At 55.1% G+C, this 138,916-nt stretch overlaps 4 protein-coding genes and 2 long non-coding RNA genes across 14 annotated transcripts; 2 read left to right on the forward strand and 4 right to left on the reverse strand.

Annotated features, from left to right (window-relative positions):
* Window positions 1–972: 972 nt before the first annotated feature.
* LOC144281916 (uncharacterized) lies at window positions 973–50,414 on the forward strand. The gene is made up of 2 exons (XR_013350297.1): window positions 973–1,254; window positions 50,184–50,414. It is a non-coding gene; the product is annotated as an uncharacterized LOC144281916 (long non-coding RNA).
* GJA4 (gap junction protein alpha 4) lies at window positions 26,354–29,054 on the reverse strand. 2 transcript variants are annotated; one of them, XM_077844840.1, is made up of 2 exons: window positions 29,005–29,054; window positions 26,354–27,900 (listed from the first exon to the last, which is right to left on the reverse strand). In XM_077844840.1, the coding sequence occupies exon 2, from the start codon at window positions 27,881–27,883 to the stop codon at window positions 26,882–26,884; it is 1,002 nt and encodes a 333-aa protein (XP_077700966.1). In that variant the 5' UTR covers window positions 27,884–27,900; window positions 29,005–29,054; the 3' UTR covers window positions 26,354–26,881. The 2 variants fall into 2 exon arrangements, with proteins under 2 accessions (XP_077700966.1, XP_077700965.1); XM_077844839.1 differs by having other exon boundaries at window positions 28,819–29,042.
* GJB3 (gap junction protein beta 3) lies at window positions 33,693–39,114 on the reverse strand. 4 transcript variants are annotated; one of them, XM_077844835.1, is made up of 2 exons: window positions 38,891–39,114; window positions 33,693–35,253 (listed from the first exon to the last, which is right to left on the reverse strand). In XM_077844835.1, exon 2 carries the CDS (start codon window positions 35,217–35,219, stop codon window positions 34,407–34,409), a length of 813 nt encoding a protein of 270 aa, XP_077700961.1. In that variant the 5' UTR covers window positions 35,220–35,253; window positions 38,891–39,114; the 3' UTR covers window positions 33,693–34,406. The 4 variants fall into 4 exon arrangements, with proteins under 4 accessions (XP_077700961.1, XP_077700963.1, XP_077700962.1 ...); XM_077844837.1 differs by lacking the exon at window positions 38,891–39,114 and adding an exon at window positions 38,502–38,619; XM_077844836.1 differs by lacking the exon at window positions 38,891–39,114 and adding an exon at window positions 38,336–38,489.
* A 2,184-nt stretch (window positions 50,415–52,598) lies between the features above and the next one.
* Window positions 52,599–55,160, reverse strand: GJB4 (gap junction protein beta 4). Of its 2 annotated transcripts, XM_077844842.1 has the most exons (3): window positions 54,794–55,160; window positions 54,330–54,532; window positions 52,599–53,697 (listed from the first exon to the last, which is right to left on the reverse strand). In XM_077844842.1, exon 3 carries the CDS (start codon window positions 53,627–53,629, stop codon window positions 52,829–52,831), a length of 801 nt encoding a protein of 266 aa, XP_077700968.1. In that variant the 5' UTR covers window positions 53,630–53,697; window positions 54,330–54,532; window positions 54,794–55,160; the 3' UTR covers window positions 52,599–52,828. The 2 variants fall into 2 exon arrangements, with proteins under 2 accessions (XP_077700968.1, XP_077700967.1); XM_077844841.1 differs by lacking the exon at window positions 54,330–54,532 and having other exon boundaries at window positions 54,794–55,159.
* A 969-nt stretch (window positions 55,161–56,129) lies between these two features.
* Window positions 56,130–59,070, reverse strand: GJB5 (gap junction protein beta 5). Of its 4 annotated transcripts, none has more exons than XM_077844843.1 (2): window positions 58,966–59,070; window positions 56,130–57,218 (listed from the first exon to the last, which is right to left on the reverse strand). In XM_077844843.1, the coding sequence occupies exon 2, from the start codon at window positions 57,192–57,194 to the stop codon at window positions 56,373–56,375; it is 822 nt and encodes a 273-aa protein (XP_077700969.1). In that variant the 5' UTR covers window positions 57,195–57,218; window positions 58,966–59,070; the 3' UTR covers window positions 56,130–56,372. The 4 variants fall into 4 exon arrangements, with proteins under 4 accessions (XP_077700969.1, XP_077700970.1, XP_077700971.1 ...); XM_077844844.1 differs by having other exon boundaries at window positions 56,130–57,221; window positions 58,966–59,064; XM_077844845.1 differs by lacking the exon at window positions 58,966–59,070 and adding an exon at window positions 58,399–58,787 and having other exon boundaries at window positions 56,130–57,221.
* Window positions 59,071–99,030: 39,960 nt separating this feature from the next.
* Window positions 99,031–100,524, forward strand: LOC144281543 (uncharacterized). Its single transcript, XR_013350014.1, has 2 exons — window positions 99,031–99,079; window positions 100,321–100,524. It is a non-coding gene; the product is annotated as an uncharacterized LOC144281543 (long non-coding RNA).
* Window positions 100,525–138,916: the final 38,392 nt, after the last annotated feature.

A 138,916-nucleotide genomic window follows, 5' to 3' on the forward strand; every position in this document is an offset into this window, starting at 1 on the left:
CCTGGAGAGTGAGCTCATGTCAGCAGACAGCAGGGAAGGCACTGCGGGCGGGGACAGGGGGGACGGGACGGGGGACGGGACGGGAGGCCTGAGCAGCCTGGGGCCTGGCCCTGCCTCCACCTCTGTCTCCTCTTCCCGGGAGCAGGTCCTTTCCCCGAGTCCTGGGCTGACCATCAGGACACCAGGGGACCTGGTGATGCCAGGAAAGTCCCTCCGTTTCCCTGTCTAAAAATGAGGGTTGAGTTAGATCGGGGTTTCCCTGTCTGCTGAAAACCAGTCCTACGGAATATTCTCCAAGAAAAGGGTTGCACAGTCAAACGAGGGAAAAGCCGGAGAGCCCTTCTGCTCCGGGACCTTCACAGTGCACATGACGTATTAAAGGCTCTGAGAAGTCCTGAAACGAGGAAACCCACGTTGGCGAGGGTCTGTCCTCCCCGCCTTTCTGGCAGCTTGGGTGGGGACACGTGATGTAGGCTCAGGACTGGGTCCCCGAACGTGAGGGACGGCAGTGGCTCCGCCGAGAGAGGCTGGGCCTGCAGGCAGGAGGCATGGGCGCCTGGAGCAGGACCCCGTGTGGGTCACTGCAGCTGGAGCGCCCGCCGTTGAGCTTGCCTGGGTTCACGGTGTTCTCTGAGCCGCGTGGGTTCACGGTGTTCTCTGAGCCGCGTTTTTCAGTCTTCCTGTTACTACCGCGTCTTCCTCCAAGAACATTTCCCACCCATGTGAGCCCACATGGTTACTATCGTGGACGCACCCGGCATCTTGACTGGGCACATGGCAGGTGCTCAATAAATGTTGGCCGAATGAACCTGTATAACCGTTTCCTTTTAGTTTTCTCTTTTTTAAAAAAGATTTTTGTTTTTATTTATTCATGAGAGACACACAGAGAGAGAGAGGCAGAGACACAGGCAGAGGGAGAAGCAGGCCCCATGCAGGGAGCCCGACGTGGGACTCGATCCCAGGACCCCAGGTCACGCCCTGGGCTGAAGGCAGCACTAAACCGCTGAGCCATCCAGGGATCCCTACAACCTGTTTCTGACCCCTGATTGAGCCCACTTTCCTATTTTCAGCAATCCAATCCGACTTGATCCAGCTGCACGGCTCCTGAGGACGGACCTTCTGTGGGATGATGCCGCGGAGGGTCCTGTCCCCTGGGACCCCCAAGTCCGCTGCGGGAGATGGACCTGTGCCAGCGCAGAGGACCCGACAGTGTCTTCAGGGACACGGAGCGTCTTGCTAGCTGAGACCTTCCAGGTTGGTGCTCCCGACCCGGGTCTTGAGGAACGGAGAGGTCTGGTCGCACAGGAGAACATTCCAGGCTGAGGAAACAGCACAAGCCTGGGGCGGCAGCCTGGGACAGGCAGGCCTGGTCTGAGCACAGTGACAGGCAAGGCCCAGGGTGCAGGCCACAGAGACCGGCTTTCACTGAGGGTGAGAGTCGCAGAAGGGTGGAGCGGGGCGGGCCGTGGGGTCGGCCTCAAGGGCAGTGTGGTGCCCCCAGGAAGAGTGTGGGTTCTGGGGACCCACAGCCAGGTGTTGACGCTTAGGAGCTATGGCTTGGGCAGGTCGCTTGGACTTCCTGAGCCTCCGTTTCCTCCTCTGTAGGAAGGGACGTGATGACACTTGGTAGCATCACTGCAAAGGTTTGAGACATTTGAGGTTCACGGTACTTAGTGTATCACAGGCGCCCACCAGGAGATCACGGGCCATCATCAGACCCCCGTGCGAGGAACGTGAGCTCCTTCACTACATGGGCTCCTGGATGGTAGGGCTCGGGCCTCCTATCCTGTCATCCTTCGCACGGCATCTGGCACAGGACAGGTGCGAGGCGACGTTGTTGGATGAGGATAGATGGGCGGAGAGTGGCACTGGCGTGGAGTAGGGGTGGGGGCGGCCTCTCGGTCCCCCCACGGGGGACAGACGTGTGCCGTGTGACCCTGCCACTTTCACTGCAGGGGCTGGGGAAGAGCAAGGCTTCAGAGACCCGAGAGGGTCTTGCCCCGTGCAACACAGAGAAATGAGAAGCTTTGGGTTTGGAACGTGCTGACTTGGGAGCGCCCGATGGGTCCAGGAGAGAGAGAGAGAGAGACCAGGCTGCTCTTGGGTGCTTCTAGATATTTGGCAGGGGAGGAGATGCAGGGGAGCAGGTGCAAACACGCAGGGGGGAGCAGATGCAAACACTCCAGGCTGGTACCTGGGCCGTCCTGTGGCATTTTGTTGGTCATAGCAGGCCAGGAGGCTGGCCCAGGGTCAAGGGGAAGGGAAGCAGCCTGCATCTCTTTAGTAAGAAAAGCTACAAAGGCACAGACAAAGGCAGTGTAGCCAGGGAGGGGTGAAGCTGTAGAGTCCCAGTGCGATGCAAAATGGGTGGGAATTAGCCCATTGTTTTAAAATCCGAATTCCCTGTCAACTAAAGGTTTTGAACGTTTTCCCCAGGGATCCTTGTAAGGCTTAGGGGAGGGTGACAGGGTGGAGGTTTTCTCTGGGCTGCTGTAAAAGGCCTCTTACCCTCGTATTAACGGTGTATTAGTCACTTGGCGATAAACACCGGTGAGGACTCTGCACATCTGGTGTGCGTTGGCTCCCGAGTGAATTCCCGTGAGAACCCTGGAGACGGGCATTCTCACTTTCCCCGCCTGGTTGGGGGAAAAGACAGCGGACCTTACAGAGCGTGAACTCATCCTGTCCGATTTCAGGGGGAGAGCCCAGCAGGGCCGGTGCGGAGAGGATGGGGTAGCGGGAGAGCGTGAGGGTCACTGCGGGTGAAGGAGGCTCAGAGGGTGACATCCAGCAGGCAGAGCCGTGCTGAGGCTGCCCTGGGTGCGTCTGGGCCTCAGGGGCCCGGGTGGGGGCCAAGGAGAGCATCTACTCCCTCCCCCTGCTAGAGGCTGGGTGCCTCTCCTATTCCAGGCCCTGCCCTGCGTGCTGGGCACACAGAAGGGAAGAGGGTGGACCAGGCTGCTGCCTTTTGGGAATTGATTCCCAAGGGGAGGGAGACACCAAAGCTGTAAGCAAACCCATCACGGAACTCCAGGTTGTGGGGAGTGCTGGGGCCAGGTCTCCGTGAGGGGCCTTCCCCCCCACCCCCGAGGGCTCACGACCATGCACAGGTGAGAAGTCACCATCCAGAGTCCCCTCTGGGCCTGTGCCATGTGACTCTTGGGGGAGATCACGGCCCAGAGGTAGACAGGCTGGAGGCCAAGCGTTTGTGGATCCAATTCTAAGGCCAGGGCCCTAGGTGTCCTGGGGTCAGGAAGCAGGTGTGGAGCTGGACAGGAGCAGAGCAAAAATAGAGCCCCGAGGACAGTCAGGGAAGCTCCCTGAGGATTGTGACATCAGAGGGGTAGGCATGGGGTGATGCAGGCCAGGCCCCACCCTCACTTCTTGACCAGGGCTGGGTTGGTTGCTTAGAGCCATGGGTAGAGGATGGGGTTGGAGGCAGCACCCCTTCAGTGGAAAAGAGCCCTGATTGAGTCAACGTGCTTGATGTGGATACAGGGGTGGGGGTGGGGTGGGGGGAGGAGTAGCAGAGCACAGTGGGGTGGGGGGTGGGAGCCTCTACCTGGGCGGGGGGGGGGGGTGCTATTTTGTTACTAATATTCTTGAGAGTTACCAGTGCTTGGTGATAATGGAAAGCACTCCGAGTTCTAGTCAGTTTTATAATTATTCCCTTTAATTTAGTACAGACGATGCACCCCTTTAGTACCCACATCTGGGGCGGACCATTCCCCCCACACACAACCCCTGGCCCCCCGGAATCCCTCTGCTCACATGCAAATGGTAGGACGAAAGGAGGAGGCCGCCCCTTTCTAGCATCTGTTACAAGGTCTCCAGCGACTGGATGCACATGCCCCCTTTCCCTGAGATAAGGAATCGGAAGGTAACCTGCTAGAGGGGGCACCTGGTGCCTCAGTTGGTTAAGTGTCCAGCTCCTAGTCCCGCCCCAGGGCTCGATCTAAGGGTCATGGGTTCAGTCCCTGCATTAAGGTCCATACTGGGTATGAGCCTAGGAAGGAGAAGGAGAAAAAGAGGGGGAGTGGGAGGAGGAGGGGGGGAGGAGGAGAAGGAGGAGGAGGAGGAGGAGGATGATGATGAGGAGGAGGAGGAGGAGGAGGAGAAAAGGAAGGGGAGGGGAGAAGGTGGCTTGCTGTGTTGAAGTTGGACAGATCACTTGAATTTCGAGCTTTTCCTCATCTGTGCGGGGAAGCGCCTGGTGCGGTGTCATTTGTACACCTGCTGCCCTGGGTGCTTGTCACCAAGTGACTAGGCCTCCTGGGGTAGTTTGCACAGAGCTGTGGGCGTAGTGAGGGGGATGGTGAAGGGTATTTTGGGGACTGATTGCTCCTGGACCTTCTCCCCAGGGGCACCTGAGTGGCTCAGACAGTTAAGTGTCTGACTCTTGATCTTTTTTTTTTTTTTTAAAGATTGTATTTATTTATTCATGAGAGACACACAGAGAGAGGCAGAGACACAGGCAGAGGGAGAAGCAGGCTCCCTGCAGGGAGCCCGATGGGGAACTCGATCCCGGGACCCCAGGGTCACGCCCTTGGCTGAAGGTGGACACTCAACCACTGAGCCACCAGGTGCCCTCAGCTCAGGCCGTGATCTCAGGGTTGTGGGTTCAAGCCCCACATCGGGCTCCACACTGGGGATGGAGCCTACTTAAAAAAAAACAAAAACCAAGGGCACCTTCTCCCCCAATAGGAGGCAGTAAATCCTGCCTCTGCCTTTTGGAGGGGGAGGTCGTGCATGGGGTTAGAAGACAGAGGTGGAAGGGAGAGGAATCCAGGGACGGGGTCAGAACGGGTGCGGATGGGGAGGCTCGCGGTGTCTGGGTGGGGTCCCCCGTGGGCCGTGCTGAGAGGTCGGGCGCTGACTTGGGGCTGAGGATGGGCCCAGGGCATCTGAGTCCCCGTGGGCAGGGCGTGTGGGGTGGTGTCCTGTGCATCTCCTCTTCCACCTGGGGACGTCCTCGGGTTATGGGGACACGCCCAGCCCCCCACGGCACCGTCTCGGGGGCTCCAGGACTAGGCCTCAAGCTTGCCTGCCCGTCTGGGCGACAGTCCTGCTGTGTGCTGTGCCCCAGGGTCCCCGGTGTGACCGAGTGCTGTCTGTCCACGAGAGGTTCCTGGGGCTCACCGGCGATACAGTGCCTTGCACCATGGCCCACGGATGCGCGTGGGGCTGAGGCGGGAAGCCAGCAGGTGTGCCCGGAGCCTCCAGGTCGGGAACCGGGGGCCTTGGGAGGCGCTCGAGGCCTGCGGGAAGGGAAGGGCCGCAGGCTCCCGGGCGGCCTCGGCCGGGTCCCCGCGCGTCTCCAGCCCGTCGCCTCGGTCCCTCTGCAGCGTGGCTGGCAGTGATGCAGGGACAGGGGAGCGTCTGGACACGGGCCGAGAAGCAGGAGCCCCGCGGCTGTGGTGTTTGTGCTCTCCCTGCCAGTGTCCCCCCCCCAGCGCCTCCCACGGCCCGAACTCCCTGTCCCCGCCCCCCCATGACCGCGCCTGGGGCCTGGGGCCGCCCGTGGCCGCTTATCAGCGCCCGTGTTTGCTCAGGAGGGCACCGGCCGCCTCCTCCCGCCCCGAAAACAAGCAAACATGTTTTGCCCCGGCGTCGGCGGAGCGCTGCCCCCTGGCTCCAGGCCCGGGGCCGCGGCGGGCGGCAGCTGCTGGTGGTGGCCGCGGCCTGCTTCCTCCAGCTGTCCAAGCACGGCCGCCCCGCCGGAGGAAGCCCGCTCGGCCCCGGCCTCTGTCACAACAAGGGACAATGGCCCGGGCGGGCGGCCGCGGGCCTGCTCCCGGGCGAGGGGCGCGGGTGTGGGGACGCGGGCTCCGGCTCCGGCTCCTGCCCGGCCCACCTTGTTTTCCAGCTTGCGGCCGGCGTGTCCCATCCCGGGGCCAAGGCAAACAGCGGTGGCAGGAAGCGGCCCTGGCCTGGTGCTGGGGCTGTGTGGCCCGGGAGGCCGCGGGGGCGGGGGGGGGCTCGCCCAGCCTCTGTCCTGCCCAGTCTGTGTCCCCCAAGCGCCCCGAGCACCGTGTCCCCGCGTCTCCTGTCCAGTGCTCGGCCTGGCGCGGGGCGGAAACGGTTTCCTGCCTGAATCCCTCAAAGACTGAACGTGTGAATAGGTTCGGTTTGTAGCTCTGCTCCGCGGCTGTGGGGCTTCCAGCAGGTCGCTCAGTGCCTCTGAACCCTGCTGACCTTGCCTGCAGAATAAGTACTTCACAGAATTGTTGTAAACATGAAATAGGCTTCTGGATTTTTTTATTATTATTATTATTTATTAGAGGGGGAGAGAGAGAGAGAGAGAGCATGAGTGCAGGGGGAGCGGAGGGACAGCAACAAGCCGACTCCACGCCAAGCAGAGTCCAGCATGGGGCCCGATCCCACGGCCCTGAGGTCACACCCTGAGCCCAAGCCGAGAGGCAGAAGCTCAATGGACTGAACCCCCCCCCCCCCCCCGGGCAACCCCAGTGCTGAGCTTCGGCAGGTGCAGGCAAGGCAGTCAGCTCGGGCGGCCGCCCACAGCACTGACGCCTGCCTCGTCGGAGTCATTGGATCTGAACTTGTACAGCAGCGTGTGCGTCAGGGGGCTCGGGCGGTCTGCGAGCTTCCTGAAACGGCCCGAGCGGAGAAACCCGGCCCCATCCTCTTTGACGAGATTGATGCCACTGGAGGGGCTTGATCCGAGGATGGAGCTGGAGGGGCCATCAGTGCGCAGACTGATGTCGTCGCCGATCAATCAGGGGGACAGCTTTGATCCTCGAGGTGACAGTCAAGAGCTGATGGCCCCTCACGGATCGGACACTTGGGCTCCAGCCCCGGGAGGCCGGGGAGATAGGATGGGAAGCTTGGATTTCGCTCACCTGAGCCACAGAGGGCTGGACTCGCCTTTTTAAGAGTCACACTGGTTCGATGAGCGTTGAAGGAGGCATCAGATTTGAACTGTTAGTGTGACTGTGTCTAAACAGTCTGCCCTCAGAGCCGGGTAAAAAACTGCTACTGAGAAGGATTTCTTGGAGGCTGTAAATAAGGTCATTAAGTCTTTTTTTTTTTTTTAAGATTTATTTATTTATTTATTTATTTATTTATTTATTTATTTATGATAGACACAGAGAGAGAGGCAGAGACACAGGCAGAGGGAGGAGCAGGGACTCGATCCCAGGACCCCAGGGTCACAACCTGGGCCGAAGGTAGACGCTTACCTGCTGAGCCCCCCGGGCAGGGGTTGGGGGCCCCAGGTCACTAAGTCTTATACCAGATCCAGTACTACCCACCCCCCCTTGCTCTATGACTTACAGCTGAGCCCTGAAGACTTCCACGAAAACACTTCTTTCAATGGGGACCTAACCTTATTACAGATGCGGGAATAACCATTGCATAGAGAGAAATCAAAGAATCGCGAAATTGAGTGCTTTCAGATGTCTTTTTCTCGGTAGTGCAATAAGAGAGATATCTAATGTCTCATATCTCGGGGCAGAAAAGCCGATTACAGTGCACACTGGCTGTTTTTCGATCCGCCGTCGTTTACGAGTCCCGTGTCCTAACGTGCTGGCTTCGAACACGCGTGTTCTAGGCACATGCTGGCTGCGGCCTGGTCGTATCCCTGCCGCCTGCCCAGTGAGACGGACCCAACGCACATGCACAATCTCTCCCACCCAATTCACTCGCAGCAGAGCCGGGATTCAAGTCCGAGTGTGTCCGCTCTGTCGCCTGCGCCCCTCACCCTCCTACTCTCTGGCCTCCCGTCAAAAGATCCCATCTGGGCACAGGGCCACCTGCGTTTCAACGTTTCGTTTTATTTTGCGTTCCTTCCACATCAAGTACGAAAGCCTCGGTGACTTGTTTTGTTTTGTTTTTTAAAGTGGAAGAAGCATCTGGTCACATTAAGTTTCGCTTTGGTGTTTGAGTTCAAGTTATCAAGAAGAACTAGCGATTGTCACGATGAGCGATGTAGTGAAGCAGACAGAAAACTGTACACGCATAATAATCTAATTTGGGAAATGCAGAGTTAGTTTCATACAGAGGAGTAGTTACTTTCGTCTTATAAGTTAATGGTTTACAATTTGGTGAGGGTCCTACTTCTGGCCCACAGTGAGGCATTTCTAAAAATAAGGTTGTCTTAAGATCCTAAAAAAAGAAAAAAAAAGATACTGTGCTAAGGTCTCTATAGAGGTCGTCTCCTCGATCCTTGCAACAACTCTGGTTGGTTGGTGCGGAAGGAGCTGGCTTTGCCCTTCACAGTTGAGGAAACCAGCAACCGTTGATCTGCTTTCTCTCACTGAAGTTTTATCTTTTCCAGAATTTCAGAGAAATGGAATCATATAGTCTATCATCTTTTGTGTCTGTTTTTTTTTTTCCAGTTAGCGTGTTTCTGAGATTCATCATGTGGTTGGTATGATCAGTTTTTTGGTTGTTGTTTTAGCCATCCTGGTGGGTTTCGTAGGGGCATTTCATTATGGTTTCCATTCATATTTCCTTAATTTCCAAAATGTCATTGAATACCTTTGCACGTACTTCAGTTATTGCTTCTGCTCAAGTCCCGTTTATCACTTTTTTCTTCTGTGATTTGTGCTTTTTACATTCTAGGAAATGTTTACTTAATCCACGAATTTCTCTTCTTCTTACTTGTAGAATTTTTATAATACGAGTGCTCATGGTTAGGCTTTATGACATACTTGCAGTTAATTTTGGTGTATGGTGTGAGCTAAGGGCTCGTGTTCCTTTTTCCCTCTCCCTAGCCAGTTGTCCCAGCATGGGTCGATGAGAAAACTATCCTTTACCCACTTACTTACCTTGGCATCTTTGCAAAAACTCAATGGACCACGTAGGTATGGATCTATTTCTGGACTTTCTGTTCTACTTATTATCTGTATGTCTATCTTTATACCAATACCACACGGGTTGATTATCATACTTTCATAGTAAGGCTTGAAAACAGGTGGTGTATGTATGTCTTCCAACCTACTTCTTTTTCTAGGTATATTGCGTTTTTGTATACGTTTCGCATGAGCTTGTCAGTTTCTATCCAAAAAGCCGGCTGCAATTTTGATTGAGATTGTATTTAATCTATATTATATTTAACTTATGTTGTATTTAATTTAGAAACCAGTTTTTCAGGAGAATTGCCATCTTAAAAGCAACGAGTCTTGTTATTTGTGAACATGGTACATCTCTCACTTATTGAGACCTTCTTTAACTTCTCTCCACAGTGGGTGGTAGTTTTCAGTTCTTGTACATTTTGTTAAATTAACCCCTAGGTTTCCATATTTTTGATGCTGTTGCTAATAGCACTTTAAAAATCCCAGTTCCAGGATCCCTGGGTGGCACAGCGGTTTGGCGCCTGCCTTTGGCCCATGGCGCGATCCTGGAGACCCTGGATCGAATCCCACATCGGGCTCCCCACATCGGGCTCCCGGTGCATGGAGCCTGCTTCTCCCTCTGCCTGTGTCTCTGCCTCTCTCTCTGTCTCTCTGTGTGACTATCATAAATAAATAAAAATTAAAAAAAATCCCAGTTCCAGTTATTTTTTGAGTATATAAAAATGAGGTTGAGTTTTTCATGTTGACCTTATAAGTTGGGATCTTACTAAACTAGGTCTAGTATCTCTTCTTTTATAGATTCCTCAGGATTTTCTAAATAATCATGGCTCCAGAGAATAAAGACAATTTGACTTTTTTCTTTACAAAGCCGCATGCCTTTTATTAATATTTTTTCTTGTCATTGCTTTGATCAGTATAACATTGACTAAAAGTGGCAAAATCAGACATTTTTGCCTGGTTCACCATTAAGTATGATGTCAACTGTAGGTTTTTTGTAGACACTCTATCAGATTGAGGAAATTCTCTTTTATTCCTAGATAATTGAAAGTTTTAAATCACAAATACATGCTTGATTTTATTAAATGTTTTCCCCCACCCTCATCTATTGAAATGATCATGTGGTTTTGATTTTCTAATATTATATCCAACTTGCATTTCTGGAATAAAGCTCACCTGTAAAGTGACTTCTCTCTTTTCTATATATCCCTAAACTTTTGTTAAGGGCTTGTGTTGTCTATGTTCATGAGGGATATTGGTCCTTCCTTCCTTCCTTTTCCTTCCTTCCTTCCTTCCTTCCTTCCTTCCTTCCTTCCTTCCTTCCTTCTTTCCTTCCTCCTTCCTTTTTTTTTTTCTTGGAATGTCTTTATCTGTTGCTTTTATTAGAGTAATGCTTGCTTCATAAACTGAGCTGGGATATATTCCTTCCTTTTCTATTTTCTGAAAAAGTTTGTGTGAATTGTTAATATTTTTTCCTTATACATGTTTGGTAGAATTTGCCAATGATGTCATCTAGGTCTGGAGGTTTTTTTTGTTTGTTTGTTTGTTTTGTTTGTTTTTGTTTTGTTTTGTTTTGTTTTTGGCAGGAAGGTTTTAAACTACAAATTCTATTTCTTTAGTAGGTATAGGGTTGTTCCTATTATTTGTTTCTTCTCCTCCTCCTCCTTTTCCTTCTTCTTCTATTTTACTTAGTAAATAATTTCTTATTTAAATGAAAAAAAATTAAAGACCCAACAAAACAGCTAAATGATAAGTTCAAGTTATGTTATTTAGTGAATTGAGGGCCTGTCCAAAAAGATTTTCTGGGAAGAACAAGTAATTAATACAAATGTGAGTGCAAATTTGCTTCTTTTTTGAACTTCACAGCATATTGTTCAGAGTCTTAGCTTGTGTGCATGATATAAATTCTACACATTGTTTTCTCAATGACAATAAAAAGCACGGCTTATAAAAAACTCAAGTCAAAATCAAAATAACTCTTTAAAACCTCAATCATGGTTGTGTCATTGGTATAGGGAGGTGGTTCCAGGGGCCCATCCAAAGCTGCTCATCCTCTGAGTGCGTGTGGTCACTTTGGAATTCCAAAGTCTCCTTGATGTTCTTACTGTCAACCACAGACTCCTGTTCACCTGGGCTTGTCCGCCTGTGCCTCAGTGGCTTCCCTGCTGTACCGTCAGTCCCCGCAGGGCAAGGGGCAAGTGTAACCAAAGTTGGTCTCATGTTCATCTTCTCAGTAGAAAATGGGCCCTTCGATTATGTGTTCATGTGTCACTGTCAACTTGTTGAGTTGCTCAAAGTGTCTCCCCAGTCAGACGGAGGAAGTAGCTTTCAAGGTATCCCTGAGGCAGGCGCAGTGGGTTCTCACTACGGGAACATTCTGTGCAGTGTATACATTGCCGTTGATGTTACTTGTGTGTTTGGGTGGTAAAGACAGCTTCTCTGACATTCCAGAGCACCGTGTTCTCCAGGGAAACTAGTTTCATGCTCATGACCGACATCACCTCGACCACTCTATCTCGCCTGCTGCCGAAATAAAGAATGATGAGTCACTGCTAAAGGAATTACGGGGGCAAAGATGACAGTGAAATTCAAGACCTTGGATAAAAAGCTATCAAAGGTGAGGAATTCAAAAGACCTAGAGAGAAGCAACTCTTCACTAACATCACATTTTTCCTGCCAACTGTCCACTGGTTTTAGTGCTTAACTTCTCAACAAAGTATTGCTCAGTTAAGGAGCAGACATTTCAGGAAACACTTGTATATTTGTTTCTTCTTGAGTGTTCTTTGGCTGTTTGTTTCTTTCCGGGAACTTACCCATTTTATCTAAATTGTTGAATTTGTTGGCACGAAGTTGTTCATAATATTTCCTTATGCTTTTAATGTCTGTAGGATCTAGAGTAGTGGCCACTCTTTCATATTTGATATTTGTGATTTCTGTCTCTCTTTGTTCAATCTGGCTCATGATTTATCAATTGTATATTTTTAAAGAACAGCTTGGTTTCATTGACTTTCTCCATTATTCACCTTTTTTTCTTTTCTACTTCATGGACATCTGATCTTATCTTTGTTATTATTATCATTATTTTTTAAAAATTTAGATTCACTTTGATCTTCTTTCTAGCTTCCTAAAGCTTATTGTTTTTAGAACTTTTTCTTTTCTAATAGAAACATTTACATCTAACCATTTCCATGTAAGCACCGTTGAGCTGCATCACAAAATTTTATGTTGTGTTTTCATTTTCATTCAGTCTAACATGTTTTCTAATTTTCCTTGTGACTTCTTTTATTCCTGGCTTATTTATAAGTGTGTTATTTTCCAAATGTTTTTTTCCTCCATCTTTCTATTGTTCATTTCAACTTTAATTCCATTGTGGTCAAAGAACATATTTTGAATGATTTCAATTCTTTAAAATTAATTCAGACCAGTGTTATAGCCCCAAATGTGATCTATCTTAGTGATGTTTCATGTGAACTCAAAAAAGTGTGTATTCTATTCTTGTTAGGCGGAGAGTTGTATAAATGTCAATTGGGTCAAACTGGTAAATAGTATTCTTTAAAAAGAATTTATTTGTTTATTTGAGGGGGGGAGCACATGAGTGGGAAGAGGGGCAGAGGGAGAGGGAGAAGCAGATTCCCTGCTGAGCAGGGAGCCCAATGTGGAGCTTGACCCCAGGACCCTGAGATCATGACCTGAGCTGAAGTCAGATGCTTAACTGACTGAGTCACGCAGGCGCCCCAGTTGATAGGATTGTTAAAGGCTTTTATATACTTATAAGATTTTTGGTCTATTTTTCTATCAGATTTACTGAAAGAAGGGAATTGAAACCTTTAGCTATAATTACAGATATATCTGTTTCTCCCTTCAGTTGTATCAGTTTTGCTTCATGTATTTGAGACTATTACTAGGTGCATGCATACCCCTTTAAGATTGGTACATTTTTTTTTTTTTTGTAAAGATTTTATTCACTTACTCATGAGAGACACACAGAGGCAGAAACAGGCAGAGGGAGAAGCAGGCCCCCTGGATCTGGGAACCCTGGGATCATGTCCTGAGCTGAAGGCAGATGCTCAACCACTGAGCCACCCAGGCATCCCTAATTGGTACATCTTCTTGAATTGGTGCCTCTACATGATAAGATGCCCTCTTATCCCTGGTTATATTCCTTGTTCCAAAGTCTATTGTGTCTGACATTAGTATAGCTACTTAACTATCGGTTAGTATTTGCATGGTATATTTTTTCCATCCTTTTTAACTTACAAAAAAATATTTTTTTAATTATTCATCTTTGTTATTCAGGACTATTCATCCCCTCCTCCTCCCTAATTCCTGGAAACCACTGTTGTTTTTACTATCTTCATAGTTTTACCTTTTCCGGAGTGTCACACAGTTGAAATCATATAGTATGTAGTCTTGTCAGATTGGCTTATTTTACTAAATAGTATGCATTTAAGGTTCCTTCATCTCTTTCCGTGGCTTAAAACTTGTTTCTTTTTAGTGGTGAATGATATATTCTATAATCTGCATGTACCTCAGTTTATTTATTTACCTACTGAAGGACCTCTTAGTTGTCTCCAAGTTTTGGCAATTATAAATAAAGCTATAACCACCTATGTAGAGGTTTTTGTGTAGACATGAAATTTCAAAATGGGTAGATACCAAGGAGCACAATTTCAGGATCATATGGTAAGAGTATATTTAGTTTTATAAGAGACCACCAAAGTGTCTTCCAGAGTGGCTGTACTAGTTTGCATTTCCACTAGCGATGAATGGGAGTCCTTGTTGCTCCATATTCTTATTAATAATTGGTGTTCTGGACTTTGGGGGATTCTAATAGGTGTGTAGTGGTATCTTGTTTTAATTTCCCTCAGATAGCTGATGTATATCTTGTCATATGCTTATTTGCCATCTGTATATCTTCTTTGGTGAGATGTCTGGTAAGGTCTTTGGCCAATTTTTTAATTGGGCTGTTGATTTCTTATTGAGTTTTAAGAGTTCTTTGTATATTTTGGATTGACAGTTCTTTATCAGATGTCTTTGCAAATAATTTCTCTCAGTCTGGGGCTCGTCTTTTCATTTTCTTCACAGAGGAGAAATTTTAATAATTAAAAATTTTTAATTTTAATAAAGCGTAGCTTTTCAATTACGTCTTTTATGGATTGTGCCCTTGATGTTTATTTAAAAACTCATTGCCAAACCCAATGGCATTTAGAATTTCTCCTATGTTATCTTCTAGGAGTTTAATAGTTTTGCATCTTATGTTTAGGTCTATGATCCATTTTGAGCTAAATTTTTTTTAAAGATTTTATTTTTATTTATTTATTTATTTATTTATTTATTTATTTATTTATTTATTTATTTATAGAATGTGAGCACAAGCAGGGGAAGTGGTAGAGGGAGAGGCAGAGGGGGAAAGAAAGGGAGAAGCAGACTCTCCACTGAGCAGGGATCCCAATGTGGAGCTCAATCTCAGGCCTCTGGGATCATGACCCAAGCCAAAGGCAGAGGCTTAACTGACTGAACCACCTAGGCTCTCCTTTTTTGAGCTAATTCTTATGGAAAGTTTAATATCTGTGTCTAGATTCTTTTTTTTTTTGCATGTGGATGTCCAGTTGTTTCATCATCATTTGTTGAAAAGACTACGCTTTATCCACTGTATTGCCTCTGTTCCCTTTTCAAAGATTGACCATATTTATATGGGTCTATTTCTGGGATCCCCATTCTGTTTCCCTGTCTATGTTTCTATTCTTTCATCAATACTGCATTGTCTTGATTCCTACAGCTTTATAGTAAAGAAGTTGGGTAGTGTCAATCTTCCAACTTTGTTCTTCTCTTTCAATGTCATGTTGACTATTATGGGTATTTTGCCTCTACCTATAAACTTTATGGCTGGCGTGTTGATATCCACAAAATAACTTGTTAGTTATTCCTTGTTAGGAATTTGATTTGGATTGCCTTTAATCTATAATCTATAGACGGAGTCTTCCAATCCATGAAACATGGAATATCTCTCCATTTATTGAATTCTTTGATTTCTTTCACCAGAGTTTTGTAGTTTTCCTTACATAGATCTTATACATATTTGTTAGATTTATACCTAAATATATAATTTGAGTGAGTGTTAATGTAAATGGTATTATGTTAATTTCAAATTCCAGTTGTTCATTGCTGGTATATACTAAAGTGATTGATTTTTGTGTATTAAACTTGCATTTTGGCAACCTTGCTACATTGCTTGTTAGGTCTGGGAGTTTCTTTGGTTGATTATTTTGGATTTTCTTTTTTTTTTTTTTTTTAAAGATTATTTTTTATTTGTAAGAGACACAGAGAGAGAGAGAGAGAGAGAAGCAGAGACACAGGCAGAGGGAGAAGCAGGCTCCATGCAGGGAGCCCAATGTGGGACTCGATCCCAGGACCCTGGGATCACACCTTGAGCTGAAGGCAGATGCTCAACCATTGCACCATGCAGGTGCCCCTAAATTTCAATAACTTCTAAAAATTGCTCTATAAGTTTGATTTAGTTCTCTAAAATGCATGGTCCTTAATTTCTTAACAATATCTTTTTTGCTCACTTTTAAATTTCTTTTTCTTGATCATTTTAAACATACTTATTTGTATAATTTACCTAGTTACATAATAATATTGTGTAAGTTACCACCCCAAAACTTAGTGGCCTAAAACAAAAGTCACTTATTCTTATGCATCTCTTGATTGGCTGGAGCAACTCTGCAGAGCGAGACTAGGCTTAACTGGGAGCCTCTGCTTAACACAGCAGCTGGCATGGCTCCACTTTTCACTACAGATCTGTGGTCAGCTGGGGCAGCTCTGCTTCTAGAGTGTTTATTCAGGGCCCTGGCTGAAAGGGCAATAGACACCGAGGGAAGGATCTTCTCATGATGATTGAAGAGGCACAAAAGAACAAACAGAATAAGTGAGGCTTCTGAAGACTTATTCTGGGAACTGATCCATGGTTACTTCCTCCACATGCCACTGGTCAAAAGGAAGGCATCTACTTAAGCTCTAAGTTAAGGGGTCTAAAGGGTGTAAGTTAAGAGTGTAAAAGTACACTCTGCCTTTGATGAGGCCATTTGCCAGGGTGTAGACGCAAGGAGGGACAAAGTATTAGGGCCAGTAACTCAGTCTGTCACAATTCAATCTACTGAACCTATCCAGTGTTTCAGTGATTTGAAGCTTTGGGGGGGATCAAATTCTTTATGTTGTTTTGCTTGAATTCATAGCACATTATTTTCTTGTGTGTTTTGTAATTTCGGATTGTGTTATCATATATGGTTGGACTTTTTCTATGGGATTTCCATGTGACTTTGCTTGAGGAAACAACCCTCAAGAGTGACTTTCTTTCAGTTTCTTCCAGGGGCCCTAAGGCTCATATTAGCCAAAGACTACTTATTATGTTAATTTCTGAGATTGGGCTATCTGGCTGTTACAAAGAGCAGAAATTGAACTCTATACTTGTGTGAGAATAGGTTTGTGGTTACTAAATCTCAAGGGAGGCACTTTCCCTCCTACTAGCACCAGGGCTGAGAGAGAAAGACACACACACACACTATTGGTTTTATCAGGAGTCTCAGTTCCAACTCTGCCATAAGTGGGCCCAAAGTCTTGTTTCCTGTTCCCATATCATTATTAAAGTGTAGACTGGCACTCTGACCTCTGTCTTCCTGGCCTCCAGAACTGTGAGAAATAAACTGTTCTTGTTTAAGCCACCTAGTTTATGGTATTTTTGTTATAGCAGCCCAAACTGACTAAGACTATCATACCACTGGGCTCATCTCAACCCGTCTTGTGTCTAGGCAGCACTTCCAGGAGGGTCCTAGGCAGAAACGTCTGAGTGCCTGAACTTAAATCATGGTCCCTGGTAGCTGTGTTCCAGGGGAAAGATGTTTTCACTTCAGTTTCCATGCTGAGAGGTAGACCCATTTTGTTCTAGAACTCCCTCCCCACTGGGAAGGGTTTGGATACCTGTTCAGAGGCAGCTGAACTTCTCTTACGTGCCTGGGTCTCCGTTTGCCCCATTTCCCCCTACCTTTGCCACATGCTTCAGGGATGTAGCTTTCTTTCCTTTCCTTTTGTGACACTTACCTGCCTTCATGCAATCTCTTGGATTTCTCTCCTAAATTGGTTGCAAATCTCTTGCTTTCCACTTCTTCATATTGTGCAGATAAACTCATAGGCTTTACTCTTTTGAAAATGTTCCTGCTGTGCCCTGTTGGAATCTCTGAGTTCAGTTCAATTAAATTCTATAAACCTTAATGAATCCATTTTTTCTGGTTTAGAAAATGGTTATTTTTTTGTGGGAGTTTCCTGATTGTGGGTTTTGTGGATGCATATTCCAGGCCCTGGGGGATTTCCTGGTCCTGTGGAGGAGACCTAGAAACTCAGATTATTAAAATCGTTAGTCCAGCGGCACCTAGGTGGCTCAGTGGTTGAGTGTCTTGCCTTTGGCTCTGGTCCTGGGATCAGATCCTGCATCAGACTCCCCACAGGGAGCCTGCTTCTCCCTCTGCCTGTGTCTCTGCCTCTCTCTCTCTCTCATGCATAAATAGGTAAAATTTAAAAAAAAAAAATCCTGAGTCCAGGTTTCTCTTTTCAAAGCCTGTCAGGTATTGAAAAGCCTGGACTAATTTTACTTCTTAAGGCTCTTGCTATATTAGATAGTAAATAATTGTGTATTAAAATTGTGGTATGTTTTAAAGATATAAATTTTGAATGCTTTTGACAGACTTGCTAAAGCACAATTGTATGTATAACCTCACTTGGAAATAGTGTCAAAACTTCCACTGATGTTACTGCTGGGTTGGTGTTCTCAGTCTTGGCTTGTCCCCTCATTGTCTCTACTCTGGTACGTCTGGCTCAGATACACCCTGCTGTTATCGCTCAGTTCCTAGGGAGGCCTCTCTCAAGCCAAACTCAGGAAGCTAACTGGGATCCCTGCCATACTGTGTTCTGTTCTCCGTAGGGACTGACTACTCTAAGGCTGAGAATGTTTCTTCCTATGGCTAAAGCTTGGCTTGGGCACCTGTAGTCCTAACCTAAGGCCTGGGCATCTGATCTTGAGAAGCTTTATGGGACCTGTGCTGAACTTGACTTTCCAAGTCTGTCTCTCATTCCCCTTGTAAGAATCGATCATCCCCCTACCCTTGAGTTTCGGTTTTTGCTTTCAGATATCCTTTGGGTCACAGCCAACCTGGGCTGATTGAGATTCTCCAAGTGCAGGGCATGGCCTAGGTAATCAGGTCCCCCACGCCCTCAGGTTCTCTGTGATACATGCTGCCTCCCCTCCTGTGGAGTGGGCTGGAGCAAGGGGTATATAGGCTTTTAGGAATAGTATTTGTACTTGATAAACATACAGACCCAGGAATAAATGTAGACTCCATCAGGGAAAGCCCCTTAATTGTATTAAAGTCTCTGACTTACCAGATGAAGGATAAATCCGATTTATCAAAGCTAAGAGTGGCTAATACTCTGGATGAGAGTCCAGATTTAAGAGGATAGTTCTTGTCAGTTGGCATAATGGGCTGAAGTGGCCATGATGGCATTTTGCTGTTGGAAATGTCAGATGTGTAACTTTTATTGTCTAAATTCCCAATTACATAAGCTCATGCTTAGTAATAGCTTAGTGGCAGCCTACCAAACTAGTATAACTCTGACACAAAATGTCTCCACAGGGCACACAATGAAGCCAAGGAGCAATTTTATTTAGGGTGCCTAGATGAAGTGTAAGCAAAGCGAGAATAGGTGGTGTGATTACCTAAGGCTGCCCAAGTGCTGAATTTAAAATAGTATTTTGTCTATTAATTGTGGGAAAATATAAAGTTCTAAGATCCATGAAGAAGGAAATCTGAATAGGCAAATAGTTGCTGGAGACAGTAAAAAAAAAACTTTAAAGAACGACATAAAAAAAGACATTGAGAGAAGAGTTACCTATTCTTCTCAAACTATTCCAAAAAATAGAAGAGGAAGGAAAACTTCCAAGTTCCTTTTATGAGGCCACTATCACCATGATACCAAAATGAAATAAAGACATCACACACACACAAAATAACTACAGGCCAATATCTCTGATGAACATAGATCCAAAAATCCTCAACAAAATATTAGCAAACTGAATCCCATAATACATTGTTCTTTTTTTTTTTTTTATGATAGTCATATAGAGGAGAGAGAGAGAGAGAGAGAGGCAAAGACATAGGCAGAGGGAGAAGCAGGCTCCATGCACCGGGAGCCTGACGTGGGATTCGATCCCGGGTCTCCAGGATCGCGCCCTGGGCCAAAGGCAGGCGCCAAACCGCTGCGCCACCCAGGGATCCCAATCCCATAATACATTGAAAAAAAATCATTCACCATGACCAAGTGGGATTTATTCCTGGGTCTCAAGGGTGGGTCAATATTTGCAAATCAATCAATGTGATATATCACATCCATAGGAGAAAGGATAAAAATCATATGGTCATTTCAATAGATGCAAAAAAAGCATTTGACAATGTCTAACATCTGTTCATGATAAAATTCCCCAACAAAGTAAGTTTAGAGTAAGTTTATGTTGCCTCAACATAATAAAGGCCATATGTGAAAAACCCACAGCGAGCTTCATACTCACTGGGGGAAAATTGAGAGCTTTTCCTCTAAGGACAGGAACAAGACATGGATATCCACCCTCACCACTTTTATTCAGCATAGTACTGGAAGTCCTAGACACAGCAATCAGACAAAAAAAAAAAAAAAAGGCATCCAAACTGATAAGAAGTAAAACTTTCACTATTTGCGGATGACATGACTATAAATAGAAAACCTGAAAGACCACCAGAAATCTCTTAGAACTGATAAATGAATTCAGTAAAGTCACAGATACAAAACCAATGTTTAGAAGTGTATTGCATTTCTATACATTAATAATGAAGCAGCAGGAAATTAAAACACTCCCATTTACAATTGCACCAAAAATAAGATACCTAGGAATAAAGCTAACCAAAGAAATGAAAGACCTGTACTCTGAAAACTATAAAGCAATGATAAGAGAAATTGAAGATGACACAAAGAAATGGAAAGAAATTCCATGCTCATGGATTGGAAGAGCAAATATTGTTAAAGTGTTTATACTACCTGAAGCAATCTACAGATTTAATGCAATCTCTATCAAAATACCAACAGTATTTTCACAGACCTTGAACAATCAAAATTTGTATGGAAAAAAAAAAGACCCCAAATAAGCTGAAGTTATCTTGAAAAAAAAAAAAAAAAAGCAAAGCTGGAGATATCACAATTCCAGACTTCAAGTAATATAATCAAAACAGTTTTGTACTGGCACAAAAATAGACACATAAATCAAGGGAACAGAATAGAAAACCCAGAAATAAACCCACAATTATATATCAATTAATCTTTGACAAAGAAGGGAAGGATATCCAATGGGAAAAAGACATTCTCTTCAACAAATGGTGCTGGGAAAACTGGACAGCTACATGCAAACGAATGAAACCGGACCACTTTTTTATACCAGATGCAAAAATAAATGCAAAATCAGTTAAAGACCTAGATGTGAGATCTGAGACCATAAAAATCCTAGAAGAGAGCACAAGCAGTAATTTCTTTGACATTGGCTCTAGTAGCATTTTTCTGGATTTGTCTTCTGAGGCAAGGGAAATGAAAACAAAAATTGTTGGGACTACATCAAAATGAAAAGCTTCTGCGTAGTGAAAGAAACAGTCAACGATACTAAAAGGCAACCTACTGAATAGGAGAAGCTATTTGCAAATAACATATCTGATAAAGGGTTAGTATCCAAAATACATAAAGAACTTCTACAACTAAGCACCAAAAAAACAAATAATCCAATTAAAAAGTGAGCAGAAGATATGAATGGATGAGTGACAACATCCAGATGGCCAACAGGCACATGAAAAGATGCTCAGCATCACTCAGCATCAGGGACATGCAAATAAGAACTATGAGATACCACCTCACATCTGTCAGAATGAAATTTTGCCATTTGCAATGACATAGATGGATTTAGAAAGCATAATGCTAAGCGAAATATGTCAGTCAGAGAAAGAAAAATACCATATGATCTCACTGATATGTGGAATTTTAGAAAACAGATGAGAGAAAGTGAAAAACAAAAGGAAAGAGAAAAGAGGAGGAGAAACAAATCAAGAAACAAGACTCAACTATCACCAGAGGGGAGGCGGTTTGAGGGGATGAGGATGAAGGAGGAGGAGGGCACTTGTGATGAACACCAGGTGACCAGAGAAGTGTCGAGTCACTATAGTGTGCACCTGTATGTTAACTGTACTGGAACTAAAATTTAAAAAATATGGGGGTCCCTGGGTGGTTCAGCGGTTAAGCACCTCCCTTCGGCTCAGGGCGTGATCCTGGAGACCCGGGATCGAGTCCCACGTTGGGGGGTCCCTTCATGGAGCGTGCTTCTCCCTCTGCCTGTGCCTCTGCCTCTCTCTCTCTCTCTGAGTCTCTCATGAATAAATAACAAAATAAAATAAAATATTTTAAAAAACGTAAGTGAAGGCAAAAAAAAAAAGACATCATGTCCAACTGGCTTTTTTTTTTTTTTTAATTTATGATAGTCATACAGAGAGAGAGAGGGAGAGGCAGAGACACAGGCAGAGGGAGAAGCAGGCTCCATGCACCGGGAGCCCAACGTTGGATTCGATCCCGGGTCTCCAGGATCGCGCCCTGGGCCAAAGGCAGGCGCCAAACCGCTGCGCCACCCAGGGATCCCCCAACTGGCTTTAAAGGCACATTTGTTCAAACCTTAGAGGAGTCATGCTATTGAAACCATTGCAGAGCGTATAGCCTACCTGCACCCGCCATTGGCCTGGATATAGAATTCCAGGTTGAAAGTCGTTTTCCTCAGAATTTGGAAGGCATTGATCCATTGTCCGGTAGCTTCCAGTATTGTTCCAAAGCGTGCTGGTGTTCTGATTCTTGAGACCGCGTGCGGAACTCTGTTATCTCTCTGCACACTTGTAGGGTCATCACTTGGTCTCCTGCATCCTGAAAATTTTCAGCAGTGTGGACCTATAATGTCCACTGGGCTGGGCACTCCGTGGCTTGTTTCAGACCCTTTCGTATGAGATGCTTTCCTCAAATGTCTGGCGTTCTGGGTTGGGTGCTCATATTAAGGAAGGGTCACCAAAAAAAAAAAAAAAAAGGCTGGGAAGCTCAGAGTGAATGGGTGGGGTCTCATGACTGGTCATCACTGCATGGCCACCAAGTGGTCTGTGACCTCCAGTGACCCTTAAGGCCCACATCTTCAGGGCTTTCCTGATGGACCCATCAGATTCCACTGAGAAGGTCTTCCAGACACCTGCCTAGGGACTATATACACGGCTTTCAGGATTCTGAAAAGAAGTAAAAAAATAAGGGGAGAATATACCCTGCCAGATTTTAGAGTGTGTTCCCAAGCTACACTGGTGCAAGGGGCATTAGTACCATATGCATTAATAAATCAATGGAATGGCATTTTAGCTAGTCCAGAAATGGATTGTTTATTTTTTTTAAATTTTTATTTATTTATGATAGTCACACACAGAGGGAGATTGAGGCAGAGACATAGGCAGAGGGAGAAGCAGGCTCCATGCACTGGGAGCCCGACGTGGGATTCGATCCTGGGTCTCCAGGATCGTGCCCTGGGCTGGATTGTTTAATGTATAAAAATGTAGTGTGTGGTCAAGCCCATATCACAAATTAGTGTAGGAAGGCTCATGCAGTAAGCGCAGCTGGAATCGTTAGTCGGGGGCGGAGGGGGTGGGAAACGTCAGTATCTCACCTTATATGCTAAACTCAATGTATTTGTTCATTATTTTATTCAACAATTATTTATTTGTCTCCTATTATGTCCTAGACGAGTCAAACATTAGAAGCTGAAAAATAATTCTAGAGAGGGAGAAACGATCTGAACATGAGATTATTGTACAGAAAGGAATCCATAAACTTGACCACATGGCGGTGAGGAAGGACAAAATAACACACTAAGGAAATTTTTTATTTTATTTATTTATTTTTTTAAAGATTTATTTATTTATTCAGAGAGAGAGAAAGGAGGCAGAGACACAGGCAGAGGGAGAAGCAGGCTCCATGCAGGGAGCCCGATCGATGTGGGACTCGATCCCAGGCCTCCAGGATCACACCCCGGGCTGCAGGCAGCGTTAAACCGCTGTGCCACCGGAGCTGCCCAGGAAATTTTTTAATAACACGTATGCCCGATAAAGAGTTTTATCTTTAAAACTCAGGGCTGCTGAGAGACAGATACCCTCTGTCTATAAAGAGCTTAAGCAAATTGATCGGAAAACACCAAAACCCGAGAGAAGAATGGGCAAGGAAAATCCACAGAAGAAACATGAAGTGCCGAAGAAGTAGTTTTAAAATGTCCAGCCCCGGCAGTAATCAGGGCATATGTGTTAGAGGGTGATATCATATATATATATTTTTTCCTGACCAGTAATTAACAGAGGAATTGAAAAAAAATTTAATAATGTCACTGTGGGTGCCTTGAAACAGGCAATTTCATACAATGCTATTGAACGCATGAATAATTTTTTTTTTAGTCTCGGCTCCGTCCTCTCGTGAGCACAAGCTTGTGTCCCTGTAAGGGGGCGGGAGGAGGGATCCTTCCTGCCTCGTGCCTTAGGGCCCCTCTCCCCTCTTCCGCTGCACCTCGTCCCCCATGCGCAGAGGTGTCTGGTGCCTTCCCTTCTTAGAATTTGCTGGTGCGTGTCTGCATCTCTGAATCATCCACAGCGAATTACTTCCATAATCGGAAAAAAAAAGCCCCTAACTTTTTAGAATGAAAAATGCCCTACTTTTGACCCAGTAATTTCGCTTCTTGGAATGGCTGTCTTTTAAGGAAATAGGCAGTTTGGAAAACATTCGTGCACAGGCGCCTGCATCACAGCACAATTTATAAGAGAGGATAATTAATTGCAAACAACCTAAAAATCCAGTATCAGGGTCATGGTTAAGGAGATAACGATAAGGCCGTTAAGTCGCGTTTCCCTCTTGATGACGTGGGGAGAAGGCTTATGACTTATGTAAAGTGAAAAAAGAACACAAAACTGTAGGTACACCTTCATACCTTCATTCAGATTTTATTTAAAAATATGCATGGAGGAGCCTGAAAGCAATTATTTCTGAATATTCACAGTGATTATGGCTGGATGTTGGGATCTCATTGTCTACGATGATCTGAGCCTGACCTTTATAGTCTGAAAAAAAAAAATGTCTATATATGGAGAAGAGAATAGAAAAGTTCATCTAATCCCACGTCGCACATAGAGGTGGACGTTTTGAGTCCATAGAGGTGATAACCTGGATCCTGGCCACCTCGACTATCATGCCCAGTGCCCAGCGGAGTGAGGCTCGTGTTGAGCGGAAAGTAGACAAACATGCCGACTGGCCAGAGACTTCTGGAAATCCGAGGCGGCCGGAAGAATAGGAGAAGGGCAGACTCAGCATCAGCCAGCGGCAGGTGCGTGTGACTCCGGGGCCTGCAGGGGAAGGACAGAGGGTTGAGCCTTGGTGGCTTTGGGGTCAGAGCCAGGGTTGGTGGGGGACGTCGTAAGGGGAGAAAGTACATTCTAAGGATCCCCGATGAGCCTTCGCCCGACAAACGTTGGTGGTCACGCTGAGGTCAGAGCCAGAAGGAAACGAAGGATCATGGGTGGAGGCGCGGGGGGCCGGGGGTGCAGTGGTGAGGTCGGCGCCCCAGCGGCCAGCGATGGGGAACAGGTCTGACATCACCAGCCCACCCGCCCACTCTGGTTACGCGCCGCCCGTGACGTTCACAGGCTCCCGTGGGTTGTAGATAAGGTGACCTTGGGTCACGCAGAATTCCCAGAGCACGCCACATAACCCCGACCCTTTCGTTCCTACTCAGGAAGGCAAGTGAGCTCAAGTGACTGGAACTGATCTTATTATAGGAACAAACCGGAATCTGTGCTGATTGTTGAAAACAGCACGTCACTCAGGAGCTGTAGGCTAGGGATGAGTGACAGGTCACTCCCCGCAACGCTCCTTGTATCTTATTGCTGCATACCTGTTTCTCGTTCAACCCTTTCGTTTCACGGTGGAGAAGCTGAGGCCCAGTGAGGCCAAAGGACCAGAGTCAAGGGAGTGTGAGGAGCTGGAGGCAGGAGTCAAGGCTCTTAGGGCTCTTGCCGTGACTGGGAATTGCCTGTCACCATCTTTGATGGTGGGGGTGGTGGTGAGGAATAGGCGGGTGGGAGGAAGAAGTGGAAGGTGGAAGGTGCCGGGTTCCCTCCAGGCCCACGTCACCAAAGAGACATCCGAGTCCCACACACACTTAACATTCTTCTTGGCCTCACCCCAGTGCTCACCAGTGCTTAGAGGTGAGGTAGGGCTGGTGCGGTGGCAGTGTGGGTGGTGTCCTCCCCCAAAGAGGTCGCCCGAGTCCTAGCTGCCAGGACCTCAGAACGTGACCTTATTTGGAAACAGGGTCTTTGCAGAGGTCATCAAGTTAAAGCCATTAGAATGGCCTTAAAAATCCAATATGGCTGTGGTGTCCTCATGACAAAATGTGGACGCAGAGGACAGATGCACACAGAGGGAGAATGTCACGTGAACATGAAGGCGGAGTTGGGGGTGATGCTTCCATCAGCCAAGACACGTGACAGCTGGCCAGCAACCACCAGAAGCTGGGAGGGAGGCCTGGAGCACACGCTCCTTCACAGCCCCCGAAGGAACCGACCCTACAGACACCTTGATCTAGGACTTCGAGCCTCCAGGGCCGTGAGAGTTTAGGTTTCTGTTGTTGAAGCCACCCCAGTCTGTTGCGCTTTGTTCCGAAAGCCCTAGGAAGGGAGTACTGGTGAGTTGGAGCTTATAGCTCCGTCTCTTCATTCATAAGTCTTCACCCTCCTGCACGGTTCCCACCGCTTTGCGTGGCCCCGATCTCGCTACAGTGTTCTCATCCCTAGACCGCTGTCCCCACCGCTCTGCATGGCCCTGATCCCGCTACGGTGTTCTCATCCTTAGACCGCTGTCCCCACCACTCTGCGTAGCCCTGATCCCGCTACGGTTCTCATCCCTAGACCACTGCCCATTTGCCTCTGTGTTCGTGTGGCCACCTAGCCTGGTCTTGCCCAAGACCCAAGTCCCTGGTCTAACCTCAGACCCAAGACCCAGCTCACAACGGATGAACGGGCTGGCAGGCACGCTTGGGTAGCAGGGCGGCCAGGGTGTTGGATGGCCACAGGGGCAGGTTGGGGACTGGCATGGCTTTGGCTGCTGTGGGGGCCCAGGTGGTGAGGACGGGAAGGAGGACCGTGAGGGAGGCATTTCAAAAGATAAGTGTTTAAGACGCAGGGCTGCTGAGAGGCAGGATGTAGGGGTGTGAGGGTTCAAGGTGCTGGGTGGAGTTGGGGTCGCCGAGGCCGAAGACAGGTCACACAGGCGGGCCAAGAGGTGGGAGATGGGAGATGGGCGAAGGGCGAAGCAGCTGCCCCCCCGCCCCTCGGAGGACACCACGACGGCATCAGTACACACCTAGCTTGTGATCAAGTCTTGTTTATTTTAGAAGCATAAACAGTGGAACTAGGGAGGAGTGAGGAGAATGAGAACCAGTCCCTGTGGCAGAGCCGGATCCAGCACAGGCTCCGCGTGCGTGTGTGTGTGTGTGTGTGTGTGTGTGTGACCAAGGCCGACCCCGCGGCCTCCATCAGCCTCCTGGGGGGACAATGTGGGTGGAGGTGGAGCTGCCGTGAGGCTGGGGTAAAACTGGCTCCAGGTTTGCTCTGAACCAGGTGAAAAAGTCTGGAGGCGCCGCAACACCCTTGGCCCAGAGCACCCCAGGCTGGCTCTGTCCATGCCCAAGGCAAGGTCGTGCCCTGGAGGGGAGACCTTGGTGCCTCCTGCTCACCAGGAAGGCCCCAGGTGTCCAAGAACAAGCTGCAACGAGGCCCCTGGCCAGTGAGCACCTGCTCCCCTCCCCACGTCTTCCCTGCAGTCTTCAAGGACAGGGCATCCCAGGCCGCCAGACTTCTCCGGGCCCCTCGGTCGGGTGACCGAAGCCCCGGGCCCTACACATACTGCTTCTTGGAAGCAGAGCTGCTGGGGCGACTGGGGGATTTCTGGCCACTCTCGGGGGGTGGGTCCAGGAAGAGGGGGGCCCTGGAGGAAGCCAGCCTCTCCTCCGTAGTCAGGTTGGCCCAGTTCTGCTCGCTGGAGGAGAGCCCGTTGTAGGTGGGGCACGGCGGGGACGAGGGTCCCTCTCCCATGGGCAGGTAGAAGAAGACCTGGTCGGCATAGGGCTCCGAGGAGGCGCCCCGGGGTGGGGGGGCATCCTGGCCCCGCTGGGCCTTCATCCCCCGGCTGAGGCAGCGGCACAGCAGGTGAGCCAGCTCCAGTAGGTTGAGCACCAGGGAGATGAGTCCAACCACCAGCATGAAGATGATGAAGATAGTCTTCTCCGTGGGGCGCGAGACGAAGCAGTCCACGAGGTAGGGGCAGGGTGCGCGCTGGCACACAAACACGGGCTCCATGGTCCAGCCGTAGAGACGCCACTGGCCGTAGAGGAAGCCGGCCTCCAGCACGCTCTTACAGAGCACGCTGGCCACGTAGGTGCCCATCAGCGCCCCGCGGATCCGCAGGCGGCCGTCCTCCGCCACTGAGATCTTGGCCATCTGACGCTCGACGGCTGCCAGTGCCCGCTCCACGCGCGGGTCCTTGGCCGGCAGGGCCCGCAGCTCCCCCTCCTTCTGCCGCAGCCGCTCCTCGCGCCGAGACAGGTAGATGACGTGGCCCAGGTAGACCAGGGTGGGCGTGCTGACGAAGAGGAACTGCAGCACCCAGTAGCGGATGTGGGAGATGGGGAAGGCCTGGTCATAGCAGACGTTGGTGCAGCCCGGCTGGGCCGTGTTGCACTCGAAATCGGACTGCTCGTCGCCCCACACCGACTCGCCAGCCAGGCCCAGGATGAGGATGCGGAAGATGAAAAGCACCGTCAGCCAGATCTTGCCCACGACAGTCGAGTGCTCCTGGACCTGATCCAGCAGCTTCTCGAGGAAGCCCCAGTCGCCCATGGCTCGCTGGCCTCCGTCTGCGGGAGACAGGACCTGTCAGCACGGCCTCCTCCTCTGTGGTCCCGGCAACCAGCCCCAGGGAGGCGGGCCACGCCCATTTTGCCTACAGGGACACTGAGGCTCAAGGAGGGGGGGGCTGGCCGGGGGGGGGGGGGGGGGGGGCTCCCACCCAGCAGGGTGGGCAGGACTAAAAGCCAGTCCTTGGATGATGGCGACTAAGCTCTGGCAGATAGACAGCCAGGGTCCTAGTCCTGTCACCTATCTGTGTCCCTCCTGTTCCCAGCCCGAGTCCCAGGCTGACACAGCCCAAGATCTGGGTCAAGTTGAGGCTCCTGAGCTCATAGGAACAGAGAATTTGAGGAACTTACTTGAGGCCACACAGCTATGCTTCGCCCCTCCTTCCTCCTGCCCCCGACACGCTGTCTGGGGTGCGGGTGGTGGTGGTGCTATCTTCACCTTCTCAGGGGCCCCAAAGCCTCAGGTCCCCACTCTTCTGCCCAGTGTAGCTCACCCAGCTGCCCTCACTCTAACCTTTCAGCTGGTGGTGGGGAGGGGGGCGGAGGGAGGGGCGTTAGGCGCTAAAGGTCATGGTCCCACCTGTCAGCAATAGCGACCACCTGCTGCTGAAGCGTGGCCGCTGCTCCAATCTCCTTCCTCCTTGCGCCCCCTGCCCCCCAAGCTGTTGCTACCAAGTTCTCAACTCTTGAAAGAATTGTCCTAGCGGGATGGCTGCCCCGGGGTTGGGGGGGGGGTGCTGCAAAGTTCCCAGAACATCAGAGAGCGGAGGGAAGGGTGCAGGGAGGTGCCTCTTCTTGGAGCCACGCTGTTTAGAGCCAGGCGCTGGTCCTCCCTCCCCCTCGCCGACTCCCCCTGGGTGAGCAGCGACCTCTGCACCTGAGTGTCCTCTCCCCATAAAAGGGATGCAATACTCTTACCTCCTAGGGCTATAGGAACACAGGGACAGGCTGACGGGAAGCCTGGTCACGGGCCGGCTGGGTGAGCGCGGCCGTTGGGGCGCCCCACGACCCCGAGCAACCCCGGCCCCGGCGGTGGCGGACGTGTCCCCTGCTGCCTGGCAGGTGGCGCCCGGGTCCCCCAGCCCCTCTCTCCGCCCCACTCACCGCCTGCCTCCTGCCTGCTGGGCGGCGGGGAAGCTGGACGGCGCCGGGCGGCGGGGCCTTAAATAGCGCCGAGGGGCGGGGTGGGGGCAGGAAGCGGCGCCGTGGGGCGGGGACGGGCCGGGGAGGTGCAGGCGCCCCAGGCAGGCCGAGGACGGGCCTGGGGGGCCTGGGGGTGGGGGGGTCTGCGGCCCCTGCTTTGCCCTTTGCGCCGTGTTCCAGCCCGACCCTCCTGGTTCTGGAACCCGAGCGCCTTAGGACGGCTGGGCGTGAAGGGATCGCTGAGAACTTTCTGGTCCTGCAGCTGACCTGAGGGCTCGAGGGATGGGCAGATGGGGGTGAGGGTGTGGGCGCCTCCCCGGAAGGGCCTTTCTTTGACCCTAGGGGCCTCTTGCCCTTGGTAGAGGAAAGGAGCCAGAAGGCCGCTGATTTGTGGGTGGGCCAGCGGCCCGGGCTGTGCAGGACTCGGCGGCCCCTGGGGACCGGGAAAGCACCCTGGGAGAGGGGTTCTCTGCACCCCCCAGAGTGTGGGGGAGCTGGCTCTCCACCCGGCCTGAAGCCTCCCCGGCTTCTCAAACATCCCCACTCGGGGCGGCCGATCAGAGGTCACTGAGCACCCCCCGAGGCCCTGGACGCTGAAGGGGAGGGCCCCCCACCTTGAGTTTGGATCCCACTCTCAGCAATAAGAGGTGGGCGGCACCCGCCTCCTTAACGGGGAGGATGAACCTCCAGGAGGGGTCGCCCTGGTCCGCGGGGTGGGGCTTGGCGGGAAACCTGCCAGGTGTGCCTGCCCCTCCCCCACCGACCCCTCCAGGGGGCAGGAACTGAGCATCCCAACCCTGGGGTAAGCCTGAGGTTGTAAATATGGAAAGTTTTCTTGCCGACTACAGGGTGAGTAAGGGGAGACTTGGTTAGTGAGGCTTTCGAGGAATTAGCCAGTTGAGGGGGCCTCAGAGACCTTGGCCGCTGCCCCTTGGGGGCTGAGATGTTGCTGGGCAGACGCAGAAGGGCCTAGAAGCTGCGACTCTGCTGTTGACCCCGGTGCCTCAGTTTCTTCCTCTGTAGAATGGGGATAGTAGTGGCTGGTAATGAGCAGGGGGCGGGGGTGGCGGAGGGGATAGGAGATCCAGGCAGCCCACGGCTCGGCCCTGGAACTCAGAAACAAAGCAGTTGCCTTAAAAAGCTCCAGTCCTTGGACTCCCGGTGACCCAGGGATGGGTCCCTGAGAGCCGCAGGACTTGTGGGCGGTGAGGGGGGTGGGCTTGGCCCAGACCTTGGCTCAGGCCTCCCTCCCAGGCCCGTCCCTTGGGGCCAGGCCGGGCCCAGCCTCCTGGATTTCCACCGCGGACAACTGCGCCCACTTAGCCCTGACCCCTGAGGGCATGAGAACGGAGGTCCCTGGAGGCCCCCCCCCCAGGCCTCTGCTCCCAGAGTTCCTCTCCTGGGCCTGACGTCATCTGCTGGCAGGAGGGGGAGCAGGTGGGGACGGCAAGGCCCTTCACCGTGTCCTCAGCCCTTCCTCGGCGCCCTGGGGTCGCGCTTTCCAAGGAAGCAGGGTGGGGTCAGCCCCCGGGGTGGCCGCTCCGCCTGGGGGTCATCCCGGAGCCCCACCCTCCCTCTGTTCCCACTGCCTCAGTGGCCTCCCAGCCGGTCTCCTGGCCTCCCCCCGCAGGGTCTGGTGCATGCGGCCCCCCGCTGTGGCTCCCGTTGCCCTCCCGGCCTCATCCCCCTGCCCGCCTTCACTGCGGGGCCCCGGGCCTGTGTCCCTGCGTCCCCCCTGCAGCAGCGCCCTCACGTCATTCAGGATTCTGCTGTGTGCCACCCCCCCCCCCCCCGCCCCGTCCCCCAGAAGTCCCCGTGCTGGCCCCGGCCTGCGCCAGGTTGGCTAGGTGAGCCCTGGCGCTGCTGGGGGCTCAGATACCGCCCACGTTGTTTTATCTGCGGACCTGTTGTTGTTTTTAAAATTTTTATCTTTGTTGTTGAAAGACACACAACATAAAATTGACCGTTCTAACCATTTAGAAATGTGCCATTTAGAAATGTGCGTCCTAAGTACGTCCGTGGGGTCGAGGACCAAGCCCCTGAACTTTCTCATCTTGCAAATCTGAAGTTCTGTTCTGGCTAAACACCTGCTGCTTCAGTCCTCCCACCCTAGGGGCATCACGTACTGTCTCCGCCCCCTTGGCCTGGGGCTCCGGAGGGCAGGGGCTGGGTCGCATTTATACCCCCCCCAAGCCCCCCATCGTAGCAGGGTCCACGTAGGCATTTACTAATTCCACAGAGTTTTACTGAGCACCCCGGGTGCTGAGACACTGTCCTAGACACTGGAGATCAAGCCGGGACCGACCTCAGAGTCCCTGCCCTGGTGGATTTTACACTGTGGCTGTGGGGACCTGCGAGGTGGTGACAAATGCTTCGTGGGAAGCAGGGGCGGGAGGGTGCAGGGGGCGCAGTTTCCCTGTTGAAGGGAATTGCAACCTGAAGGGAGGGAGGGAGCCCTGTGGCTCTGGGGGGTGGGGGACAGCGCCTTCCAGGTGGAAGGAACCAAGAGAGAGTGCAAAGGCCCTGAGGCCCAGGGGCCGCTGATGGGGCCGCCCTCGCTCCTGCGCCAGGACCCAGTGCCACACACCGGGGGCTCAGATGGCGGAAATGTGCTTCTCGAAGTTCTGGGGGCCGGAGGCCCGGGATCGGGGTGGGGGGGTCCAGCGCGGCTGGGCTCCTGGGGACGACCCCTTCCCGCTTTACCCGGGGCTGTCCTCCCAGGGTGAGGAGGCAAAGGTCATCCCTCCCGTGTCTCTTCTTTGAGTGGCACCAATCCCATTCCTGAGGCTCCATCTCGGAAGGCCCCCGTTCCACACGCCGTCACGCGGAGGGTAGGATTTCAACGTATGAATCTTGGGGGGACGCGAATATTCAGTCTGTAATAGCTTTGGACCAGGGTGACGGGTCCGAGACAGTCTCCCGTTCACCCTGGCGGCGTGGTGGCCGTGCTCCTTCCTGCAGGCGGCGTGGCCGCGGGGCTGCGGGTCTGACCCCAACCCAGCATTTCTGCAATCCCAAGTGCGTCCTCCCGCCACGGGGACTGAGAGCAGACCGGGGGACGCGAGAGCCACCTTGTGGCGACAGCCTGGTGCGGGGACTCGGACGATGAACATGTGCTGCTGGGGACGCGGAGTGGTCTTGCTCAGGCCCAAGGTGGGCGCGGGGCGGGGACATTCCTTCCACCGCGTTCCAACCGCAATCTGCAGAAGCCCAGCTGGGGCTGGAGGAGCAGTCATGCCGGGATGGCGGGGGCGGGGGGGGGTGGCAGGTGGGTGAGCTCGGAGACCCCCAGGGCAGGGACGGCCAAGGCATCCCGAGTGGGTGAGCTCGGGGCCTCTGGGGCAGGGACGGCCGAGGGGACCCTTGGGTGGGTGAGGTTGGGGACCCCTGGGCAGGGACGGCCAAGGGCATCCCCGGTGGCTGAGCTCGAGGCCCCCCGGGGCAGGGACGGCTGAGGGCATCCCGGGTGGGTGAGCTTGGGGTCCCTGGGGCAGGGACACCGGTGACTATGGGAGAAGGGAGACACAGAGCATCCCCAGCAGGCGCCACACCTGGCCTGGAGCCCGATGCTGGGCCGGGTCTCACGCCTCTGGGATCGTGACTTGAGCTGAAATCAGGAGTCAGACGCCTCATCCAGGGACCGGGTGCCCCAGTCGTGCCCATAACTTTTAAAGCAGCCCCTCAAAGAAGCCCTTCTAAGTGCCTGTCTCTGCTTGGGACCCTGACTGATGCACGTCCCCGGCACTGGTGACGGGTCTGAGGTCCTGAAGGTCCGCGCCAGGTGCAGCGCGGTGGCTCAGCTGTGATCCAGACCCGGGGGTGGGGGGGGTGTGTTCGCCCACCCCCGGCGCCCTCGAAGTCGGCTGGCATACCCAGCCTGCCGATGAAGGGGCACAGGTGAGCCACAGCCCGTCCCGTGGGCGCAGAGCCCTGCCCTCTCCTGCCTGCGTGGGCTCCTGGCTCGCGGCCCCTACGTCTCTGGCCACTGGCTCTGGCTGTCACGGTCGCTAAATGTCTTCCTGGATTTCGTCGAGCGCCGCACCCCCTTTGCTCTCCACTCTGGCCTGGCCTGGATGCCGGTGTCCTCTACGTGGCCGGTCCCCACCCCCTCTCCGGGGCGAGCGCATTCCTGTGTCCCCCAGGCCCTGGGCTGGTGAGCTCGGCTCCTCCTCCCCCCGCGGGCTCAGCCTCCAGCCAGGGCCCGGGGTGCTGACGCCGCTTGGGGAGAGGATGGAGCTGAATGACGCTGGAGTGGGGCTGGGAGTTTGGAGACCGGTGGCCTGCTGCGAGCACACGTAGGGAGCGAGAGCGTGAGTCACGGGGATGCTGTGCACGCAGGTGGGGATGCGGTTCCTGGGGAGCCCGGGCTGTCAAGGCGGAGGGGGGTGACTCGTCCACAGAGAGGACGCTGGTTTTGCGCGTGCGCTCCGGCGGCTCTGGAAAGGCCACCAGTGCTGTTGCGGAGGGAGCGCAGTGCCCTCCTGTGACCGCACCTGTAATCACAACGCGGCCGGTCGGTTCCCGGCCCAGCCCCTAACTTCTGCTCCAGCCTTGGCTCGGCCCCACCCTTGCTTCACCCCAACCCCGGGGTGCCATCCCTGCCCTCAGGCTCTTGGGGGGGGAGCGCAGGACACAGGATGGGGCCACTCTATAAAACACAGGCTTTATTGATTTCTAGGAGCATCGGCCTCAGGTCTCAGAGGCGGGTCAGCACATCTGGGGGGCAGATGGGAGCAAAGCTGCCTGAACCTGGGGGCGCAGCAGAGAATGGGATTGCGCAGGCTTCCCCTGAGGGCCATGGGGTCGGAGAAGGTCGCGGCGTCCCTCGGGCAGGAGCCAGTGTCCCCGGAGCCGCCTCCCGCTCCTCTTCACGCGCTCACTGTCCGGCCTCCAGATGTCCCACTGCTGGGACGACTTCCTCCCCAGCCCAGAAAGCTGGGCGCTCATCCGGAGGGAGTGGAGACTCCCTTGGATCTGGTGGGTCCCACCAGGACAGGCATCTCCCTCCTCGTGGCCTCCGAGGCTCTGCACCTGCTGTTCTCTCTGCCAGAGAGCACCACAGCCTCGGGGAAGCCTCGCCCGGCCGGCCGCCGCCTCCCGTGGGCCCCCCCAGGTGTCCCCTTGCAGGCGGCAGGTGACTGGCTTGTTTCAGGGGCTGCGTCCCCCAGGGGCCGGCCGCTCATCCTGGGCTCCGATTTACCCCCAGGCAGACGGCGCAGTGCCCCGTGCTCAAAAAGTCTGCCCCTAAAATGAAACTGGATAGATGAGTGAGTTCAGAGTGGGGGCAGCCAGCACCTGTAGGACCCCCCGCCCCCGTACCTGGCCCCGGGGGTGGCTCCAGGGTCGCTGCCCCGCCGGGGAGGTCATATGGGGGTCATGTGGGGCGCTGATGCGTGCCCCTCGTCGTCACCGCCGTCGCAGCCCAGCTCTCCAGCGTCCACCAGCTTGTGGTGGCAGCGGCAGGTGGAGGCCCGGCTGGTGGAGGATGGGGGGCCGCGGCTCTTGGGGGACCTGTTCCTGGTTACGCGGCGCAGGAGCCTGTGGAAGATGAGATAGCAGATCTCGCAGATGGTGAGCACAATGCAGACGGCGGAGGCGCCCACCATGAAGTAGGTGAAGACCTTCTTCTCGGTGGGCCGCGCGATGTAGCAGTCCACCACGTTGGGGCAGGGGGCCACGTTGGCGCACTGCACCAGGCGCGGCATGGCAAAGCCGTGCCACAGCGTGTGCAGCACGTACAGAAAGAGGAACTCGATGGCGAGCTTGAAGACGAGGCTGAGCAGGTAGGTCCACCACAGGCCGCCGTGCTTCTTGCCCGCGTCGGCGTACAGCCGGGCGCACTGGTCCCCGTGCTTGAGCCGGTGGCGGCGCTCGCGCTCCTCGCGGTAGGCCACATGCAGCATGACTAGCAGCGACGGGCAGGTGACGAAGATGAGCTGCAGCGCCCAGAGCCGGATGTTGGAGATGGGGAAGAAGTCGTCGTAGCAGACGTTGGTGCAGCCGGGCTGCTTGGTGTTGCAGTCGAAGTCCTTCTGCTCGTCGCCCCACACGCGCTCGGCGGCCACCACGTACACCAGGACCCGGAAGACGAACACCACCGACAGCCAGATGCGCCCGAAGGCTGTGGAGTACTTGTTCACGCCACTCAGCAGGGCCTGCAGCGTCTTCCAGTCCATGGCGTCCGGCGGGGCAGCCGGGGCCCGAGCCCACCTGCCGGAGTCAGAGGGAAAAGGCCGCGTCAGTGACTCGGGGACGCTGGTGGGGTGCGTGCGTCCGGGGTTCCCCTGGAGGGATCCGCTGGATCAGCCAATGACTTGGGGTCAGGGCTGCTCCTGTCCCCAGGCTCTGCGTCAGGTGGGGCAGGTGTAGGGAGGTCACATGACCGTCCCAGCCTCAGGTCCTGAGCGTGGGGAGGAAGGGAACGTGTGCTTGCTGATCCACGGAGCTGGAGCTCCACAATGACCCTCCCCCCCCATGAATAATTGGAAACAAACTACCTCTGAAGCTAATGATGTACACATTGGCAAATTGAGTTTAAATTAAAAAAAAGTGAGCACACCAGGAAGATACTATTACGCTCCTCCTGTGCGGATGGAGGTAACAGCTGTAAAGCACTTAGCTCCGAGTAAGGGCTCAGTACCGCGGGCCACTCGCTGAAATCTAGATGCCACGTCACGCATTTAAAACTAGGGTTGGGGGGCACCTGGGCAGCTCAGGTGTGAAGCATCTGCCTGCAGCCCAGGGCATGATCCTGGAGACCTGGGATCGAGTCCCGCATTACCTCCCTGCATGGAGCCTGCTTCTCCCTCTGTCTTTGTCTCTGCCTCTCAGTCTCTGTCTTTCATGAATAAATACACAAATTCTTTAAAAAACAAAATAAAAGAAAAAATCTACAGTTGGGCTCAAGGCTGTGCTCTGCACCACCTCCCCTCCCCTACTCTGTCCAATGCTGCCCCAGGCCAGGTTCTGGCCGATTTCACTGAGGCCCTGTGAGGGTGGGGCTGTGGGCCCCGAGGGGCGGAGGGTGGGCCACCCTGGAATAGGTCACTTGGTCATGAAGATCGCTTTGGGTTAAAAACAATCAAAACGGGGCCCCTGGGAAGGCTTGGAGGTTGAGCATCTGCCTTGGGCACAGGGCGTGACGGGGGGGGGGGGCAGGGGCGGGAATTGAGTCTCATGAATAAATAAAATCTTAAAAAAAAAATCAAAACCCATCAGATTCAGAAAAAGCTCTTCACCTGTCCTCCAGCTGCCTAAAGGAATTCAGATAGAGGACCTGCTCCGGGAAGAGAGGTGTCAGCACAGATAACTAGGGAGGAAACTGGCAAGGCCTGTTTGACCAAAGTCCTCTACGTCCCACTGTCTCTGAGTGGCCAAGAAGACATTTATTTCCTAAATGTGTCTACTTTCCTAAATATTTCCTAAATATCCCTTACCTCTGAAGTCCCTGACTCCCTATTCCCTTCTCTTTACTTCAGGATGACACGTCTACCTCATTTTACCTGTATTTGGAGTCTCATACCTGTGTGGGTTCCCCGTATATACTCGATTAAACTAGATTTCCTCCCGTTAATTATTCTGAGTCCAGCTAGAAGGACTTTTTTTTTAAATTTTTAAAGATTGTATTTATTTTTTCATGAGAGACCCACAGAGAGAGGCGGAGACACAGGCAGAGGAAGAAGCAGGCTCCATGCGGGGAGCCCGATGCGGGACTCGATCCCGGGACCCCGGGGTCATGCCCTGGGCCGAAGGCAGGAGCTCCAGCACTGAGCCCCCCGGGCGCCCACAGCTAGAAGGACCCTGAAGGGCGGAGGAAACTCTTCCTCCCCAGCAACCCCCATGCTACAGAGAGGAAATTCCCGTGGAGAGGAGAAATAACCTCCCCAAGGTCTCACAGTCAGCAGGTGGTGAAGTTGGAAGACCATTCAGGTTGGGGGTGACTGGGGGATGTGATAACGGTCTGGCTCCCGGCGCCCCAGGCCCAGGGGAACTCTAGAGACCGCGTTCCCGCCTCTCGGTGCCAGAGCCTGGGGGGAGCCCCAGCCGGATGCCAGGCCTTTGTGGGAGGGAGCCATACTTTGTTCAGGCCCTTGAATCACACATTTTCTTCCCAGCGCTGGAGTGACTCAGAGGGTGTGGACGGGCGGGTCGGCCGGAGAACTTCTGGGTGCCGGCCTGGGTGTGGGAACACGTGTCTCCCCGTGTGCCTGTGTGGGCCTGTGCACACACGCGGGCGCTCTTGGAGCTGGGTGTGTGAGCGTGCAAGAGGCGTGCAGGTGCAGACCCTGCAAGATCGCCCTCCCCACCCCCCAGCCCCGTGGCGCCTGCGGGTGTCACACACGGTCTCCTCGCTGGCCTTTCAGCTTCCCGTCCTGGGTCCCTAGAGTCCGTTAGACTGGATCGCGTCACTGTTGTTTGAAACTTTCTACTGGCTTCACGTAACGCTCCGAATTATTCCCAGTTCTTGCCCTCCTCTCCTGTAGCCTCGCCCCGATCCTCTCGGCTCTGGCCACACTGGGGGTTTTTGGGGTTTTGCAAATGTCCCTGCGGCCTAGACGGCTCTGTCCCCAGAACCCTGTGTGGCCGGGCCCTTCTCATCACTGAGGGCTCTGCTCACACATCGCCTTGGTGGCCTCCACACATTACTCTGGATCAAGGAGCCCCTGCCCTCCCGTCCCCTTCATTTTCTTCCTTGAGTTTAACCACCACCTGAAGCCAAAACGCTGTTTTGTTTCTGCTTATCACTGTCGCCCTCACTGGGGCGCAGCGCCTCTTGCCTGCTGCTTTATGCCCAGTGCCCGCCCGGGCTGGCACATAGTAGGCCCCGGGATGCTGGGCGGGTAAACTAACCCCCACCCGCGGACTCCCCGGGTGAGGTGCAGGCGCTGCTCCCGAGGAACAGTCTGGACCCGGCAGCCCAGGGGAAGGGCTCCCCCACTCCGGACAGGAGGAGGCACGGTTGCCTCTGGACACCTGGGTCCCCGGGTGCCTGTTCTCTGGGGATGCGTGGCGGGATGGGGGTTCTGAACGAGACCTTCCCCCAGGAGACCATCCTCTTCTCCCGCACCTGCTCCTCCCACACCTGGCCTTGGGGGGCCGCAGCGGAATGGGCGCTGAGCCCTGCGTCCTACCTGGATCCTGGCCTCCGCTCGGCCACTGACTAGCCAGGTGACTTCCAAGAACCCCTTGATATTTTTGGCATCCACTCCTTATCTCTCCAGGGAAGGAATTCCTACTTTGTGGAGCTGCGGGGAGGCTCTTGGGCGCATTCCCTCCCCAGCCGGCCACTCACCTGGTGGGAGCTCCAAACCCCCGGAGTGGTGGTTGCAGCCCTGGCTGCCAGCCCTCCGGGAGGGGACCGTGCCTCGGACACCCACCTGGGTGCAGCCCCCTCCTGCGTGCACCTTCCGGCCCTGTCTGTCCAGCCCCACCTGACACAGCCCGGGGACTCGACTCACCTGCAAAGAATTTCCCTCCGAGCCCAGATCGGGGACTGGTGGAGCCGGTTCTGATTACCCCGGGCTGGCCCCCAACACCACCCGCTTTTTCCTACCCCGGGGTCGAGCCTTGCCCCGCGAGGCCAGGCCCCCCAGTGCCACCGCGGGGACCACCGACCCCCCACATACCGCTCACCCGCCGCCCCCGCCGCCCCCGCCTCTCTCTGTCCCCGGCAGCAGCTCGCGACTCTGCAGACGTGGGGGGGGAGAGGGGTCCCCGGAACCGTCCACCCTGGGGCGCGCACCCCGCCCAGGATGCAGGGGCGAGAAGGCGGTGGGTGCCCGGGAGGCCCCTCGGCCCCCGCCCCGCCCGCGCCTCGCCGGGCCCCGGGGTCGCGGGGGGCACTCACCGGGGGGCGGGGGGCAGCCCGGGGCCCCCCCGGCCGGGCGGCCTTCCGCGGGGCGCGGCGCTGCTCCGAGCCTCGGTTTCTCCGTGCGGGAAATGGGGGCATCGGCGGCCGCGGGCAGGGCCGCGGCGAGGGCTCCACTGAGCTCCGGGGCGGGCGGCGCTGGGAAGCCGCGGCCGGGACAGCCCGGGACAGCCCGCAGCCTCTCGCCCACGCCGCGCCGCGCCCTGCAGCCCGGGGCCGCCCGCGACCGAGGGGAGGGGCTGGGGGCTGGGGGCTGGGGGCTGGGGGCTGGGGGCCTCCCCCTGGCAGTGGGGCGGGGCTGGGGGCTCCGGGGCCTCCCCCCAGCAGGGGGGCGGGGCTGGGGGGCTCCGGGGCCTCCCCCCAGCAGGGGGGCGGGGCTGGGGGGCTCCGGGGCCTCCCCCCGACAGTGGGGCGGGGCTCTGGGGGGCTCCGGGGCCTCCCCCAGACAGTGGGGCGGGGCTGGGGGGCTCCGGGGCCTCCCCCCAGCAGTGGGGCGGGGCTCTGGAGGCTCCGGGGCCTCCCCCTGACGGTGGGGCGGGGCTGGGGGCTCCGGGGCCTCCCCCCAGGGTGGGCGCAGGACTCTGGGGCCTCCGGGGCCTCCCCCCAACAGTGGGGCGGGCTGGGGGGCTCCGGGGTCTTCCCCCACGGTGTCTGCCCCCCCAGGAGGCACCCTCTGCAGAGCCAGGTGCGGAGCAGACTGCGTCCACACTAATCGGGTGCCTGGGAAGGAGCCTGGGTGGGGGCCCGTGGTGGTTGCCAGTAATTATGAGGAGGGGCAGGCCCTGGGTGGGGGTGCTGGGGCTGGAGCGCCTGCCCCCGGGGTCTGCGGGAGGAGGCGGGCTGCCCGGGTCACAAGGGGCGGTGGGAGTCCTGGGAGCTTAGTCACCTCACTGTCTCCATGGAGATGGTGATGCTGACACCAGGGTTGCAGACAGCATTTTCCCAGGACTGCTTGGGTTGGCGCCTGTGGCCTGGGGTGAGGAACATCACCCCCTGACTCTCAGAAGTGCCCCCACACCTGGGAGATCACTTACGGGGTCACCCTACTTACTTACTCGTGGTTTGGACGGGGCGCCCACCCCGCACAGGGTGTTGGGAACCGTCTTTGCGGCAGGCACGGCCTGGAGACTTTGTCCCCCAGGGTGCCCCACGTGGGGGGCGCGGCTCTTCCTGCTTTTCAGAGTGAGGAGCCCGAGGTCCTGTAAGGCTGGGTGACACCCGGGGTCGCGCAGACAGGAAGCAGCAGAGCCGGCGCTGGGGGTGTCGGCCCGTGGCCGGAGAGCAAAACCAGGGGCAGACACCACCGTTACTCACTGGGCTGTGGCCCCCGACAAGCACTGAGACCCCGTGGTGGTGGCCCGGGTGCTCCTGTGTGTGTGTCGGGGGGCGGGGGGGCGGTGAGTTTGCAGTGTCCTGCGAGGACCCACCTGTTGCTCCCCGGCATTTCGGGGCAAAGCTGCCCCCACTGCCTTCCTAGTCCCTCTTGTACCCATTTGCACAGTGCCCCATCCCGGCCGTGTCACCACGGCAGCCGTGTCAAGGTCACTGCAACAGTCACAGCCGTCCTCACCGCTGGGCCTACGGAAGCCCGTGGCACAGCGACCCAGTTCCTCCTCGGGACACTTCCTGCCTCTGGCATCCCGGGCTCCACCGTCTGAGCTTCTGGGTGCCTGGGAGGCTTCACGTGCTGGTGTCCCGCGTGGGCACGTCCCAGGGCTCGGCCTCTGTTCTCCTGGTGAAGGCCTGGGGCCCGGGGGCTCTGCTCCTGATGCCTCCCTGAACCCCAGCTCCCTGGGCGGGCTGCCCACCCCATCACCAGGTTCCACGTGCTTGCTTTTCCTTTCTGTCCCGATGGATGGACAACCCTCCATCTTTGACTGCGTAGATGCTCCTCCTTCGGCATTACCCAAGGGAGGCCAGCCGCGGTTCTGTGCTTTGCTGTATTTTTTTTTTTAAGATTTTATTTATCTATTTATTTGAGACGGGGGCCAGGGAGAGAGAGAGCATGGAGCTCTATGCGGGGCCCGATCCCGTGACCGCAAGATCACAACTGGCTCTGAAACCAAGAGCTGGACACTTAACTGACGGAGCCCCCAGGTGCCCCCTTTGCTGTTTTCATTTGACCAAGCGCAGGACGGTTTCCTCTGTGGGTACAACGATGTCCCACCCCCAGGACAGCGGCCCCCTTCCCGCCGGTGCCGGAGGCCCGTGTCTCTAGAGGGGACCGCACAGCCGGGTGGCGCGTCTCCTGTGATACATTTAGCAGCCCCACGTTGATGGAGGGTCACGCCACGCGTGATCACCTGCTTCCCTCTTTCCACTATCAACGCCCCTGCGCCTCCTTGGACAAACTTCACTTAACACATTTTAAAATTCAGTCCGTAGGATTCCTTCTCCCAAGTACAGGTTTGGGGTTGCAGGTGCGCTTATTTGTAATTTTGACGGATAAGGCCAGACCTTCTCTGCGGACCCACGGCTCCGTCCTCCCCCTCCTGGCCGATGGAGACCGTCACCCCGCGCGACCTTCGCCAGCGGCCTGTCCTTAGCTTCCGTTGTGTGTGATTTCTCTTATCACAGGGGAGGATGAGGGGCTTTGGGAAGCCTCCGCGTCCGTTTTGTTTTCCCGTGAACTGTCCTTTGCCTTTACCGTGTCCTCCCCTGGACTCTTACATAATCGATTTTTCTTTCTTTCATTCCTTTTCTTTCTTTCTTTCTTTCTTTCTTTCTTTCTTTCTTTCTTTCTTTCTTTTCTTTCTTTCTTTCTTTCTTTCTTTCTTTCTTTCATTCCTTTTCTTTCTTTCTTTCTTTCTTTCTTTCTTTCTTTCTTTCTTTCTTTCTTTCTTTCTTTCTTTCTTTCTTTCTTTCTTTTCTTTCTTTCCTTCCTTCCTTCCTTCCTTCCTTCCTTCCTTCCTTCCTTTCTTTCTTTCTTTCTTTCCTTTCTCTCTCTCTCTCTCTTTCTTCTTCCTTCCTTCCTTCCTTCCTCCCTCCCTCTCCCTCCCTCCCTTCCTCCCTTCCTCCCTTCCTTTTTTTCCCCATAATGGAATTGTTAGGAGCCCTTGATAAATTCAACAAAGCAGCCCTCTGCCTACGAGCCCCACCCCCCCATTGCACACTCAGGGTGTTCTGACATCATATAAGCAGTTCCTGCCACGCAGGATCAGAGCATTTTTCGTGCAGTCACACGTATTAAAATCTGATCTTTCACGACCTGTGGTTTAGTCGCGGTGAGGAGCGCCCCTCCCAGGATGCGGGCTGAGCAGCCTTTCTCCCACCATCCTCCTGGGAGGACTCCTGCAGCCCCAGGTGGGCCCAGGTCGCTGCCCCGTGGGTCGGGCACGCACCTGCCAAAGCCCGCTCTCCCCGCGGCACCCCCCAAGTGCCGCCCGAGCCCCGCTTTGCCCTCTGGCCACACATGGTCCCGGGGTCCCTTTTGTCCCTTAGCAGCGGCTCCCACTCTCGGCTGCCATCAGGCCCTGCAGCGCCTCTGGTTTCCAGGACATGCCCAAGAGCCCTAAGGCCACAGGGAGCCCAGACGCTCCCTTACTGTTTGCAGCTGCGTCCAGTGGGGCGCACGGTCGTGCGTGGGACTGTGGCTGTGTGTTGGCGGGGTGGGGGGTGCAGGGGCTCTGTGTGTGTGCGCGGTGCATGGTGGTGTGTGGGAACGTGGCCGTGTGTTGACGGGGAGGGGGCGGGGGGGGCTGTGCGAGTGCGCGGCCTGTGGTCGTGCGTGGGTCAGGTTTCACAGGTGGATCGCCAGGGTTCCGTGGCTCGTGCACCTGCGCGGCCCAGGTCTTGGGCTCTGGCGCCCTGGTGACTTCCTGGCGAGGGTGCTGCCGCGGGCCGGGCTTCCCTGGGGGACCCCACGCGGGGAGAGGCTGGAGGCTGCTGCCCCACTTCCCCGCTCTGCTCCGAGCCAGGAGTGTGTGGGAGGCCATGTAGGCCATAGCTGGCCTCGGGCTGGGGCTGCGGCTTAGAGGTGCCCGGCCGCCCACACCCGCCTCGGGGCCTACACCTGCTCTCGGGTGGGAGGCCCGAGTCCTGGCCCCGCGCTCCTCCCGCCCAGGTCTCGGCACCCGCTGGCCGTACTCTCGGGAGGCCCCTGGGGCTGGAACTGTGCCCAGGTGTCAGGCGGGCGCTTTCCTCTGGGGCTGGGGTATCCCGGGTCCACGGGCTGGGGTGTCCTCGGTCCACGGCGGCCAGGCCTGGGTGCCAGGCCCTCTCCTCTCTGGGGCAGCGACCCGCCGGCAGAAGGATGAGGGCTCTGGGCTGTGGGAGGGCCAGAGGGGCTGTCCCGGGATGCGCCTTCCCCCCGGGACACCAAGGCCCCCCCCCCCCGGGTGTCTGTACCCACGTCGAGGGGCACAGGGCTGTTCTCAGTGCCGCCAGGCCTCTAGCACCCCACGTGCACCCAAGTCCCACCCTGGCCCAGTCCTCGTCTTTTCCCCCCGCCTTCCCCGTCTGCTCTGTTCTGGGTCTTTCCCTGATTCATGTGCTGCTGCTTCCCTGGCTGCAAAGCCACACAGTCCCCCTCACCCCAATTCTCCTTCGTAGTCAGACTCCTCAGAAGCAGCGCTGGTGCCCTGGGCCCTTGCTCGGCCCCTTCCACCCGAGCCCTCTGTCTCACGCTCCTCACTTCTCTTCCCTCCCGCTTGGTCTTCCTCCACCTCCTGCGTCTCCCCGACTGCCCTGGGGCTCGCCTCCCGGCTCCTTCTCTCCTCTGGACTCAGGGACTCACTCTTCGCCAGCTCATCCAGCTCATCCGGCCTCGGGGTTTAAGAGACCGGCGGGCGTCGGCTGACAAGGCCTGAGTGCTTCCCCTGAGCGGGGCCTGACCCCGACCCCTGGGCTCAGGTGTGCACCTGCCGCTCTCCCTCTCCTGTGGGGGGGCTGTGACCTGTCGCAGGCTTACCGGGTCCCGGACTAAACTCGTTCCTTAGTCGGACTGTAGGATTTAAACTAAAGCAAGCAAACAAAACGCCCCCAAATGGAACAAAACCCCAAAGCACATGCTCAGTGAAATTCAAATTTCAGATACTACGTGGTGGGACTCACTTATGCTAAAAAAAAAAAAAAAAAGTACCTAGTCATTATTTGAAATTAAAATCGAACTAGGAGTCTTGATTTTAGCTGACCCCCTACCCCCTGGAAGCCTCCACATCCTTCTCCATCCTTGACTCGCCCAGATGACTCAACGGGGATTTGACTCATCTCCTTGGTAAGGGCCCAGGCTGGAGAGTCACTGTTGACTCTTCTCGTGTGTGGCCCACATTCACTGCCACTGAGTCATCTTGGTGCCCCTTTCACAGATGTGTATGTGTTCAAAGTCTGGGGTTGAGCGTCTGCCTTCGGTGCGGGTCACGATCCTGGGGTCCCGGGATGGAGCCCCCACATCGGGCTCGCTGCTTCTCCCTCTGCCTGTCCCTCTGCCTGCCACTTCCCCTGCTTGTGCCTTCTTGCTCTCTCTCTGTCACGTAAACACGTAAATTATCTATAAAATAATCTGGCCGCGGCCCGGTGCCCCTGCGTGAGCACAGCCACCGAGAGGCCCCCCCCCCCCCGCCCAGGAGCCCTCCTGCTTTCCGCTGGCTCGGACCGACAGCCACAGGCATGGGGGTGGCCCATGGGGCCCCGTGTGAGCCGGTCCTTCCCGGGCCTCGTCCGAGCACTGGCCTCTCGGCTCCCCTGTCGCTTGGCCTCGCTGGCGTCTACGCAGTCGCCGGCGTGTGCGGCTCTTCCCCAGTGCTCGCCTTTCCCTCCTGGCACACTTCCCAGCATCCCCGCGCAGCCCACCGCTTCGCCCTCCCTGGCCCCATCCAGCATCGCGGTTTCCCTCCCCCTCCGTCCTGCTTAGCCCTTCTCCTTAGCCGCCAAGACCGCTAAGCCATTTGGCATTTTGCTGTTTCTTCTTGCGCGTCGTCCTTCCCGTCGCCAGGACCTGTGAGGACGGTGGCCGCGTGTCCGGTCTGTGGTGTCCCCTGCTGTCTTCTCAGCCCCCAAACTGGCTGCTGCATTGTGGATGACTGAGTACTTGCCGAGTGAGTGGATAAAGCCGTCATGCACCATAAGCCCCGTCCCTGGCTGACCCGGAGCGGCTGTGGGATCAGTTCCTTGCATTTTTTTTTTTTTTTTAAAGATTTTATTCATGAGAGACACAGAGAGAGGCAGAGACACAGGCCAAGGGAGAAGCAGGCTCCATGCAGGGAGCCCGAGGCGGAACTCGATGCTGGGACCCGTGTAGGAGCCCTGAGCTGAAGGCAGGTGCCAAACCGCTGAGCCCACCCCCGCCCCCCGCCCCGGGATCCCCGGGACCAGTTCCTTCTAGCTTAGCATCCCACCCGCCTGCCCCTCCAGGAAGCCTCCCTGACCCCCTGCCTCCTCCAAGAAGCCTTCGCTGACTGAGCCTCACTCGTCCCTTCCCACCCTCTCCACCTCCTGCCTACAGGCCCAAATCCCTGGTCTGGTGCTTAGGGGGAAGGTGGTTTGTGTGGCTGAGCCTGTGCACGTTCACGCAGCCCCGACCCCCTGGGTGGGAAGAGGCTCCTTGCCTGAGCTGTCCCTCGGGCTGCCAGGGTGTGGGCATCAGGCAGCGGGGGAGGCCAGCCTGGGGTGAGGCGTGTGCCGGATCCTTGAGCCCAGCCTGCCGCTCGCACCGTGGGAGCTTCCGGCGCCTTGATTCTGGGTCATCGAAGACGTGCTGGGCACTGGGCGTCAGCGGGGAGAGGCCGGGCCGGGTCTGGGCTGCAGGGCCCCGGCCCCGGGACTCGCTGCCCCTGCACACTGGGAGGCCCCGACGCGGGCACCTGGGCAGGTGCCATGGCCGAGCTGGGAGGCAGAGGGGAGGAAGCAGACACAAGCCGTAGGGTCATTATGTCGGGCGACGGCTAAGGCGTATGTGCGCTCGCAGACGATATTCCGGTTCTGGCAAGGCCGCCAGGACAGTCTTTTTTTTTTTTTTTAAGATTTTACTTATTTATTCATGAGAGACACAGAGAGAGAGGCAGAGGCACAGGCAGAGAGAGAAGCAGGCTCCCTGAGGGGACCCCGATGTGGGACTCGATCATCTTCCTCCTCTGTGACATCGTATCCCCTTGGCTTCTAGGATCCCCATCTGCCCTGCGGTCGGTCCCCTTTGCTGGCCGCCCCCGTCCAGTCCCGTTTGACCCTTGAGCCTCCTTCCTGGGGCATCTTCTCACCCCTCCCCCACAGCCTCTGTGGTGGTCGCCACCTGCCGCGGGAGCCCAGGTATAACACGACCCCGAAGAGTGACCCCCTGTGTTCCCAGTGAGGAGACCCTCCAAGAGGTTTGGGGGCTGATTTGAACATATAAACTTTCAGCGTGGTTGAAATAATAATTTACTTTATTAACGTTACTTTGCTCCCGACATTTTTTTTTCTTTGTAAGTTTTTATTTAAATCCCAATTAATAGCGTAAATTTAGTTTCAGGTGTAGATTTTAGTGATTCAACATTTAAAATACCTAGTTCTCCTCACAGCAAGTGCCCTCCTTAATCCCCATCACCTATTTTATTGATTGACTGACTGATTGATTGATTCCCTATCTGCCCCATCCCCACCCCCTCCCCTCTGGTAACTGTCAGGTTCTTTCTTTCTTTCTTTCTTTCTTTCTTTCTTTCTTTCTTTCTTTCTTTCTTTCTTTCTTTCTCTCTCTCTCTCTCTCTCTCTCTTTCTTCCTTCCTTCCTTCCTTCCTTCCTTTCCTTTCCTTTCTTACTTCTTTTCCTTTTCTTTCTTCCTTTCCTTTTTCTTTCTCTCTTTTTCTTTCTTTCCTTTTCTTTCTTCCTTTCCCTTTCTCTTTCTTTTTCTTCCTTTTTTTCTTTCTCTTCTTCTTTCTTTCTTTCTTTCTTTCTTTCTTTCTTTCTTTCTTTCTTTCTTTCTTTCTTTCTTTCTTTCTTTCCTTCTTTCCCTTCCTTCCTTCCTTCCTTCCTTCCTTCCTTCCTTCCTTCCTTCCTTCCTTCCTCCTTTTCTCTTTTCTCCCTCCCTCCCTTTCTTCCTTCCTTCTTTTTCTTTTTTAGATTCTTTTTTTTTTTTGAGAGAAGAGCAAGAGTGAGAGAGCACAGGCAGGGGGAGCAGCAGAGCCACTAGCTGGGCTCCATCCCAGGACCCCGGGATCATGACCTGAACTGAAGGCAGACAACGACCGAGCCACCCAAGCGCCCCGGGTCACTTTGTTTTCCATAGTTAAGAGTCTGTTTCTTGGTTTCTCTCTCTCTCTCTCTCTCTCTCTCTCTCCACCCATGTTCGTTTGTTTTGTTTCTCATATCCTATTTATGCGTGAAATCATACGGTGTTTGTCTTTCTTTGCCTGACTTCTTTCACTTAGCATAATATTCTCTAGAGTTTGCTACCTATTTTAAGATCACATATTGCCTAGAACAACGTAGTAAACCTATTATTTTTTTCCTCCCCTGAGTAGTTTATGAAGCGATTTTATTTATTTATTTATTTTTATTTTTTTGCGATTTTGTTTAAACTTTGAACATTTTTCCCTAACACCTGGGTTAAGCTCATTAGAGTTTTGTTTGTTATCATTAACCTTTTACAGAATGTGCAGACTTTATTTTTTTGCCCAACTTATTTGTGACATAGTCCTTTTTAAATCCGTGAATGATACTGGGAACTTTATTTTCTGCCATAAAAGCCTGGTTGCATAATACTAGGTTGCATCACTTAAAAAAAAATCATCTGGTAGGTGTGTATTTGTCATCTTCATGACATAACCACTTCCTTTATTGTTCTTAAATTTTTTTTTAAAAAGATTTGCCTACAAAGACAATACTTGCTATTGTAAGGTCACAGCACCAGGAGTAATGGTTGAATCCGTGAGAAATGTCTTTCTCTCCATTTTTTTCTGATTCTACCCAGTGACCTCCACAAATATCCAAGACTTCATTGACTGGAGTTATTTCAGGCTAATGAGTTTCCCCTAAAGAGCATTCGGTTGTTCAAAATGCAGTAATTGAGAGCATGCCCCACAACGTGGGAGACTGTGAGGACTTGGATGTAAGACAGATCATTCTGACCCGAGGGATAATTTTGGAGCAAAGTCTTATCCCATGTTGAGGCACTTTGCTGACAATTCCCAAGTCAGCATTTCCTGACCAGTCCTTTCCTCCCCGCCATCCCATAGCCTACTAGACATCTCCACCTAGGTGCATTTTTATTGAGTGCCTACTACGTGTCAAGCGCTCTTCTCGGTGCTGGTGGATAAAGGAGTGTACACGACAGGGTCCCTGTTCTCAGGAGCGCATCCTAGTGAGAAGACACTGAGAACAGACAAATGTTAAACAACATTTCATTACTAGTAGATGCTACAAGGAAGATAAAATGGGGTCACGTGGCAGAGAGTGACTGTCTGTGGCATATGGGCATCACTGGGGAGGGCGGGTCAGAGATGGCCTCCTGGAGGAGATGTGGATGACAAGGAGACAAGTCATGGGAAGCTCTGCGGGGGAGGAATATTGCCAACAGGAGCCAGTGCAAAGCCTCTGAGATGGGACAAGACCAGCGTAGGGTGTGCGGAAAGGGGAGAGCCAAGGAAGAGGAGTTTGGGGAGGCAGCCAGGGCCTAACCGTGCAGGTCACGGCAATGGATTTGGCCTATTTTCATTTCTTATGACCATTGTGGGAAGCCACCGGGAGGGTTTTAAGCAAGGGAGTGGCTTGACTGATCTTGGCAGAAGATGTTGCAGGCTGCCGTGGGCAGGAGGGACCACAGGGGAGCAAGACAGGAGGCAGGGAGCCAGCTTCTGCAGCTACGCAGGTGTTCAGTGAGGTGGCTTGGCTGGCCGGGGTGGTGGTGGGGGAAGCACTCGGAGATGGTTGGGAGGGAATGGACTTTGAACTTGGAGTTATACCCAATGTGACTTATACTAATGGAGTGGATGTGGGGAATGAGGAAAGAGACGCCGAGGTTTTTGAACTGAGCAGCCGGGTGGATGGGGACATCACCATCCAAGGCAAGAAGACTGGGAGAGAGCATGTATCTGTTCTGTGTTGGGGGGATTAGGAGTTCTGCTTGGGATGGCCCACAGGAAGTTGGATGCATGAGGCCAACACTCGTGGGGGCGGTTAGGTCTGAAGGTATAAATGTGGGAGCCATCAGTTTTATAGATGGTTTTATAGCTGCTACTGGAGAAGATCACAGAGGGGAAAAGAGGGTAGAGAACTGGGCCCTAGGGCACCCCGCATTTGGAGATCAGTGAGAGGAAGAGGAGGGATCGGTGGAGACCAAGGAGGACCCCTTGCAAGGTGGCAGGGAAGCCAGGAGGGGCTGCTGCCCGGAAGCCCGGGGAAGCCGATGTGCCAGGAGGGAGCCCTTGACAGCCAAACGTCACTGAGGGCGTAGGATGAGGATGAAGAGCCGAGCCCTGGACTTGGCAGCTTGTTGGCCATTGGTGACCTTGGCAAGAACGGTCCTACCTAAGATGGGTAATGCGATAAGGGAGTGGAGACGGCAAGTGTAGACAGCGTTTAGGGGGTCGTGGTTTTTTGTAAAGAGGGTGGTAGCTGGAGGACAACGTGGTGTCAAATGGGAAGTTAAAAAAAGGAGAAAGGGCATTAAAGAGTATTTACGGGCTTGTGGGGCAAGACCTGTGGAGCCCCGTCCAGAGGAGGCAAGAGGCGAGGCTCCAGTGTCCAAGTGAAGGGGGTACGAGGAGCAAGGATGCGCATCTGCGTCCCAGGGGGGAGGCGGAATAGATGGGAGGCCAATGCTGGCCTCCGTGCTGAGGAGGTTTCTGGGAGTCGAGGCTGGAGCTTTGGGGCAAGAGAAGGTATGATACGGTCATCTTGGAGACGATGGCTACAGTTTTAAGAAATGTAGAATTTGCTGGAGGGCCTGGGTGCCCGCCTGAGGTTCGCGGTCCGAAATCTCCCCCGAAACCCGCCGGTCCCGGTCGCTTTATTGTCCAGAACAATATTGGGGGACGGGGTGTGAGCACGCCCATGGGAGGCTGCGCAGGGCAACGAGGACGGGTGCAAACACGGGAGTCGAAGCCCGGGGAGGTGGGTGTGAGGTGCCAGGTCCCCAGGAATGGTAGGTGGTGTAGCATCGGAGGGAGAGACCCCGGGGACCCGGGGTGGGCGGGAGGGAGGAGATGACCGGGTGCCTTATTTATCTCCCTGATGCCACGTGTCTGCGCTGTGTCATCCGCGTGTCCCGCAAACCTGCTGCTCGGCCTTGTCACCAGGCTTGCTCTCCCTCTGCCTCGCACCCCCTCCTGCTCTGCTTGGCAAAATCCTCTTCTTTCCCCAGGTGTCAGCTTCAGGAGTCTCAGGGAAGGGGCGCCTGGGGGCTCAGTCGGTGAAGCGTCTGCCTGAGGCTCAGGTCTCGGTCCCGGGGGCCTGGGATCGAGCCCCGCGTCGGGCTCCCTGCTCAGCGGAGCGTCTGCGTCTCCGTCTCCTGCACCTGCTTCCCTCACCTGCCCCTGAGTCTGTGCACACATTCTCTCAAATGAGTAAATAAAATCTTTAAAAAAGTAAAGAAGCCCCAGAGCCGCCTGTCCTGCGCCCTGGATGTTGGATCCACCTTCCCCCGCCCCAGCGCCCTGTGCTCCCCAGCAGCCCAGGAACTGTCCTCTGGAGACCAGAGATTGTATCTAACACCTCCCAGATGAACCCTCGGCGCCCAGCGTGGGGCTTGTCACGTAAACGTGAACAATAAATATTTGTTGACTGGAATCCACTGGGAGATTCTAGGGGTGGAGCAGTTTGGGTGAAGACAAGGCCCAGGTGTGGTCCTGTGAGTGGGCAGCTAAATGGGGCAGAGGAGGAGGCCACGGGAGACGCCGAGCATGGAATGAAGAGGACAGAGTGACCCCCGGGCGGCCCCGCAGCCCTGGGCTGTGAGGGGATCCCCAAGACCCTGACTCGGGTCCTCACATCTTCAGGAAGCGAGAAGCCATGAGGGGCGGCGATGCGGGTGGGGCGGTGGTGGGGGGACGGATGGCAGGGGCCGGGCGTGAGGGTGGGGCTGGGGGCCTGAGAGCATGGGGGGCGGTTACTGGGGATGGAAGCGCCAGAGCCCAACTCCTGGGGGAATCCTCGGGGTCCCCTGCGGCCTCCAGCTGCCCGGATGGTGCTCGGGATCAGGACCTGCGCCTCTGGGAACAGCACCCACAAAGAGGGCTCCTCGGATGGTCGGGTTCTGGGCTCCCCCCCACCCAGCCCCGTGGAGCGCTGGGGACCGGAGTGGGGACTCTGGACTCTTGGCTGGCCTGAGTCATGTGGGGCCCTCAGGGTCCGAACTGGTTCTGGGGCTGGGCGGTCACGGCTCTGGTCTGCATTGGAGGGGGCCTCCCTTATTTACTGTGGTCAGTGGATCCCCTTTAAATGGACATGCCTTCCCCAGCTGCTGTGAATATAGGGTGCTCCTGGCTTGAGGCTGCCCTCCCCCCAAGACTGACCCCGGTTGACTAGGAGTCACCAACCTGCCCCCGGGGCGGCCGGGAGCCAACGACGGGCTGGTACGGGAGCTCGTTCCGAAGCCTGATGCCCCCTCTTCCTCCAGCGGGGACAGCTCAGTGCTGGGATGGGTGGTCCCGCGGCCCGGCAGCCCTCCGGGGTCAAGGCGAGGTTCCCTGAGCCGTACCCAGCTCAGCTCGGCCCCTCCCTCACGCTCCCCTCGCCCTCTGCTCCTCACACACCCCGATTCCTGCCCCCGGCTCTGCTTCCAGGGAGTCTGACCTAAGACCAGGTGGGTCCTGATGTCGTCCCACACCTGGGGTTGGGGAGGCTCAGGGGCTCCCTCCAGACCCCAGGAGACACGGCCCTGTGGACTCAGCCCACCAGGCTGCACTTGGGCGGGGGCCTCCGTGCTCTGGGCCACTTCCTCAGCTATAAATGCAGCGTCAAGGCTACCCTCACTCAGAACAACGGTGATGGGACTTGGGAACCAAGGAGGGGCCGCGCGGGGTGGGAAGGGTTCAGCTGAGCATGAGGACCCTTCCGCCGCGTGGCTTGTAGCTCGCTGACCCACGACCAAACAGTTCCTGAGGTGGATGGGGAGCGGGGTGGTCAGCGTCGTGCTGGGGACGGGCTCACAGATGGATGGCAAGCGGCCTCCGGGTCCTGCATGGGCGGCTGGGCGGCTGTAGGTGCCCCGGGGGCTGCTCCCTGGAGGGTCGGCGGGGGGCTCTAGGGCTCAGAGGCAGGGCCAGGCTGTGGCGGGGGGGTGGCTCTGGGGGCGCCAGGGGCTGGGGTGCGGCTGGGAGGGTGAGGGGATGCGTGCCTGGGGCGCAGGAGGGGGGTTCCTCCGACCTGGGGCTCTGCGCGGGTGTTCTTGGGAGGCCCCGCCTGTGGGCCAAACCCGAACCCTGGGCCCGGCCCCGCCCTGGAGGGGGGCTCGCCTCCCCGACTCCTGTGCTGCGGGAAGCAGAAGCCTCCTGCAGCCACGCGTGCCTGGAGGGTCTCCCCCTGAGAACCGGCCTGCATTGGGCCTGCGGTCCCCCAGCTCCCAGCCTCCTGCCAAGTCCAGGGACCCCTGGGGCAGCGTCTCGGCACTCCCCTGGCGTCCCGGGGCGCACCCTACATGCGTGTGAGCTGCGTGCTGCGGGGTGTGTGTGTGTGTTTATGACACGTGAGCTGGGCCCCGAGGTTCCGGGGTCAGGTGCCCACCGAGTGGTTGGGGCCTCCGTTCTGAGGTCCACTGCGAAGCCCCCGACCCTCAAAATACCAGGAAAATCATGTTTATTAATGGCTGTAACATACCCCATTGCCAGGTACAAAATTCCCACCAGCCGCCAACCTCCCTCCTCCGGGGCCCCGGACACCCGGCCGCGCCCCAGCCCTGGCCCCTGGCCGGGCTTCCTGAGCCCTGCCACCGTCTTCCTCACCTGTCCTGCCGCCGAAGAGATGCCACTGCCCGGCCGTGGCCTTAGGTCCTCGCTACCCACCTCCAGGCTATGGGAACCCACCTGCGTCCATCGAGGCTGACCCTGCCTTCATGAGGACAGAGTTCCCGTCCTGGGGGGGCTCTCCCTGGGAGAGGGCATAGGGGGGGCACGTATCGGGCAGGCGGTCCCGGTGGTGGGGCCGCCTGCGCCGCGGATGGAAGGTCTCCAGGCACCTCTTGCCCACCAGGTAGGTGACCTCGCTGAGGTTGAGCAGGATGCAGATGACGGCCGTGGCCACCATGAAGTAGGTGAAGACCTTCTTCTCGGTGGGCCGGGAGATGTAGCAGTCGACCGTGTGCGGGCACGGGGCCTCGGAGCAGGCCACCACGCGGGGCATGTCGTAGTCCTGGTACAGGCGGTGGAAGATGTACAGGAAGCCCGAGTCGACGGCCGCCTTGAAGATGAGGCTCAGCAGGTAGGTCCACCACAGGCCGCCGCGCTTCTTGCTCGGGTTGTCGTACAGCGACGGCGCGCCAGGCCCGTGCTTCAGCCGGTGCTTGCGTTCGCGCTCCTGGCGGTAGGCCACGTGCATGACCACGAGCAGCGACGGGCAGGTGACCAGGATGAGCTGCAGCGCCCAGAGGCGCACGTGCGACACGGGGAAGAACTCGTCGTAGCAGACGTTGGGGCAGCCCGGCTGCCTGGTGTTGCACACGAAGTCCTTCTGCTCGTCGTCCCACACCTCCTCGGCCGCCACCACGTACACCAGCACGCGGAACAGGAACACCACCGACAGCCAGATGCGGCCCAGCGCCGTGGAGTACTTGTTCACGCCGCTCAGGAGCCCCTGCAGGGACGCCCAGTTCATGCCGGGGGAGTCCGTGGGCCCTCGGGGGGACCGTCGGCCGTCGGGAGCACCCACTCGGGGTGTGGAGCCTGCAGAGGGGGGCCCGGGGTCAAAGAAGGGGCCTGTGACCACGTCCTCATGGCGACGGTGTCGGGGGGTCGGGATGGCCATCCGCGGGAAGTGGCCGAGCTGCCCTTGACCCCCGTCTTCTAGCTCCAAAACTGGGGCCTTGTTTATGCTACAAAGTCATGGATACAGCTGCTCCCGCCCACTTCTTTGACTCCGACTCTCGGCCCTGCGGGTCACACGACCGCTGCTCCGGAACCGGGCAGAAGGTCTGGGTCGGATGACTGCCCCCCTTTGAGCTGCCAAGGGCAGCAGGGGTGGGAGTGGGGGGCTGTGTCAGCGGAGCCGGGCGTGCGGCGCGCGTTCCCATTAGCCCCTCTCTCTGGCCAACCCAGATGACATGAGGACATCCCTCAACGTGAGCAGGCTGTTTGGAACCGTGGGGGGCTTGGCACCCCCCCACCCCTCCCTGCAGGGGTGCAGACTGTCCTGACCGCGTGGCTTCCTCTGGAATTCCAACCATTTGGGCTTTAGGGAGGGACTGGGGAGGGGACAGACGGGGCAGGCTCGGCTGGCAGCTGGCTCCTGACCTTCCTCTCCCCTTCTTCTCTGTCTCCCCTTGTTCCGCTGGGCTCCATCCCCCACGCCCCCTTACCTGGAGCACCAGCAGGTCCAGCTCTGGCCCCGGCTCAGACCTCGGCCTCCACGGACCTGGTGATCCTGGGACGTTTCCTGAGTGCCCTCCTTTGTCCTTCCCAGCAGGACAGGGACAGGACTCTGCGGCCTGTGCACCTGGCTCGGGCTGTCAGCGCGGGGATTGTGGCTCTGCAGCCCACCCGGCGGCTCCCGGCCCCTGGCCTGCCCCGGGAGCACGATAGGCCTTGGCTGGACGGCAACTCCCCCTTCCTGGGGCCTCCTCTTTCTCGTCTCATCTCCGGTCCTCTGTCCTCCCTTTGGTCCCACAGGGCATCCCTTCCCTGCTCGTGGCTCCCTTGGGGTTTCTCCGGGGATCCTCCTCCCCGGACCCCAGCCTGCAGCCCGAGGTGCTGGGGATCCTCAGCCCGTCAGGTCCCTGCCCCCCAGCCCGGTCCCCTGCCGGCTGCCCACATGGCTCCTCACCTTTCCTGGGTCTAGCAGCACCTCACCTCTCCTTCCCGGGCTTGTCTGTCTGCCTGAGGGCCTCCCGGGGGCAGCTTTTGTTCCTCGCTCCTGTGCAGGGTGGAGCTTTCTGGGCCAATGAGCCAAGGGAGAGTGAGCGGGTGGGCAGGCGGGCGGACTTCCCCGGGCACATGTTCAGAGCAAACACCTGGGGCCCTTCTCCCCCGGCCCACGCCCTCCCTGCAGCCCTATGGGCATGGCTGGTCTGCTGGGCTGGCAGGCTTGTGGGTGAGACTGTGCGCCGGTGGGGGCCGGGGGGACAGCGCGGAGCCCAGAACCTGCTGCCCCGATGCCCGGGCCCAGGTCGGCCCAGCACCCCTGGGTGTGGCCCCCAGCCCTTGCCGTTGCCCTATTGCCCCCGGTCCCTCTGGCCCCAGGCCACTCCCTTGCCCTCTTCTCCAGAAGCACGGCTCCGAGGTCCTCTGCATCGATGGGACGGGGCCACCGAGATGTACTGGGGATCACGTCCCACCCCGCTGGGGATGTATCTGGGGTCAGAGCTTGGGCCGCTGGTGGGCTGCATAGGGGATGGGGGGGCCGGTTATGGTTCTTTCAGGGCAGGAGACCCATGGCCCCCCGGGGGGGGGAAAGGGGGAGATGAAGAGTGTGGGGCGGCAGCCAGAAGCGCCCCAGTTGGCAGGACCTCGCCGCGGGGCCTGTTGGGCCAAGCCGTCCGGGAAGCCCTGTAGGGAAGTCGGGGTACTTCCCAGTGGGGGCGGCGTCCCGGCCGTGCTGGTGGCTGCGGCGTGGAGGTTAATGTGCAGCCAGGGAGGGGCTCCCCTGCTTCGTTTCCCACAAGCATTTATTGAGCACTTCCTAATACCAATGATTAACATTTATGTGGCCTTTTACAGCTGGCTTCCCCTGTCCACCCCGTGAGCTCATCTGGGGCCTCCCACCCCCGCCCCCAGGCTCTGTATTATTAACCCATTTTGGAGAGGAGCTGAAGTCCCTTTCCCAGCCTCCCCAGTGCAACCCGGGTGCGTGCGGATGCAAGTGTTCGGACTCAAAAGTTCATGAACTTTCCGTTGCAGCCCCCAGCTCCCCCCTACCCCACCCCGTGCAAAGCCCTGTCACGTTTGCAGGAAGCCCTCAGACCTCAGTTTGCAACCGCAGATGAAGGGTTGCCCTGAGCATGAGCAGGGGCAGGACCCCCACGAGGCCTGGGGGCCCTTTTCTGGGGGGGGGGGAGGCCCCTCCTCTGGGTGGGTCAGGTGCAACCTTTGCAGGGGCGGAGAGGTTGACCCAGTGACCTGAGAAGGGTCACAGGGGCCGAAGGACCGAAGGGCACCTTGAATCAGGTGGATGAGTCGACCTTTATTAAGCCTTGACTGTGTCCCCCCGTCCCTGCCGCCCCCCAGAGGTCCCGGCACATCCTCACGGCCACCTCCCTGTGATGCGGGCGTCGCTCCATCTTACACAGAAGGAAGCTGAGGTTCAGCAAGGAGGGGGTCACCTGCCGAGGCCCCACAGCTGCAGCAGGTGCAGGCCCCCCACCCGGGGCGGCCCCTGCGGGAGAGGTGGGCTCCACGGGCGGCTCTCACAGGATGGTCTTCTTCACGTGGTCCCGGGGGTGGTCGGGGGAGAGGGGAGGCTGAGGGTCGGAGCCCAGCAGGAGGAGGTCGCCCGAGAGGAGGTCGCGCCCCGCACGGGAGGAAGCGGCGCAGTCCGGGCAGCGGCACGCGCCCTCGGCCCGGGCTGTCCTCGGCGCCAAGCCCTCGCGGCACCTCTTGCCCACCAGGTAGGCCAGCTCGACGAGGTTGAGCAGGATGCAGACGACGGCCGTGGTCACCATGAAGAGCGTGAAGATGTTCTTCTCAGAGGGCTTGGAGATGAAGCAGTCCACCGTGTTGGGACACGGAGCAATGTGGCACTTGACCACGCGAGGGAGCGTGTACTTGGGGTAGAAGGAGTGGAACACGCACAGGAAGGCAGTGTCCACGCCCGCCTTGCACACCAGGCTGCAGACGTACGTCCACCAGAGCCCGCCCCGCTTCTTGCCGGGGTCCAGGTAGAGGCGGCCGCCGCCCTCCCCGGCCGCCTGGCGATGCTTCTTCTCCTGAGCCTCGCGGTAGGCCACGTGCATGAGCACGAGCAGCGACGGACAGGTGACCAGGATGAGCTGCAGCGCCCAGAGGCGCACGTGCGACACGGGGAAGAACTGGTCGAAGCAGACGTTGGTGCAGCCGGGCTGCCGGGTGTTGCAGTCGAAGTCCTTGTGGTCATCGCTCCACACGCGCTCGGCCGTCACCAGGTACACCAGCACGCGGAAGATGAAGACCAGGGACAGCCAGATGCGCCCGAAGGCCGTGGAGTACTTGTTCACGCCGCTCAGGAGCCCCTCGAACACCCCCCAGTTCATCGTGGCCCCGGGCGCGGGCCGCTCCTGCTGGGAGAGAATCGCGGTTTCCCCGCGTGGGTAGCACTCGGGCCCTGAGCGCCTCGCGCGGGCGGGTCACCCGCGTTCCAGGCCCGCAGCGCAGCGGGGTGGCTTCTCTTACTGTTCCCGGGTTACAGGTGGAGGAGACGGCGGGCGGGGGGTGTCTACGGCTGCACAACGACCTGGGCTCACCCGGGCCACGTGGTGCACATCCCCTAACAGGGGCCCGGGGAGCCCCCCTTTCCTCCCGGGGCCCGGGGCTGGTCTCCCTCCGCTCCCCCCGTGCTCAGGGGGGTTGGAGCCTCGGGAAGACTCCTCTCCTCCCGGCCCCTCCTCAGGGGAACCCGCTCCTGCCCTTTATTTGGCCGAGGGGACTGGGCTGCGGAAGCTGCTGGAACTTTGTCCCCGGACTCCCATGTGGTCTAACACTCAGGAGGCATCCAAGTGGCGTGACGGGAGCCCCGGGGCAATGCAGGGTAAGGGCAGGGCGGGCGGGGCGGCGGGGAGATGTTGTCCTCCTCCTACAGCCCTCCTGCCGGAGCCTGCTGTTCCGGGGACTCCCAAACTGCTGTTCCAGGGAACCCCGCCCCGTCGCTTGGCACCAGGAGCCGTGAGAGCGGGGAAAGGGCTCTGCGTCCCAGAGAGGGAGGTGCCCGCGGGTCCGCGAAGTTCAGTACTCCCTGGAAATGGCCGGGCTAAGGCGTCTACCCCAGGGAGCCCCCCAGGGGAACGTGTAGCAGAGCATGAACTTTGGGCACAGAACCCATTTTTTAAAAAAAAATCATTATGTGGAGCAGTCGTGTCAAAACAGCAAAGTGAAACCCACGGCTTCAGGGGGGGAGCCGGCCACGAAGGATTTACCTCCGTTTGCTCGGAGCCGGCCCCACGTGCTGTCTGGGGATGCTTTGGCCTGGTTCCCGGGTCGGAGGGGGCACAGGGGTGTCCCCGGAGGCCCCGGCGTGCCGGTCACACCCGCTGGGCTCCCCCCGGAGTCCCCGCCACCCCTCATGGGGTGGGTGTAACGGGCTCGTGGAGCCGTCCTGACTGCCAGCTCCAGCCGAGCAGCGAGGGGTTAGGGCCGACGTCCACGGGGGTGTGTGTGGCGCCCGGGCACCGTTCTGAGCACTTCGCGGGCACCCATGCAGCCCGTGCGTGACAGGGGTGATGTTTTCTGTCCCCAACTTACCGGGGAGCGACGTGAGCGCGGGGAGCAGCAGAGCGTCTGGGGTCCCCGAAGGGGCAGGAGGCCGCTTGCCCGGCTGCTCCGGGCCACCCCTCCCGAGTGCGGACGCCGGGCAAGGAGGCTGGGGGCGTCTCTGCTCCCACCCGGTCACCACCTACCACTTGGTCATGAGTCATCGGCTTGTCTGCTCCATCCCACCCAACGTGGGCGGGACCCCTGGCGGCCTGACAGGAGGCTCCAGCCCCTGGTCCCCGGAGGCTCTGGCACAGCCACCCGGGTGTGGTGGGGCGAGGCCCGGCAAGCCCAGGCGGCGAGAGCTGCTAGAGTGCCGGCCTCCCGGCACCCCTGCGAGCCCCTCTCCCACTCGGTCTCTGGCTCCCGCACCTGCTCGGCCGGGCGGGGGGGGGGGGGGCGGGGGGGTTGGGAGAGGCCAGGCAGGGGGCAGGACCTTCCGTCCCTCCAGCATCAGAGCCCGGGGGCTCGGCAGTGTCCAGGCCCCCCCGCCCTCCCCACCGGGGAAGTCCCCCCCCCCGCCATGTGCCCCGGGTCCTCGCACGCAGGGGACCTTACCGAGCGCGGCTCCTCAGGGCCCTCCACGCGGGCCGGCCCCGTCGAACCCAGCAGGGGCTGCGACTCACGGGAGCCGGAGGGACGGTGTGTCCCGCGGGCCGCCTGGGTGTGTCCGGCCTCGGAGGAGGAGCTGCCCCTGACACCGCCATTGGCTGGGCCACGGCTCCCGCACTGCCTCCGAGGAGGCCCAGGAGCCTCGGGGTTTGAGGCTCGGTCTCCCCGGGGTGCGGAGTCCGGAGTCCGCACCCTGTGGGGGGAGAACCGCAGGGCCACTCGGAGCCCCTGCTCGTCCTCTCGTCCCCGGCCGTGTGCGGGGGCAGCGGGGGCCCGACCTGCCTTCTCCTCCTTCCCTAGCCCCTGGGAGTCCAGGGGCTGCGCCCGGGCCTCCCACCCCTGTCTCCAGCACGTGCGGCGGCGGCATTCACGGCCCGTCCCGCGTGCCTTCCCCTCGCTGTTCTCATCACCTGCTACTCCTCCAAGAAGCCTTCCCTGACTGCCGCTCCAGGGGACTTAGGGGCCTCCCCTCTGGGCCCCGTGGCCTTGACCTCCCACATCGTCCTGGCTGTCCTGGAGCACTTGACCTCAGCCGAGCTCGTTCCAGGTAGGACCCACCTGTTGGATGAACAGGTCAACCCACAGGGATAGGGAGTGTGAGCAGGACGCAGAGGCCAGCCCGGACCCCCAGGAGCGCACCCCTGGCCTCCGGGGACAGCTGAGAAGCCTAGACCAGCTGACAGGGCCTCACGGCCGCCGAGGGGCCTCGGGGACTCCCCGCCCCCGCCCCCCACGGCTGCTGGAACCCAGTCCAGGCTTCGTGCCCCTGCGGGGGGGACGTGTGGGGTTGTGCAGAGAGCCTCCCCTCCCCCAAACAGGCATGCGCACGGAACCCCCACCCCAGCACGCACAACGGCCCACAACGGCCTCTCCACCAACCGTGGTTTAAATTCAAGAATCGTTGCTGAGACCCTGCTGCGCGCCAGGTGCTGTGTTAGGTGTCTGGCTCCCACACAACGGCGGCATCCGAGAGCCCCGGCGGGCGTGCAGGGAGGCGGAGACACAGCAGGGTCCGAATGGGCTCAACGGGGAGCCTCAGTGGGACGAGACAGGCCCTGTCCAGAGCAGGTGCCTCCCTGTCCGATGGCGGAGGCATTTCAGGGAACTGCCTTAAGGCAGGGGACTCTTGCATTTGGGCCCTCACTCCTGCATCTGGACACTCACCTCTGCATCTGGGTCTCACACTCCTGCATCTGGACCCCATATATTCCTGCATCTGGACCCTCACCCCTGCATCTGGGGCCTCACCCCTGCATCTAGGCCCCGTACACCCCTGCAATCTGGACCCTTATCCCTGTATCTGGACCCTCACCCCTGCATCTGGGTCTCACACTCCTGCAATCTGGACCCTTACCCCTGTATCTGGACCCACACCCCTATATCTGACTCACACCCCTGCATCTGGACCCCATACACCCCTGTATGTAGACCCTCACCCCTCCATCTGGACCCTCCCTCCTGCACCTGAACCCACACCCCTGCATCTGAGCCCCATATACCCTGCATCTGGAAACTTACTTTTGCATCTGGACCCTCACCCCTGCATCTGGACCCTCACCCCTCATCTGGGCCATCACCCCTGCATTTGGGCCCTCACCCCTGCCTCTGGGTCTCACACTCCTGCATCTGGGTCTCATACTCCTGCATCTGGACCCCATATATTTCTGTATCTGGACAGATGTTGGTGTCATCCGCATATCCCGCAAACCTGCTGCAGCCGGATGGATGGGGACATCACCATCCAACATCTGGGGCCTCACTCCTGCATCTAGTCCCCATACACCCCTGCATCTGGACCCTCACCCCTGCATCTGGGTATCACATCCCGGCAATCAGGACCCTTACCCCTGTATCTGGACCCTCACCCCTTCAACTGGGCCTTCACCCCTGCCTCTAGGCTCCATACACCCCTGCATCTGGACCCACACCCCTGCATCTGGACTCACATCCTTGCAAGTGGACCTTCACCCCTGCGTCTGGGCCCCATATACCCTTGCATCTGGACCCTCACCCCTGTATCTGGACCTTCACCCCTGCATCTGGGCCCTCACCCCTGCATCTGGGCCCCATACACCCCTGTATCTGGGCCCTCACCCCTGCATCTGGACCCTCATCCCCGCGTCTGAACCTCACCTCTGGTCCTTTCAGATCTGGGTGGTTTCCCTCTTCCCCGAGGCACAATGAGATGTGATGGTGTCTTGTGCCGATGGCGAGCACAGAGCCGAGCAGTGACCGTGCGTGGCCTGCGTGGCCCCAATGCCACCTCTGTCTCTCCCTGTCCGTGTGACGCCCCAGTTTCTTACCCGCGTGGCAGGACAGTGACAGCACCGGCCTGGCAGGGCTGGGGTGCCGACAGGGCAGCTAGTGGAGGTACAGGGCTCGGACGGGGCCGGGCACAGGGAAGCCATCCCTAGGATGACCTGTGACGTCGGGGAGCGGCACTGCCCCGGTCACGGCCAGCACCTGGGGGGCCCCCCCAAGAAGTGGCTTCCTGCCCTTGTGCTTGCTCTGTGCCTCTGCGCCCGAGACATAGGGGAAGGGGGCCGGTGTGCCCACTGGCGGTCTCACGTGGATGAACGTTGACTTTGGGGCAGAAAGGCAAAGCCCAGGCCAGGCAGGGATTGCCAGCGAGGGGGGGTGGGGAGCACCCCAGACCTTGTCGTCAGTGCACAGACACAGCCTGTCATCCTACCGGCCGTCCCAGGTGCCCTTTATCAGCAGGCACCTTGTCCCTTTCTACGTCCTTCCCCCAGCATGAGTCCCAAGTACAGGACAGAGGACACGCTGGGGAGGCTGCGGAGCAGCACCGGGAGGGGCCGGAGGGATGACGACAGGTCAGGCCTCTGAGGCAGAGGCATGGAGTGTGCAGAGCCGCTCGCACACAGCAGACGCGGGGCGCCTGGTCCGCTCCGCCCGCCAAGGGTCCGACTCCTAGCTTCGGCTCAGGTCACCATCTGGGGTCCTGGGACCGAGCCCCACGCCCGTGGCTCTGGGCTCAGCAGAGAGTCTGCTTGCAGATTCTCTCTCTCTCTCTCTGCCCCACCCCCCGCCAAAGAAATAGATAAATCTTAGAAAAAAAAAAGCCCAGGGAAGAGCTTTAGGGAGAGGGCTGGGCGGGGGCACCACAAGGTGCCAGAAAGGTGGCGAGAACAGCCCGGATGGCCAAGGACCTAGGCCAGGGCGCTAAGGAGTGTGGGGGACCCCGAGGGCGGAGGGAGATGGGAGGGACGGAAGGGACTACGCGGTCGGGCGGGCACCCCCGGGTCCCCTCCCTTGCTCGTGGTCCAAAGGCTCCGCGAGGTCACCACGGACACCGAGGCCCAAGCGCTGGAACTTCGCCAGCGGGGGACGCGCCCGGTTGGGGTCTGCGGGGTTTGGGGTGCAACACGTCCGGCAACCGGTCCGCAGGCGGCCTCGGGTTACGGGTGTTTCTGCGCAAACACAGCGTGTCTAAGGTATGGTGTGGAATCGCAGCCCACGGCCAGGAGTCTCCCCGGAACCGCCTCATCCAGCAGGTGCGTTTCCTCCCTGGGGTCACCGCCACCCCCGTGCTTAGGAGCCGGACGGCCCGTGCTGCTCCCGGGGGGCCCATTCAAGCGGCAAAATCGCCAACCGAAAGCCCCCAAAGGGGAACGCGCGGCGATCCGTCGCCCTCAAATGGCTTCGTTCAAGTCCCGGAGGCGAGATGGGGCCGCAGGGCGATCCTCGTGGGCCTCGGCTGGGGTCGTGCGTGTCGGAGGGCGGGCGGGGGCCCAGACCGGGTGCGGCGCTGTGCACCTGTGTGCGTCCCACCTGGGCTGCGGAGGCGAAGGTGCTGCGTGTATCCATTTGGGGGTGACACAAATACATTTTAGCGAGTGGACGGACTGCTGAATAGGGACTCCGTGGACGGTTCTAGGGAGCTCGCCCTGTCCGACAGAGGGGCCCATGAGATGCAAGGGAAGAGTTAGCCCCGTTGATTTGGGCGGAGGGGGGACGTAGTTGGTCAGTAGGGCCCGTGATGGGGCCTGAGTGGACCTGAGTGGACGCAGGGCCGGGCGTGAGGAAGGCCCCGCAGGTTCCCGGGTCGCTCGCTAGTTTGGGTGACTGGCAGGTGGTGGGTCCAGGGCGCAGGTTAGGGGTCTAGAGGGAGAGCTCGCGGGTGTTTGGGGGAAGGGAGGGTGGGGCACGGGTTCCTTCCGGATGTTCGGGAGTGAGCGCAGCCCGCGGTGGGGGCGAGGGGGTGGGGGGCGAGGACGCTGGGGCTGGGACGTGCGGTGGGGGCGACGGAAGCCCCAGGATGTGGGGTGCGCGCCGGGTGGCGAGGGAACGGGGTCCAGGCAGAGGTCGGGGAGCACTGACGTTTCAGGAAGCGGGCCACGGAAAGGGACGAAGCAGGGCGGGCAGGGAGGGGTGGGGGCCCCCACAGAGGCCAGTTGGCCCCGGTGACTTTTGGCAGAAGAGCTCAGCAGAGCCGTGAGGCAGAGGTCAGAGGGCCGGGCTCCAGGACGCGCGGGGCACAGCTCCCCAGGAAGGCGGGGGCGTCGGGGGGCCGGAGGGTTAGGGTTTCCTCCTCTGCAGGGAGGTGGGAAAACATGGAGGGGGAGGCCGGGGCCATGTGACCGCAGGCAGCTCAGGCCCGGCCCCTCTGCCCTCCGTGTTCTCTCCCGGGTTCCCCAGGCCCCTGTCCCTGTCCTGTCCCATCCCATCGCCGTTCCATCCCTGTCCCCAACCGGTCCCATTCCATTCCCGTCCCCACCCATCTCTGTCCCGTCCCCATCCCATTCCCATCCCATTGCCATCCCTGACCCCATACCATCCCTGTCCCCTCTCCGTCCCTGTCCTGTCCTGTCCCCATCCCCATCCCCGTCCTGGTCCTGTCCCATCCCTGTCCTGTCCTTATTCTTCCCCATCCCCAGTCCATCCTGTCCCTGTCCCTGTCCCTGTCCCCATCCCCACCCCCACCGTATCTCTGTCTCGTTCCCATCCCATTCCTATCCCATTCCCATCCTTGTTCTGTCCCTGTCCCCATCCCGTCCCTGTCCCATCCCCGTCCTGTCCCCATCCCCATCCCATCCTGTCCTCATCCCATTCCCATCCGTTCCCATCCCTGTCCCATCCCTGTCCCTGTCCCATCCCGTCCCATCCCCGTCCCGTCCCCATCCCCACCCCGTCCTGTCCCCGTCCCATCCCTGTCCCATTCCCATCCTGTTCCCATCCCCGTCCTGTCCCTGTCCTGTTCCCATTCCCATTCTGTCCCATTCCCATCTCGTTCCCATCCCTGTCCCCGTCCTGTTCCCATCCCCATTCTGTCCCCGTTCCCATCCTGTCCCTGTCCTGTCCCCATCTGTCCCCGCCTGGGCACTCCTGCCTCTCCTTGTTGGCCCCACAAGCCCAGCTCGGGCCCCCCTCCCTCAGCCCTCACTTGGGGACACAGTCCTGGCCTCCTGTGGGGTCAGCGCTGCCATTTCCTGCCCGTCCTCCCCGGTCACAGGCGTCGGGTGGGTGGGGGTGCTGACTTCTGGAGACCAGCCCCCCGACCCCGGGCTCCTTTCTAGGTGCAGCCGGCAAAGGGCAGTGTGGGCACTGTGCCTGCGACCCCCCTGCTGACCAGTGACACCACGGTGTCCAGAGCACACTCAAGTTTTGGTCCGTGGGGCAAGAGATGTCGGCCCGTGGGGCCCGGGTGGTGCCTGTTCCCTCCCGCGGGAGAGGTGGAAAAGCGACCACGGCCCGTGAAGTCCTAGCACGCGGGCCTCTGCCCCCTGCGCTCTTGGCCCGCTCCCACCTGAGGTTCGTGCTCCAGCTGCACTGGCCTCTCCCTTCCCACAACATTGGGATCTCTTCCCCACCTCAGGGCTTTGCACGTGCCATGACGCTCTTGCCTCACGTGCCCTGAGCTGGCATCAAGGCAGAGCCACACCTCATGGGAAGGCCCCTCCCGGAAGAGCCTCCCTGGACCTCCGACACCGCCGGGTCCTCTGCCAGCCGGCCTTTCCGCACGCGGCTGCCCTCGGTGGCCGTATCCCAGCTGCACCTGTGGTTACGGGGTGCTCGGGTGTCCCGGAGGACCGGCCCAGGCGCTGGCCACGGGAGTCGTGCTCACTCATGTCTGCTCCACATGGCACGGCACCTGGCCCGAGGTAGCTGCGTGGTGACTGAGGATAAACGAACGAATGAGTGAATGAATGATTCTATTTATCAAGAGGAGAGAGCCTGTATCGGGGGGAGCCTGTATCTGGGGAGCCCGTGTCCGGGGGGGGGCCCATGTTTGGGGAGCCCTAGGTCTGTCCCATTGGCCTGACAGCAACCCCGTTTCCTGGGGGAACGTACTCCCCCCTCCGCCCAGCCGCCACTGCCTGACCCACGGGGCTTGCCTGGGGCTGGGACACCAGTCACCTCTCGCCCCACAGATCAGCTCACTGTGACAACAGAACCCCCACGGACCTCCTAGGGGTCCCTCCCGGGGATCTTGAACACGGGACGGGGGCAGCGTCCCCGGTATAACCCAGAGAGGTTGCGGCTGTGCTGGCAGGATGAGCCTCCGAGGACGCAGGGGGCGGCGGTGGCGGGAGGAGCCAGGGCACGCTCACAGCACCTGTACCCCGTCCAGGGGTCTGCAGAGCCTCAAGCTTTCCCTCCCCGCAGCACCGAGCCGCGAGCTTGTCCCCCTGCCGGAGCCCCGCTGGCCTAGGTTTCTGTCCCCTGCAGCCAAGGACACTCCGCGTGGCCCCGGGGTTGCCACTTAACGGAGCCCGGTGCACAGTACGTGTTTACCACGGTTTCGTCTGCCGCCTCACGCCCCTTGGGCCCCACTTCCCTCGTGTGTGTGTGTGACGAGGCGACGGTCCCTCCTCCGTGGGTCGCAGGTCGCCAATAACTGCGAACGCACCCTGCACCCCGATGCGCTGTTGGAAAGGGAAGTGGGAAAACCAAAGGGAGAGGATTTGCCAGCGGCGAGGTGTCCCCGGAGGAGGAGCCGGGGAGGGCGAGGCGCCTTGGGTGGGGGCGCTCGGGACCCTGGGGGCATGTGGATGGACGGACGGACAGATGGCCGGGCCCGGGCTGCTGCCTCTGGAGCCGCATGAAGATGGTGAGGATGAGGGGAGCGCAGGAGGGGTGGCTTGGGGACACTTTGTTGTTTCGAGAACCAATAGAAGGGCAGAGAAGGGAATCTGTGTTTATCGCGGGTTAAGAGAGGGCCCGGGGGCGGGGGGGGGCTGCTGCTGTCCAGGGGTCCAGGCTGGCGGCCCAGGGGGCGCCTTGTTCCGCCCTCTGCTGCGGAAGAAACGCTTCAGTTCACTGCCGGCATATACAGCTGTGGAGGTTCCATGTCGACACTGGCTGGGACACGGGAGGTTCCGGCAACAGGAGGCCCAGGGACCCTGACGGGGCACCTGCCCTCTCCCCTCAGGCGGGTCACCTGCTCGGCACCAGGGTCACCTGAGATCGTAAACTCTGGACTCCCGCCTGCAGCCCTGCAAGGCGGGCATCAGACCCACTTCCCAGGCGGTGACACTGAGGCCCAGAGGTCACGCCACCTCTCCGGGCCGCAGTCAGGGAATGATGGGTGCGGATCCCCGAGTCCATCCCCCTGCCCCGGCTTGGGGGCCGCGGGGATGCGTGTAGGGGGAGCGGGTGGAGAGGTTTGGGATCAGTGACTGGGGAGGCGGCGCCGTGGACAGAGGTGGGGAGGCTGGAGGTCGGACGCGGGGCCTCGCCAGTTGGATGTGGCTGCGGGCGGTCCAGGTGCAGAAGGGCCACCGCCCAGGTAGCCGAGGCGCGGAAGCGGTCCTGTGTCTCCATCTCTCACATCCCAGTCTGTCCTGGGGGGGCGGGGGCTCTGGGGAGCAGGCCGGGCCAGGCTAGGTCGGCCGTCGCACAAGGTGCCTGGTCCCTTTAGAAGTGGAGCAGGATGGCCGGTGGGGGCTGCCCTCTGCGGAGCTGGGTGCCCGCTCGTTTCCCCCCGTTTTGACCCCGGGCCGTGCAGGGCCGCCCAGCAGCAGCTGCCAGCATCTCAGGATGGTTCCTTAAGGGACAACCCCGAAGGCGAGTTCTGGGCCCAGCTGGGAGCTGGGCTGTGGGGCCCCCACGCGGCAGTGCCACCAGGCGCGGCCCATGAGGGCCCGTGGCACAGGGGGTAAGCGTATAGACTGTGCTCACCCAGGATTTTGTCCCCTGGGAGGACAGGGTGGGGGCACCCGGGCACCCCGGTGGCCTCTGCGACTGTGTCTGTCACATGCTGGCAGCCCCCCCCCGCCCCGCCCCGCCGATTTCAGCATCCGTTTGAATCCTTACCAAGCGGCATTCGCAGAGTCGTCGGAGGCACAGAGAGGGTTGTAGGTCGCCCGAGGTTGAACAGTATGTTCCGGCCAGAGCTTCCTGACAGCGGGGCTGGGGCACTTGGTCAGAGCTGTGCCTCCCAGAGGGACCCGTGGCAGCAGCAGGGCCCCCAGATCTCTGGGGCGGGATCGGCCCGACGGTGGCCCAGAGCTGGGGAGCCAGCACCCTGACCTCGGCTCCAGGCCCCTGTTCTGGTGGCTTCTCGGGCGTTTCATCTTCGCGGTTCTGTACATCACTGCTGCGTCCTGTCTGACGTCCTGAAGGTCTGGGAGGCTGTGCTGTCCCTTTACTTTGTAGGGACGCTCTGTCTCCTTTGGCCTCCATGCCCGCTGCTCCCCATTTGCGAAGGGAGTGGCCGATTGGCCCAGCTCCCCATCTCCAGGCTGGGCCACCCTTGCATCCGGGCAGGCGAGGCCAGGTGAGGGTGGAGGTGGCGTGGGGGGATGCGCACAGGCCTGAATGGCTCCGTCTACACTGCTGCGGCGGCTGCGGCTGCTTGGCTCCAAGTCCCCACCTCTCCTGAGTGACCTCGGGCAAGTTACTTTACCTTCCTGGGCTGTCGGTTCATCCTCGGAGGTGCTAAGGGTATGCGCCTCGCCTCGCGTGGCTGCGGTGAACGTCTCAGGGGGGAACCTGGTGCCCAGGAGGCACTGTCCTCCTCCTCCTCCTGATGGCTGTCATCATTATCACGACCCTTCTAGAAGGGAGCCGTGGGCCTGAGGAGTGGTGAGGGACCCATGGGCGACACCCAGCCCATCTGCAGACTAGTGACTCCGACACGCTCACTTGTAACCTGTTTGTGATTCCACGTGAAGGACTTGACCTAAGGACAGGGAGAGGCTTCAGGGGACAGGCGTGCGTGTGCGTGCACACGTGTACACGTGTGTGCATGTAATTCTCAGGTCCCCACAGCGCGGCGGCAGCAGGGCTTCTCTCCGGCCCAGCACAGCGCAGGGGGTGGGCGGGCCGGGCAAGGGCTGCACTGGAAGGAGGGGCTGTGTGTGGGAATCGGGGCGCTCCCAGGGCTCACGGGAGCCCAGGGAGGTGAGCACGGGGCTGGCAGGAAAAGAGGGCAGGAGTTTGGGGGAGAGGCTGCAAGACGGGAGCTCTCCTCATGCCACCTGTGGAGCTTCTCTCTGTCCCAGCTCAGTGCCTCGTCTGGAAGCCTCTCCGGACCCCCAGCTGCTGGGCGCGTTGGTGGAGGTTGGGGGCGGAGGACCAGGGCGCCCGCAAGAGGCTCCGGCCTCCAGGCCCCAGGTCCCGGCGGGACGCAGGAGGAGAAAGAGGCTGAGCAGCAAACGGAGCGCTTACCTCGTGGCACCTGCTGTGAATTAACCCCAGTAACAGCCCAGGTGAGGGGGGTGGTGATCATTATGCCTATTTTACAGATGAGAAAGCAGGTGTAAAGAGGTTGCGTAACTCCCCCCCCCCCCCCGCCCCGCCCCGTTCACTCTGAATCTGCCAGGTTTACCTCTCCCCCGGGGCCTTTGCCTTGCCCTCCCCTGTCTGCAGCGCTCTGCCCTCAAGTCTTGGCAAGGCCAGTATCATTAGTGCTCTCTCGCCACGTGACGAGTCGCCCCAAAACTTAGTAGCTTAAAATAACAAATACGTACGATCTCAAAGTTTCTGTGAGTCAGGAATTCAAAGCAGCCTCAGGACCACATTAGGACTTTAATGGGCCTTCGGTACTTTTGCCCTTGCTGGCCCCTCCATTCTTAAAAGAGTATTAAAAACTATATTTTATGATTGTGCTACTGTAAAGATGGAGATAGTAATATATGGGAAAACACAGTCTTGGTTATAAAATTTCTTTTTTTTTATGGCAATACGCACAGCAAATTAAGTTTGGGAAAAGAGGTCCCTTTAATTTGATCGCAGGCTCCTACACCTTCCCTTTCTTTCTTTCCTTCTTTCTTTCTTTCTTTCTTTCCTTCTTTCTTTCTTTCTTTCTTTCTTTCTTTCTTTCTTTCTTTCTTTCTTTCTTTCTTTCTTTCTTTCTTTCTTTCTTTCTTTCTTTTCTTCCTTTCTTCCTTCCTTTCTTTCCTTTCTTTCCTTTCTCTTTCTTTCTTTTCTTTCTTTTCTTTTCCCCCAAATTAAAAAAAGTTCCACTCATTTCTCCGAGCCTCTGGCAACCACCAATCTGTTTTCTGTATCTATGAGCTTGTGGGTTTTTTGTTGTTGTTGTTGTTGTTGTTGTTCTTTTTAAAAGATTTATTCATTTATTTTGGAGAGAGAAAGTGTGAGTGGGGGATGGGAGGGGGTGGGCAGAGGGCGAGGGAGAGAATCCCAAGCAGACTCCCCCCTGAGCACGGAGCTCCATGTCACGACCCTGAGATCCGGGGCCTGCCCAAGCGGAAATCAAGAGTCAGAGGCCTAACCGAGTCACCCAGGTGCCCCTGCTTTTCTGTTTTTGTTTTTATTTTATTTTAAAAAAATTCCATGTATAAGAGAGATCCACATATTTGTCTATCTCTAATTTATTTCACTTAAGCATAATGCCTTTGAGGTGCATTTGTGTTGTGGCAAATGGCAAGATCTCACTCCTCTTTCAAGGCTAAATAATATTTCACTGCGTGTGTGTATATGTGCGTGCGCGCATGTTGGTCTAGCTCTGTCTCCCATTCTCTCTATTCGTTCACCCACCAGTGGGCACTTGCGTGTCTTGGCTGCTGTAAGTAATGCTGTAGGGAATGTGGGGGTGCATGTATCTTTTCAAGTTAGTGTTTCACTTTTCTTTGGAATAAACACTCAGAAATGGACCGGCTCGCTCCCATGCTGGTTCTATTTTTAATTTTTCGAGGAAGCTCAACACTGTTTCCCACCGTGGCTGCACTAATTTACATTCCCACCAACAGTGCACAAGGGTTCCTTTTCTCCACCTCCTGGCCAGCACTTGTTTATTTTATTTTATTTTATTTTATTAATTTTATTATTTTATTTTATTATTTTATTTTAGTCTTTTTGATAATGGTCATTCGAATAGGTGTGAGGTGATAGCTCACTGGTTTGGATTCACATTTCCCCGGTGGTTAATGATGTTTAGCACTTTTCCATGTTTGTGTTGGCCATTTGTACGTCTTCTCTGGAAAAATGTCTATCCAGATCTTTTGTTCATTTTTAAACCAGATTATCTGTTTTTTTTACAGATGACTTGTATAAGTTCTTTTTTGTAAAAAAAATATTTTATTTATTTATTCATGAGAGACACAGAGAGAGTCAGAGACATAGGCAGAGGGAGAAGCAGGCTCCATGCAGGGAGCCCGATGTGGGACTCGATCCCTGGATGCCAGGGTCACCACCTGAGCCAAAGGCAGATGCTCAACTGCTGAGCCATCCAGGCATCCCAGTTCTTTCTTTCTTTCTTTCTTTCTTTCTTTCTTTCTTTCTTTCTTTCTTTCTTTCTTTCTTTTTTTTCTTTCTTTATTTTTTTATTAAGATTTTATGCATTTATTTGAGAGAGAGAAATAGAGGAAAAAAATGAGGAGAGGGGCAGAGGGAGAAGCAGACTCCCCTCAGAGGAGGGAGCCTGATATGGGACTCGACCCCTGGACCCTGGATCATGACCTGAGCCAAAGGCAGACACTCAACCGCCTAGAGCTACTGGGTGCCTCGTAGGGGTTTTTAATATATTTTGAATATTAGCCCCTTATCAGATATGGACACACCTCATTTTATTGTGCTTCACTTTACTGCATGTTGCAGATACTGCATTTTTTCTTTACAAATTAATGGCTTGTGGCAACCTTCCATCGAGCACGTGTATTGGCCTCCTTTTTCCAACGGCATTTGTCTACCTCCTGTCTCCACGTTACGTTTTGGTAATTCTCACAGTATCTCAGGTTTTCATTACTATTTTGTTTGTCGTGGCCGTCCACGACGGGCCGATCTTCGATGTTACTATCGGAGCTCGTAGAAGTGGCCGAATGGCTGCAATTTCACAATAAAACCCGAACGGATGAGGAGTTGCTTCCTCTGGGTGAGCAAGGCAAGTGCTTCCTTGAGATGGGATCTCCTAGTGAAGATGCTCTGAAGATGGTCGAAACCACAACACAGGCTTTAGACGAGTACATAAACTGACTTGATGAAGCGGTGGCAGGGTTTGAGAGGATTGACTCCAATCCTGAAAGAGGCTTTATTGTGGGTAAAATGCTGTCAAACATCACTGCATGCTGCAGGGAAGTCATTCCTGAAAGGAAGAGCCAAACGATGCAGCAACCTTCATTCTTTTTTTTTTAATTAATTAATTAATTAATTAATCAAAAAATTTTTAAAGAATAAATTTATTTTTTATTGGTGTTCAATTTGTCAACATACAGAATAACACCCAGTGCTCATGCAACCTTCATTCTTGTCTTATTTTAGGAAATTGCCCCAGCCGCCCCAGCCTTCAGCACGGACTGCCCCGACGAGTGAGCAAGACCCTCCACCAGCAAAAAGATTCCAACTCGCCGAAAGCTCGGATGACGGTTAGCATTTTTAAGCTAAGGTATGTGCATTTTTTTTAGATATAATAATACCCTTAATAATAGACTACTTTATGGTATAAATATAACTTTTATATATACCTGGAAAACCAAAAAGTTCACTTGACTCACTTTATTGCAAACCTAGCTTTGAGGCCGTGGCCTGGGACTGAACCTGCCATATTTTCTCTCTCTTGGTAGGTTGCCTTTTCATTTGTTGATAGTCCCTTTGCTGTGCAGCAACTTTTTAGTTTGATGTACCCCCATCTGTTTGTTTGTACTTTTGTTGTTTGTGGTATCAGATTCAAAAAAATCATCACCAGGACCCAAGGAGCCTACCAACTCTGTTTTCTTCTAGGAGTTCCATGCGTCCAGGTCTTATGTTCAAGTCTTTCATTCATTTTGAGTTAATTTTTGTGTTTGGTGTAAGATAGCGGTCCAGTTTCATTCTTCTGCATGTGGCTTCCCAGCTTGCCCAACACCACTTGTGGAAGAGACTGTCCTTTCTTCATTGTATATCCTTGGCTCCTTTGTGATAAATTTACGGGACATACATGCATGGGTTTATTTCTGGGCTCTCTATTCTGTTTCCTTGATCCACGTGTCTGTTTTGATGCCAATAGCGTACTGTTTTAATTACTATCACTTTGCAATATAGTTTGAAATCAGGGATCGTGATATCCTTCAGGTTTCCTCTTTTTTTTCAAGATTATTTTGGATATTGAGGGTCTCCTGTGGTTCCATACAGATTTTAGGATTGTTTGTTCAAGTTCTATGAAAAATGCCATTGGAATTTAATAGGGATTGTGTTGACTATGGTTATCGTTTTGGGTAGTATGGACATTTTAATAACATTGATTCTTCTAATCCATGAGCATGGAATACCTTTCCATTCGTTTATGTCTTTCAATGTCTTTTTTTAAAGATTTTATTTATTTATTCATAGAGACACAGAAAGAGAGAGAGAGAGAGGCAGAGACTCAGGCAGAGGGAGAAGCAGGCTTCATGCAGAGAGCCTGACGTGGGACTCGATCCCGGGTCTCCAGGATTACGCCCTGGGCTGCAGGCGGCACTAAACCACTGAGCCACCAGGGCTGCCCCTTTCAATGTCTTTTATTAAAGTCCTGAGTGGTTTTCAATATTGAGTCTTTTACCTCTTTAGTTAAATTTATTCTCAGATTTCTTTTTGGATGCAACTGTAAATAAAAATTTTTAAAAAGATTTTACTTATTATTCATGAGACACACACACACACACACACACACACACACACACACACACACAGAGGCAGAGACAGAGGCAGAGGGAGAAGCAGGCTCCATCCAGGGAGCCTGATGTGGGACTCAATCCCGGGTCTCCAGGATCACGCCCTGGGCCGAAGGCAGGTGCTAAACCACTGAGCCACTCAGGGATCCCCTAACTAAACATTTTTAAATTTCTCTTTTTTACAGTTCATTATCACTATGTAGCAAAGCAACAGATTTTTGTGTGTTGCGTTTGTATCCTGAGAATTTATTAGTTAGTTTTAATGTTTTTTTTTTTTTGATAGAGCTTTTAGAATTTTTCATGTATAATATCATGTCGTCTGCAAATAGTGACAGTTTTACTTCTTTTTTTTTTTTTTTTCAATTTGGATACCTTTAACTTTCTTTCTCTTGCCTGATTGCTTTAGCTAGTACTTTCAATACTATTTTGAATAAAAGTGGCACAAATGGGCATCCTCATCTTCTTCCTAATTTTAGAAGAAAAGCTTTCAGGTTTCCGTTGAGTCTGACGTTAGATGTAAACTTGTCCTCTATGGCAATATAAGTTGCCATTATTATGTTGAGGTACGCTCTATACCGACCCTGTTGAGAGTTTTTATCATAAACGGATGCTGAATTTTGTTAAGTGCTTTTCTACATCTGTTGAGATGGTCATAGGATTTTCATCCTTCATTTTGTTAACATGGTATATCACATTAACTAATTTGCCATTGAACCATCCTTGCATTCCTGAAATAAACCCCCACTTGATTATGGTGTGTGGTTCTTTTTTAATGCATTGTTGGATTTAGTTTGCTAATATTTTATTGAGGATGTTACATCTCTGTTCATCAGGGATATTGGCCTGTAATGTTCTTGTGGTGTCCTTGTCTGGTTTTTACTTATCAGGGTAAGTAATTCTGGCTTCATTAGATGAGTTTGGAAGAGTTTCCTCCTCTTCTATTTTCTTGATAGAGTTCAAGAATTATTAGTGTTAATTCTTCTTTGAATGTTTGGTAGAATTCACCAGTGAAACTGTCTGGTCCTATTTGTTTGTTTGTTAGGAGGTTTTTGATGGATTCAATCTCCATACTAGTTATTGGTTTGTTCAGATTTTCTATTTTATCATGAATCAATCTTGGTGGGTTGTATGTTTCTAGGAATTTACCCATTTCTGCCAGATTGTCCAATTAGTTGGTGTGTAATTGTTCATAAGAGGCTCTTATGATCCTTTGTGGTTCTGTAGTACCAGTTGTAGTATCTCCTCTTATATTTCTGATTTTTTTAGAGGGAGGAGGGGCCAAGGGAGAGGGAGAGAGAGAATCTTAAAGAGGCTCCACACCCAGCATGGAGCTGAGAATAAGGCTCCATCTCACAACCCTGAGATCATGACCTGAGCTGAAAGCAAGAGTTAGAGCTGAATAGACTGAGCCACCCAGCCACCCCTCAATTCTGATTTTATTTGAGTCCTCTCTCTTTTTTTTCTTGGTGAATCTGCTAAAGGCTTGCCAGTTTTGTTTACCTTTTCAAAGAACTAACTCTTAGTTTCATTGGTATTCTCTATTGTCTTTTTAATTTCGATTTCATTTATTTCTGCTTTAGTCTTTGTTATTTTGTTCCTTCTACTAACATTAGGCTTTGCTTGTTCTTCTTTTTTTAGTTCTTTGTGGTATAAAGTCAAGTTGTTTATTTGAGACTTCCTGTTTCTTGGGACTCCTGGGTGGCTCAGCAGTTGAGCATCTGCCTTTGGCTCAGGGCATGATCCTGAAGTCCCGGGATCGAGTCCCACATCGGGCTCCCTGCATGGAGCCTGCTTCTCCCTCTGCCTGTGTCTCTGCCTCTCTCTCTGTGTGTGTCTCTCATGAATAAATAAATAAAACCTAAAATAAAATAAAATAAAATAAAATAAATAAAATCTTAAAAAAAAGAGACTTCCTGTTTCTTAAGATGGTCATTTATCTCTATAAGCTTCCCTCTTAGAGCTGCTTTTGCTGCATGCCACAGATTTTGGTATATTATATTTCCCTTCTCATTTGTCTTTAGGTGTTTTTGATTTTTTTCTCTGTGACACATTGGTTATTCGGTAGTGTGTTGTTTAATCTGTATATATTTGTGATAAAATTCCTTTCTCTGAATTTTAATAGAAAATAAAGCATTTCTGTGGGTCCTCAAAGTATTGTGGGACCTGGGCAGTGTCCTTACTGCATCCAGTGAGGAAACAGCCCTGAGTGGCTTAGGCAGGGAGTTTTGGCTCATGGCCTCATGTGGCTGCAGTCAGGATGTTGGCACAGGCTGCAGTCATTTAAAGGCTTGACTGAGACAGGATGATCCACTTCCAAGATGGTGCACTCACACAGCTTTTAGCAGGAGGCCTCAGTTCCCTACCATGTGGGCCTCTCCATGGGGCTACTTGAGCATCTTTGTGACATGGCAGCTGGTGTCCTCTAGACTGAGCGATCCAAGAGTGATGGAGCGTCAGGAGGCATCCACGGGGTCTTCTTTTTTTTTTTTTTTTAAAGATTTTATGTATTTATTCATGAGAGACACATACACACACACAGAGGCAGAGACACAGGCAGAGGGAGAAGCAGGCTCCACGCAGGGAGCCCAACGTGGGACTCGATCCCAGGTCTCTAGGGTCACGCCCTGGGCTGACGGCGGCACTAAACCGCTGAGTCACCGGGCTGCCTGGGGCCTTCTTCATCCTCTCTTGGAAGTCATATGTCGTCAACATGCCATTATTTATGCCACCTTCTTCTCGTTAGAAAAGAATCACTTAGCACAGCCTGGGCTATGGGGCACTTATGGGGCTTATGCAGAGGGGAAGCAGATTCTACTTTTTGGAGGCACTGGACATACTTGAAAGCCTGGCTTCACGCCTGGCTTCAGAGAGGCCTTCCCTGACCGATTTCTTTCCCACTGCCCCCCTCCAGGTACGATCCAACGCATCGCTCCATGTATGGCTACCTGAAATTACCTTGTTCATTTATCAGATCATCTGCCCCTGCTAAAATCAGCTGTGTGACGGGGGGATCTTGTCTGTCTGCTTGTTGAGCACAGGGCCAGGCCCGTTCGAGGCCCTCGGCGAGTATGTGCCAAAGGAACAAACGAGTGAGTGAACAGATGCATGTTGGGGTGAGAAGCAGGAGGCGCATGAGGCAAGTGGTGCAGAGGGCGTCCTGGGAGAGGCCGTGGCTGTGCTGGAGTCGGTGTCCTGGGATGGTTCCTCAGGGCCCAGGGGCTTGGGAAGAGGAGGGGAGAGTCGACAGGGGAGGAGGGCTGCTGAGGCTGGCTGCCCGGGGGACTAGGATGGCTCTGTGACCAGGGGCCCAGATCACAGGGTGTCGCTGGGGAGCCGGACAGAGGAACAGGGAAATCATGAAGCATCATGACAGCTGCATAATGGAGCCTGTTTGGGCCCCACGAGGCTGGATTCCAGTGCTGTCGCTGCCGGCTGAGGCCCCTGCGTGGCCCTGGGAGGAGGTGGCTCCCTCGGGTGGCGCCGGGCCTGGGTGTCCTGCCCGCGCTGCTCCTCTCAGCCTCTGGGTGGCAGCAGAGGCCCAGGCTGCAGCGGTGGCCCAGCCCTGGTGAGGGTGGGGAGTCTTAGGGGCTCCCCGCTGTGCTGGGGGGGACGGGGCGCTGGGCCTAAGGCTTGGGCTCCCCCCCAACATGTGCTTCTGGGTTCTTCCTCCCACTCCCCTTCCCAGGCTCTTCCTGTGTCCCTTCCTCCTCTTTCTGGAAGATGACAGCAGAGAGGGGGGCTGGGGGGCTGGGGGGGGTGCGGGCCGACCTCGTGCGGCCTCCGTGAAGGAGCTTGCACTTTACCCGAAGGCCACGGAAAGAAGGCCACGGAAAGTTCGGGAAATGATCGAAGCAGGGAAGCAATGGCAGCAGATCTGAGTCTTTAGAAAGGTCACTGGCTTCGGGAGGAGAGAGGCGGGAGGCTGCAGCCACGGGCACCGCTGTCGGGGCGGGACAGGCCGGGGCTGCCGGACCAGTGAGTCCTCTCTGCCGCGGGGGAGGCCTTCTGGCAACGGGCGCTGAGCGCGGTGGGGGCTGCTGGGCCCCAGGATGAGCAGGCAGCTGCCCCGGCGGCTGCCCGGGGGCGGAGGGCTCGGGACAAGGGCCCAGCCACACGGAGGCGCGTGTCCCAGGCCTACAGAGGCTGCAGCTCCAGGGACCGGTCAGGGTTGCAGGTCGGGGCCAGTCGGGAAGCTCAATGTGCGGCGGCGATGTTGGCAGTAGGTGGCGAGGTGCTGGGCCCGGGGGTGCTGGCCCGAGACGCCCAGAGGTGCTGTTTCCACAGATCAGAGAGGGCCCAGAGGATTCCTTGGGGCTCGGCCGTGACCTGAGCTTGACCACAGTCCTACGCTGTCCTACTCAGGGCTGCGTGTGGGTCCCAGCAGCCCTCACCGCCCCCTGGGGCCGGGTCCTACTTCAGGGCCGCTGTTGAGTTGGGCCCTGGTGCTGCGATCCTGGGTGCCCTTGTGCCCCGATGCTGCAGCTGGGCTGCCCCTTGGGGCTTGGGAAGTAGGGGGGGGCAGCTGCTGTTCCTGCCTCTGGCCTGTGAGCTCAGCGACAGGTGACGAAGAACTCCTCTTGGAGCTCCTAGAAAACTTTGGGTTCGTCTCCTTTCCCCCTTCACCCGGGCTGTTACCTGTGTCTGGAACATTCTCCTACTGCTCCTTTTTACCTGACCAATTCCTATTCGTCTTTTACGTCTCGTAAAAGGAGGTTTAAACGTCACATCCTTGGAAACAATTTTAGTTCCCCCATTATTCCTGTTCGGTACATCCTTTGCTTTTTCTACAGGGCGCTTATTGTAAGTTATTGTATTTTTATGCGCGCGTGTGTGTGTGCGTGTGTGTGTGTTGCCGTCTTGATCCCCTGAACAGACAGGAAGCTCCCTGGAGGCGAGGAGCATCCCTCTGTTTCTCCTCAGCACACCCCATGCCCAGGATGCTGCAGGCCTTCCACAAGTATTTGTTGAATGAGTAAGGGAAAGAAAGAATGGACGCATCATGGGTGCCCCTGGGGACACCCTAGGTGGGTTGGGAATTCATCAGGCCACACAGTGAAGCTGGCATCTCCCTGGACCACCCATTTTACCTGCTAGTGAGGCCTGAGAAACATTATATTTACCCGTTAATTGAATATTTAATTTAATTTAATTTAATTTTATTATTTTTTTAATAGAATATTTTACACAACAAAAGTAATACATGCTCCGTGTCAAAATTCAACCAATAGGCATTATTTTTTTGAACTGAAACAAACCTTGACACATTATGGAGTAGCATGCAAAGTTCACCTGATGTGTGTGTGTGTGTTTTTAAGATTTTATGTATTTGTTTGAGAAAGCATGAGGTGGGGAGAGGGCAGAGGGAGCAGCTGACTCCACGCTCCCAGCGCAGGGCTTGATCCCAGGACCCGTGACCTGAGCTGAAGGCAGAGGCTTCACCGACTGAGCCGTCCAGGGGCCCCTCAGCTGGCTTTTGGAGAGAAGGCACAGTCTTCAAAGCAATTTTGGGCTTGGGAGGGGCCTGCAGCCTGGGCGTCTGCGGGTCTGGGGTCACTCCTGTGAGCTGGGGCACCTCCGCCGTCGGGCCTGGGGAGCTATCGTCAGGCGGCGGTACTGCTCTGGGTGCTGTGGTTGCAGAGCCCGGGACCCTGAGTCCTCCAATGAGGCTGTAGCTGTTGGGGCTGCAGGGACGGCACACGGTGGCCGTACAGCACGCGGAGCCCGGTGGCCTGTACGGTTCTGAGCTGCGCACAACCGGGGCCGTCAGAGCTGCAGGGAGCGGGTGTGGCCAGGACAGGAGGCACCCGGCCTCGGACCCCATCCGGCAGGGGCAGTGGTGTGGGTCCCCGGGGAATCCCAGCAGCCTTCCTGGGCTCTGGGGCCGGGCGGCCTCCTGGGACCGTCTGGGAGCAGCCTGTAGGGGCGGGGGCAGCGGGCCGTGCGCCCAGGAGCTCGGCTGCCTCCTGGCCTGTCCGATGGCCTTGGGGGCGACCGACGGGCAAGGGAGAGTGAGGCAGGGCCAGGCCCCGGGAGCGAGGGGCCCCCTTCCCACCCCCTATTGGAGCCGGAAGGCGAGGCTGCCTTGATGCTGCTGCTCGGCCTGCAGCCGGAGCCCCCAGCCCCCTGGAGGGCCTTCTAGAAACCCAGACTGTTGGGCCCCATTCCCAGACTTTCGGGTGCAGCCTGTCTGGGTGTTAAGTGGCGCAGGTCGCGGTGTCGCAGGGAGCCTCTCCGGGAGCAGGAGGCCGCTGGCAGGTGTTACACCCCTGCGGGGGGTTCTGCGGTGACACTGAAGGCAGCCCGGGCAGGGGGGCCTCACGGCCGAGGAGCCATGGAGAAGCTGGGGGCACGGGGCTCTGGGACTCCTGTTGGGGGCAGAGGCCGGGGTGACCACGGCTGGGGGGTGGTGGGGACCCCTGATCACGTGGGGGTGCACCAGCTGCTCTGATTAGATGGACCGAGCGGGGTCCCCGGTTAACAGCGGCTGAAGCCCAGGGGGCCCTGGGGACGCTGGGCTCTGGGACTGGCTGGGAGAGCCACCGGCTGCAAGAGCAGGCGAGACAGGTGGATGGATGGACAGACAGACGGAATGGGAGATCGAGAAGCCCAGGGGGCACCACCCCATTCACGCACATTCTCAGCCAGACGGAGACGTGGAGAGCTGGTCGGGCCCACGTAGGGGATGGATGGATGGGCCCAGGGAGGTGATGGACGGATGGACGGGCCTGGGGAGGTGACGGACAGACGGGCCCACAGAGATGACAGACAGATGATGGGCCCAGGGAGGTGATGGACGGAGGGACGGGCCCAGGGAGGTGATGGGCAGACGGACAAGCCCAAGGATGTGACGGATAGACGGATGGGCCCACGGAGGGGACGGATGGATGGACGGGCCCAGGGAGGTGACGGACAGACAGACAGGCCCACAGGCGCGCTCTGGGGCAGAGGTACCCAGGAGGCTGCGAGGCCCAGATGTGTGGAGGCAGAGCTGGGAGACAGAGGCCCTGCCCTGGGATGGCACCCCAGGTCAGAGGATGGCCAGAGACGGAGGGTGGAGGGGGGAGGAGGAGGAGGGAGGGACGGGGCGCAGAGAAGGCAGGCGGACGGCAGCGTGAGCCGAGTGAAGCTCCTGCACAGCTTCCCAGGCTTCCCGGGGCCTCGGGCTGTGGCCCTTGTTTCGGGCGTGATGTGACTCGGGTTAAGTGCAACCACTGGCCGGCACCGCTGCGCGTCCCCAGGTGTGTAGTGGGGTGGGGGTGGGTCCCATGACCCCTGGGGCCCCTTTTCATGAAAACCATCCGTTGTGCTGCCTCGGCGCTACCCTTTCCTGCAGCATGTCCCCCCGCTCCCCCGTCCTGGGAAACGTCGTGCACAAGGGCCCCGGGGCACATCTATTTACGAGACACACACGTCGTAGGACATACATTAAATATACATCAAAGGACGAGATAAAAACACGACTGAGGAGTTGCAGTCCGTGTGTTTTGCTGTCCCGGGGAGACCCGAGCCGCAGGCCCCGCTCCCGAGCGGCCGTCGACTGCCCCCACACAGGCCTTGCCGGGCCTCGGGGAGCCGCTCCGTGGTTCTTCCCAGGATCGTGTCCTGGGAGGTTTAGCGGCGCTCCCTCGTGGGAGGCAGGTGCCACGCGCAGCGCTTTCCGTGGGGTCCCTCCGTGGGGTCCCTCCGGGGGCCCCGTCACCGCCCCGCGAGGCGGCTACCACGGGCGTCTCTGCTTCTGAGGAGGGGAGACTGAGGCACAGCCTTCCTTGCCGCGGTGCGGCTGTGAACCCTGGTGGGGCCGCCTGGCTGAGCCGGGAAGCACTCGTGGAGCGCTCCCGGGGCTGCGGCCACCCTGGGGTGGGGGGGTGGCCGGCCAGCGGGGCCGAGGCGCCCTAACCGCGCTCCAGTTGCCCTAGAAACTAGACTCCAGCCAAGCGCCTGCGGGTAATTATAAACTCCGGAATATCCTGCAGCCGAGCAGGTGGCTGGGAAATCAGGAATCTATTTTGGAGGCACCTTCTGCTTTCCAGAGAGGCCGACGCTCCGCTTGGGGCCGGCGAGCGCCCGTGGCTGTGGCGGAGTGCGCGTGTGCCCGCGTGTGCCCGCTCCCACGTGCCGGTGCCCATGTGCCCTGTGTCCGTGTGCCCTGGGCCGTGTGCGTGTGTGCATGCATGTGTGTGCTGTGTGCTCATGTGCACGTGTGTGCTCGTCTGCCCGTGTCCACGTGTGGATGTTTGTCCATGTGCGTCTGTGTGCATGTGTGCCCGTGTGTGCACATGTACTATGTCCCTGCGAGGCCACCGTGGAGCAGCCTGGCCCGGGTTCCTTGTGGTGCTGAGGCAGCAGCGCCTCCTCCCAGTATCACCCTTCCTCCTGGTGTCACCCCTCCTACCATCCCGGTGTCAGTCTTCCCCCCGGTGTCAGTCCTCCTGGTGTCAGTCCCCCCCCCCAGTGTCAGTCCTCCTCCTGGTGTCAGTCCTCCTCCCGGTGTCAATCCTCCCTCCAGTGTCAGTCCTCCCCCCAGTGTCACCCCTCCTTCCCGTGTCAGTCTTCCTTCTGGTGTCACCCCTCCTACCATCCCGGTGTCAGTGCTCCTCCCGGTGTCACCCCTCCTCCCGGTGTCAGTCCTCCTCCTGGTGTCACCCCTCCTACCATCCCGGTGTCAGTCCTCCTCCTGGTGTCACCCTTCCCCCTGGTGTCACCCCTCCTCCTGGTGTCAGTCCTCCTCCCAGTGTCACCCCTCCTCCTGGTGTTACCCCTGAGAGCCGGGTTGCTAGGACACCAGAGCTGAGGAGATGCCAGCTGATTTGCCAAACAATTTTTCTTCCAATTAGGAATAATTAGACAAAGGGAGAAAGTGTGCGCTGCGATGGTGGCAAACAGGCTGGGAGCTCGGGGACCCGGAGGAGCCCTGAGGGCCTCGTGCCTGGAGGCAGCTGGGGCGGTTCAGGCCCCGAGGAGCGGCCGCTTTCTGGATGCAGAGCACCCGGCGAGGGGAGAGGTGGGGAGTCCCGTTCACTGTGTCCCACCCATCAGGCGTCCACCACCTGCCATCATGTCCACCACCTGCCAGACTCCACCCTCTTTCCTGCTCAGGACAAGCCAACCAGGGTGGAGGGGCATCTTTTTCTTTTTTTCTTTTTTTTAAAGATTTTATTTATTTATTCATGAGAGACACAGGGAGAGAGGCAGAGACCCAGGCAGAGGGAGAAGCAGGCTCCATGCAGGGGGCCTGATATGGGACTCGATCCCAGGACCCTGGGGTCACGCCCTGAGCCCAAGGCAGATGCTCCACCGCCGAGCCCCCCGGGCGCCCCGAGTGGAGGGCGTCTTGGGCTGCGATCCGTCCCCTGAGCACCAGGCCTGCTGGGCCTCTGTGGTTCGCGGGCTCCCGGGGCCCGTGCCTCGCTCGTCCTCTGCCCGGTGCTCCTACCTGCCCCCCCCCCCCGAGCTGTGGCTCCCCCTTCCCCGCCAGTGGCCGCTCTTACCCAAAGCAGGTGCCCTGGCCCTCCCGCGCCCAGCCCTCGCTGGCATCCTCCACGGCGCTCTCTGGCTCTGGGGAATATTTGTTCCCTTGTTTTGTCATCCGTCTTCCTGGCTTGGATGTCAGATGTGCGAGGATGAGGGGACAGCGGGTCTCACTCGCGCCACAGGTCCTGGTGTGTAGAAGCCCCAGTGATTATTTGTGAAATGAATGAATGAACAGACGACGATGTCGGTGTTCCTGAAGGGAAGCTGAGGGTAGTGCGGCCCGTCCCCGGGGTCTGTGGTCGGGACGTGGTAGCACCAGGCCTGTCACTGGTGGGTCTGACGTCCCCGCAGCACCACGCCGCCTTGGTCCGTGGCCCCCTCCCCAAGCGGCTGCCGCGACGCCCGTGCGTCCCCTTGCGAGGACGAGGGCTGCGGGGTGTCCCGCCATCCTGTGGTGTGAGGATTCCTGATGCTGGCTGTTGGATAGCGGCCCTGGGTTCCAGGTACAGCTCTGGGCCTCTGCGTCCCCACCCGTGACACGGCCACGGCAGCAGAACCTACTTCATAAGCCCCGCCTGAGGACACAGTGAGGTGATACACGTACAAAGTTTAGAGCAGGTGCCTGGCTCGCCGGTCGCGCCTCCTACAGCCTGATTCTAGAGGAACCGGGGTGACACACTGGCCCCCTTGTGCATCTGTGACACATCAGGGGCCACATCACACGGCCCTCGGGGGCCTCGTGTGGATCAGCCAGCCACGCAGCTGGGCCCCCAGTTCCTAACAGCTCTGGGACGGTGAGAGGGGACCGCAGGGGAAGGGGAGCCTAGCACCGTGTCCGGCACGTAGTAGGTGTTCAGTAAACGGCCGCGGAGCAGCTGAGAGCGATGGCCATGCTGAAGAGGCGGCGGGTGGCTCGGAACTCCGCCCAGGGGTGCCACAGGCCCCTCGGAACAGCGATTGAGCAGTCGTGTGCCTGCAAGGACTTATTTATCCACCTCGTCCCTCTGCGTGGGATCATAAGCCCCACGGAGGTGGGGTCTCCGTGGTCTGTCCCCCGTGCGGTGTCGGCCTTAGGCATAGGCTTGTTGGGTGACCTAATACCTCATTTAATCTTCCCGATAACTTTATAGGGTAGATGATATTATTCCCATTCGGTGGAAACTAAGCTTGAGAAAGGGAAGGGTATCCCCTCAAGGTCACGCTGCCCCCGTTACCCCCCAGAGGCAGCTCGTCTAAAATGGGCTCTTCTCCCATCTGCCCCCGTCACCGTCCAAGAAAATGGGAAGGTGGGTGGTGAAGGTGGGAGGGTGCCCCCTCCCAGTTCTCCACCCCTTGTTGGGCCCATTGCAACAACGGCTTCCCCCCTCAGCCCCTCTACTCAGCAGGAAAGGCCACAAGGGAAATGGATGAATAAACAAAACCCACAGCAACACAAAAGCCAACCGCAAACCAAACACAAATGGCAAAACCAGGAAATCAAGCAGCCTCTACCGGGTGATAAAATTCAAGCTCCTGAGGGTCAAGCCGCCCAGCGGCCGCCTGCATCCCACCCCCCGCCCCCCACCCCCACTCCCTGCCCTCATCCTCCACCCCTCTGCTGGCTCATGTCTCCTGGCCACACGGCTGTCCTTGAGGTCGCCCAGGTGAGCCCCGGGCTCCTGTGAGTCCAGCACCTCTGGTGGACATGGTGGTGGAGGGTGAGCCCGGCAGGTCGGTCCTTGCCCGACAGAGGGAGCCTGTCCCTCCTCCCCCTTGAGTCGGGGCGGCCCTGCGACGGCTTTGGCCAATGAGGTGGGCAGAGACAACGCTGCGCCAGTTCTGGTCCCTGGACCAGCAGCTTCTGCTTCCTTCCTTTTGGAACCTGAGTCCCATCCCGTGAGGAAGCCCCGGCAGCCAGGAGGAGGGGACTGTCACCCGGTGGGCTCCCTGCCAACAGCTGGGCCCCCAGGTGGGTGGACCGTATTGGAAGCAGAGCCTCCAGCTAGGGCCATTGCAGTGGACGCCGCACGATGCAGACGTGAGCTGTTTCCCATGAGCTGCACCCAAATGGAAAATCGGGAGCAAATACTTGTTGTCTTACGCCGTTAGGTTTTGGGGTGATGGGTGGCAGAGTGAGGGTGAAGGTACTCACCCGGCCACCTCCTTGGGGACGTGTTCCTGGGCCTTTCCGTGGGGGGAGCCCCTCCCTGCCACAGGTCACCACCCGTCGCGGCCGCCTTTCTCGTTTTCCTCACGCTCTCCTGGCGACTGGCATGACGCCGCGTGTGCTCGCGGACCGTGCCCAGGCAGTGGCGGGCACGCAGGCCGGGCCTCCCTCTCACCGTGGTTGAACCAATTAGTCCGCTACGGGGTCCGTGTGGGTTTCCTACCGTCGCTGTGACAAATCGCCGCGGACCTGGTGGCTTTGACATGACAGCAGGTGCGTGATCTTACAGGCTTAGAGGTCAGAGGGCGGGCTGCCTCCGCGGGCTGCTCTCCACCTGGGCGCTCTGCGGGGAGGCTGTTGCCGAACCTTGTCTGGCTTCCCCAGGCCTCTGGCTCTGGCTCTCCGTCACTCTGACCTCCGCTTCCGTCCTCAGACCCTCCCGATGTCTGACCCTGACCCCTGCCTCCCTCCTGCGAGGATCCTGCCGTTACATTGAGCCCACTGGGAAGTCCAAGAAGCTGTCCCCTCCTGCAGGTCCTTGGGAGGTGACGACAAATCCCAGGGATGAAAACATGCACATCTTGGCGGGGGGAGGGGTCCTCTGTTGCTTGAGGCCCACCTGCCTTTTTCCAGTGATTTATTCCCTCTCGACTCCCTCCTTCCTCCCTGCCTCCCCCCAGGCTTCATGGCCTTGTGGCGTCGAGGAGTGGCCTCAAACAACCCTTGACCATGGAGTCTGGGAGTAATAAAGGGATTCTAAGACTTCTAAAGATTTAATATTCTGGTGTTCTGGAAACCACCTTTTTGTTGTGCTTTTTTTTTTAATAAAGATTTTATTTTATTTTATATTTTTTAAGATTTTATTTATTAAAAAAAGATTTTATTTATTTACTTGACACAGAGAGAGAGAGAGAGAGAGAGAGCATGTGCACAAGCAGGGGGAGCAAGAGAGGGAGCCTGATGCAGGGCTCCATCCTGGGACCCCAAGGTTGACGCTTCTCTGACTGAGCCTCCCAGGGGCTCCTGAGGTTTTATTTTATTTATTTTTATTTTTATTTTTATTTTTTTAATTAAAATTTTATTTATTTTATTTCATTAAAAATTTTTTTGAAAAAATAAATGTTTGGTAGAATTCGCCAGTAAAAATAAAAAATTATCGAAGTTCAATTTGCCAACATATAGCATAACACCCAGTGAGGTTTTATTTTTAAGTAACCTCTGCACCCCAGCCTGGGGCTCGAACATACGACCCTGAGATCAAGAGTCGCATGCTCTACGGACGGAGCCGGCCGGGCGCCCCTGCGTTCTCGTTAGGTACTGACCTGCGGCCCGTTCGGGCCTGTGTGCCAGTGTTATTTCAGTATTCAAACAACCTGAGCCGTGGATTTGCAAAGTCCGCCCTGAGAATTACATGCTGCATTAAGGTTTCCGACTGAATAGAGGTGCACTCGTTCAGGGGGCGCTGTGAGCGGGCCTCGCCCCCCCTCTCTGGCGTCTCCGCGCAGTCTGCACTCCCCTCCCTGGGTGACGATGGGACGCATGGCTGAGCATCCTGCCCCAGGTTTTGATCCCCTCTCTTTCCTTCAGGGCCGCTTTGGGACTAGAATCCGGGCAGGTGTGGGGTGACGGTTGGGTGTGGGGGACTTTAAAGAAGGAGGAGGTTTGGTAATGAGACTAGGGGAGGCGAGGGGGCAAAGGTCAGGGAGGCTCCCCAAATCTCAACCCTCCTCTCCTCTCTCCACCAACTTAACAGGCCCGGGGGTAGAGCTTACCTCGGCCACGTTCCATGTTAAGCACTTTCTTGCTTTTTAAAAAAGATTTATTTATTTTGAGCAAGTGAGGGAGGGAGGGGGGGAGGGAGTTGCTTGTGAGGGGGGGCAGGGGCAGAGGAGAGAGCGGATGCTCACGCAGGCTCCCCACCACGCGGAGCCCTGGACCCTGAGGTCGCACCTGAGCAACATGGGGAGCTGGCCACCCGGTACCCCCGTGCCAAGCACTTTCTGAATAATAACTAACCTAGGGGATCCCTGGATGGTGCAGCGGTTTAGTGCCTGCCTTTGGCCCAGGGGCGATCCTGGAGACCCGGGATCGAATCCCACGTCAGGCTCCCGGTGCATGGAGCCTGCTTCTCCCTCTGCCTGTGTCTCTGCCTCTCTCTCTCTCTCTCTCTGTGTGTGACTATTGTAAATAAGTAAAAATTAAAAAAAAATAACCTACTCCCCCAAACACCCCATTGAAGACGGGGCTGTTGTTACCGTGCTCCACAGCCAGGGGTGTAGAGGGGACAGGTCGCTCGGTTCCCCGCGGTCACCGCTGCACGAGCTGTGTTCCGTCCCTGGCCGAATGCCCGCCCCCCGCAGCTCCCCGCTTCCCCATGGGGTGTGCTCCTCCCCGGTGCCGCCATTTATTTTGCCCAGGACCTTCCCTTTACCCAAACACCGGTGGGAACACCAGCCTTTAACTGTCACGCAAGCAGATCGAGGTGCGACTGTGGATTGTGTTGCTACAGAACAGTGCCCTGGGCCGGTCCAGCCTGGTTGCCCATCGGCGTCAGGGCCGTGACCTGCACCTCATCGCCCGGTGGGCCGGCGGAGTGTGCGTGGTCCTGGCTCCGCCGAGGTGGGCCGCACCTCCCCGGACACGGCGACACGCCCACGGCGGGCTCTCCCACTGCTCGGGCGGAAGGCATCTCAGTGCGGGTGGCATTTCCACGGCTGAGGGGCCTGGAAGGGAGAGCAGCGCGGGTGCGGGCGCGGGAGGCCACGATCGGAGGGCTCGCACAGCCCCGCGGGCGTGGGGAAGGAGTCTGCGCTTTATTCCAGGTGACAGAGGAGCCACCGGAAGGTCGCGTCTTTAGGCTGCCACATGGAGGATGGACTGGAGGCTGCGGGGGACACACGGGGCCTTGGAGGGGGACGGTGGCTTCAGAGGTGACGGAGGTGGCTGCCTTGACAAATGGCCTGGATGTGCACGGCCGGGAAGACCGTAGACTCCAGGCTGATGGGCCGTTTGCGTGGCTCGGTCGGTCGGGCGCCCGACTCCCGGTTTCTGCTCAGGCTGTGGCCTCCGGGTCGTAGGCCTGAGCCCTGGGTTGGGACTCTCCCTCTCCCTCTTCTTCTGCCCCCTGCCCTGCCCATGCTCTCTTTCTCTTGCAAAAATAAATAAGTCAATCTTAAAAAAAAAAAAAAGATTCCAGGGTGCCATTCAGGCTTTTGGTTGAGCCACTGGGCAAACGGTGGCATTTTTCAGAGACGAGAAGCTTCAGACAATCCAGAGTCCAGGCTGTTGGATGGTCACCCAGATGGCTGTTGGAGTTGGTAGGAATGCGAAATGTTTATTTGATTATGCATCTCCGCGGGCTGCATATGTATACACACTCCCCGCGGGTGGGTGTGCATTCATGTTTGTGCACATCTTTGCTTTGGGTAAAGTAGATGCATACATTGGGTGTGGGATGAGTGTGTATGCGTATGAATGTCTATATTTTGGATGAGCGTATATGAATGTGCCCACACATCCATGTAGATGTGGGTGGAGTCAGTGTGTGAGTGTGTACATCTGTGTGCGTCTGTCTGTGCAGTGAGAATGTCTGTCTCCCATCCAGGGTGAGCCTGGGCCTGGGTTTATCTTTGAGAGGTGTGTATAACCGAGGAGGGGTGTGCATGTGTGTGCATGTGTGTGCACGCCTGTGGAGCGTGTGTGTGTGAATCTGTGTGCAGGTGTGCGTGCAGCAGGTGTGCCTGTCCATGTACAAGGGTAGGACTGAACATAGTCACGCATCTCCTGCATGAGGGGTGGGTGCGCGTCCCGGGCTCTTTTTTGTGGATGCCTGTTTGGGGGACTGTGTGCACAGCTGTGCGTGTGTGTATCTGTGGGGAGAGCGCATGCACACGCATGCGCAGATGTGGAGGGGTGTGTTCCAGGGATGGGTACGCAGGGATGCGTGTGCCCATCTCCGTGCAGCGAACGTGCCTGCTTGCGCCCTCTGGGGCCCCCGTGCCCGCTAGTCACAGAGGCAGCAGCTTGCGGAGCGTGTTATGACATGTTTATAGGTCTCTCAACCTTAATGCATTTTAGATTTCCAACCCAAGGCGATCCCGGTGGATTGCAGAGCCATTTGTTTCTTGCTCTGCTTTAAAAGGGAAGCTTCCAGAGTAAGATCTCTTCTGCCTCCAGCTTGGCAGCTCCGTCCGACTCTTCGGGGTCCCCCCGATGGAAGGACGGCACAGGCCAGGGCTCCAGGACTTTGGGGGGTGGGCATTGAAAGTGAGCTGGGGAGAGGGGTTAAGTGTGGAGAAAGAGGGTGGTAAGGGGACAATGAGGTGGGGGCATCCTGAGCCCCCTCCTCAGTGGGGCAGGCCCGAGACATGATGGCGGTGCATCCTCGTTGCATCCCCGCTTTCTCTCCTGCGCCATATGGAAGACTTGCACCAGGCCCTCTGCTCCTCGTGTTACACACTCTCCCCGAGGCAGCTTAATCCCTCCCTGCTCTGTGGCAGCTCCCACAGCACAGACCCCTTCCCAGGTGGTTTGGGCATCCTGAGGATGGCAACCCGGAGCATCCACCATCGTCCTCTGGTTCCCCGGGGAAGCCCAACGCGTCAGCTGCGTGCCCCGGGCTGAAGGGGCCAAACTCCGTGCCCCGGGGCACACTGAGGTCGCTGAGGGGTGGCTGCTGGCTCAGCGGGTGTAGGAGACAAGCAGCTCCTCAGGCTTCCACTAGTGGTGATGGGCACCACCCAGACCAGGTCTTGGGCACCAGGCCGTTGGGGTTGCTCTGGGGCCCTCACCCGGCAGGGCTGTGCTCAGAATCGTCTCCACCCTCATCTTCAGACCAAGCCCGGGGCCTCAATTCTCCCTTCCCTTGGGATGAGCTTTCCCTAGAGACCCCTTTCATCCTTCATGCCGCAGCTTCTGCTCGCGCTGCCTCGGCCTCCTGCGGGCAGGCCTGGGTCCAAGGCTGTGAAGAGCTCCACCGACTGGTGACCTCACTCTCTAGCCAGTGAAGACTCCTTTGAAGTAGATATCTATCATAATACGTTTTTCTGGCCTTGCAGGAGCTATGGGTTGGGTCTGCAGCCTCTAGGGGTCTCTTTCTTGATCTTTAGGCTCCCACAGACTCGAAGGACTCCGTGTTTCCACCCAAGAGGAGGAACCTCCCATTGGGTCTCCTTAACATCCCGTTTGCTCCACGGGGGCTTCCTGGGGCAAACCTGGTTATGACCCTTGGACCTCTCCCAATTCTGCTATATACTCAACTGGGTGGAAGGACAAGAGAATCCCTCCGTAAGGACCCATGGCTGCACCTTCTGGAAACATAAAGCTTCTCAAGGCCAATTTGATGACTTCAAAAAAGGGCTTTATTGTTTTGGTAAAAATGCTCTATCAAGTCACTGCAGAGTGGTAGGATAGCTCGATGGGTAAGAGCCCGGACCCTGGAGGCTGACCGCCTGGGTTTGGCTCCCATCTTCGCCATTTACTGGCTGTGTGATGGTGGGAAAACTGTTTGACCTCCATGTGCCTCAGTATTCCTGTCCCCTAAAATGGAGACAATAACAGTATCCACTTACCAGGGTGGTTGGGAGGCTAAAGCGGGTTAATGCATGAAAGAGATTTGCAACAATCCATAGCACACAGTAGGTGTAAGATAAGCCTCCTTCTCATTAGTAAATATTTTAACAAGATTCATACCAAATGCTACCACCGAGGGGCCCTTCTTCTAGACATCTCTCTTTGGGCTGAAGCACACAGAGAGTTTTATATAAATGTGATTTATGATAGGTACCTTTCCAATACTTCCCCCCCCCACTTAACCATATGTTTTGAAGATTTTTCCGTATAAGCCTGTACAGATCTACATCTTTCTTTGAAGATTAGTATTAATGAACCACAATTTATCTGCCTAATCTATCACTAGCTTGTGGGTGGGAAGGTTGTTTGCAATTTTTCGCATTATGAACAACACTGTGCGTACCTGCTTACGCACGTGCCCTCTTGCATTTGGGCCACTATCTCCTTGGGCTAAATTCTAAGAAGGGGGAAATGCTGGGTCAAAGAGTATGCGCAGATTACATTTTGATACGTTTGGCCGAGCCGCCCTTTGATAAAGGTGTTACCGATTTACACTCTCTGTCCATGACATCGTGTTGAGCCTTCCTCACTTTGATTCTGAGTCTCCCGTTAGACTTAATCCTCTGCCCCAGGTGAGGCCACCTGAATGCAGAAGAAAGCTGGGTGAACACCGCGACCGTGAGCTGCTGGGAAGGCCCTGTCACCGAGGGCTCTTCTCGTGGGTGGGTGGCCATCGAGGTGTGTGCTACAGCTGCGGCGGCTCTTCTGGAAGCAGAAAGGGTGAACCATGAAGTATGAGAAAGCCTGTCGAAAAAGTGACTTTGATGGATGTTAAGCATTGTTCTCTGCAGGCTGCTCCTTGAAGCGGTCTGGTTGATCTGATCCGATTTTGCAGGTGAGCAGAGGGTTCGAGTGGCAGATTGCCCTTTTCAAAGATGGCCGCGACACGGCTCCCATTGCATGTGCTGTGTACAATGGGACCTTGTCATGCCCATCAACACACAGAGTCTAATTCCTTTCCTCTTGAACGTGGGTCAGCTTGGGACCAATGGAGTCTGGTGGAGGTGATGTCCTTCCCGAATTCCTGAGCCACAGATAGGGGAGCAAGAAAAGATGAAAGATGGCGGTTGCTTTATGTCATTAAGTTTTGGGGTAATTCGTTAGAGAGCAATGATAACTGAACACTCGGCCACCACTTTTCAGGGAAGACAGTCTAGTGGAGCGTGGCAGGTTTCAGGCTTGGGGTATCTGTGAGAATCAACTGGGGGTCTTGTTAACAATGCAGAACATCCCGAGGTTCTGATTCATTAGACTTGATGTGGGGTTGGGAATCTGCATTTTTAAGTTTTGGCATCAAAACCTCGGGTGAATTGTTTAAGAGCAGGAGCTGTGGAATCAGAAAGACTTGGGTTTGAACTCTGATTCTGTGGCTACCATCCACAGAAGGATGGGATCTCTGTGCCTTCATTCTTCATCTGTGGAGTTGGGGTCCTTCATGGAGGTTTTGAGGGTATTAAACGAGGTAATGCCTGTAGTGCTTAGGACAGCCCTGACACGTAATAAATGCAGAAGAAAGATGACCACCTACCGTCATAGCATCATGGGGCATGGTTCTTAAGCTGAGGTCTCTTCTCCCTGACCTTTGATATTAAATGAAAAATGTGTTTGGTGTATTTAACTAGGAACGGGGTCCATAGTTTTAATCAGATTTTCAAAAGGTCCTTTATCTAAAGGATGTCGGGAATGATCAAGAGAAAGTTTCTGCCCGTTTGACCTGGCTCCAGTCCCAGGAACCCTTTTTCCTTTCAGCTGGGGCCTGTTGGTCACACTCCATGGGTCCGCTTTATCCCACAGCACGGAAGGAAGACTTTAAAGTATCCCTGTTCCACTCTCAACGAGTAGGACTCAATGAAAGGACAAGGTGGATGGAACAGCCTGGACACAGATCTGGAGGTGAGAGTAAGCTGGAGTTCATGGGGGCAGTGAGCTGATACTAACAGAGAGAGTCAGTGTGGGGTCTCAACATGAACTGTTTAGAGTTCCAGCCTGAAGGGTTGGGACCGAGGGTATAGGAAGCCATGGTGAATTTCTGAGTGGAGAAATAGCAGGATCACTGCTGTGATTCAGCAAGACCTCTCCGTGATGGTGGTTAGGGAAGAAAGCAGCCTGGTGGTTCAGGAAAGTGAAAAAGTCTGGGTTTAGGAGCAGGCCTGATGCAAGGGTGAGGTGTGATATTCCTACCTGGGAATCTTTGCAGGGCTTGTCACAGCTGACTGTTTCTGCAGCCTTCTCTGCCCAGGTGAACAGGATGGTGGAAGAGTAGGGGGCTCCATCCTTTAGGCTGGAATGCAAAGGCCGGGCGGCGGTGTAGCAGAGGGAAAATGAAACTCCCGTGTGTCCTTGGGAAAGCCACTCCTTCTGCGTCAATCTCAGTTTTCCCATTAGTGACATGAGGGTTGGGTGACCTTGGTGGGTTTGTGACGGCTTTGACCTATTTCTTCCAGACCCGCTATCATCAGATGAGGATGGCAAGCATATTTCAGCTCTTGTGTCAGTGCTGCCCAGAGCGCTGCATTGAGTTGGATTCTGAGCTGCAGTCTAGGTTCAGTGACAAAGATCTATGGTAGGTTAGCAAGGTCTGGCCTGGTTGTGCCATGTGCAGTGACAGCACGCCCCATCACTTGGAAATCTTTCCTATGCCGTGACTTCAGTCATTCTCGTTAATGCTGTCACGGTTTTTTTGCTGTATCCATGGACTGTCTTGGTTATTAATTTAAAATGGATTAGTGTTTCTTAAAAATAATTTACTTAAAAATTGTATTATTTGCATGATTGCGAAGTGAGATTGTTTAAAAAATAAAAAGATAGGGACACCTGGGTGGCTCAGCGGTTTAGCACCTGCCTTCGGCTCAGGGCGTGATCCTGGAGACCCGGGATCGAGTCGCATGTTGGGCTCCCCGCATGGAGCCTGCTTCTCCTTCTGCCTGTGTCTCTGCCTCTCTCTCTGTGTCTCTCTTGAATAAATAAATAAAATCTTAAAAAAAAGATAGATGCAGAGAAGTCTAATTTTTATTCCCAGTCCCTCCTCCCTATTCTCACTCTTCCCCTTGAAGGGAATCTTTTAAATTTATTTTTGGTCTATCTTTCTGTTGTTTCTTTTCCAAAGTTATGCAATGCATTATTATGTTTCTAAACTGTCTTTGGGCCAACAAAACCACAAAATGCTATTTATTTTTTTTCATCCAAATTTCTTTTTCAAAATAGTCTTTGTTGAGGTATAGTGTAGGTGCAGAAAAGTATACAGATCTTGAGCGTAGAGCTCCATGAATTGAAAATGTAAGAGTGAATGGACCCATCTGATGACCTCTGAGAGAACATAGCCGGTTCTCTTCTGTCATATGTTTGTGAGGTAATTGGGCTTCTTCATACGTGAAGTGCCTGTTTAAGCCTTTGGCTCATTTTTCAATTGTGTGGTCTATCTTTTTGTGATTGGTTTGTAGAGCTTTATATATACCGGAAGCGAATGTTGCTGATTATAAGTATTGCAACCATCTTCTACTCTTTTTCTTTTTTAAACTATCCTTTCAGTGGTGTCCTTTGAAAACAGAAGTTCCTAATTTTATTTTATTTTATTTTTATTTTTTGAAGTTCCTAATTTTAAAGTAATCTGGTTTTTCAATCAATCATTTTTTTTTTAGATGATCAGTAATGTTTTGTTTTGCTTGAGAAATCTTTGCGCCTCAAAGTCATGAAGAGATCCCGCTGGGTTTGCCATCTAGAAGCTTTGCTGCTTTGTCTTTAATGCTTAGGATACCTGGAACCAATCCAGGTATCCAGTGAGTAGGGGTCTAAATGACATTTCCTGCCTATAGATATTCTGCAGACCCAGAACCATTTACTGAAAAGATAATCCCTTCCCCTGCACGGCAGGCATCCCATTTTAAGAAATTTGAATATCCATTGAATGGATTTGATGTGTTAACTTATTTTTCTCCTACCTTATCATCTAGGAGTTTTATAGTTTTGTATTTCATATGTAGGTCTGTGATCCATTTTCAGTTAATTTTGGAGAAGGACGTAGGTCTGCATCCAGATTTATTTATTTAGTACATCAATGTCCAGTTGTTTCAGCATCATTTGTTGAAAGTAATCTGTTTTTGTGATATATGCTAAGATCAACATCCTGATGAATATAAGAAATGCTTAATCTACATGAAGCCACCTAAAATCCCTTGCATTCCATGCTTTGGGAAACCCCACAGTGGCATGTTGAGATCACGGCAGTGGGCGACGGAGCGTTTTCTGTTGGAGTCCATTTTAGAAAAATTGTTAAGAATTTCTTGTAAGAGAAGTTCGCATTTGTTTAGAAACTATAGGAAATATGATAAATATGAAGAAGCAAATGAAAGGCATTTATCATCCTCTTACCCTGAGCAGTAGTGCCATTTTGGTGTATTCTTTTCCAGTCCTTTCCCCCCTTCGCACATATATATTGTATCTTATAAAAAGGAGGTGATGAGAGACTACTCTTTGTACACTTAGTTTTCACTTTATATGTTTTTAGTAGCTATTTAAGTCAACAAATCATATTTTTATAAAATTGTTTTAATGGATATTGATGGCTGGTATGTCTATTGGCCCCACTTCCTCCCCACTCCTAGATGCAGATGATCACCCTCTTTAAGCCTCTGTCTTCCACAATCCCCTTTTATTTTATTTTTTAAAAGATTTTATTTATTTATTCATGAGACACACACAGAGAGAGGCAGAGACACAGGCAGAGGGAGAAGCAGGCTCCCTGTAAGGAGCCCGATGTAGGACTCAATCCTGGGACCTGGGGATCATGACCTGAGACAAAGGCAGGTGCTCAACCGCTGAGCCACCCAGGCGTCCCCACAACCCCCTTTTAATAGTACTCATTACCAAAGCTTAAGAAATAAACCCCAAAAGCCCTGTGTTCCTTTTCCTGATTCCATTTCCTTTCCTGCCCTCTTCAATAACCTATATTCTAGCATTAATAGATCTCCATTACTATATCCAAACATACCCATTAACCATGCATAGGACTGCATTGCAGGCTTTAAAATTTTATGAATATATATATATATATACGCACACACACATCCTTTAAAATTTTATGTATATATATGTATGTATATATATGATGATATCCTACTGTACACATCCCTTTGTAGGTTGCTTTCTTCACCCAAAATGATACTTCTACATTTTATCCAAATTGCTGTATGTAGCTTTCATTTATTCCTTTTTAACTGCTGTCTAGGATTCCATTATTTGAATATACCACCATTGACTCACCCATGTCCTGCTGGTAGTACAAATAAGGAATGATGCCGTCTTCATGCGTCATCTGCAAGAATGTCTTTAGAGGTCATACCCAGCACCGAATAGCAGGGCTGGAGGGTGTATGTATCTTTAGCTTTACTAGATAGTGCCTGCTGACTTGCTCTCAGACATGGTCATACAGTAATCTCCCTTCTCTACTGGGATGTGTTCCGAGACCCCCAGCGGATGCCTGAAACCACAGCTAGTACCAAAACCTACATGTACTATGTGTTCTCCTGCACATACATACCCATGAGAAACTTTAATTTATAAATTAGACATAGCAAGGGATGAACAATAACTAATATCAATAGAACAATTATGACAACCTACTGAAATAAAAGTTATGTGAATGTGGTATCTCTTGCTCTCTCTCAGAATATCATATTGTACTGTATTTACCCTTCTTCCCGTGTTGAGAGGAGACCATAAAATGCCTACATGATGAGATTAAGTGAGGGGAATGACGTAGGCATGCTGACACAGCGTTAGGATATATCTGCTTCCAGGCAGGTGCCAGTTGGCTGTGGGCAACTGAAGCCGTGGAAAGAGAAGCCAGGGATAAGGGGCAGACCACTGTATAAAGTTACAGCCCATCAGCAGTGTATACACATTCCTGTCCTTCATATCCTAAATAACCCTTGGTATTGTCACATTTATAAATTCATTTTCCATTTGACGGGGGGTGAAGTGGCACCTACATCAGTCAGGACCCAGTTAGGAAATCAGACACCACACAAAGTATTTCACCCGGAGGGAATTTAATAGAGGCGATTGGCTACGTACTCGTTGGGAAGCAGATAGAGCAAGAAGGGGACACAGAGGTAACTCAGAGATAATAACCGCAGGAAGCAGGTGTCCCCTGTAGGGCTAGAGGAATGGAGGAAAAGATGGGGGGAAATCAGAACCTGGGAGTCCAGGGCAGGGTCCTTGGTGCTCAGACCGCGGAGGAGGACACCATCAGATGTTGATGTCTTGGAGGAATCTGCGGAGCCTGGTCTGGGAGCACAGAAACAGCGGGACGCTGGAGCTAGCTGCGGTCGGGGTGAGGCTGGCAGGAACAGAAGGAACAGGAGCTCAGTCCCTTCTCCTCTTGCCCGGCTTTCCAGTCTTCTCAAGTGCCTCCCCCACCCTGGAACTTAATGGGAGGCCAGCCAGTGCGGGGCCTGGGAGGTGAAGTACGTGCACTCCCCAGACCAGCAACGGAACAGAACACGGAAGGGGGTTCGGCCCGAGAGACATTAGTAGCTCCCTTAGCATCTCCCTGTGTGTGTATCACATCTAGGTTCTTTCCATTTTTATGTGTAGCTATTTTAAACAGCTCTCCACAAACGCCCTTGCACATACGTCTTCCTTAGAATAAGTTTCTGGAAGTAGAATTACAGTGTCAAAGAAAATGTATATTTTTAAGGCTTTTTGATCCGGGTTGACAATCACCGGAGGAGTCAGTTTTGGAGGAAAGGGAGTCCCCCCCCCCCCCCCCGTGGTGTATTCCTGGAAACTGCATCATAGAGCAGATGGCAACTGGGAAGACCGTCTTTTTACACCGGGGTGCTACGTTCCCAAGGGGTTGCTTTCTGCCCGGGGAGTGAATGCCAGGAGAGTGTAGCTCTAGCTATTGTGTGTCAGAAAAAGAGATAGGCCTTCAGCTTCTGTGTGTCATTTACACTAGTTATATTAGTCTCTGAATTCCATAAAAAAGATATAAATATCCATTACTCAATGACCACAGAAAAGCTACAGTGAATTATGAGTCGTACTTACACAATTAGAGCGTACAAAAATATGATTCCATAGTATCATTCATGCAGTGTACCTCCGAGTGATCTATCTCGATGCAAAGTGCTCAGTATTTAATGAACTGTGGAGTTGTGTGTGTGTGTGTGTGTGTCTTAATTGGGCTTACAGGGACCAGGGGGGTGCATGGGGAGTCTAGGGGGAGCAGGAGTAGAGAGGGAAATAAGAGTCTTAGTTTGGGATGGTGGAGGAAGTGGAGGCCCGTTGGCCCATTAGGGATGCTGGAAGAATACAGGGACCTGAATGTGCTGTGGGAGGGAGGACTGTGGGGGTGAACGCGGGGCAGCGCTGAGGTGGGGGGTCCCGCCTCGTCACACGGTAGTGGCCCTCCAGCGTCCTGCCCAGGTTGGTTGGCACGGCCTCTGCTCAGCTCATGGAGGGGGAATTGCTAGTCGGGTGGCTGGGGTCACGGGACCCCTCGGCCTCCAGTCATTAGGAGCCTGGCACCCTGCCTGTTGGGCCCACACGCCTCCAAGGGGGCCGCCTCTGCTGCACTTACCTTGCAAAGGACCCTGCCGGGCCTTGAAGGAGGCTCCAGTGACTTCTCCGGCTCTTGCTGCCACATGTCCGGGGCAGCTGGGAGGAGGACACAAGACCTCTTCAAGCCCTCACAGCTCTCCGGATTGGCCCCGGACGTCTCTAGCTGGAGGTCCCGTAGGCACCTCGGCGTCACCCTGTCGCCAGGCCATGCCTCCCACGCGGGCGGGAGCTGTGCGGCTCGCATTCTGACTCTGAAGGGGTGGGGTTCTGAGACAGAAGCTATCACTTTCCACTTGGGATGATTCCGCATCTGCACACCACCCGGTCGGTCACGGACGTCCCCAGTGTCGTCGTCACACCGATTGTCCGTCTTCTTCCCGCTGCAGCCAGTTGGTAGCGAGGCCTGGGCCGTGTCTCCCCGCAGTATCTCTCGAGCCGCTGGTAACAGTCCCCGCCCCTTACTAGGCACCTCCCTTGGCTGCACTGCATGCCTCCTCTCCAGTCCCCCGTGGCCCCGCATCACGGTGTTCAACAGGGTTCCATGCCAGCTGTGCGTCCTGCTGGCACGAGCAAGTGGGGGGATGTGGCTCAGCGGGTAGAGGGAGTTACAACTGGGGAGGACACCAGACGTCACTCCGTGGCTGCTGGGCTCCTGGAGAAGGCGAGAGGGGGGGAAAAGGTGGGTGCAGGGGGATCCTCCCCACCCATTAGTGTCAAATTATTTCTCTCCTCAAGGAAGATGAGATAAAATTTGGAGGTTCGCCTGGTGTTGTGGTTCTGTCTCTACATAGGAAACACTTGAGTTGCTTTTTATTTTTATTAATTATTAATTTTTTATTTATTATTTTATCGATTTTATTTATTCATGAGAGACACACAGAGAGAGGCAGAGACCCAGGCAGAGGGAGAAGCAGGCTCCATGCAGGGAGTCACGGCCTGAGCCGAGGGCAGACGCTCCACCCCTGAGCCACCCTGGGGCCCCCACTTGAGTCGTGTTTTAAAGGTATCAGTGCAGGTTCTGATTCAGCCCACCTAGGACCCTGCATGTCTACCCAGCATCCTCGAGCGAGGGAAGGGCCCGCACCAGCATCCTGTTCCACAGCCCTCCTGCCTCTGGGGTGAGCGCTGTTATTTCCACTTTGCAGATGTAGGAGCCGAGCCGCGGAGAGACGATGACTGGCTCAAGGGCGTGCAGCTGGTAAGGGCCAGAGCCTGAACTTGAACCCAGATCTGCCGACCTGGCGCTAGGGCCACCATGGGGTGGGGGTGGGGGCCTGCGGTCCTTGGGCTTGTTGGGCGCTGGGGCAGCTCGGGAGGGGCTTGTGGTGCAGGGGGGGACGTGCGGGGTTACAAACTTGGTGACAGGGCTGTTCTTGGACAGCAGGGGGGGTGGAGGACGCATGGGACTGAAGATGCATGGTAAGCCGTCCTGTGGGACGTCCGTCCGTCCAGGAGGGAATCGGGGTCGCCTCAGGCCCACGGGGCGGTGGGGCCTCACTGAAGGTCGAATGCGGTGGTCTGTCCTCAGCCGGGGGGCAGGGGAACCAGCCTGCCTCCGACACGGTTTGGGGGCCCGGGGCCCTGAGATAAACCAGGCCCAGGCTCCGATGCTGCTCAGCCGAGCAGAGCAGGCCCCTAGGTGTGCAAGGACGCAGCCCCGAGGAGACCCGCTGAGCGGCCCCTCCCCAGCCCGGCGGCTGCAGGTGCACTTCGCATGATCCCCGCCTCCTGGGTTCCAGCGGCCTCCCTGGAGAGGGGCCTAGGGGGAGCGTCCAGCACCCTGGGAAGATGGGCTGACCGCTGCCCCGACGGCCTTTCAAGTCTCCCTGCTTGGCGGCCGGGGGCTTAGGATGTCTCCCGTTCAAAGGCTGGTGGGCTGAGCCAGCCGCCGGGGGAGCTTCAGGCACCTTCGCGGGAAGCCTGTCAAGACGTGGCGGGTGTCTGGGTCTGGCTTGTGGGGAGACGGGAGAGGGATCACAGGGAGTCCTTTGGACCCCGTGGGCTGCGGGGTGTGGGAGTTGTTCCCCTGACGTCAGGCCCGCTGGTGGGTCCGACTTCCACGCGAGGTTCGGCCACGGGGCTCGGCCTGGAGGGAGGGAAGGGCAGTGGCCTGAGCTCTGGGAGCCAGGGGTGACTCTGTGAGGCCCCATTTCCAGGTCCAGATGGAGAAACAGGGCCCAGAGCGACCACGTGACCCGTCCAGGGCCTGGCAGCCGCTTCCCAGCAGGACCGGACTCCCAGCAGGGGCAGGGCCGAGGCTCAGGCTCTTGGGGCCACTGACTCATGTATTTGTTTTTCCCACAGAGATTTATTGAGCCTCTGAAATAGGTGCCAGGCACATTCTAGAAAAGGGGCTGCTGTCCTCGGAGGCGTGTGCCAGGAACCGCTTAGCAGAACATCCCAGCTCTGCCCCAGCTTGGCCCCTGCCTTTGTTTCCAGGTCCCCTCCACGCGCTGTGGTCCAAGTCACGGAGCTGCCCTTTGTCCTTTGGATTCGCCGGCCGTTTAACCGATGTTCCTTCTGCTGGAAATGCCCTCGCCTCCCGTCTTGGCCCTGACGAGCCCTCTCACCTGTCGGGCACGGCGGTGTCCCCTGAGAGAGGAGCGCTCCTGCTTCCCCTCCAGCAAGGTTCCTGTTGTATCATCTGCGCGCGTGTCAGTGTCTGAGTCGCGGAGTCGCCAGCAGATCTCAGAGCCGCGCAGTGTTTTAGGGCCTCCCCCGAGGGCACACAGCTCCTTACGGTTTGAGTCGGGATCTGAACTTGGGGCCTTCTAACCCCCAAGCCAACAAAGCTGGGTAACCCCCGGAAGCCGTGGCGGCTACAGTAGGCGGTATCTTCTCTGCAGTGGGCACCTGGGGTCCCCGCGTTCACTCGCTGGGGAAGATTTCCCGGGGGGAGGGTGGTGGGCAGCGGGGGCGCCGTCGGGGACTTCCAGTGAAGAACAGATGGATGGATCGTGTGGATGCGCGTGGGAGGATCCCCAAGGCAGTGAGCGGGCCCAGGAGTGGGCTGCCCTCCCCATTCTCAGGGCAGCTTGTGCTGCTCCGCTTACTCCTCCTGTTTCACACCGGCGCCCACTGAAACCCGGACCCCCGGACACCCGACAGGACTCGCCTGAGCCCGAGTCCAAGACGCAGGGGTGGGACGCAGACTCGGGTCGGGTTTATGCCCGAGCTTGGTGTCTCCACTGCTGCGTGTCTCTGCTCGTCCCGCACCTGTTGCAGCAGAGCCCGGGGTGGTCCGGCCCCTTCCCTCTGGGAGCCCACAGCCATGGGGGGCCGGGGGGTGGGATGGAAACCCCCACAGGCATCGCTGGGGCCCGGAGGACAGAAGGAGTCGTGCCAGGCCCGGGAAAGATTGCGCAGGACAGGGGAGACCTGAACGGGGCTTTGAAGGTCAAATAAGAGTTTTCTAGGAGGCAGGGAGGTGGAGGGATGTGCTGAGCCCATATGGAGGCAGAGAGAGAGTCAGGGTGAAGGGAGACGCTGAGGTTCCGAAGCTCCGCCTGCCCGTCTCCTCCTCACGGCAGACTGTGCCAGAAGCTGCGGAGTCCCAGCTGCAGACAGCTGGCGGCACCCGCCCCCCCGGAATTCTCACGTCTTTTCTCACACCTGCCTGTTTGGAAAGGAGCAGCAGGTGGGCTGCGAAGCTCTGTGGGATTCTTCTCAGTGCTGGGTCTGGGGGAGGAACGAGGGGGGAGACATCCACCCCGGGCACCGAGTCCGACACCTGCTGCCCATCCCTCTCAGGTGTGCGGCTCGCAGCCCGAAGAGGGAGCAGGAAGCGTCCGTGAGCCTTGGAGCTGCGGCGGCAGCAGGGCCCTGCAGGCAGCTTGTAGGGGAGGGCGAGTCATCTCGACTGGTTCTGAGTGCGGAGCCCAACCTGAAGGGCCTGGTTCCCTCTCTGCCCCCCTGGATACAGAATCTGGGAGCCGGGGGGGGCCCTGGGCGCCTGGACTCCTGGGCTCCAGTTCTCCCCTCACTGCAGGGCCCCCAGCCCTGTGGCTGGTGCTCTGGTTTCACTTGTTCTTCTCTGAGATGAGGCCCTAATATCCAGCTTCACCTTTGGTAGTGAGGCCTTCCCTGGGTGGTGGGGAGCGGTTCCTGGTCCTGCAGTTCTCTCGGAAGTCGGGGACCCTGTTTTGCCCAGGAAGGCTCCCCCCCACCTGGCTCCCCCTTGCCCCAACCTCAGTTTGCCACAGCTCCTTGGGGCCACCTGGAAACCTGGGCCAGCAGGGTCTAGCTCCTGGCCCGGCTTTCCCCTCCTCAGCCTCATGTGCATCCGACTACATGTGTCAGACACGGAGCACACGTACAGGCCGGCGGGACCGTGTCGGTGTGCACGTGTGCACCAAGGCCGCCTGGGCGGCTGTGCACGCACGGCAGCCCGACCCTGTGTTAGACGTGGACGTGAACACGCCGGGTCGGGGGGTCAGATGCCCGACATCGAGGTGCAGGGCTGTGTGTCTCTGTACACGCGTGTAGCTCTCAAGATGCACGTGTGCCTACATGTGCGCGTGGGGCCGGGTGTGTGCGAGTGTTGGCCCGTGTTTCAGGACCATTCAGGAAGGAAAGGGGACAGGGGTTCGCTCTTGCTTTCTGTGGTCCTGCTGGGGGCTGGGCTGGCTTGTGACCAAGGGAGTAGAGGTGGGTGGGCTCCGAAGCTCCTAGAGTCTCTGACCCTGTGGCACCACCCCAGCTGTCCCCTGGTCCTGTGGCCTTGGCTCTGAGTCCTTTATGATTATCTGGTGCCCTGGCCCAGGCTCTATCCCTTTCCTCCCAAAAGTCTGTGCCTACGAAAGGTGAATCAGCACCCCTAAAATCCACCTGGATGAGGGGGCCCGTCATTCTGGAGTCTCCCGTGGTGGCCCACGCATGCCCGGCTTCACCACTAATGTCCGGGCTGTTTCTCTGTGAGCCAGAGGGGTCCGAGGACAAGAGTCCTGGCCTGGGTGCATGCCTACGGCTCCCCCTTCCCGGCTAACCTTGAGAATCCCGGGATGGGCAGGGAGAGTGCTTGTGGGGAAATTACCAATTTAAATAGGGAACGCAAGTAATTTGGATGGAACCCCAGGACGGCAGTTTGAGAGCTCATTCTCCGCCTCGTGGGGGTTTGATTACAACCAACTTGGCTGATAACGTGCAGAGAGGGCCAGAGAAATGGTTTCCAAGGAAACTCAGATCTTTCCAAAGCCCTCGGGCTCAGGCGGGAGCCAGGGCTGGCGGGAAAATGAGAGGTCGAGCCCAGTGCCCGGATCTCTGCGCCCCTGCACGCCCTGCCCAGCCCGGCTGCTCCACTCCTCCGTGTCCAGAAAAGCCCTCTCCTCTTCCGTCTGTGCGCTCCCTCCGTCTCAGCCTTTGCACAGACTTTAAACACTGGGGAAAGTTGGCAAACGGGTAAAAAAAAAAAAAGGCTACAAAAGGCTACTCTTGTCTTCGTATAACATCGACTGTGTTCCAGAAAGGTCACAGGATTCACTTCTGTGGTTTCCATCTTCACAGCCACCCACCGAGAGATGGATCCCGTGTGTTCATCACATCCCCTTTCTTCCCCCCTTGGAACTACATTTCCCAGCATCCCTTGCTAACAGGTGAAGTCATGTGACTGAGTTCTGACCAATGGAATGTGAGTAGGAGAAATCGATGCCACCTGTGTGTCCCCTAAAAATATCATGCACAATCTGATGCAGGCATCTCCCTTAATCTTTTAAAAAATTTTTTTTAAAAAACATTTTATTTATTTATAGAGACACATATATATAGAGAGATGCAGAGACACAGGCAGAGGGAGAAGCAGGCTGCATGCAGGGAGCCTGATGTGGGACTCGATCCCGGGTCTCCAGGGTCACAACCTGGGCTGAAGGTGGTGCTAAATCCACTGAGCCACCAGGGCTGCCCAATCATTTCTTTCTTTCTTTTTTTTTTCCTTGTGGTCTGCTGAGACCCGGTGGAGGACCCCAAGCCCTAGGGGACAGTAGGGCCCCTGGACCCCGTCCCTGTGTAATCTTCTAGGAGCCCCTAGCCTCCGCTCGTTCACTGGGCTGTAACGCTGGTTCCTAAGCCTCTGAAGTTTGCAGGTTGCTTATTAAGCAGGTGCCTTCCCTGATAATAGCAAGCCTGAGAGTGGGGCATTTGCGAGGAAAGGGACTCACAGGTGCTAAGTAGTTGGTGGAGGTCACACAGCAAACAAGGGGCCAGTCGGAGGCTGGAGCCCAGGTGGTATCTCAGTCGCTGCTGCAAGATGACCGCCCCCCACAGAGGTTACACCAGCCTCCGTCTGCCTTCCGAGGAGTCTCAGAACGAAAGACCCAGGGCAAGGCTAGGAGCTGATGAGGAAGGGCAGGCGCGTGGGGTGGCACATCACGGCAGCCGGGACAGGTAGTGCTTGGAGGACAGGATGGCCATTTGTGTCTAAGGAGACCCCGCTGGGTGGAGGAGGAAGAGGGCCAAGGAAAGAGCCATTACATTTAATGACAGAGGTAACCGTGTCAGCTGAGTGGTGGGGCAGCTGCCAGGTTGCAGGGGCTTTGGGAATAAGTTGGTGGGTGTAGTGGTGAAGGGAAGAGGGGCAGAAATGAAGGGTTGGCTTTAAGCAGCAGCCAGCCCAGGGGAAGGAGTTTCGAGGAGAGCGTCAGTGGCTAGGAGGAGATTAAAAGCAAAAAAGGGAATCATGACCTGTGTAGTGCAAAGCACCTGACCGGGCTGATTTCCCCTTTCTGCCTGGCTCTGCTGTGCATCCCCGAGCGAAGCTGACGGGCTGAGAGGCAGGGAGGGGAGGGTTTGGACACCGCCAGTGGGTCACGAAGCTTTAACCCGGCTGCAAGGCCATCTCCGGGGTGGGCAAAAGGAGGCGGCAGCTGAAATGTGCTTGGAGAACCTGGACTTCCTCAGGGTTTCCTAAGATTGTCCCTGTTCTTCTATGTGTGAAAGTTCTTAGATTTTTTTCCTTCTTGTCCCTTCCAAGTTCTCCCCCCCACCCCCAGCTTTGTTGACATATAATTGACAAAATGGTCAAATATTTGCAGTGTACCATGTGATGATTTGATACACATACACGTCGTGAAAGGGTTCCCACAGTCAAGTTCATTAACACATCCATCACAGAGTTGTATCCCCTCCCTCCCCACCCCCGCCTTTTTTTTTTTTTTTTTTTTGGTGAGAAGGTTTAAGATCTACTGTCGGCCAATTTCAGTCCTACAACACGGTGTCATCAGCTCTAGTGACCACGCTGTACATTGGCTCCTCGAGCCTTACTCGTAAGGCCTTACCGGTAAGATTGGGTTAAGGTACCGATGCAGATAAGCCGAGATGATAAGCTTGAGGAGTAGAGGGGGTCGTTGCCTAAACAGCACCTACCACAGCTTTCTAGAACCCAGTGCCAGAGCTTGCTAAGTGTCCCCACATGTCCATTGTCTCCCAACCTCCTTTGTGGTAGGGTGTGGCCATGGACTCCGTTCTTGCTGAAAGGATGTGTGCAGCTCCCATCCAGACTGCATCCCTATGTGGGAGCTGTTTGCATGGAGCATGGAAAGGGAAACCTTTGCTCATGGGCTGGAATTTGGAAAGTACCAGTGAGGAAGCATCTGTGGCTCTGTGGACAAAGGCAAGACGCCATGCATGGCCCAGTGACCAGTCAGAGGAACCTGGGCCCCTTGAGACTTGGTGGAGAAGAACTGATTACTGCTCGGGACTCTCTCTCCCTCTGGACTGTCATGTGGGGGAGAAAGGAGCTTCCATTTTATTTAAGCCACTGTGTTTACGAGTCTCGTTGTTACAGCAGCTTGGCCTGCCCCTCAATTAGAGTCCCCTTCTGTCCGTGTCTGTCTCTCTGTCCACACTGTTCTTCACCATTCAGTAGGTATCCCATCCCTCCCATCCCACTTCTTTTATTTTTCTCCTCTTCCCACTTCTGGGGTCATAGTCCTTCAGGCTCCTCCCCACATTGAGAACTTCTTCACTTCCTTCTACTCCTTTGTTTTCTTCAGAGCCGCCCCCCCACCATGCTAGCATTTCTTTATTTATTTTTATTTATTTAGCATTTCTTTATTTTTAAATTTTTTTTTATTTTTTCAAGCATTTCTTTAGAGCCCCCCACCCAATGCTAGCATTTCCCAGGATTCCGCCCTTGACCCTGCTCTTCTCTCTCCATTCTATACACTTTCCTTGGTCCATCTTGGCTACTTTCTCTCAGTTTACATCCCAGCTGATGACACCACAAACGTACCTTCAGCTTGACTCCTTCCCTGAGCATCAGATTGAAGCGCCATCTAGCCGCCTGATGGGCACCACTTCCTTTGTGTCCTACAGGTCACCCTGGGCATGCTGTGTTGCCCAACTCCAGGGGACTCCATGGACTGGGCTCCTGATTCAACATATCCACATCGGGTTGGAAGCTTGAGACTGTACGGGGCAGAAATCCCACCTCAGAGTAGCTAAAGCAATAAAGAAAAGTATTGGCTCAGATAGGAGGATAGTTTGAGCTTTGGGGTGGCTCGATCCATTGGTTTAATGAATTATCCAGGGTCCAGGGTTTTCTCTCTCTCCATTATATTCTTCTCCCAGAATTACCTTATCCCAAGCGTCCTGAGCTGGAGTGCTGTCAGGAGCAATCAGGACTACTTGTTTTCTTATTCTCATCAGGAGGGAGCTCCTCTCCCGAGACTGTTGAAGAAAGATGCTTTCCTATGGTCCAAATGGGTCACTTTATGGCGTCTACACCAGTGAAGTCTCAAAGGAAAGGCTATGTGCTCGTTGGTTTATACCCATGCGCTGTACCAGTCATGGCATGGGCATTATTATGGGAACGGCTTATTGTGATTGGGTGAGTGAGGGTCCGTCCTGGATCGCAGTGAATTCCTCCTCAGACTGCACTTCTGTGATGGACGGCAGAGGGGCTGAAGGGATGCTGGACAGTCGATCTCAATGTCAACCCTGATATTGAAATCTGAACCCATCGTGTCTACTCATTCCCTTCAATCCAGATCTTCCTCCTGTATTTCCCGTTTTGGTTAGTGGCCTCACTACTTAAACCAGGAACCAGGATCATCCTCCACTTTCTCTGTGTTGCCCCCACCCAACGATTCCTCCATCACTGAGGCCCACTGCTTCCATCCACTATGGTTCACCCTCGTATCTACTGTCACCACTCAGAGAGGTTCCCATTGGTTTCCTTTCTCCAGCACCTAGCTCCTTCCAATCTACCCTCACTGCAGCCAGCAGAAGGAGCTTTCTAAAAGCGACATCTGGTCTTTGTTGTCACCCCCTTTGCTTAAATCCTTCCCTGGCTTCGTATCATTTGCAGGATCGGATCCAACCTCTTCCCAGATGACTGGGAGTGAAGCAGGATATAGAAGCTTTATCTTGGCTATGGAGGGACCGCAGCGAACACCAACACAGTGAGGCGCCAATAAGCGTTGGCTCAACTAGAGAGAGTGCTGGGTGGTGTGTGTGCCTGTGGGGAAGGGCTGCACAGGAGGGAGCTGACCTAGCCCAGGTGTAAAGAAGTCAACATGAGGCCGCTGAAGTTTCGACTGGCATGGCGGGTGGTTCTGGTTTTAGTTGGAATCTAGTGTTTACGGAGCTTTGGTTTAGAAGTTAGACCCCCCCCCCCAAGGGCTGGGTTCGAATCCTGACATTGCTGTTCGCCCGCCACCTTGGGCAGGTCGTTGAACCCCCAGTCTCAGCACCTTCCTCTGCAAGTGAAGAGAAGGACCCGACCCACTTCAGAGATTTATTGTGAGGATTTGATGAAGACGTCCACGAAGCACATGCTCAAATCTGGGATAAGTGTTGGTCGTTCGGTTACCACTGAACCGAAATCTGATGTAAATCACTGATGTGTAAAACAGATTGAGATGTTTTATGGTACCAACTTCTTGTGTAAGAGGACGACTTAACATTGCCTCTCAGATACAAACATATTTTTCTGTTGATTGTCTTCAATGTGTTAAAATCTGGGGACGGGGCATCTATCTGTGTGGATTCTTAAATATTGCCAAGTCAAACAGTTTAAATCCACTAAAAATGAGAATAAGACTGAGCATTTTGGGAATCCCTGTAATACTCCTGTGGGGTGCTAGATTCCACGGAACATAATTTAAAAATCATGACTCCACTGCCCAGTACGGTAGCTACTAGCTACATGTGGCTGTTGAGCCCCTGAAATCAGCCCTTCCGACCTGAGATGGGCTGTAGTGTGTAAAATACACATGGGACTTCAAAGACTTAGTTCAAGAAATGGAAAGTCTCATTAACACGTTTTTTATATTGATTATATGTTGAAATAACATTTGAGATATACTGGATTAGACATGGTATCAATATTAATTTCACCTGTTCCTTTTTTTTTAAAGATTTATTTATTTATGATAGACAGAGAGAGAGAGAGAGAGAGAGAGAGGCAGAGACACAGGAGGAGGGAGAAACAGGTTCCATGCAGGGAGCCCGACGTGGGACTCGATCCTGGGTGTCCAGGATCATGCCCTTGGCCAAAGGCAGGCGCCAAACCGCTGGGCCACCCAGGGATCCCCTTCCTTTTTCCTTTTTAAAGATTTTATTTATTCATGAGAGACACAGAGAGAAGAGAGAGAGGCAGAGACACAGGCAGAGGGAGAAGCAGGCTCCACGCAGGGAGCCCGACATGGGACTCGATCCCGGGACCCCAGGGTCACACCCTGGGCCGAAGGCGGCGCTAAACCACTGAGCCACCGGGGTGTCCCTTCCATTTTACTTTTCAAAATGTGGCCTAAAATTTGACATTAGTTATGTAGTTCACGTTGTATTTCTACTGACCAGGGCTGGCCTGGACTTTTTCTCGCGTTGCCCCTTCTCCGTCCTGGAATTCACTGCCTCTCTCCGCTTTCAGGGGCCTCCAGCGCCCGCTCTGGGGCTGCGCCTCTCGCAGGTGACCTGCGGCCGGAGGGCTGCGGTCTGGTCCTGCCGTGGGGACCTGTGAATCCTCAATTAGAACTTCCCTGGCCGGGTCTACCGCCTCCCGTGGGTGGAGCCGAGCCTCCGGAGCACATCCTGTGTCCCTGGAGACTTCATTAGGGCCAGTCCCCGGGGGTAGAGCTCAGCAGAGCAGGGACGGCGGGTGCAGGGCGCAGCACGTTTCTGTGTCCCCGGGGGACGCTGCTCTCCAGAACACGGGCGCTGCAGTTTCTGCACCGTCGTGGTTCTCGGCGTAATGGAGCGAAATGCTGAGAACACGAGCTTCGGACTCAGAGGCCTCATCCAGTTCCACCTCGCCAGCCGTGTGACAGTGGGCTTGTTTCTTGACCTCTTTGTCCCTCAGTTTCCCATTCAGTGAAACGGGGGCGATCCCAGTCTCTGGGAATTAGGCCCTCCCTGGGTCTTAGTGTTTGTCCTGCGCCCTGGGCTCCGTGCTGGGTGGAGGGGGAGTCCTGGGAAGGGAAAAGGGGCGAGCCAGTAGACAGCAAGGGCTCGCAAGGGGAAGGCCGAGGGCACCAAGGGCAACTTCCCAGCGGCCTGTTTCTTGCCCAGGGTCCCGAGGGAGGAGCTCGGGCTGTGGCTGCTGGGGCTCCGGGGCGGTGACGAGCCCGAGCCCACTCCGCTGCTGTCACCATTGATTTTTCGTTCCAGGCAGCTTGCGAGCTGCCCCAGGAATCGATGTCGGAAGGTGAAAGCAAATTTCTAAAATTAGCCTGGAATCTACTGCGAGAAAAAGCGTTGTGCGACAAATCGTGATGGAGCAAAGGCCCGGGGAGGGTGTCCTCGTGGAGGAGGCAGGGAACAGCGGACAGGGAGCACCCCGGGCTTGCCCTCTCAGCGTCGGGGGCCGGCCGTCCCCACACGTGACGGTTCCACGGGCTGGGAATGGAGGCGATCCGTCAGCCCGTGTGCCAGCACCTCGTGGGGCCTGTTCTGTGGCCGCTGAACTAGCATGGGCGGGGGGCCGAGCCAGGAGCTGACTTTGGGGTGCAGGGGGCGTGTGCACCTGCGCCCTGCTGCTGGTCCTGGGACCCGGCCTGAGCTGCTGGGGGCTCCCAGGGGCCGCGGGCTCTGCTGGGCAGCGTGGGCTGTGAGTGTGGGCACTGGGCTGGGAACCCTGGACGCGACCACGGCGAGTCCGAGGCCTACAGATCCCGTGTCCGACGGGAGCACCGTCATGGGAGGTGAGGTGCCTGCGTGTCGAGCTCTGGGGTCCGCTGCCTCCCGCCCACAGCCCGAAGAGGAAAGGGAGCAGAGTGAGTTTCAGGAGATCCATTTGGTCCTCGCAGGACCCGTCTCCAGGAGCTGTTCCGTGTTGGCGGAGCTTCAGGGGAGGCTGCATGAAGTGGGGGGACATCCACCCTGGCTTTGGTGACCCGGGGGTGACCTGGGGGTGACCGGGATACACTGAGGCACGGTCCTCTGGCTCTGACATCCTCAGCTGCCTGGGATGTTCCAGAACAACCAAGCGTCTGGGTGACACGTCTCTTGCTCGTCTCGTGTCCTTGCTGGGGGACTGGGAGGTCTCTAAAATGCAGAAGCTGCTGGAAGAACTCAGGCTTGATGCTCCGGGAAGGCCGGTCACCAACTGGGTTGAAAACATCCAACAATTCCCTTTTGCAAAGTGGAATCCCAGGAAATTACTGAGAAGGAAAACAGACAAGCATTTGTTTGCAGCCCGGTGCTCGGGGTGGCCTACGTCATCCGTGCGAGGCCCCGGAGGTCTGCGTGCAGCCCCTGGGCCTCGGCAGGTGGCCTTGCAGGGCCTCGGGGTGCGGGCCATGTGCACGGCCTGCAGGAGGGGTGGGGCAAGGTGCCCCCAGGTAAGTGAGGGCGCGGAGGGGGGAGGGATGAGTCAGGGCGACCATCGGGAGAACTTCACAGCACGGGTCCTAAATCCCACGGGGTCACAGGCTCAGAGTTCCAGAAGGGCCCTGGGTGGTAACTGCTCTGGCTCCTCCTCACGCTGTGTGTTCTTTCCTCAACTCAACAGGTCTGCTTTTTTTTGAGCATCTGCCGTCATTCAGACCTCGGGACATAACGCTGAATATCCCAGAGTCCTGACCCTCATGACCTCCGAAGTCTAGGGCGCAGGTCCCTCCTGCAGGTGTCCCTTCTGACCACCAGGGCCCGCCCAGCGCCCGCGGAGTCGAGGCTGCCGGCAGGTGCCTCTCTTGTGTCCGCACGTTAAGCGGGTCTCGCTGCACAGGCCCTTCCTCCTTCAGGCGAACCTGCGGGTTTTCAGGACGGGAGACCTAGCCCTGGTCCCAGCTGGCACGTCCCAGGAGGAAAGGTTGGGTCAGAGCTGCCCCCGCCCCCCCCTTGCTCTGCTCCTTTCCTCTTGGGACCCACCTGCCACGGGTTTTCTTCCCTCAAAGGAAATTTTCCTGAGGGACGAGGGTCCCCTCCTTCGGCTGTCCTCTTAGGGGCGGGCACCCAAGGAGTTACAGACCTCGGTTCTTCAGTTCTTGGGAGAAGGCGCTGAGGCCGAGGCCCCAGGGCCAGGCTGGGCTGAGGGGGGAGGAGGTCACTGATTTTTTGACACGGTCCTGTGCTAACTTTCCTAGTTTTCTCCCCAACCTGATTTTCGTCTTTAATTTCTCCAAACCCAACGATTGGACTTTCTTCACCTTCCGTGAGACGGTGTCTTAACTAGAGTCCAGGGTTCCGACGTTCCGTCCCGGTGGCCCCGGCATCCGGCCTCCGTGCCACCTTCCCGGTGTTTCCCAGAACGATGGACCCTGAGTCGTCTGGAGCCCCTGGTGGCCGGTCCCCACACAAGGCCTGATGCTCGGAAGCACCTGCGGTGCTCGCAGGGCAGCGGGCCGTCCCGAGGCCGTTTCTGTTCCTAAATGCAAATCCTGGCTCTGCTGTTCGTTAGATGTTGGGCGCGGTCCTGGCCTCCCTGAGCCTTGCCCATGAGATGCGAGGAGCCCTGGTGACAAGAGCTCAGCCCACGTGCAGCTGCCCCGCCCGCACCGAGCCCGCTGACCAACGTGTCCTGCGGTAAAGGGACGCGCCTGGGACTCTACCGCGACCCTGGGTTCGGCTGCACCCAAGGACGGCTGCACCTCGCTCTCCAGCTTAACCGACGCCAGGCTCCTACCTGTGGGCGGATTGCGTTCACGCCCTGAAAACTTCAAAAAACATTACACACTTAGTAAAAATCTAACCCGCCCCCCCCCCAGTGCCCAAACCACCCCAAATACCATCTAGTAATTTCTTTTTCAATGAAAAAAAAAAAAACGGGGGCTCAAACGGCACATATTGCTTCATAACCTGCCGTTTTTTCATTTCATGCTATTTTTTTTGTTTTGCTTTATTTTATTTATTTTTAACTTCTTATTTTTTTCACAGTATTTTTATAATAAGTCATTAAGGTATTCTCATGCCACGCATTTTGACGGGTACAGAGGTGTCAGCTGTGCCGATGAATCAGGAGCGTCAGACGCCGAGACCGTTCCCAGGGTCCCGCTGCTGTAAACCGCGCTGTGCCGAACACCCCGGATGGATGGTGGTCTTCGCTTGGCTGTGCTGTGTGGACGAGAGCTCAGCCTTCATTCAAACCTGCTGCCGCTAAATCCCGGCCGCCTCGACCCTGTCCTTGAGCAGGGGTGGTTTGGAAGCCGCGTTCAGGACCTGACATTTATCCCTGGTTTATTTTATCTTCTTAGATGCAGCCCATCGGTCCAGCCTGTCTAGAGCCCCCTGGATCCCATCGATGTTTCTGCAATCTGCTCATTCTTTTTTAATTTAATTTAATTTTATTTTATTAATTTTTATTTTATTATATTTATTTTATTTTATTTATTTTATTTTTTAAAGATTTTATTTATTTATTCATGAGAGACACAGAGAGAGAGAAAGAGGCAGAGACACAGGCAGAGGGAGAAGCAGGCTCCATGCAGGGAGCCCGACATGGGACTTGATCCGGGGTCTCCAGGATGGCGCCCTGGGCCAAAGGCAGGTGCTAAACCACTGTGCCACCCGGGGATCCCCTCATTCTTTTTTTAATTGACTACAAATTTGGTAAACAGAACTTTTTAAAAAAAATGTTTTCGACGAAGTCATTAATAAAAATGTTGAGGTCAAAGCTGAGGCCAGACCCCCGTGGGTGGCCATGGTGCAGCACTCACGGGGCTCGGCAAGCTACCGAGTCCCTGAGTCGAGGCAACAATCTGCCTGCGTCCTCCTGTACAATGACGTTCCATCCCTGCCATAAAGTCCGTAAAACAAAGTTGGGCCAGATGGTGTCAACATCCAGACTCCGTCAAGGGGAACCATCCTCAGTAGCAGATGCTCGGGTTCTGGATGGAGAGTTGGACTCCCGCTGTTTCTGTTTCAACTGGGGTGCTTGGCCACCTGGTCTACTCGGTGTGGCCCCGGGCCGAGGGCTTTTTTTGGGATTGCCGTGTCCCCTCGTCCGCCAGGGATGGCCCTGGGGAAACGGCTGACAATCCCAGCCGAGCCCAGGCAGGAGTGAAATCCGACCCTGAAGGGACCCAGCAGGAGAGTGGACCTCTGGGAGCTGCACCGGAGCGTCAGCCCTCACCCCACGGGCGGCCCTGAGTGACAGACACCATGGCCAGGGGGACCCCCCGCCCCGGCTCTCACTGTCTGGGGAGACGCCTGGCGTGGCGAGTGCGGCTCACGGCCCAGCAGAAAGCACACACTCCAGTGTGGGTGCCATCAGCTGTGCGACCGTGGGCTGGGCCGCTCCCTGCGTGTCCGTGTCCTTATTTATCAGAGGGGGTGGATGGTGCTTGCTTGGCGGGGCCCAGCCCATGCGCGTGACGAGCTGCAGGGGAACTGATGGGGCAGGCCGGTGACTAATGGGCTGGGCTTGGCCCGCCCACGTGTCTTGCTTGGCCTCATAGTGGTTTCCAAAAGTTTGGGTCAGTTTCCAAAAACTTGGGAGATGTTTCACTCAAAACTCTGGATCCTGTTTCTCTTGAAAAGTCAGAAAACCAGGCCAAGAGAGGAGGCCCCCGCTCCCAGCTTCCTGCACGTGGCAGCGAGGTGGTGGCCGTGTCCTGGACGGACCCCTTCCCCTCGCCCAGCCAGCGGGTAGTTGAAGTCCCCACCCTTGGGTCATAGGCTGGCCCCGAGGCCCAGGTGGCTGGCTCTCCTGTGACCTCTCGCTCCCCTCGCCCCTCTCACACCCCGGGCAGCACTAGGGTCCATATGGAGGCCGCGTCTGTTGCACCTGTTGGTGGCCACCCCCAGGGCGCCCGCTGAGGGCCCACCAAGGAGCTGGGGTGGCAGGGGGAGCTCCCGAGTGCAGAGAAGCAGTCCGCCCAGCACCTGCCCCGTAGCTGCGTCTTCAGTCACGGGGGCACGGAAACCCCTCCGAGGGACGGGGTGCCCGTGGGCGGCGGTCACCCGACATGGTGCAGGTACTAAGAGAAGATGCCACCTGCCGCAGGGGTGACAGCCGGTCTCTGCACTCCTGGAGCCTCAACCTCCTCAGTCCACGTCTCTCCAAGGTCCCTGTGGATCGTGTCTCCCCGTCCCCGGTCTGTCTCCCCCTCTCTTCAGTGCATTAGGGGCTCTTGGAGGCGAGTTTTTGGGAAACCAGGACCCCCCCACCCCGACCTTGGACGTGCCACGTGTCACTTCTGTCGTCCAGTGACTGGGAAGTGTCGGGCGGTGAGTAGCTGGCCGCTGCCTGTTGGCCCAGTCTCCGGCCTGCTGGGCCAGTTTGTAGGTGTCAGGGCCTCCCAGCCCTGTATTGGGGTCTCTCCCCGGGTGGGGGAGTGAGGGTGGGCCTTGGTGTATCCCAGCGAGCACAGCTACGGAACCCGCTGGAACCGGACCCCAGCCTGCTCTGCTAGCCTTCCCCACTTTTGTGAAGCCACTGACTCCCACGACCTGGTTCATTGTCTTTACCTCTCCTTAGAGGGTGAAGACCGTCAGGCTGGACTCCCTGTCTCAACACGTCCCCGCGAATCTACCCAGGGCTTTCTTCCTCCCGCGGCAGAGTCCGGGAGCTCGCGTCAGCGCTCGGGGTGCACCTGTCCCGTGCTGCCCCGCCCCCCCGCCCCCCGCAGTGTATTCCCCAGGCTGCTTCGCCCAAGCACCAGCTGCACCCTGTACTCTGGATCAGCTGTTGGCAGACTTGGGCCCAGGGCCACGTCTCACCTGCCGTCTGTTTGTGTAAATAAAGTTTTATTGGAACACTGTAAACAGAACACACCGTGGAGCACACACGTGCGGTCTTTGCACCTCGGGGGCGGCTGGGAAGGTGCCACAGAGACCGTGTGGCCTGCAGAGCTGAAAATATTTACTCTCTGAACCTTTTGCAGGAAAAGTCTGCGGCCCCGGGTCTATAGCCCATGGCCTCCCGCCTCTCCTCGCCCTCGGGAACGCGAGCCGGGCCGGGCAGCTGCGTCTCTCCGTCCGTCGCTCTCCGTGTCCTGCGCTATTCACCTCCGTGGACTTGCTTCCCTCTGGGCCGGGCTGCTTGCCCGGATCCTACACGACGTCCTCTCTTCCTGCCACGCGAAGGGCTCTCCCGAGGGACTTGCCCCCATCATCTCCGCTGTGTCCCGTGTTGCCACCCGGGGGGGTGAGGGCACCTGTCCTCCCAGGCACCGAAGGCCACTGTCTGGATAGAGACTGTGGGTGCAGAGGGGGCGTGCGGGTGCTGCCGAGACCCCCTCCCCGGTGGAGCTCCCAGCCCCCACCTCTCCACGTTCACTGATGATGTGGGGAGCTGGGAGGGCAGCAGGACCACAAAGATGAAGGAACATGAACTAGGATGTCAGGGCGTGGGAGGGACTCCGCCTCTGGCTAAATGTGACCTTGCTTTGGTCCCTTCACCTTGTAAGACCCCCCATTGGTGGAGCGCGAGGCCCTCCCTCCGGATCGCTGTGAGCGTGCAGGTGCCTGGCGTCCGGCAGGTAGGAGGCTCCCACCCCAACATCTGCCTCCCTGGGGGCCCGAGTCACTACTCGGTTCTACCACGAGCACAGTCCTGGACAGACCGACAGCCCTTCCGTCCTCACACATTTCACGGGGCCGCCTCAGTTTGGACGGAGCCCGAAGCTTCCTTCTGTTCCGCTCTGGCTCTGCCCCCAGGGCGGGCGTGTTGAGCCCCAACCGCTCTGGATGCCAGATGGGGCCAGAGGGGACAACGTGGCCCTCGTCCAGTGGGAGACCCTTGCAGGATGCGGGAGTCCTTGCACAGGAGGAGGGACTCCCCTTCCCACGTGGGGCGGGGGAGGCAAAGGACGTGGAAGTGACGGGAGCTGCAGGGATCCCACGCCTGCCCTGACCCCCCCGCCCCGCCCTGTGTCCGTCTGTTGGCCGTCGGGGTGCCAGGGCGCTCTTGGTGGCAAGCGACTGAATCGCAGTGCCAACCGGCTTCGAGCGAGAGATGACTGGGGCCCGAATTACAGGCCAGGCTGTGTGACCGGGCGGCCTGGTGGGAAGGGCCCGGCTGCGCCCGGCCGCACCGTCTGTCCCTCGGGGGGGATATCTGCCCTTCTCCTGGCTGTGGCTTAGACTCTGCTGGGCCCTGAGCGAGGCGCGCTCGACTCCCCATCTGTCACCGTGGCCAGCGTGGGAGGAGCCGCATCTGGGAGCAGGGGATGTGTTGGTGGCACACAAAGGTCGCTCGACAGCCACCCGGGATTTTTTTCTGTTATTCACTCAACAAAATTTGATGACCAGCAGCCGCATGCCAGGCATTGCTCTGCGACCGTGAGCGGCTGTGACTGAAGCAGTCCCTGTCCTCCAGAGCCCAGTGAGCCGGCGGGCCAGGAGCCGCCGTTGGGAGAGCGTTAGGCCCCTCGCGGAACCAAGAAAAATAGAGATTAGGAAAGGTGCAGGTGGGAGCCGGTTTAGATGGGGTCGCCAGGGAGGCCTTGCTGAGAACTGCCCCAGGGGGCGGGAGTCAAGCTGAGAGCCTTCGGGGGAACAGCCTGTGCAAAGGCCCTGAGGTGGGGACCAGCCTGGGTCCCGGAACAGGGTCCGAGTGAATGGGGCCAGGTCACAGCAGGCCACCCCGGCTGCCGCCCTGAGGGCTTCCGGTCTCCCGCGATGTGGGGCAGCGGGTCGCCCTCTGGAAGCGCTGACCTCTGTCCCGCATGTAAAGGAACTGAGCTGCAGGGAGGGGAGTTAGCTCGTGGAGAAGAGGGGTCCTGCGTGGGAGGCCGTGTGTCAGGGTGCGTCCTGAGAGTGTGGGAGGGGGTGAGCCAAGTGGACGGGTGGGATGGGAAGGGGCTGCACAGCTGGGGGGGGTGGGGAGGGGGATGGTGGGATTGGAAGGGGTGGCACAGTGGCCAGGGGTGGAGGGAGGCTGGGGGAGGCAGGGGCGGATGGGAAGGGGCTGCACGGCAGCAGGGGGGGGAGGCAGGGGGAGGCAGGGGGAGGTGGCCAGGGTGAGGGGAGGCAGGGCGGGGTGGGAAGGGGACACAGGCCTTGGAGCCCCCCCTGCCGGCTCCTGGAACTCGCAGCCCCGCCCCCAGAACTGTGGGAGAGTAAGCTGTGCCCCGCAGCCCTTGTGCGCCCTGGGGCGGCAGCCGTGGCTGGCAGGTTCCTTCCTACTGACCCTAACCTGCGGGCTGGGGGCCCCCCCGCAGCTGGGCCCCCACCTACACCCCCCCCCAGCCCGTGTGATGGGTGCATCAGGGTTGAAAGACCTTGAGGGAAGGCCCTGCGGCCGGGAAGCCTCATCATCCCAGGAGAAACGGGGGCGGTGAGAGGGGGTGTCAGTCCATTTGCAGCCGCCGCGTGCTGGGCCCTTGTCCCTTTAGCCCCGGGACCCAGGACTGTGGTGGTCCCGATGGCCTGACGAGGGGTCGGGTGTCTGAGAGGCCCGAGCGCTGGCAGCCGGGACGCCCCCGAGCCCGCAGCAGCTCCGAGGCTCGTCGCAGGTGGAGTCGGGCCGGCCCGTGGCTCCTCGGGCCCCTGCGCCCCGGGGGTCACTCCTTCGCTCCCACAGCCTCTCGCCAGCTGGTGCAGCCAGCCGGGTTCCTGCTGACCCATGGCGTGGCCCGGCCGCCTCACCCCCTGTGGCCGTACCTGGGCCACCGCGATGGGCATTGGGGTGTCCCGGGTTCTCCGGGCACATGGTCAGGCCACATCCTGGTTCATGCCGACCGGTGGCACCCCTTGCCCTTTGGAGGGGCTTCGCAGCCTGACTCGACGCTGCCGACGGGGGTTCGGCCACTTTGCCGAAGCTCAGAGAGGTGGAGTCTCTGGCCTCTGGCCTTCAGTCACTGGAACCCGGATTTCGGCCGGGCCTCTTGGCTCCGTTGGGGGGTCAAGTCCAGGCTGCGCTCCCCCGGGGGGCTCCGGGGAGAGGCTGTCTGTGGGTCTGCTCGCAGGGTCCCCCAGGACTTGGAGGGGCCCGGGTGGCTGGTTTGGCTACCAGCCGCCAGGTGGCATCTGCTCCCAGGCCTGTGGGAGCCCGGCCCGCCTGCGCGGCTGCCTGCAGGTGGGGTGAATGGAGGCTGGAGCGGAGGAGCCTCCTTGTCGGCCTCCTTGTTGCTCGCTGAGCTGTGCGCCTTGGTTTGCGGCACCTTAGTCTGGAGGAAGGAGCCCCTTCTCCCTACCATCGGGGGGTTTGTGAGCACCCCTGGGGGAGACTCCTCTCCGACTCTGGCTGAAGCCTCCCCATGGGCCGTGACTGCTCCTCGCTCCCTTCCGCACGCCCGCGCCCTCCTGCAGGTGAGCGCGCATCCACGCACTTGACCGCAGCCCTGCAGGACCCAACGGGGCAGCCTGGGCACCCACTGGCCAGGCCGGAGCTCCTCGGGCCCTGCCGCCGCCCCTTGCCTTCTGGAAAGCCCTCCGGGCGGCCAGCACAAGGTCAGACACTTCTGCACAGCGAGTCCCTGCAAGGGGATTCGTTCCGGGAAGGGAATTACATTTCAATTTGATTTAATTCAATGAGAATGACACCAAATTGATCAGCTGGTAAAATGCCATTTGATGGGCAGATCTTCTCTTTCCAAGTCGATAGGAACCACCAGAAAAATTAGTCTTGCTCTTTCAGACAGAGCTGAAGGTTTTACCCGTTGCCTTTGCCTTTTAGAAAGGGCTCCCGTTCCCGGAAGGCCGAGAGCATTTCCTCACAGCGCTGCTGACCTGGGCAAAGTCATCAGCCCGTAGGTACCGGGGGTACGAGCTCTGGATCTGATTAACCATCTTGTACCAGATGTCTGTGTGATTTTTTAAAAAAATTTTATTTATTTATTCATGAGAGACACAGAGAGACAGAGACACAGGCAGAGGGAGAAGCGGGGAGCCCGATGTGGGACTTGATCCCGGGATTCCAGGATCACGCCCTGGGCGGAAGGCAGGCGCTAAACCGCTGAGCCACCGGGGCTGCCCCATCTATGTGATCTTGAGGATGTCTCAGATTCTTTGGGCCTCAGTTCTGCAGTCTGTAAAGTGGGCGTGTGGCCTCCGTTGGTCCACGTCTGGGTGAGTCTCTGTAGTGCCAGCCTGAGCAATACCCATGGTGTCCCGATGACCACTGCCATTGTCCTCACGGCCACAACCATGGTACTTTAGAGCAATCACTGAACGTCGGGCACTATGGAAAGCTTCCTACACATTGGAGCACACATCATAATAAATCCCATCAGCTACGTACGATCAGTCCTCCCGCTGTGCTGGCTTTGAACAGCAGACGTGCTGTGATGCCACGGATGTGTTACAGGACGACCTGAGCATGACATTGACTTTGCACTTGCTCATGTGTGATTTTGTGCATCAAACACTAGCGAGCCCACCCCGGATGCCCATGGCTGAGTCGAGCCATGCAGGAATACGCGACATGCACACATGCCTACGTGTCCAACGTCTCGAGCTTGCTCAGTTCCCAGAGTGGTGTGTGAGCCATGAGCCACACGTCTGGTGTAGGAGCATTTTCTGATCTCGGATAGCTCTCCTTACACCATGTCCTAGAAACTCAAGCTGTGCCCCCTCCCATGTCCACTTCCATAAGCAAATGAAAGACTTAAAATTTTTTTTAATTTTTAATTTTTAACTTATTTAATTTTTAAAATGTATTTTTATTCTATTTTAATTTTTATTTATTTTTATTTTATTTATTTATTTTTATTTATTTCTATTTCATTTATTTTTATTTTATCTTAAATTTATTTTTATTTTATTTATTTTATTTTTAATTTATTTTTATTTATTTCTATTTTTAATTTATTTTTATTTTATATTATTTATTTATTTTTATTTTAATTAATTAATTAATTAATTTTATTTATTTATTATTTATTTTTATTTTTATTTTTTATTTTAATTTTATTAATTAATTAATTTAATTTTTATTTTTTATTTTATTTTTATTTATTTTTATTTTATTTACTTATTTACTTATTTTTATTTTATTTTTATTTTTTTTATTTTATTATTTATTTTATTATTTATTTATTTTTATTTTTTATTTATTTTTATTCCATTTTTATTTATTTTTATTTTATTTTATTTTTAAATTTAAAATTTTTATTTTATTATTTATTTATTTTATTTTTAATTTATTTTATTTAATTTTTATTTATTTTTATTTATTTATTTTCATTTTATTTTTTATTTATCTATTTTTTTTTGAAAGACGTTTCTGAAGGTGAAGTGTCACACATTTTGTAGTATCTACACTCGTCCCAACCACTGTCCATGTGTAAAACTGTGCTGCTGTTTTCATTTGGTTGCTTTTTCTTTTCCAATAGGTCGCTGATGAAGTTCTTGAGCGCCGTGCCTTAACGCCACTGTTCCGTTGGCTCTGTGGGTTTTGGCAAGTGATGATTTCTCTTATATTTAATTTTAAAAAATTAGGATAAAACACACATGATATAAAACTCATCACCTTCATCCTTGGTCACCGTCCAGGTGTCTGTTATTAAGTATATTTGCACTATCACGTCACTGAGGTCAGCTGGCTGGGGCTGGGGCCGCGGAGGGGTTGGTCCTATGGGACCAGCCTAGAGGGCCCTTGGCGTCGTGCAGGATAGAGAGCAAACGTGAGCAGGGAGGAGTTGAGAGCAGAGTTTATTGGAAAGAGAGAGAGCGAGGGAGCGGGAGAGCGCGCAGACACAGAGCCCCCGGGAGACTCTACGAGGAAGCGGAGCCGGTAGTCGCCCGGGGCCTGGGGTGTTCCCCGAGGACTGTGGTCGGGCGCACCTGTCTCCTGGGGCTTCCAGGGACTGGTTATAGCCGAGGGCGCAGCTGTCCTTGCAAGTCACTGTGCCCTGGGGGGGGGGGTCGTGCTGGGTCAGGGGTCTTGGAGAACAAGCTGACGCCCTCCTGGTCCCTCCTTAGTGTCACCCATCACACTGGAAGATCATCACCTCCTTGGCCCTCAGGAAGCGGACCTGCGGTGTCTGCACCATAGGTGTCTGGGGCTGGGCGGGGGGGTTGGTGTCTCAGCAAGAACAGAAGGACAAGGAGCGCGGAAAGCTGACTTGGACTGTGCATGTCTCACGCCGTGGCCCCTCCGTCCGTGGACTCGTGCGGTCTTCCACGCACACACTGTGCCCCGCGGACGGCGATGCCCGGGGCCTCGGGCCGCCCGTCGCTGGCAGCCATGGTTCTCCGGTCCCTGGCAGCACGGCCGCGGGTGCAGCCACGCAGTGGCCTCCTGGAGTGGCTCGTGTCCCTCAGCTCGCCGTGCTCCAGGCTCGCCCGCGGGCATCAGCACCTCCTTCCTGCCCGAGGCCGAAGGCTGCCCGCGGGTGCACCCCTTGATCGCCCGGCCTGCAGGGGCTTCCAGGCCACCAGCCGGTCCTCACCTCCGGCCGAAATCAGCTCGGAGCCCAGGGCTCAGGGCGGCGAGCCTGCAGGGGCCAGTTGCGAAGTGGGGGCCCCTGGTACTTCTGGTTGACTCGGCTCTGAACTGGAGGTGCCCGTGACCCCCTTCTAAGGTTGGGTGATTTGCTCGAATGGCTCACAGAGGCCAGGAAGGGGCTCTACTCACCCTGACCTCTTTACCGTGAAGGCTGCAGCCAAGTGGAGGAGGGGCCCAGGGCAGGTGCAGGGGTGGGTGCGGGGGGCCTGGAGCTATGCCGCCCTCCGGGAGCGCCACCCTGCTGCCACTTGCGGGTGTTCACTGGCCCCCGAATGTTGTTGTTCAAGAATTTTCCTGACGCTTCATCTCCAGCTCCCTTCCCTGCACCCGAGGGCCCGGCGAGGGCTCCTCGAGTCACTTGGCCTCCCTGATGACCACCCCCTTCCAGGGAGGATCTGGGGACTCCATCCTAAGTCACCTGTTTCGCCTGAGCCTGGGTGTGATTTGCAAAAGGCCCGAAAAATGAATACTGAAACATAAAAGATGCTCCTCTGACTGAGGGCGTTCGGGTGCTTCCAGGAGCTCCGTGCCGGGAACCCGGGGCCCAGAACACACCTGCTCTGCGTCTCGTCACCCAGCGCCCTGGAGGTGGCTTCCAGCAGAGCACACGTGGTGCAGCTCACTGTACCTTTAGGGCTCCGTTGCGCACACGAGGACATGGAGGCACAGGGGTGTTGGGGGACACCCCTCCCCGTTTCTCAGGCAGTAAACGGGTGATTCGGGGTGCACACCCAGGCCTTCCAGCTCCACAACCTGCGCCGCACGCTGTGTGGCCCCACTCCCTCTTTCTCACGTATCGTCCCCCATCCAGATGACCATGACCGCAAGTCAATTTGGTTATTAATTTCCTGTTGTTAACAGAAGCTGTACTGTCTGAAATCTCTGCTGTGCCATCTGGAATTTTTAATAGAAACCTGAGGAATTTCCAGGGGTTTCTGTGCATTGCTTCCGTGTAACAGCCAGGGGAAAAAAATCGCTATTTAAAACCAGAGATGCCTACAGCCACCCTTACACTCCAGGTGGGGGGTGAGGGGCTGCCCAACAGAAGGCAGGCTGCATTTTTTTTTTTCAGGCTGCATTTTTTATTTAAGAAAACACTATAAATAGTTTTTTTTTTTTTGATTATTCAAAGGAAGGCTCCCTCCTTCCCTGCCCCCAACCTCGCATAGTCTGGAAGGAGGGGGCTCCGCTGAGCCTGAGGTCGCTCAACAAAGCAAACCAGTGGGAAGCAGACACGGTGCATGGGTGGCAGCTTGTTGAGGCAGGGAGTTTGCAGCATCTTGCAGGGCCCGAGGACGAGAGAGGGTTGGGGAAAACTCCTGGTGGGGCAGTTAGTGCCCTCAAAAGTGGCAGCGGGCTCTGGCCCCAGAAGAAGACACTGATGGAGTCCCGCGTTGGGCTGCTTGGGGGACTCTGAGGTCGGGGCTCCGTCTGGAAGGTCTGCAGTTGTCCGCGGTTCTGTAAGGTCCCCGTGGCTCAGTTAGAGCTGCCTTTTAGGGCGGCAGGTGGGGGCACTGGCTTCCTGAGTGGGGGTGGGAGCCAGGCAGCAGGGGTGCGGAGAGGGAGGTGGGAGGAGCCTTGAGATAGGGGACAGGGAGCCGAACCCCAAGAGACCCTTCACCTTAGGAAACAAGCTGCGCGTGGCAGGTGGGGAGGGGGTCGGGGTGACGGGCGCGGAGGAGGGCGTGAGATGGGGGAGCCCCGGGAGTTATACGGAAGGATCCCTGGCCTCGGCCTCTGCAACTCATAATGCATGCTATGTTCATCGGTTGAATTTACATAAAAATAATAAAAAAAAATAAAGAGGCCGCAGTTGTTACCTCCATTCTGGCCTCGCGCTGTACTTTCTGATTCAGATGTGTCAGCTTAGTTCTTCACGCAGGCAGGAGGCCTGGTGGCAAAGCATCCCGATGGCCCCGGTGCCAGTGGGACCCCGTGAGCCTGACCCCCACCGTCAGGCCCGAGCTGCCCGCCGGCCTCTGTCACGTGTGTTCTCCGTGTGACCTGGGAAGCAGGAGACAGGCTGTGCGACGCGAGCCTGCTGTCGTTGGGGCTCCTCTGGTTTCACGGCCCCCTGTCCCTCGGCCTCAGGGTTGGAGGCGAGTGGCCTAGCCGGCTGTTTGCAGACCCCCCAGGGCCTGAAGCTCAGGAGCTCCGGTTCGAGCCCTAGGACTGAGTGGAGAGCAGGGGAGCGAGAGGGGACCAGGAGAGCAAAAGCACCTCTGACAAGGGTAGGACTTGCTGGAGAGAAGCCTATTCTCCCCGCAGATGGCTGGGTTGGAGGTGGAGGTGATTTCTGCAGCCAAGAGAGGAAAGAATGTTCCGGAAGACACTCCACTGGGTGGAGAAGTAGCTCCAGTGGGGGCGGGGGGGGTGCCCAGGGCCGTGTACCCCACGTCTGCACTTCAGAGCGCGTCCTTCGTAATGACAAACACAACCAGGGCCACTTGGGGTCCTCTCTGGCACATCTCCGGGGCTGGCGTGACTCAGAGAGGTGCCCTCCTGCAGCTCCTCACTTTCTGGGTAGTACGACGTGTCGTGGAGATGCACGAGGAGGGTGCCGCTTGGTCTCACGTGCCCAGAGCCACCACCCACGCTCGAGGCGGGTCTACACGGCTGCTGGGGGTTGAGTCCTTACTACGTGTCCCGCCCTCCGTGCAGAGCGCCTATAGGGTCAGCTTTGTCCGGTCCTGACGGAGAGGACAGCAAGGCTTAGGGGGCTCAGGGCTGCGCAGCTGGACGTGCCAGAGCTGGAACATGAGCCAGGACCCCTCCGTCTCTAACCCTGGCGTGGCTCATAGCCCCAGCAGCTCTATCCTTTGTCCTTTGAAAGGACCGACCAGTTCTTACGTCCATACTTTGGCCCAGAACTTCCCTCTGCAAGGCCGGAGGAATCTGACCCTTGCCGGGCCTCACCCCCCCAGGGCCTCCAGGTGGAGCCTGGAGTTTGCATTTTTGACGGGTGATTAGGTGACCAGGGGAGCTGCCCTGAGGACCACAGCCAAGAGGCGCTGTGCGAGGCTCATAGAAGTTGCTAGATAAACTGGCCGGCGTGCTCTGCTGCGTGATCCTTCTGCAGCCAGACATCCAGGCTGTAGAGGGCCTGATGAGTCATCCTCTGGGACTGAGCTCCAGGCAGCTTGGGGTGTCATCCTGGCCAGCTCCCCAGCCCTGCCTGGGCCGGGCTTGTCTGGTCTGGGCGTTCTTCCCTCCTCCTTGTAGGAATAATCGCACTGTCTGTGGCTCCGGCTACATCAGTGCCGCGGACCTGGTGGGCTGGAGGGACAGGGAAGCAGGGCCCTGCAGCCAAAGTGGATGGAGGTCGCTGGCTTCATCTCTTCCCTCCTTCTAGATGCTGGGGTGGCGCTCGGGGGCTTGGGGTGCATCTGCTTGGGGATCCAGATGGCCTCTGCAACAGCTCAGTGGCTCCTCTGCTCCCCCCGCCTTGCATAGACAGCCTCAACCTGGGAGACAGACAGGTTGGAATTCTAAGCAGAGAGAAAAACATCTCAATACATCAAGTGTCTTTGGGTGGTGGTTTAAAGGGCCCAAGAGACAGCCTGTCAAATGCAGTCCTTGGATACCCAGACCAATATGCCTCTGCTCCCAATGCCTGTCTCTCGTCTCTACAGCTGGAAGGGGAGCAGCAGCGTGTGATGTGGCCACGATGAGCTAGCCCTGCGTTCCTGCCAGGACGGCTGACATGAAGCGAGCTGGCCAGGCCAGGGCTGCCGGGGACACGGAGGGGCCGGAACTCTCCTACTCTGCTGCTGGGAATGTAAAGTGATGCCGCCGCTCTGCAAGTCAATTTGGGCAGGGTTTTTTTTTTTTTTTTTTAAGGTAAACGTTTGGGATCTCTGGGTTGCGCAGTGGTTTAGCGCCTGCCTTTGGCCCAGGGCGCGATCCTGGAGACCCGGGATCAAATCCCACATCGGGCTCCCGGTGCATGGAGCCTGCTTCTCCCTCCTCCTGTGTCTCTGCCTCTCTCTCTCTCTCTCTGTGACTATCATAAATAAAAAAAAAATTAAATTAAAAAAAAAAAGGTAAACGTCCACCTGTCATGGGAATTGCCGTTCCACTCCTAGGTGTTTACCCAGGAGAAAAGAAAGCATAGATCCGCCCAGAGACGCGGATGTGTATGCTCCTAGTTGGAAATAACCTAAACGTCAATCAACAGGTGAACTGATAACAAACAGTGACAAACCCATACGACGGAATAATACAAAGCAACAGAAGGAAACGAACCGTCAATATGTGCAGCCACACAGATGCACCTCAAAGCAGTCACGCCGAGTGAAAGAAGCCGGATACAAGAGGATGTGCACTGTGTGATTCCATTTATATAAAATTCGGGAAAATACACGCTAATCTGCAGTGACAGGAATCAGATGGGGGGCCGCCTGAAGACGGGGTGGGGGAGGCGGTGATGGGGAATGGGGAGGGCCTGGAGGGGGCTTACAAGGGACACAGGGACATGTCGTGGGGGCGGAGATGTTCATTATCTTGCTTGTGGTGCCAGGTTCAAAGATGTATACGGGTGTTCGTATTTATCAAATGTGCATGGCAAAGGTGCAGATTTTTATAGGTCAGTCACAGCTCAATGAAGCTGTGAGTAGTAATAATAATAATAATAGTAATAATAATAATAATAATAATAATACCCAGCCAGTAGTTTGCATCTAGAGCTGGCACTTGCGTATCCACGACTGTGTGTGCTCCTTCCCCCCCGGAGCAGGGCTGGCTGCAGGTCCGTCCCGGGCGAATGACAACAGCAGGTGCTCTGTGCTGGGTCCTCCCACCTGCCGGTCGTCTTCAAGCAGGTCCTGTTCTTTTTTTTTTTCCCTTTTTTAATTTTAATTTTATTTTTTATAAATTTATTTTTAATTGGTGTTCAATTAAGCAGGTCCTGTTCACTGTGCCCGCTGAGCATATGTGGTTAGAAGTCGAGACCTTCTTGGGAAGACTCAAGGTCACGTGGGTGGGACCTGGAGGAGAGTGAAACCTTCACAACCGCTGCTCGGGGAGGGAGACAGAGAAGAGCCTCTGGCCGGGGTCTACGAGCAGGTGGGCCAGGGCTGCGGACTCCTCTTCCCGCACAGGCCTTGGGCAGACCGCTGAGTCCCTCCAGTCCCATGTCCCCCCTGAGTCTCTAAAAGGAAAACGCTTCCGTTCCTTAAGGGGCCGGCCACCTGCAGAGGCTCCTTGGCCTGTGTTTTATTAATTTTTTAAAAAATATTTTATTTATTTATTCATGAGAGACATAGATTGAGAGAAAGAGAGAGGCAGAGACACAGGCAGAGGGAGAAGCAGGCTCCATGCAGGGAGCCCGACGTGGGACTTGATCTCAGGACCCCGGGGTCACGACCTGAACTGAATGCAGATGCTCAACCATGAAGCCACCCAGGTGTCTCTGTTTCTGGGACTTTTTTTTATTTCGTGCCCATGGAACACAAGCTCCCCATTCCAGATCCCCCCACCCCAGCCCCTCCACTGGGGAAATGACTCCCCTCCTCTGTGTCTCCCAGAACTTGCCTGTTCTAGGTCCCTCGGGTAAGGGGAGCCATACGATACCCTACTCGTCAACCCCACTTTTGGTTTTGGTAGCAGGGATAAGAGGAGATGGGACCATGGTTACTGCTTTGTAGATAAGGGAGCCTGCTGTCCCCAGAGCAGAAGATGGGGCGCTGGGGTGTTCTAGCCAAGACGGGCCCGGGGCTCTCCCGAGACTGGACTTGGCACCTGCTCCTGCCCAGCGGCTGTGTGGTTCGCAGATGTTTCCGTGTGTCCTACTAGATCCGGGCTGCGGCTCCCAAGCCGTTCAGCAGGTGCCTCAGGAGTTCTGCAAATGCCTGATCCGGATTTCATTTCATCCCTTAAAAAAGGCCTGTAAACACACCCGCTCACGCGTACCTCACATGAACACGCTGGTGGTGCAGATTGGGCAGGTGCTAGGATGGGACGGGCCCTGACATTCCCGGTTAATTAAAGAGAATCCTGAGATTGCAGGAACTTCTACCATGTGCATCGACCTCTGCGCACGATTAGAGATTGCCGGGAGGTGTGGCGATTCACTGTCCGTGGAGGCGGCCGCCGGTGGCTTGCAGCATTGTCCTAAGATGGTGACACTATCTCCCACCGTCTCCTTTTAACATGACTGGTATGGTTTTACTTGTGTCCCCAAATTGCTGTGTTGAAGCCATGGCCCCTGGTTCCCGAGAAGGTGACCTTATTTGGATATAGCGTCGTTGCAGATGTAATTAGTTGAGCTGAGGCCAAACTGGAGCCGGGTGGTCCCCACGCCGATAGGACCGGCGTCCTTACTAAAGGGGAGGTTTGCACACAGGAAAGAACACCCCGTAAAGAGAAGATAGAGACCGGGCGGCGTGGCCATGAGCGCCAGGGCGCTAGAGACTGCAGGTGAAGCCCCGGGAGCTCGGAGACGCCCGGGACAGACTCTCCCCGCGCCCCCGGGAAGACCCGACCCTGTGACCCCTCGACCTTGGGCTTCAGGTCCTAAGTGGGGACGCACAGTCCTGTGCTCGGAGCCGCCTGGCCTGTGCTATTCCGTTGCAGCCCCTGGGAGACCAGTGCAGTTTAGCTTTCCCAGCACAGGCGCTACGGGTGTGCTCTGTGGGCCCTCCCCAGGGACCGGGGGGCTTTTGTGACCAACAGGTTGGATCTTTTGTGACCAACAGGTTGGACCAATTGGTTGGACAAACAAGGGGCGGCGGAAAGACGTCGTGTGGCTTCTGAGGCCAAGCTGGGCGTGGGGGGATGCCGACTAGGGGGGATGCTGGCGGCATGGCTGGTGAGAGTCCATCCAAGGCTGCACAGCAGAGATAGAAGCTTCTTGAACTCACTGCAAGGGAGTAGCCGGGAGGACCGCGAAGGAGAGATGGGCTGCGGGAGGCCGTGGTGGGCGGCGGGGAGACCCGGAGAAGTGCCGCTTCTAGGCACCCGTGCCGGTCGTCAGCGGCCGTTGGGCAGCCGGGCTCGGTGGACTGGAGGTGGGCCTGGAGTGCTGGGGCGCCCTGCCTCCCATGGCCGCTGCTCGGGCTGGTGCCTCTAGGCATCCTGGCCACCACGGCAGGCGCTGAAGCTTCGGCTGGCTTGCTGTGACACCTGCTCTGGACGCCTTCGGCCACCGTTCAAGAGTATGAGAGCCCAGGCTCCTGCCGTTTTGGGGTGTGTGAGGCAATGGGATCTCTAAGGTAGGGGTAGGGGGCGGGGAAACTGCCTCTGGGTGGGCGGCAGCACCGGGCCCCTCTCTGAAAGCCTAGCTGACCCCCCCTAACAGCTCAGATGCCACACCACGTCTAGTTGAGAGTTCTAGAAAGCCATCTGCACTCAGGCGACTGGTTCTTTCTCCCTGCTGGGAGAGCGGATCATTGTCCACAGTCCAAACCCCGAATGGAGAGGGGTCAGCGGATCGGAGGCTCCTTCCAGCAGGGAGGCCGCCCCAGGCGGGGGCCCAGACGCACCCTCTGCTCCCCTACGTCTTCCCCTATATTGGCCGTGCCTTCAAGGAGCCATGGTCACTCACCCTCAGAACAACTTCTTTGTTTGGCGGGCGGAGGGGAGGTCCCTGCCCCTGCCAGACGCTTGACCTGCGTGACCTCGTTCAGTCCCGGCAACAACTCTGGCAAACGGGTTTGTGGTCTTTCTGCTGCGCCAGCCACATCTCAGTAGGGATCACGTAACCAGGCTCATCCTCTAAGCGAATCTCAGTAGCACCAGGAACGTTCCAGATGAAGGAACGGGCTGTACCTACCGTGGAGGGAGGCCGGCCCCTTGAGGGAGAAGTCACCGCCACCAAGAGCCTAAGCAGGTTGCATACTGTTGAAGTCTGCTGAACTCCCAATGGAAATTTCTTTCAATGCAGATTAGGCCTTGGCTGGGGGGGGGGGGGAGGAGAGCCCAGGACCCCCGGTTCCCGGGGCAACCGCCTTCCTGTCGGAAGGAGCCCGGAGCTCAGAGAAGGAGCCACTGGGAAGGCGTGTGGGACTCGCCCACAGGTGGGCAGGAAAGTGAAAAGCAGCTGCAGGTGCAGCTATGGAGGAGCGGGCTTCTCCCTCCTTTTTATCAACCTGCTGAGGTCTTGGGGGTGGGGGATCCCAGGTCCCGAGGAAGGGGCCGGGCCTGCCTGCCCCCTGGTCAGAGAGAAAGTTGTCCTGTCTCCCCCGAGAGCTCAGAAGTCTTCCTCTGCTCCATCCTCTGAGCATAGAGACAGAGGAGGTCAGACAAGGTGCCCCCGGAATGTGCAGGCAGCTGCTGGAACCTTCCGGGCAGAAGCGCGGCCCCGGGCAGGGGCACAAGCACCTTCAGTAGCAGCCAGGAGGCAGGACAGGGAGCTCCAGAAATGCCAGTGGCGGCTTCCTCCCAGAGCCCAGCCTCTGATCAGAGTTGGTGGAGAGGGGCGCCCGGGGGGCTCAGCGGGTGAGCTCTGCCCTCGGCCCAGGGCGTGACCTGGGGCTCCCGGGATCGAGTCCCACATTGGGCTCCCTGAATGGAGCCTGCTTCTCCCTCTGCTTGGGTCTCTGCCTCTCTCTGTGTCTCTCATGAATAAATAAATAAAATCTTACAAAAGGAACCCGCAGATCTGATGATGGCACCCCCTCCGCGGAAGCATCCTCACATGTGAAATACCGACTCCCTGGCCGGTCACAGGGGGCCTCCCTATCCGACCCACCCCACTGCATTACTGCTGCTCCAAAGCCCCCAGGACACTTGCTCGAGTGTCCCTCTTCCCGTGGCAGGGCTGGCGTGTGCGCCCCCTTCCCCGATGCCCGCTCTCACTAGATGAAGCCACTTCTGAGAAGCGGCCTCCTTCGTGGGACCGTTGGGTAATCACAGACACAACCAACACCGGAGCACAAAGATGCAATAACCATAAACCTCAACAATAATTTTAGAACAAGAAAACAAGTGTTGAGTTCTAGGAAATGAGCACACGAACATTAATTGTACAACAGACCCTCATGTGCCATAAGGTGTGAGTGAAGAAAAACCCCCTCAAATATACCATAAACTGGATATAATGTGGATGTGCTGGGAGGCAGAGTCGAATGCTACCCATGCCACCACTGGCTGCACCCCTTGGGGCCAATAAACCTCTCCAAGCCTCAGTTTCCTAGACAGTAAAGAGGAATAATAGTAACCTTCAGGACGTGATGGTGTCAGGAGCATTAAATGAGATGATATGTGCAAGGCTCTGAGCAGGGTCCTTGGTCTTGTGCTTCCTGACCCGCAGGAGACATTAAACAACAACCAACAGCGACTCTCTTTGCTCTCAGGGTGATGTTCCCTAGGGAGAGCCATGTTTTGCCGTGTGACATTTAAACTCCTTCCATATACTTGGAACCACTTGGAGACACTTGGAATCTTTCCCCGGGAGCGTTCTTCAGGGTGGCCCTAGGCCCACGCAGTGCCCCCTGATGGGTTGTGGAGGGCTCTCAAAATCAGACATCTTGTTTTCTTTGGTTTTGTTTTGCCTTTTTTTTTTTTAAATAAGGCTAATCCTGTGCAAAAGCCCCCATAGTTTCGTTTTTGTGTAGGATTCAGCTTTACTTACTGAGTGAGTTAATAAAGGGTTGCCAACATCATTATTTAAAACAATTATTTACTAATTTGTTAAGTGATGGAGCCCTGTAACCTTTTTAGGTCTTTTTTTTTTAAACGCTTTATTGAGATATGATCCACAGACCACACAACTAACCCACTGAAAGTGTGCTGTGCAAAGGTTTTTAGTATATTCACACATTTAGTATATTTAGTATATATTTAGTATATTCACATAGTATATTTTGTTTTAGTAAAGCAAAAAAGCTTTGTTTTTCTCCATTTTTTTTTCTTTCATAGGGCTTTTCCGACTCCCTCCCCCCCTCTAGAAAGTTTTAACAGGTGGGGAGGTTAGTGGTGGGTCTCCTGCCTCAGCTACGAGGGTGCACGTTATTTGGAGGCCCTGCCCGGGCACGGCTGTATGCCTGGCCTGGCACCGAGGCTCTGCAGACAAACGCGAACAGAAGAAAGGGGGTAAAAATCAGACCTCATGGAATGATTAGAGCTTTAAAATTTCCTGTGTTTTACTTGGCCCGGGCTTGGAAAACTGCTTTACATTTGCTTAGGCATTTGGCAAAAAAAATTAGAATCCTTTCCTCCCCCTCCTGCCTCCCAGACTTATTCCTTCATTTCAACATGTCAGGAACCGTACGTGTCGTTTGCCTACCCCAGACACTCCCTGGCTGTTTATGTACATTATCACATTCAATCTTCCAACAGCCCCTGCAAGGAGGGATCTATTAGATCCGTTTTTCAGATGAGGAACCTGATGTACCGAAAGATACAACAGCCTCCCCAAGATCTGAGAATATAATTAAATCGTACGAGCCGGTGGTGCAGTCGGATGAAGACTCAGGCAGCGTGACTCTGAAGCCAGAATTTGAGCCAGGTCTGATCCACTCAAGGGCTCAGGTACTTAGCCACCGGGCAGGATGCTTCAGACCTTCCCCTAGAGCGCCTTGGCTCTGGAGACCACCAGGACGACATTTGATCCTCATCTAAACCACGTGAGGTAGGAAGGAGCAAGTGTTTATACTGTCATTTTACAGCAAAGAACATTGCAGATCAAGGGGAGAAAGGTTTTTCTTTGATCATCTGTGCAAACAAAACAAAACAACTCTGATCCATATCTCACACCATATAAAAATTTTCTTCAGGCGTTGATCGTCGAAGTAAATGTAGAATCCCCCCAAGCTATAAGATTTCCAGAAGAAAACAAGGGAAGGTTTTTGTGCCCTTGGGTTAGGCAAAGATATCTAGAGAAGGCACCAAAAAAGCACATCTATAAGAGAACAAGTTGATAAATTTGGACTCATCAAAATTAAAAACTTTTCTGCTCTTCAAGAGACTCTGTTAAGTGAATGAAAAGACAACTCACAAACTGGGAGAAAACGTTTGCACAGAATATATCAGATGGAGGGCTTGTGTCCAGAAAATATGAAGAACTCTCAAAACCCAATAACACAAAAACAAATAACCCAATTAAAAATTAGCTGAAGATTTAAACAGACAGTTCACTAAAGAAGATATATGGACTGCAAATAAGTGCATGAAAGGAACACAGCATCATTAATCACCAGGAAAATATAAATTAAAAGCTATATACTGTATGATTCTATTTATATGACATTCTGGAAAACTACACTTATAGAGGGTGGGTAAGTGGTTGCTGATGGTAGGAGGAGAACTAGACTATGAAAGGGCCGTGGGCGGGCATTTTCTGGGGTGAAGAAACAGTCTCGTTTCCTGATTGTGGGGGTCGTTACATGAATCTGTACACATGTTGAAGCTCATCGAGCTGTACCCTGAAAAGAAGTCAATTTCACCATATTTAAATTAAAAAAATATTAATGTGACACAGCTAATGCTGTGCCTAAGCAGGAAATTTTTATCATTGTGTGCTCTTATCAGATAGGATGAAAACCTGAAGATTAATGGGCTAGAACAGGTTTTCTCAACCTCATCCATATTGACATTTGGAAATTTGTTGCAGTGGGAGGCTGTGGGGTACATTTAAGACCCTGGATGCTCCCTTCCAGGTCAATACCAGCCTCCCCCAAGTTGTGACAACCAAAGGAAGTCTCCGGATATTGCTAAATGTTCCCTATGGGGCAACATTGCCCCTGGTTGAGAAGCCCCAAACTAAATACCCAACCTAGGAATTCAGAAGTGAATAACAGGGGTGCTTGAGTGGCTCAGTTGGTTGAGGGTCTGACTCCTGATTCTGGCTCAGGTCATGGTCTCAGAGTCATGAGATTGAGGCCTGCATTGGGCTTTGCCCTCAGTGTGGAGTCTGCTTGAGATTCTCTCTCTCCCTCTCCCCTCACTCATGCTCTCTCTCTGAAATAAAATAAAGTGAATAATATGAAAATTATCCACAAAAGTAGGATATAGGAAATACTAATAACAAGAGCAAACATTTATGAAATGGAAATGAAATGTACAGTAGAAAAACTCAACTCAGCCAAGAGTTGTTTCTTTGAGAAAACCAATAAAATTGAAAAATCTCTGGTGAGATCGACTAAAGGAAAATGAAAGAAGACAGACAAAGCCATAGAACGTGTGATAAAGGGAACATATTTCCAGATGCAGCAGAGATGTAAAAATGAGAAGGTGTAGTGGACAACTTTATGTTAATATTTTGGAAAATTTAAATGAAATGACAAAAATTCTAGAGAAATATAAGAACTAACTCAAGAAAAAATATAAAACTTGAACAGTATGATAGTCATTAAATAAACTGAATTATTAGTTTAAAAATATACCCCAAAAGCAGGCAGCCAGGGCGGCTCAGCGATTTAGCGCCGCCTTCAGCCCAGAGCATGATCCTGGAGACCCGGGATCGCGTCCCACATCGGGCTCCCTGCATGGAGCCTGCTTCTCCCTCTGCCTGTGTCTTTGCCTCTCTCTCTCTGTGTCTCTCATGAATAAATAAAATCTTTAAAAAAAAATAAAAATATACCCTAAGGGAAACACCAGAACCTCCCAAATGGTTTAACTGTTGAGTTCTACCAAACATTCAAGAAATGGATATTTCTGATCTTATACAAACTGTTCCATAATGTAGAAAAAGAGGAAATATGACCCAACCCACTTTATAAGGTTAGCATAAACTTGATACAACACTAAATCCTGACAATGGCAGTATGAGAAAAAAAAATTATAGGGTAATCTCACTCAAGAACACAGATACCTAAACCAAATATTGGCAAGTAAATCTTGCAATGTAGAAAAATGATAATATGCCATGACCTAGTTTATTCAAGGTATATAAGATTGGGTAAATATTGAAGCATAAAAAATTAATGTGATTCCCTACATTAACAAAATAAAGAAGAAAAGTAGGATAATCATTTTAATGGATGTGAAAATTTAGTAAAATTCAACATCCATTCATGATTTTAAAAAACAGTCGTCGCAAACCAGAAATAGAACGAAATGTCCTCACTTGATAAAAGGAAACGATGAAAAACCTACACCAAATACCATATTTAAAGTGAAACATTGATGAGGTACCCGGGTGGCTCAGTGTGTTAAGGGTCCCACTCTTGATTTAGGCTCCAATCATGATCTCAGGGTCGGGAGGTGAAGCCCTGCGTTGGGCTCCATGCTCAGCACAGAATCTGCTTAAGATTCTCTGCCTCCCCAATATTTGCTCTTTATTGTTGATGCAGAAAACACAATTAACTTTTTTGTACTACTCTTATACCCAGTGACCTTGAGAAACTCTTTTATTTATTCTAATAATGCATCTGTGTATTCTCTGGGGGTTTCTAGATTTATAATTATATCATCTCAAAATAACAGCAGCTTGATTTTTCTTCCCAATCTTTAGGTCTTGTTTTCTAAAAAAGATTTTATTTACTTATTTGACAGACACAGAGAGAGAGAGAGCCAGAGCACAGAAACAGAGAAAATAGCAGGAGAGGGAGAAGCAGGCTCCCCATTGAGCAGAGAGCCTGATGTGGAGCTCGACCCCAGGGCCCTGGGATCATGACCTGAACTGAAGGGAGACACTTAACCGACTCAGCCACCCAAGTGCCCCTCTCATTGTTATTATTTTAAATCTTTTTTCTTTTTTTTTCTTTTTGGCCTTGTTTCATTGACTAGGGTCTTTGGTATGTTGTTGAAGAGATGTGGCAATGGCAGTCACCCTTGTCTTGTTTCTTATCTTAAGGGCAATGAGTTCTATATTTCACCATTTTTTTTTTCTGAGAGCAAATGAGAGTGTGAGTTCATGGATTGGGAGACAGGTAAAAAATATCAGTCCTCTCAAAATGATTTATAGATTCAATGCAATTTCAATAAAAATCCAATAGGTTTCTTTTCCAAGGACCCTAATGAACTGATTCTAAAGTGTATATGGAAGGCTCAAAAATAGCCAAAATACTGCCAAAGAAGAATGAGGTGGAGGAGTAGACTTGTCAAATATCATTATAACACTGTGGTAATTAAGACAGAGTGGCACTGGGTTAGGAACAGATAGACCAACAGAAGAGAACAGAAATCTCAGAACAGATCCCACACACAAATGGGAACTTGATTTATGACAACATAGATATTACAGTTCAGTAAGGAAACAGTCAATTAGAAATTTTTGCTGGGTAAATTGATTATTCATATAAAAGAAATTGGGCTGATACCTCACTATATATATATATATATATATAAATTTCAGGTTGATTATAGATTTAAATGTTAGAGACAGTATTATAAAATTTTTTGTGATGACAATGGTGATGGTGGGAATGGTGATAGTGATGGTGATAGTGGTCATGGTGGTGATGGTGGGGGTGGTGATAGTGACGGTGGTGGTGATGGTGGGGATGGTGATGGTGACGGTGGTGGTGATGGTAGGGATGGTGATGGTGATGGTGATGGTGGGGATGGTGATGGTGATGGTGATGGTGGGGATGGTGATAGTGATGATGGTGGTGATGATGGTGACGACAATGAAGGTGATGATGGAGATGACAACAGTGACAATAATGATGATGGTGATAATAGCTGGCACATACTACTCACCATAGGACAGACAGTGTTCTAGCTGCTTAGTTAATCCACAGAAAGACGATGTGATGTAGGTACCAAGATCATTTCCATTTTTCAGATGAATATACTGAGGCACAAAAAGGGTGAGGAGTTTGCTCAGGGTTTCATCACTAGGATTTAAATCAAGGAAGTTTGGCTTGAGAGTCCATGTACTTAACTACTGTACCTACAGAGGAGTATAGAAAATAACTTCAGCATAGGGAAAGATTTCTTACAACCCTAAGTTTTAATAAAAAAAAAAAAAAACCATAACAAAGAGATTGAAAAACCTGAAGACATTTAAATTAAGCACTCTTGCTTATCAAAAGGCACCCTAACAGAAGTAAAAAGATAAACTGCAAGCTAGAAGAAATGATCTGCAACACCCACGTGGCAAAAGATTAGTATTGAAAATATGCGAAAAATACTCCAACAAATCAATCAGAAAATGACAAACAACCCAACAGAAAAATGGGCAAAAGAAATGGAATAGGCATTTAGCCAAAAATTAAACCTGAATGTCTGGACTCAATGCTCAGTCTCACTGGTGATCAAAGAAGTGCAAATAAAACAAGATACACCTATCAGATTGCCAAAAATGAAAAAAAGAAAAGAAAAAGAAAAATCTGATAACATCAAGTGTCGGCAAAGGCACTGAGGAGCGGGGAGTTGTAACGGGCAGGTGGGAGTGTAAGGTGACCCGGTCCCTGTGGGATACATTCAGCGTTGTCTAGTCTAGTTAATAATACGCATCTCCAATGATGCAGACATCCTACATCGAGGTCTACAGCTGGGAGACGCTTAGGCGCACCAGGGCTCACCTCAGGAAAGGCCTCGAGCAACGCTGCTTGTGGAAGCAAAACAGTGAACCATGTGCATCCACGGCAGAACAGATGAAGACATTTGAGGCAACTGATCCAATGAAACACTATACAGCAATGAAAGGAAAGATCCATGGGCAGGGATGAAGCTGAGGACGGTAATTCTGAGTAAAAAAGCAGGCGAATAAGCTAGTGACAGGGCGGGAGGAAATACTTTCAAACTGTAAATCTCTAACAAAGAACTAGTATCAGAATGTCTCAAAACAGTGATAAAAACCCAGACAACCCATAACGACGTGAACAGATATTTCACCGAAGAGGCTATTCGGATGGCACATCGGCACGTTGAAAATGTGCTCAACACCATTAGCCATCAGAGAAACGCAGATTTATTTTTTTATTTTTATTTTTTAAAAAATATTTAATTTATTTATTCATGAGAGACACAGAGAGAGAGGCAGAGACACAGGCAGAGGGAGAAGCAGGCTCCCTGCAGGGACCCCGACGTGGGACTCGATCCCAGGACCCTGGGATCATGACCTGAGCCAAAGGCAGACGCTCAACAGCTGAGCCACCCAGGTGTCCTGAGAAATGCAGATTTAAATCATGATGATGTATCACTGCATTGATCTGAATCACTAAAATAAAAAAAAAAAAGTGGCAATCGTCCAGGATGCAGAGAAACTGGCTCACTCCTGAATTTGCTGATGGGATGTAAAGCATTGGAGCCCATCTAGAAGTTTCTCATCACGCCAAGCCCTCACATGACTCTGCAAGTACGCTCTCAGGCACACATCCCAGAGAAATGAAAACGTATGTGGGAAGCAGAACACACCCAGCAACGGAAAGGAAGAAGCTACTGAGACACAGCGTCATTGATCGTCCGCGAATCATCACGAGTGAAGGAAGTCAATAGGTCACGTACTCTGTGGTGCCACGTATGTGAGGTTTCTGAAATAAGGGAAGTGTCATCCACGGAGAGCCATTTAGTGGTTATTGGGGGTTAGGGATGGGGTAGGATGGGAGGGAGACTGGTGTGGTCACAAAAGGGCAGCAAGGGGTCCTCGTGGTAATGAATCGTCCAGTGTCCTGACACGGGGGTTGTGCTCACCAGCCCGCACGTGTGATCCGGTCATAAAAGTCGGTATCAACAGGCCCGTGAACTCAGTTTGACTATAGGGAAGTGTGAATAAGGTTGGTGAATCCTACTGCATCAGGGACTCTGCGCGGGGCACTGCACTACGGCTTTGGAAGTGTCACCACCAGGGGAGGCAGGGCAAAGCCCAGGTAATGGACTCTGCGTCCCTTCTTACAACTGTATGTGAATTTATGGTTGTTTCAATAAAAAGATTTTCAATTACAAAACGTAATGAATACCTCCAAATTAAAAAAAAATAAAAACACCTTATGATAGTTTTGACTTGGGCTATCCAGGAAAAGGAAGCCATAGATTCGTAAGTAATGGCACGATGCTGGTTTTGAGTATCAAACACGCATATTAAAACAAACAAACAAACACGCATATTTGTACGTCGGAATATTTGTACGAGTGAACTCATAAACAAAAGAACGTGAGAGTAATAAACGCAGAACTCAGATTGAGCTTCCTCCGGGTCAGTGGAAAGGGAATGCGCCCAGAGAGGAACTCCGAGGGATTTCAGACGCAAAGGTCATGTTTCCTTTCTTTTTATTTATGTATTTATTTTATTATTTCTCTTTAAATTTTTTTCATTAAATTGGGTAATGGGGTATGTGGGTGATCCTTTCATTGTCATTCTTTACGTGGTAGGTGTATTTTATGCACATCACAGGTATCAATTCAGTTTATTTTATTATTTTATTTATTTATTTATTTATTTAT

This window comes from Canis aureus, chromosome 13 (assembly GCF_053574225.1).
Source record: "Canis aureus isolate CA01 chromosome 13, VMU_Caureus_v.1.0, whole genome shotgun sequence".
Lineage (NCBI taxonomy): Eukaryota > Metazoa > Chordata > Mammalia > Carnivora > Canidae > Canis > Canis aureus.

What these genes read in the sequence shown, in the direction of transcription:
- GJB5 (XM_077844843.1), bottom strand. Translation starts at nt 57,194, where the DNA reads ATGAACTGGGGGGTGTTCGAGGGGCTCCTGAGCGGCGTGAACAAGTAC.
- GJB3 (XM_077844835.1), bottom strand. Translation starts at nt 35,219, where the DNA reads ATGGACTGGAAGACGCTGCAGGCCCTGCTGAGTGGCGTGAACAAGTAC.
- GJB4 (XM_077844842.1), bottom strand. Translation starts at nt 53,629, where the DNA reads ATGAACTGGGCGTCCCTGCAGGGGCTCCTGAGCGGCGTGAACAAGTAC.
- GJA4 (XM_077844840.1), bottom strand. Translation starts at nt 27,883, where the DNA reads ATGGGCGACTGGGGCTTCCTCGAGAAGCTGCTGGATCAGGTCCAGGAG.